The sequence below is a fragment of the Pieris napi genome, chromosome 4 (assembly GCF_905475465.1).
Source record: "Pieris napi chromosome 4, ilPieNapi1.2, whole genome shotgun sequence".
Taxonomy (NCBI): Eukaryota; Metazoa; Arthropoda; class Insecta; order Lepidoptera; family Pieridae; genus Pieris; species Pieris napi.
Window position 1 is genome coordinate 8,542,501 of NC_062237.1, and position 119,044 is coordinate 8,661,544.

The 119,044-nt window shown below is 35.2% G+C and overlaps 6 protein-coding genes and 1 long non-coding RNA gene across 11 annotated transcripts; 3 read left to right on the plus strand and 4 right to left on the minus strand.

Annotated features, from left to right (window-relative positions):
- Window positions 1-43,837: 43,837 nt before the first annotated feature.
- LOC125048869 (calpain-7-like) lies at window positions 43,838-53,886 on the minus strand. Of its 2 annotated transcripts, none has more exons than XM_047647822.1 (12): window positions 53,557-53,886; window positions 52,943-53,085; window positions 52,527-52,653; window positions 52,048-52,370; window positions 51,600-51,776; window positions 51,007-51,153; window positions 48,578-48,805; window positions 47,876-48,120; window positions 46,896-47,095; window positions 45,822-46,027; window positions 45,196-45,428; window positions 43,838-44,252 (listed from the first exon to the last, which is right to left on the minus strand). In XM_047647822.1, the coding sequence occupies exons 1-12, from the start codon at window positions 53,765-53,767 to the stop codon at window positions 44,108-44,110; spliced, it is 2,385 nt and encodes a 794-aa protein (XP_047503778.1). In that variant the 5' UTR covers window positions 53,768-53,886; the 3' UTR covers window positions 43,838-44,107. The 2 variants fall into 2 exon arrangements, with proteins under 2 accessions (XP_047503778.1, XP_047503779.1); XM_047647823.1 differs by lacking the exon at window positions 53,557-53,886 and adding an exon at window positions 53,369-53,438.
- On the minus strand, window positions 49,382-50,362 carry LOC125048870. The gene is made up of 2 exons (XR_007116892.1): window positions 49,636-50,362; window positions 49,382-49,517 (listed from the first exon to the last, which is right to left on the minus strand). It is a non-coding gene; the product is annotated as an uncharacterized LOC125048870 (long non-coding RNA).
- A 1,392-nt stretch (window positions 53,887-55,278) lies between the features above and the next one.
- Window positions 55,279-65,206, plus strand: LOC125048951 (peroxisomal membrane protein PEX14). 2 transcript variants are annotated; one of them, XM_047647928.1, is made up of 5 exons: window positions 55,279-55,643; window positions 56,084-56,353; window positions 58,132-58,346; window positions 62,596-62,793; window positions 63,830-65,206. In XM_047647928.1, exons 1-5 carry the CDS (start codon window positions 55,593-55,595, stop codon window positions 63,834-63,836), a joined length of 741 nt encoding a protein of 246 aa, XP_047503884.1. In that variant the 5' UTR covers window positions 55,279-55,592; the 3' UTR covers window positions 63,837-65,206. The 2 variants fall into 2 exon arrangements, with proteins under 2 accessions (XP_047503884.1, XP_047503885.1); XM_047647929.1 differs by having other exon boundaries at window positions 55,280-55,643; window positions 56,090-56,353.
- Window positions 65,207-67,899: 2,693 nt separating this feature from the next.
- On the plus strand, window positions 67,900-70,041 carry LOC125048950 (replication protein A 32 kDa subunit). The gene is made up of 6 exons (XM_047647926.1): window positions 67,900-68,065; window positions 68,136-68,221; window positions 68,788-69,009; window positions 69,146-69,331; window positions 69,480-69,682; window positions 69,924-70,041. The coding sequence occupies exons 1-6, from the start codon at window positions 68,056-68,058 to the stop codon at window positions 70,006-70,008; spliced, it is 792 nt and encodes a 263-aa protein (XP_047503882.1). The 5' UTR covers window positions 67,900-68,055; the 3' UTR covers window positions 70,009-70,041.
- A 390-nt stretch (window positions 70,042-70,431) lies between these two features.
- On the minus strand, window positions 70,432-71,323 carry LOC125048952 (LDLR chaperone boca). Its single transcript, XM_047647930.1, has 3 exons — window positions 71,122-71,323; window positions 70,775-71,029; window positions 70,432-70,654 (listed from the first exon to the last, which is right to left on the minus strand). Exons 1-3 carry the CDS (start codon window positions 71,247-71,249, stop codon window positions 70,480-70,482), a joined length of 558 nt encoding a protein of 185 aa, XP_047503886.1. The 5' UTR covers window positions 71,250-71,323; the 3' UTR covers window positions 70,432-70,479.
- A 294-nt stretch (window positions 71,324-71,617) lies between these two features.
- LOC125048949 (protein spinster) lies at window positions 71,618-103,218 on the plus strand. 3 transcript variants are annotated; one of them, XM_047647925.1, is made up of 10 exons: window positions 71,618-72,111; window positions 92,818-93,014; window positions 93,873-94,024; window positions 97,552-97,752; window positions 98,028-98,159; window positions 99,111-99,372; window positions 100,489-100,587; window positions 101,180-101,366; window positions 102,135-102,154; window positions 102,935-103,218. In XM_047647925.1, exons 1-9 carry the CDS (start codon window positions 71,907-71,909, stop codon window positions 102,152-102,154), a joined length of 1,455 nt encoding a protein of 484 aa, XP_047503881.1. In that variant the 5' UTR covers window positions 71,618-71,906; the 3' UTR covers window positions 102,935-103,218. The 3 variants fall into 3 exon arrangements, with proteins under 3 accessions (XP_047503881.1, XP_047503880.1, XP_047503879.1); XM_047647924.1 differs by lacking the exons at window positions 99,111-99,372; window positions 102,135-102,154 and adding an exon at window positions 98,594-98,855 and having other exon boundaries at window positions 71,624-72,111; XM_047647923.1 differs by lacking the exon at window positions 102,135-102,154 and having other exon boundaries at window positions 71,625-72,111.
- Window positions 103,219-104,375: 1,157 nt separating this feature from the next.
- LOC125048953 (ovarian-specific serine/threonine-protein kinase Lok-like) lies at window positions 104,376-110,360 on the minus strand. Its single transcript, XM_047647931.1, has 9 exons — window positions 110,002-110,360; window positions 109,787-109,916; window positions 109,575-109,711; window positions 109,273-109,400; window positions 109,072-109,197; window positions 108,742-108,945; window positions 108,089-108,300; window positions 106,154-106,355; window positions 104,376-105,749 (listed from the first exon to the last, which is right to left on the minus strand). The coding sequence occupies exons 1-9, from the start codon at window positions 110,168-110,170 to the stop codon at window positions 105,513-105,515; spliced, it is 1,545 nt and encodes a 514-aa protein (XP_047503887.1). The 5' UTR covers window positions 110,171-110,360; the 3' UTR covers window positions 104,376-105,512.
- Between the last annotated feature and the right edge of the window lie 8,684 nt (window positions 110,361-119,044).

Here is a 119,044-nt window from a genome sequence, read left to right on the forward strand (position 1 = left end):
AAATACACAATGGAATGGAATAAAACAGTTGTAATAAAATTGAGTTTAAACAGATAGGCTTTAATAATATGCCCGTAAATGACTGTGCTGGTGTTTGGAGTTGGACACGGGTAGGTTGTTGAGGGTCGGTTCTGCTATTAGATACAATAACCTTCCCTCAGCCGCCCAATTTAAGTCCGCTTCCTAACACCAACATTAAACATAACACAAACAAAATTTGGAGTTAATGAAAAATAAAAATGTAAAAATACACAGTGGAATGGAATAAAACAGTTGTTATAAAATTAAGTTTAAACAGATAGGCTTTAATAATGTGCCTGTAAATGACTATGTTGGTGTTTGGAGTTGGACACGGGTAGGTTGTTGAGGGTCGGTTCTGCTATTAGATACAATAACCTTCCCTCAGCCGTCCAATTTAAGTCCACTTCTTAACACCAACATTAAACATGACATAAGGAAAGATCAAAATTGCAGTAAAAATAAAAATACACAACAGAATGGAATTAAACCATTTGATATAGAGCCAAATTTAAACAAGTGAACATAGGGAAGTTTTACATTTGCTTAGAGTTATATTAAAATAAAATTACCCAGTGAAATGGGATTAAACTTGTAATAAAAATAAAAATGGAATTAATATTATAATTTATGTTTAGTACAGATGGTATTAGCACAGTAAAGTATGATTTAAATAAAACAACAATCGTAAAAAAAAGATCTAAGTTAAATATTTAAGTAGTTAGTATAATAATTGTAAAAAGTTTAAAAGGTTATAGATGGAGAGAAATGACTATATACATTTTTGTACGGGTGAGGGTGGATTACTTGCCGATAAATTGTTAAATGTGAGTGTAAAATATAAGATATAAACATTTTGAAGGCTTTGATAGAGCACACGAGGTTTGAGAAGGGTTGTGTTGTTTAATAAGGGGTAAGGATTGTGAATGTTTTCGTGTTTTGTGTAGATAAGTGCCCCATAAGAGGTGCAGCGTGTAAAGGTCGTCGTGAATTTAGTAGTTTTTAGTTTGTAAGAGGTTTTGTGTAGACAGACAAATGCCCCAGTGCAAGTGCTGCGCGTTGAGGTCGCTGTTAATGTGAGTGTTTAATTCAATGTGTAATTGTGTTGTTTAATATGAAATTAGTGTTTTGTGCATGTTTTAAATGTAGTTAATTTTTGCCTCAACGCGGGCCCGCATGGCTGTAACTTTGGGGCACTTGTCTGAGTCGGCTCGGTGTAGGGTGCCAGTGTTGGTGTTAAATTGTTTGTTGTGTTCGGCGCAATTGGTGCAGTTGTGTACTTCGGCCTTGCACTCCGCAGTAGGGTGGTGAGCGGAGCATTTGGCGCATGTGGGTGTGGTATTGGGGCAGCGGCTCTTTGTGTGTCCGAAATTTAGGCAGTTTTGACACTGCCTAAATGGTGAGAAGTTGTCGCTGTGGACCCGCTGCATCCCTATGTTAACTCTGCCTAGGTCGGCGAACGCCTTCCAGGCAGAGGGTGTTGTGTTTAGAACCGCGTTGTACAGTGTAGTGTTTCTGTTATTAGCAATGAATTTTACAGTGAATGTGTGCTTAGCTAGTGTGGTGTTCTGGTCTTTTATTGTTTTAATGAGTTCGAATTCAGGTATTGTTTTCTTTATGCCTTTTAGTATAATCATTGGGTCTATGCGCTTTTCCTCTTGGGTGTTTATTTTTGTGTTTTTTTGTAGTCGTGTGAGCGTGTGTAGTTTATGCTCTTCTCTTTCGAAAACGAGTTTTATCTTGTGTTTAGACAGCGGGGTGACCTTTAAGGGGGCGTATCCGCCCTCTCTGAAATTGACTGTTCTACTAATTTGTGTGAGTATCTGTTCTGCTGTGTCGAGACCCTCTCCAGACACGATGATGGAAGGCCCTGCAGGGGGTTTGGGGGTGGCGGCGGCCTTAGCGTAGGATTGATGAATATTACGCGGGTCCGCCGACACTGGTTGTATCTCCGACGGCGCGGGTTTAGGGGATTCCTTTAGAACCCTGGTGTGTTCCTGCAAGGCCTTATTCGATTCATCGAGTAGTCGAGAGTGAGCCTCGAGTTTTTGTATTAGTTGTGTGGTGTGTATTTGTGTATCGGTTGGCGGTGTACTCGTTGGAGGTGTAATCGTGGCTTTGGTTGCCTGTGGTATGTGCGGTGCGGGGGCGGGAGGGTTGGGGCGGGTGGTAGGTGAGGGGTCAATGAGGCTGACTACTCCGAAGAGGCCTTCGATTGCCTCTGTGATTGCAGTTTTTAGTTCCCTTTTTAAGTTGCGGGAGTCAGCGAGAGCTTGTAAGCCTGTCTGCCTATATTCTTTGGCCATCTCCATGTGAGCCGACTCGGATGGGCATTTATCGCGAGTGAAGGCTGGGCTCAACATCTCTACCAAGGTCCGTCTTGCTGGAGTTGAGGACGTAGAGGGAGTAGAGGCTTTGTTTGTTGGTTTGGGTGGAGTTCGGGGTAACATTTTGCTGGTGGAGGGTGAGGGGGGGTGAGGGGGGGCTGAAATGTGGACAGGTGTATTCACCTCTTCGAGCTGAGTCGTTTGATACCCAACTCGAGGGGGTGGGGGTGGGGGGGAAGATTTTGTCAGGGTGGGGGGTAAAAACCTGTATTGTGGGGTGGAGGGGGGTTTTTGAGAGGAACACTGTACACTATCAAATAGAGCTCGCCGAGCCGGTTTAAATAAGCCCAAGCTCGACGGGTTTAGGATAAAAATTTTGGAATATTAAAAATTAACAAATATGGGGCTGGTAATCCACCCTACCTTGTGTTAAGGACCAGGATTGCTCGCCAGCTGTTGCTCGTAATGTAGTGGTGATAGGTGTTTTCTGGCTGCCCCCGGAGAGGACAAGTCGTTGGTGTTGGAGCAGGAGCTGTTCCAGCTGGTCGCCTGGTGACTTGGTGTCCAGTTGGGCAGGTGAAAAAGTGTGATGTGCGGTTTGGAACTAATCCGATGGAATCTTGTGCGGGCTATAGGATGGTGGTAGATTCCGATTTTTCGGAGGTGTGGATCCCCTGGAAACCCTGGATTCCAAGCTATTCCTGGTCGTGGTTCCTGAATTACTGGGCGAATATTGATGATATTGGTGTCAGTCGGTAGGTTATTTTTAGTACTTTGTCCTTATCGTAATTTGGATTTGGTGTTCTGATGTTTGGGGGTGGTTAACCCCAAAAAACGGTTTTCCCGTGGTCCGAGAGGATATTTCTGGTCCGATTTTGTCGTGAGATATGTCAAAAGATACCTTTCCGTCTAGCGTATCTTATAGACTTATTAAATTAATTGTGTGTTGTGGGGCCGCTTGCTGGTGGGGAAAATCCTTATTTTTGGTGTTTTTTGCCTCTAGAAAATTATTCCTTAGGTCCAAAATTATAAACTGGGGTTAGGTTAGGTTAGGTTAGGTTTGGTTAGGTTAGGTTAGGTTAGTATATGAATATTTGGTTGCCGAAGGCGACCAAGACGCCGAGTTGCCGAGGCTTGAATAAACAATTATTATTTAGGTCGAAGCTGTCCAAAAAAAAAACAAATATTATTGAGATTGGTTAGGTTAGGTTAGGTTAGGTTTGGTTAGGTTAGGTTAGGTTAGTATATGAATATTTGGTCGCCGAAGGCGACCAAGACGCCGTGTTGCCGAGGCTTGAATAAACAATTATTATTTAGGTCGGAGCTGTCCAAAAAAACAAATATTATTTAGATTGGTTAGGTTAGGTTAGGTTAGGTTTGGTTAGGTTAGGTTAGGTTAGTATATGAATATTTGGTTGCCGAAGGCGACCAAGACGTCGAGTTGCCGAGGCTTGAATAAACAATTATTATTTAGGTCGAAGCTGTCCAAAAAAACAAATATTATTTAGATTGGTTAGGTTAGGTTAGTATATGAATATTTGGTCGCCGAAGGCGACCAAGACGCCGAGTTGCCGAGGCTTGAATAAACAATTATTATTTAGGTCGGAGCTGTCCAAAAAAACAAATATTATTTAGATTGGTTAGGTTAGGTTAGGTTAGGTTAGGTTAGGTTTGGTTAGGTTAGGTTAGGTTAGTATATGAATATTTGGTCGCCGAAGGCGACCAAGACGCCGAGTTGCCGAGGCTTGAATAAACAATTATTATTTAGGTCGGAGCTGTCCAAAAAAACAAATATTATTTAGATTGGTTAGGTTAGGTTAGGTTAGGTTTGGTTAGGTTAGGTTAGGTTAGTATATGAATATTTGGTCGCCGAAGGCGACCAAGACGCCGAGTTGCCGAGGCTTGAATAAACAATTATTATTTAGGTCGGAGCTGTCCAAAAAAACAAATATTATTTAGATTGGTTAGGTTAGGTTAGGTTAGGTTTGGTTAGGTTAGGTTAGGTTAGTATATGAATATTTGGTCGCCGAAGGCGACCAAGACGCCGAGTTGCCGAGGCTTGAATAAACAATTATTATTTAGGTCGGAGCTGTCCAAAAAAACAAATATTATTTAGATTGGTTAGGTTAGGTTAGGTTAGGTTTGGTTAGGTTAGGTTAGGTTAGTATATGAATATTTGGTCGCCGAAGGCGACCAAGACGCCGAGTTGCCGAGGCTTGAATAAACAATTATTATTTAGGTTGGAGCTGTCCAAAAAAACAAATATTATTTAGATTGGTTAGGTTAGGTTAGGTTAGGTTAGGTTAGGTTTGGTTAGGTTAGGTTAGGTTAGTATATGAATAAGGGCCTCATAGCCAAGCGGCTTTGTATGTGACCGTGGTGGGTGTGAGGTTCCGGGTTCGATTCCCGGTCCGAGTGTAAATTTATATTTATTCTCGGCCTTTGGTAGGGCTGTACGGTGCCGGGCGAGTGTTTAAACCGTACATAGTGGGCACAGTTGAGATTCTATAGTGTGCAGTGGGCACCCAACTATATCGATACTCCTGTGTAGGCTTAGAACGTAGCAATACGCTCTAGGCCGAGGGTGGCAATTACAAGTGGTTAAGTAATTGGACATTCCTTTTTTTCCCTGGGTTGAATGCCTTGTGCGACCCCCGGGGAATTCAATGCGGTGCCAGATGTCATTCATTCAGAATGGATGTGTCTGGCACTGCAGGTGATATGGAGGGCCTAGGAGGAATTTTTAGTGGGTCGGGTTTCTCCCCTCTGGTTAGCAGAGGGATAAGAGATAACCATCCCCACAGTCCCCGCGGTAGCGACTGCATACGCCCGCGGGCCTGCAATTGTGCATTTTAACCTCCTTCATAAAAAAAAAAAAAAAGGTTAGTATATGAATATTTGGTTGCCGAAGGCGACCAAGACGCCGAGTTGCCGAGGCTTGAATAAACAATTATTATTTAGGTCGAAGCTGTCCAAAAAAACAAATATTATTTAGATTGGTTAGGTTAGGTTAGGTTAGGTTAGGTTTGGTTAGGTTAGGTTAGGTTAGTATATGAATATTTGGTTGCCGAAGGCGACCAAGACGCCGAGTTGCCGAGGCTTGAATAAACAATTATTATTTAGGTCGAAGCTGTCCAAAAAACAAATATTATTTAGATTGGTTAGGTTAGGTTAGTATATGAATATTTGGTCGCCGAAGGCGACCAAGACGCCGAGTTGCCGAGGCTTGAATAAACAATTATTATTTAGGTCGGAGCTGTCCAAAAAAACAAATATTATTTAGATTGGTTAGGTTAGGTTAGGTTAGGTTTGGTTAGGTTAGGTTAGGTTAGTATATGAATATTTGGTTGCCGAAGGCGACCAAGACGCCGAGTTGCCGAGGCTTGAATAAACAATTATTATTTAGGTTGGAGCTGTCCAAAAAAACAAATATTATTTAGATTGGTTAGGTTAGGTTAGGTTAGGTTAGGTTAGGTTTGGTTAGGTTAGGTTAGGTTAGTATATGAATATTTGGTTGCCGAAGGCGACCAAGACGCCGAGTTGCCGAGGCTTGAATAAACAATTATTATTTAGGTCGAAGCTGTCCAAAAAAACAAATATTATTTAGATTGGTTAGGTTAGGTTAGTATATGAATATTTGGTCGCCGAAGGCGACCAAGACGCCGAGTTGCCGAGGCTTGAATAAACAATTATTATTTAGGTCGGAGCTGTCCAAAAAAACAAATATTATTTAGATTGGTTAGGTTAGGTTAGGTTAGGTTAGGTTTGGTTAGGTTAGGTTAGGTTAGTATATGAATATTTGGTTGCCGAAGGCGACCAAGACACCGAGTTGCCGAGGCTTGAATAAACAATTATTATTTAGGTCGGAGCTGTCCAAAAAAACAAATATTATTTAGATTGGTTAGGTTAGGTTAGGTTAGGTTAGGTTTGGTTGGAGGAGGCCTGGAGTGCAATAGTCACCTTCTGTGAGCATGTTATGCTGCAGAAGGAGGCAGCTGAGCGATTGAGGGAGAGGTCTGGGGATGACCGTAGACTGACCGGTAGTTCAAGGCTGGGGGCTCGACCTCGAGTGGCCCGGAACCGCAGGTCTTGAATGAGCCCTCTATGTCGGATATAAGCCCTGGTCCCTTGGGTAGAATGCCTAGCGAACCCCGAGGGCCCATATTAAGGGCATGTGAAGGGCTGAGGTGTTTTTAGTGGGTGGGGTCTCGCTACCCCTCTGAATAGCAGAGGGTTTTGAGTGTAGACCCAGCCCCACAGTCCCCGCGTCAAGCTCGCCATCCTTGATGCGGGCCTGCGTAAGCGCATTTTCACCTCGTATTAAAAAAAAAAAAAAAAAAAAAAAACTAGTATATGAATATTTGGTCGCCGAAGGCGACCAAGACGCCGAGTTGCCGAGGCTTGGATAAACAATTATTATTTAGGTCGGAGGTGTCCAAAAAAAACAAATATTATTTAGATTGGTTAGGTTAGGTTAGGTTAGGTTAGGTTAGGTTAGGTTAGTATATTAATATTTGGTCGCCGAAGGCGACCAAGACGCCGAGTTGCCGAGGCTTGAATAAACAATTATTATTTAGGTCGGAGCTGTCCAAAAAAACAAATATTATTTAGATTGGTTAGGTTAGGTTAGGTTAGGTAAGTATATGAATATTTGGTCGCCGAAGGCGACCAAGACGCCGAGTTGCCGAGGCTTGAATAAACAATTATTATTTAGGTCGGAGCTGTCCAAAAAAACAAATATTATTTAGATTGGTTAGGTTAGGTTAGGTTAGTATATGAATATTTGGTCGCCGAAGGCGACCAAGACGCCGAGTTGCCGAGGCTTGAATAAACAATTATTATTTAGGTCGGAGCTGTCCAAAAAAACAAATATTATTTAGATTGGTTAGGTTAGGTTAGGTTAGGTTAGTATATGAATATTTGGTCGCCGAAGGCGACCAAGACGCCGAGTTGCCGAGGCTTGAATAAACAATTATTATTTAGGTCGGAGCTGTCCAAAAAAACAAATATTATTTAGATTGGTTAGGTTAGGTTAGGTTAGGTTAGGTTAGGTTAGTATATGAATATTTGGTCGCCGAAGGCGACCAAGACGCCGAGTTGCCGAGGCTTGAATAAACAATTATTATTTAGGTCGGAGCTGTCCAAAAAAACAAATATTATTTAGATTGGTTAGGTTAGGTTAGGTTAGTATATGAATATTTGGTCGCCGAAGGCGAACAAGACGCCGAGTTGCCGAGGCTTGAATAAACAATTATTATTTAGGTCGGAGCTGTCCAAAAAAACAAATATTATTTAGATTGGTTAGGTTAGGTTAGGTTAGGTTAGGTTAGGTTAGTATATGAATATTTGGTCGCCGAAGGCGACCAAGACGCCGAGTTGCCGAGGCTTGAATAAACAATTATTATTTAGGTCGGAGCTGTCCAAAAAAACAAATATTATTTAGATTGGTTAGGTTAGGTTAGGTTAGCTTTGGTTAGGTTAGGTTAGGTTAGTATATGAATATTTGGTCGCCGAAGGCGAACAAGACGCCGAGTTGCCGAGGCTTGAATAAACAATTATTATTTAGGTCGGAGCTGTCCAAAAAAACAAATATTATTTAGATTGGTTTTTTTTTTTTTTTTTTTTTAAATGCACCTAATAGGCCTACCTTCCCCGGCTACTTTATCGCCAGGGGTGTTGACTAAGCTAAACTTCCGTCATTTCTATCATCCTTCCTCATAATAATAGACAACAACTTTAATTTTTATTAGGGTTTTACACGTTACAATATCACAGTTACAGTTTTTTATTTTCAGTCTTATTCCTATTTCCTTTTTCTATTTATTTCTTTTCGTTTAAACATTCCAATCACGAGACGTGGCCCGCGACGCGGGCGGCTTTTACTTCTCCGTAAGTATCCTCATAATACCCATTAGCAAGTGGGCGCCGGCCGCCTCGCGGTCCCCGCCCCGGCCTTACTTCCATTGAACTTTGCGGTGCGTTTAGTTATTTTAAGGCAGAAATCCTCCAGATGCGATCTGTTACAGGCTAGCATGTCAGTTAGTCCCTGAAGACTAAGCGACATGCCTGTCATCTGTTCCAGGTCGCACCTGGAGGAGGCAAAAATGGGGCACTCTATCAAAAGGTGTGGGATGGTTTGTTCCACCCCACTCTCACACTCACAGTCAGATTTGTCTTTGATTTTAAACCGGTACAGGTATTCGGCAAAAGGCCCATGACCTGTAAGGACTTGTGTCATCTCTGGACTAAATCTTTTTTCCCTTACTAGCTTGTGTGCCGCTGTGACGTTTGTAAGGAACAGTTTTGTAGTTCCTCCTGTCATTCCTTCTTTGTACCGCCGGTCCCATTCCTCAATTGTCTTCCTTCTAATCTCTTTCCTTATGTATGATAGCGGGTACTCTACGTGAGCTGCTCTGACCTTCGAGGTCTCCGCCGCGGCTCTCGCAAGTTCGTCCGCCCTCTCATTCCCCTCCGTGCCGACGTGCGCTTTCACCCAGTGGAGTTTTATGTTTTGGCCCTTTTTTCGGCTCTCCACCAGGTGTCTGCGGATCTCGACTACTCGGGGGTTTCGAGAGCGTCCGCCCGCAATCGCCTCGAGTGAAGACCGCGAGTCGCTGCAGATATTCACGTCAGTACCCGCTGTCATCGCCTCCCTTACTGCACCAACGAGAGCTGCCAGCTCTGCTTGGTATACGGTGCAGTAAGGGGCCATCTTTATCTTCTTCCATTTCTTTTCACTTCCACTCTCCCATTTGGACCAGGCGGCACCTACTCCTTTCTTTGTCTTGCTCCCGTCCGTGTAGATTGCCGTTTTGTTGTCATTTTCTATTTGGCCAGGGTCATTGGTGATGGCGAAGCTAATATCCGGTTTTTCCGCGGGATGGGATTGTTCTAACGCAGGTACGGCTCGCTCAATCCGGTCTCCTTCGCGTATGAACGGAGACGACCCCCTTCTGGCCTCAAACATCGCGGCGGCTTCTTCCACCCTGAGGTCGAGGGGCAGTATCCCCGCCAATAGCGTCGCGGAATTTAGCGATGCCGTCCTGTACGTCTTCGCTATTTTTTGTGCGAAAGCCCTCTGCACCGTCTCCAGTTTCTTCCTTGTGCACAGTTTCTTAACTGTCGGTGCCCAGGCTGCCGACGCGTATGTTACTATCGGCTCTATGACGGCTTGGTATACCTGGTGAACCATGTCTCCCGTCATTCCCCATTCCAGCTTCGCCATTCTAGCTACTTTTTTGTGTATGTCTGCCGCCTTTCTCGTGACATTTTGCACATGCTTGTTAAACGTTAGCCCTTCGTCTATAGTCAACCCCAGTAATTTAATTTCCTTCTCTAGTGCTATATCCTGTCCATTCATTCTTATTCTTGGGGTATCGAACTTCAATCTTCGCGTCAGGACCATTGCTTTGGTTTTTTGTGGCGCGAAGTTGAGCTTGTTCTCGATACCCCATTTCCTCACATACTCGAGGGCAACGTTTGCTCGGTTTTCGATGGAGTGCGTGTCCGTTCCGCTGAACATCAGCACAACATCGTCTGCGAAAGCTTGTGCGTATGTCCCATCCTCTTCTAGTTCGACCAGTAGTGGGTCGAGCAAGATGTTCCAGAAGGTGGGCCCGCTAATCGAGCCCTGAATGCATCCCTTTTCAGGTTGCCTCACATTCTCTCTGTTTGCGTAGCGGACCACCACCTTCCTGCCTTTAAAGTAGTCTTCCACTACCAGCCTAAGTTGCTTGGGACACTCCTTCTTTGCCAGTTGATACTTGATCGCCGGCCACCATGCGTTGTCGAAAGCCCCCTCGATATCTAGCGACACCATCAACACTATTTCTTTGTTTCCGATGTGGTTTCTCGCTTTCGTAAGGATATCGTAGAGGGCATCCTCCGTGCTTTTTCCTGGCATGAATCCGTATTGTCTCCCGCTCATCCTGGGGAGTAGGCTATGTTTTATTCTGTTTATTATTACCTTTTCGAGTATCTTCCCCATGACGGGCAGGAGGCCTATTGGACGGTAGGATTTGGCGGCCGCGTAGTCCTCCTTTCCTGGCTTCCTCAGTACAACTATCGTGGCTTCCTTCCATAGATCAGGGAAGCATCCCACTTCGAGGCATTTATTGAAGATGGCCAAGGTAACCTCCGGGTTCGCCGTGATAGCTGCGCAGCAGATATCCGCAGTGAGTCCGTCAGCTCCCGGGGCCTTCCTCGGGTTGAAGCTTCTAGCAGTGCTGATGAGCTCCGCCATTGTGATTGGCACTTCATCAGCACTACTTCCCTGCAAGCTGCTGGTCATTTCCTCTACCGTTTTTCTCATTTTTTGATGGATGTCATTATCCATCTCACAATTGTCAGGCGGGAAGAATTTCTGTGCCAGCAGCTGCACCGATTCTTCGGAGTTCAACGAAATGCCCTTCTCTATTAGCGTGGTGTCTTCCCTGATCCCTTCCGCCTTTCTTATTATTTTATATATTCTGTCCCATAAGCTTTCTCCTTCTTGCTTCGTGCAGAGTTTTTTCCACCCTTCCTTCTGAGCCCTTTCGATCTCTTCCTCGTAAGTCTTTTTTGCCTCCAGGTAGGCATTTACTACGCACTCTCTTCTCCTGGGAGCTGCGTATGAGATCCTTTTCTTTTTCCTAATCATGTCTTTCTTTAGGGCCTCTATTTCTTTGTTCCACCAGGGTGGATCGAAGCTTTTCTTTCTCTGTTTCAATTTGGGGATATGTTTTTCGGCGGCTTTTGTTATTATTTGTGTGTATTCTTTTATAATGTTATTGACCCTGGCCTTCGTGTCCAGTTCTTTTGTTTTGTCCATGTTTATTTCCTTGGTTGCCATGTCTGTCCTTACCTTGTTTTTAAATTCCTCCCAGTCTGCATTTTTAGTACTGTATTTGCGGGTCGTCTTCGGTAGGGTGTGCGTTTGGGGTTTTTGAAGGGCTGTAGTCACAAAAATCGTGTTGTGGTCTGAACTGGTAATAGAAGTATCAACCCACCATCTCGTTACCCTACTGAGGAGGGCCGTTGTGCATACTGTGATGTCTACTGCACTCGTGTATCTACGGCCCCCTCTTATGGTGTCGAAGGTGGGTGTGTTGCCACAATTTAGGATGTTCAGCCCTTCCTCTTCAAGGAACCCTCGTAGTTCCTTTCCTCGTGTGTCTTCGTTTCGGCTCCCCCACCATTCACTCCATGCGTTCACGTCCCCTCCAATCAGTACCATCTTGGTTTTTAGTCTCTTCGTGAAGCTTCCTAGTTGTACGAGGTATGGTTCGATGGGTTCATCGCCTTCGAAGTACACTGAAATTACCCCTATCTCCCACTGGTCCGTTCTCAGGACGGCAGCCACTATGTTTTCCGTTACAAGAGTTTTGTCTTGTAGGACCTCGATGTGCTCGTCGAAAACAAGTATCGCCGCCTTCACCGGTTTCTTTCCTGTGGGTACGCACTGCACTACTCTGTACACAGGGCTTTCTGCCATCTGTTTACTGGCCCCTGTGTACGGTTCCTGGAGTAGCGCTACCTTAACTTTCCTACCGCCCGCTTCTTTTACAAACTCCTGGATCGCGATTCTCTTTTTTCTTAGGTTCGCTTGTGCCAGGAGAAAGCCGGTAATTGAATTGGTGCCCTCGGCTTTTTTAGCAGTACGCGTAGCTTTGCCTTGCCGCTTTGTCCCACCCCTGTCGGGTTGGACAGCTCTGGCTGAAGGCGCCATGCTCCGCGTTTTTTTCCGTTTATACCTTTACAGTTTATGCAGCTGGGAGGCTTTCCGTCCTTATACATCTGGCAATCAGCCCTCATGTGGGCTCCTCCACAATGGCTGCACACCTCTGTCTCCTTTTTACAGTGTCTGCGGGTATGTCCATACCCCAGACACATTGTGCATTGGACCAGAGGGGATTGGTCCTCTACCCAGACCCTCTGCAGGTCCACGTGTATCCTGCCAGCCGATGTTAGCGCTTGCCACAGTTTAGGCGTGACCTGGAGGACCACGTGGCTCTCCAGAGGGTTTCTCGCCTTTCTTCTATATTTTTCTTTTATTTCCAGGTCCCGTTCCTCTAGGTGTGCAGTCATGTGTTTGTTCTGATTCCTAATGGCCCGGGTAATATCCTCAGTTGAGTTGCAGGACAAGACATTTTTTATTTTAACTAGTGGGTTTTTGTTTAAAGTGTCTTTTACTATCATTTGTTTTCCTAGCTTTTCCTTTAGTCTGTTCCTTTCTTCCTCCGTCCTACAACCCATTATCACTTTCCCATCTCTGGCTCTCTTTATTCTTTCCACCTGCCAGCCTTCTTCTTTAGCATTCAACAGTTTTCTGATATTCTGCATGGTCGCTTCCGTCGTGTCGCTTGCGCCCTTGGGCGCTACTACGACCGAGTGCAGCGTTCGTGTTTGTCTGTGTTTATTCGCGGAGGAATAAGAAATTCCAAGTAAAATGAGTGGTTATTCGCGAGAGCGGAGATGACCGTTCAATAAGGCAGTTAGATTGAGACTGGTTAGGTTAGGTTAGGTTAGGTTTGGTTAGGTTAGGTTAGGTTAGTATATGAATATTTGGTCGCCGAAGGCGACCAAGACGCCGAGTTGCCGAGGCTTGAATAAACAATTATTATTTAGGTCGGAGCTGTCCAAAAAAACAAATATTATTTAGATTGGTTAGGTTAGGTTAGGTTAGGTTAGGTTAGGTTAGTATATGAATATTTGGTCGCCGAAGGCGACCAAGACGCCGAGTTGCCGAGGCTTGAATAAACAAATATTATTTAGGTCGGAGCTGTCCAAATAAACAAATATTATTTACATTGGTTAGGTTAGGTTAGGTTAGTATATGAATATTTGGTCGCCTAAGGCGACCAAGACGCCGAGTTGCCGAGGCTTGAATAAACAATTATTATTTAGGTCGGAGCTGTCCAAAAAAACAAATATTATTTAGATTGGTTAGGTTAGGTTAGGTTAGGTAAGTATATGAATATTTGGTCGCCGAAGGCGACCAAGACGCCGAGTTGCCGAGGCTTGAATAAACAATTATTATTTAGGTCGGAGCTGTCCAAAAAAACAAATATTATTTAGATTGGTTAGGTTAGGTTAGGTTAGGTTAGTATATGAATATTTGGTCGCCGAAGGCGACCAAGACGCCGAGTTGCCAAGACTTGAATAAACAATTATTATTTAGGTCGGAGCTGTCTAAAAAAACAAATATTATTTAGATTGGTTAGGTTAGGTTAGGTTAGGTTTGGTTAGGTTTGGTTAGGTTAGGTTAGGTTAGTATATGAATATTTGGTTGCCGAAGGCGACCAAGACGCCGAGTTGCCGAGGCTTGAATAAACAATTATTATTTAGGTCGAAGCTGTCCAAAAAAACAAATATTATTTAGATTGGTTAGGTAAGTATATGAATATTTGGTCGCCGAAGGCGACCAAGACGCCGAGTTGCCGAGGCTTGAATAAACAATTATTATTTAGGTCGGAGCTGTCCAAAAAAACAAATATTATTTAGATTGGTTAGGTTAGGTTAGGTTAGGTTTGGTTAGGTTAGGTTAGGTTAGTATATGAATATTTGGTCGCCGAAGGCGAACAAGACGCCGAGTTGCCGAGGCTTGAATAAACAATTATTATTTAGGTCGGAGCTGTCCAAAAAAACAAATATTATTTAGATTGGTTAGGTTAGGTTAGGTTAGGTTTGGTTAGGTTAGGTTAGGTTAGTATATGAATATTTGGTCGCCGAAGGCGAACAAGACGCCGAGTTGCCGAGGCTTGAATAAACAATTATTATTTAGGTCGGAGCTGTCCAAAAAAACAAATATTATTTAGATTGGTTAGGTTAGGTTAGGTTAGGTTAGGTTAGGTTAGTATATGAATATTTGGTCGCCGAAGGCGACCAAGACGCCGAGTTGCCGAGGCTTGAATAAACAATTATTATTTAGGTCGGAGCTGTCCAAAAAAACAAATATTATTTAGATTGGTTAGGTTAGGTTAGGTTAGGTTAGTATATGAATATTTGGTCGCCGAAGGCGACCAAGACGCCGAGTTGCCGAGGCTTGAATAAACAATTATTATTTAGGTCGGAGCTGTCCAAAAAAACAAATATTATTTAGATTGGTTAGGTTAGGTTAGGTTAGGTAAGTATATGAATATTTGGTCGCCGAAGGCGACCAAGACGCCGAGTTGCCGAGGCTTGAATAAACAATTATTATTTAGGTCGGAGCTGTCCAAAAAAACAAATATTATTTAGATTGGTTAGGTTAGGTTAGGTTAGGTTAGGTTAGGTTAGTATATGAATATTTGGTCGCCGAAGGCGACCAAGACGCCGAGTTGCCGAGACTTGAATAAACAATTATTATTTAGGTCGGAGCTGTCCAAAAAAACAAATATTATTTAGATTGGTTAGGTTAGGTTAGTATATGAATATTTGGTCGCCGAAGGCGACCAAGACGCCGAGTTGCCGAGGCTTGAATAAACAATTATTATTTAGGTCGGAGCTGTCCAAAAAAACAAATATTATTTAGATTGGTTAGGTTAGGTTAGGTTAGGTTAGTATATGAATATTTGGTCGCCGAAGGCGACCAAGACGCCGAGTTGCCGAGGCTTGAATAAACAATTATTATTTAGGTCGGAGCTGTCCAAAAAAACAAATATTATTTAGATTGGTTAGGTTAGGTTAGGTTAGGTTAGGTTAGGTTAGTATATGAATATTTGGTCGCCGAAGGCGACCAAGACGCCGAGTTGCCGAGGCTTGAATAAACAATTATTATTTAGGTCGGAGCTGTCCAAAAAAACAAATATTATTTAGATTGGTTAGGTTAGGTTAGGTTAGTATATGAATATTTGGTCGCCGAAGGCGAACAAGACGCCGAGTTGCCGAGGCTTGAATAAACAATTATTATTTAGGTCGGAGCTGTCCAAAAAAACAAATATTATTTAGATTGGTTAGGTTAGGTTAGGTTAGGTTTGGTTAGGTTAGGTTAGGTTAGTATATGAATATTTGGTCGCCGAAGGCGAACAAGACGCCGAGTTGCCGAGGCTTGAATAAACAATTATTATTTAGGTCGGAGCTGTCCAAAAAAACAAATATTATTTAGATTGGTTAGGTTAGGTTAGGTTAGGTTAGGTTAGGTTAGTATATGAATATTTGGTCGCCGAAGGCGACCAAGACGCCGAGTTGCCGAGGCTTGAATAAACAATTATTATTTAGGTCGGAGCTGTCCAAAAAAACAAATATTATTTAGATTGGTTAGGTTAGGTTAGGTTAGGTTAGTATATGAATATTTGGTCGCCGAAGGCGACCAAGACGCCGAGTTGCCGAGGCTTGAATAAACAATTATTATTTAGGTCGGAGCTGTCCAAAAAAACAAATATTATTTTGATTGGTTAGGTTAGGTTAGGTTAGGTTAGGTTTGGTTAGGTTAGGTTAGGTTAGTATATGAATATTTGGTCGCCGAAGGCGAACAAGACGCCGAGTTGCCGAGGCTTGAATAAACAATTATTATTTAGGTCGGAGCTGTCCAAAAAAACAAATATTATTTAGATTGGTTAGGTTAGGTTAGGTTAGGTTAGGTTAGGTTAGTATATGAATATTTGGTCGCCGAAGGCGACCAAGACGCCGAGTTGCCGAGGCTTGAATAAACAATTATTATTTAGGTCGGAGCTGTCCAAAAAAACAAATATTATTTAGATTGGTTAGGTTAGGTTAGGTTAGTATATGAATATTTGGTCGCCGAAGGCGACCAAGACGCCGAGTTGCCGAGGCTTGAATAAACAATTATTATTTAGGTCGGAGCTGTCCAAAAAAACAAATATTATTTAGATTGGTTAGGTTAGGTTAGGTTAGGTTTGGTTAGGTTAGGTTAGGTTAGTATATGAATATTTGGTCGCCGAAGGCGACCAAGACGCCGAGTTGCCGGGACTTGAATAAACAATTATTATTTAGGTCGGAGCTGTCCAAAAAAACAAATATTATTTAGATTGGTTAGGTTAGGTTAGGTTAGGTTTGGTTAGGTTAGGTTAGGTTAGTATATGAATATTTGGTCGCCTTCGGCGACCAAGACGCCGAGTTGCCGAGGCTTGGATAAACAATTATTATTTAGGTCGGAGCTGTCCAAAAAAACAAATATTATTTAGATTGGTTAGGTTAGGTTAGGTTAGGTTAGGTTAGGTTAGGGTAGGTTAGGTTAGTATATGAATATTTGGTCGCCGAAGGCGACCAAGACGCCGAGTTGCCGAGGCTTGAATAAACAATTATTATTTAGGTCGGAGCTGTCCAAAAAAACAAATATTATTTAGATTGGTTAGGTTAGGTTAGGTTAGGTTTGGTTAGGTTAGGTTAGGTTAGTATATGAATATTTGGTCGCCGAAGGCGACCAAGACGCCGAGTTGCCGGGACTTGAATAAACAATTATTATTTAGGTCGGAGCTGTCCAAAAAAACAAATATTATTTAGATTGGTTAGGTTAGGTTAGGTTAGGTTTGGTTAGGTTAGGTTAGGTTAGTATATGAATGGAGTACGCGTCGAGCTGTCGTAGCGGCAACTGCGTTTTCGTTCGCTCCGCGGCTATAAAAATCCTATGTGGGATTTTTGTGTCTGATAATTTTGTGAATGGTTTCATAAGATTCAGGAATTAATACTGATCATTTTGATGTGTGTGTGAACCTTGTAAGTTATAAACATTAATAACTACAAGGCATAAGTGAGTGGGAAATTGACCCGGTGTGTTTGTGTTGTTTTTGTCGTGACGACGTATAAGTTTTTAGAACTTATTCTATGTGTTGGATTGCAGTGACTATGTGAGTACTTTTATTTTTAAAATCGGCTCACAGAGTTGGCTAAAAAATTACTTTTAGTTTTGAGGTGGTTTTTAAACCATATTATTTCGGAGGGTGGTCTGATGACCTAGAAGAGATAACCATCGCCTTCGTCTCAATAAGGCGGTTTGATTGGTATCAACATAGTCTGGTTTGGAGCAGGGAGGGCTGAGATATTGATGTTAGCATCATTCATCATTTATGTTACAATATACGACGCCATCTTGTCGTAAATTTGGTGTCAAGTGAGGCGCTGTGACGCGTCGGTGTTGGCGGACGTCTCTCACACCGCAGTGAGTGAACGTGGAAGATTTACACCGAAGTGGATTAAGACATTATATTTAATTTTAAGTCTAATTTTAATTTTAATTTTAATTTTAATTTTAATTTTAATTTTAATTTTGATTTTAATTTTAAGTTAGAGTTAATCTTTATTTAATTTAGTTTTGTGTGGTGTATTATATTATTTATATTATTTCATTGTATTCATCCATTTCATACATGCATCTTCATTGATGAGGAGGATTATGGGGAGGTTTCCGTCGTCGTCCGATAGTGACGACGATGTGCCTATTGGCACTTGTTTTAGAAAGCGGGGTCATGCTAAGAGCCCAGGGCGGGATGGGAAGGGAAGTTCTTCTCCATCTTCTCCACCTGCCAAGGGTAAGCCACCAAAAAAGGCGGCTTCTCATGTGGTGGGTTTGGAGGTGGCGCAGAGTGAGTTGCGGGATCTTGAGGCCTGGCCTCTCCCTGGAGAGGAAAAGCGTGGTGCTGGGGGCCATTTACAGGATGGGGCCTCAGCAAGCTCAGTGAAGGCTCCGGACGGGCCCCTCTCATCATGGGAGGATTACGAGGACGCAGTGGTTCTCTTGGGGGTTCCTGAGATCAAGGAGAAGTCGGCTGCCCGGGTTCACCAAATCATAGAGATTGCGGTGAAGTCGGGCAACCTTAAAGGTAAGTTTGTGCGCGACCTAAAGGTTGCGGCGAAAGATATGGGCGAGATGGTGGAGGATCTCGCCGACAGATGCCTCAGGGGGGATGAGGATAGGCGTCTCCAAAGAGACAATGTTCGCCTGAGGGCCCAGGTAAAAGACCTGGGTCTGGAGCTTGCGGCCCTTAGGAGGGATTTTAATGAACGCACTGCGCACTTTGCGCAGGCAAAGGGACACTCCGTGTCGGTGGAGGGTCCCTCCACTCCAGATGCCCTCCGTCAAATGATGGAGGGGCTTTTGGACGGGGTGAGGGAGAATCTTATGGGGGATGTGATGCGGGCTGTTGGGGGCATGTTGGATGCCAAGCTTGCGGGGATTGGGGACAGGCTCCTCCCTGAGCCTGTGCTGCGTCCTCCGCTGGCGGCATCGGCCCGTAGTCAGAACCCCGAGCGTTTTGTAGAGAGGGGGGGCCCGGGGGCCCCGAATTTAACGGGGCCCCAGGGCTCAAGGACCCGTGAGGGTTCATTGGGGGGTCGGGGCACGGTGGCTCCGAATGTGGTGGGGACCCAGGGCCCCGAAGTTTTTGAGGGGAGCAGAGTCCCGGAGGCCCCAGGTCTTTTGGGGCCCCAGGGCTCTGGGGGTCCTGGTGACGGAAGCTGGGCGACCGTCACCAAAAAAAAGAAGAAGGGAAAAGGAAAGGGGAAGAAGAGTGGTTCTCCCGCTGCGCCGGTCCTTCCCCCTGTGAGTGGGGGAAGTGGCCGTGTGGGCCAGGCACAGGACCATGGAGTGGGTCACGGCGCAGGGCCCTCGGCTGGGCGGTCTGTCAGGGTGCAGCCTTCGCTCACTCCGCCGAAAACTTCCGCAGTGGTCATCACATTGCGGAGGGAGGCGGTGGAGCGGGGGGTGACGTATGCCGACGTGTTAACCAAGGCCAGAAATGGTATTAGCCTGGCTGAGATTGGTATCGCAAGTATCAGCATCCGGCTAACAGCAACGGGAGCTCGGATGCTGGAGGTGCCGGGGGTTGACAGGGAGGAGAAGGCTGATGCCCTGGCGGCTAGGCTTCGTGTGGTGCTGTCGGAGGAAGCCTTGGTGGGGAGGCCCGTCAAATGTGCGGACCTCCTTATTCGGGACCTCGACGACAGCATCACTGAGAGGGATGTGACGGAGGCGGTGGCTGCCATGGGTGGGTGCCTGGCTGAAGCGATCAAGCCAGGTAAGATTTGGAGGCGTGGGATACGGGGCTTGGGGGAGATGTTCCTCCTGTGTCCGGTCGCCGCCGCCGAGAAAGTGTGCCAAGGAAAGCTCCTCATTGGGTGGAGCTCCTGTCGGGTTGAAATCCGAGAGGATCGCCCTTTGAGGTGCTTTAAGTGCCAGGAGTTTGGTCACGTGCGGGTCACCTGTACCTCGGCGGTGGACATGGCGGAGGCGTGCTTTAGATGTGGGGTTGTAGGTCACAAGGCCCATGAGTGCAGCTCGAAAGAGCTGCATTGTGTGGTCTGCTCAGCGGCTGGGAAGCCGGCAGACCACAAAATGGGGGGTAGGGCCTGCAACCCTCCAAGGCGGAGGGGGGCCCCGTATGCCCCTGTAGCGTCCAGCACGGTGGTGGGGAATGCTCCCATGGAGGTTGGTGTAGAGCTGTCAAACAAATAAAATGTCTGACAGCCTTACTAGCCTCCTTCAGGGGAATTTAAGGCGCTCCGCTGCGGCTCAGGACTTGTTCCTGCAGTCGATGGCGGAGTGGGGGGTGATGGCGGCCGTTGTTACTGAGCCCTACTATGTGTCGCGACAGAGCTCATGGGTGGGGGACCTTCGAGGTGATGCGGCTGTGATTGCTCGGCCGCATGGACCTCCTCTCTCTCTAAGAGAGAGAGGTTCTGGGTTTGTTCTGGCTGATTGGGGGGAATGGACGTTCGTCGGAGCGTATTTTTCCCCCAATGAGCGTCTGAGCCATTTCGAGGGTTTCCTTGATGCCATGGGCCTGGCCATACGGGGGGCTCTTCCGCGGCCCCTTATCCTCATGGGAGACCTTAATGCGAGGTCTCCCACCTGGGGTGACAGGGTGTCGTGTCGGAGGGGCCCGGTTCTGGAGGAGTGGGCGGCGGAGTTGGGCCTCGTATTCTTAAACGAGGGAACGGAGCCCACCTGTGTCCGCCCACAGGGCAGTTCAAGGGTGGATGTGACCCTTGCTTCTGCGGCGGCGGCCCGGGTAACGACGGCATGGACTGTGCTGGACGGAGTGGAGACCCTATCGGATCATCGTTATATCCAGATGTGGGTCTCCACTTCGATGAGGTGGGATGTGCGGGGGCAGACTCGGATGAGATTTCCTCGCTGGTCCATAGGCCGACTGGACCGTCAGATTGCGCAGGAGGTGGCAATTGTCGAGGGGTGGTGTGCGCCCACTGGTGTTCTGGATGTAGATGAAGGAGCTGGCAGACTGAGCCTAAGTCTCCGAAGGGTGTCGGATGCGGCAATGCCCAAATGGAGGCCGCCGAAGGGGAGGAGAGCGGTCTACTGGTGGACATCGGAGATTGGCAATCTCCGAGGCGCATGTGGTGAGGCCAGAAGGGCCTACTACAGGAGCCGCCGGAGGAGGGGAGATAGCCCCAATGTCACGGAGGGCCTTCGGTTGATCTATAATGATCGCAAGAAGGCTCTCCAGGGGGCTATCTGTGAGGCAAAGGAAGGGACTCATCAGGAGATGCTTCGGGGGTTGAATGATGATCCATGGGGGCGCCCCTACCGATCGGCTCGTAAGAGGCTGAAAGGTACGGGGATGCCTCTCGTGGAGAGTCTGGAACCGACCTTCCTGAAGCGGGTGGTGGCGGATCTGTTTCCTTTGCCTTCTGACACTATCCCTCTGAATATGGCGGCGTCTGTGGGGGATGTGGCGGGCGGAGAGGAAGGGATAGCTCCGGAAGTCTCTGATATAGAGATGGAGGCTATCCTTACCCGTCTCAAAGCCCGCAAGAAAGCACCTGGCCCGGATGGTGTGCATGCGCGTGTCCTGGCAGTAGTCCTCCCTCATATGGAGGTCTCCGTCCGGGAGTTGTACACTGCGTGTTTGCGCGGTGGACGGTTCCCGGTGGCTTGGAAGACGGGACGACTGTGTCTCGTGCGGAAGGAGGACCGCCCGGCGGACAGTTCGGCGGCTTACCGCCCTATTGTCCTTTTGGACGAGGCGGGCAAGGCGCTGGAGTGGGTCGTGGCGTCTCGGTTGTGCCGGCACCTCTCTGTTGAGGGGCCGGATCTGAGCGAGGCACAGTACGGCTTTCGGGCGGGTCGGTCGACGCTAGATGCTCTTCGGGACCTGAGGTCTCACACCGGTGGGGTGGTTAGCGAGGGTGGAAGGGCATTGGCAGTATCATTAGATATTGCCAATGCCTTCAATAGTCTCCCTTTTGGCGTGGTTGGAGAGGCCCTTGAATTTTTTGAGGTCCCTCTGTATCTGCGCCGGATAGTGGGGGACTATTTTGCGGAGAGACGGATCGTGTACTCCAATAGAGAGGGCACGGTCTGTTACCACCCTGTGCGGTGTGGGGTACCTCAAGGCTCGGTCCTAGGGCCACTCCTGTGGGACATGGCCTACGATTGGGTATTGCGGGGCGCGCTTCTGCCAGGATTGCGCGTCTTCTGCTATGCAGACGATACCCTCGTAGTGGCCAGTGGGGCAAGCTATGGGGAGGTGGCTCGACTTGCAACGGTTGGCACCTCCCTTACCGTTAGACGGATAGGGGCCCTGGGACTTAGGGTGTCTCTCGATAAGACGGACGCCCTATTGTTCCATGGCCCTAGGAATGGTCCACCTCCTGGGGCGGTCCTGATGGTGGAAGGAGTAAGGGTTCCGGTGTCGTCCAAGATGAAATACCTTGGTCTCGTCTTGGACGGTCGCTGGAACTTTGAGGCCCACTTTAAGGCTCTCGGGGGGAAGTTAGTGGGGGCAGCGGGGGCGCTAGCAGGGCTTCTGCCTAATATTGGGGGCCCTCAGCAGAGTGTACGGAGGCTGTACTGCGGTGTCATACGCAGTATGGCCTTGTATGGGGCCCCAATATGGGATGATAGGCTGGGGGCGAAGAACCGCGCCCTGCTCAGGAGGCCGCAGCGAGTGATGGCGGTTCGGGCAGCTCGCTGCTATCGGACTGTCTCATTCGAGGCGGCGTGCCTGTTGGCGGGGACTCCGCCCTGGGAGTTCGAGGCGGTGGCCCTAAGTGGCCTGTATCGTCTCAAGTGTGAGACGAGAGCAGATGGCCGATGGGCCGAATTGGTCGGACCAGCGAGGAGGCAAGCCAGGGAGGACACCTTTAATAGGTGGGCCCATGATCTGGCTATGCCAAGGGCGGGTTTAAGAACAGTGGAGGCGATTCGCCCATTTTTACGGGAATGGGTGAATCGTCCGGGTGGGGCTGTGTCCTTTCGGATGGCGCAGATGCTGTCCGGGCATGGGTGCTTCGGACGGTTTCTGCACAAGGTGGCGGGACGGGAAATCCATCCCATCTGCCACCATTGTGGCGCCCCGGAGGACACGGCGGAGCACACCCTGGCTGAATGTGCCACTTGGTCGAGGCAACGCCACGACCTAGTGTCGGTCATCGGGACGGACCTCTCGCTACCGAGCGTTGTTGCAGCAATGCTTGGTAGCCAAGAGGCATGGCGAGCGGTAGCTTTCTTCTGTGAGCGCGTTTTGCTGCAGAAGGAGGCTGCTGAGCGTCAGCGGGAGGTGTGTGGCGATGGCCGGAGGGGTTGTGCTCGGCGAAGGCGTGGCGTGGGCGCGGGGGCTGGACGCGAAGAGCGTACGCCCAACAGCGTTCAGCTGCGCCGTCGTTGAGCCCTTATGCGGACATATTCGCCTGAATTCCCTGGGTTGAATGCCTTGTGCGACCCCCGGGGAATTCAATGCGGTGCCAGATGTCATTCATTCAGAATGGATGTGTCTGGCACTGCAGGTGATATGGAGGGCCTAGGAGGAATTTTTAGTGGGTCGGGTTTCTCCCCTCTGGTTAGCAGAGGGATAAGAGATAACCATCCCCACAGTCCCCGCGGTAGCGACTGCATACGCCCGCGGGCCTGCAATTGTGCATTTTAACCTCCTTCAAAAAAAAAAAAAAAAAAAAAAAAGTATATGAATATTTGGTCGCCTTCGGCGACCAAGACGCCGAGTTGCCGAGGCTTGGATAAACAATTATTATTTAGGTCGGAGCTGTCCAAAAAAACAAATATTATTTAGATTGGTTAGGTTAGGTTAGGTTAGGTTAGGTTAGGTTAGGGTAGGTTAGGTTAGTATATGAATATTTGGTCGCCGAAGGCGACCAAGACGCCGAGTTGCCGAGGCTTGAATAAACAATTATTATTTAGGTCGGAGCTGTCCAAAAAAACAAATATTATTTAGATTGGTTAGGTTAGGTTAGGTTAGGTTTGGTTAGGTTAGGTTAGGTTAGTATATGAATATTTGGTCGCCGAAGGCGACCAAGACGCCGAGTTGCCGAGACTTGAATAAACAATTATTATTTAGGTCGGAGCTGTCCAAAAAAACAAATATTATTTAGATTGGTTAGGTTAGGTTAGTATATGAATATTTGGTCGCCAAAGGTGACCAAAACGCCGAGGTTGCACAGGCTTGAATAAAATGCCTGTTGTTAATTGTGTATTAATATTATTTTTTTTACGCTGGGGCGGAGGGAGTTGTCTTCTGCAGCGCCGGAGATGTCACAGAGCTAGACCCCCTCCCACAGACCATTGTAAATAACTAAATAGCGCTATTCTTACCTCAAAACTTTAACCATGAATATCTCCATAACCATGGGGTTCCGCATGTTGGGGATGGTACAGGGGGGTAGCAGTAGACCCCCCCCCTCTCCTCCCACCCCCAAAACCCCAAAAATCCTGCGGCTAGCTTCAAAATTTTTCCCATATTTGTTTATGTACTATAATTAATGTTTGTGTTGTACTAACCCAAAAGGGTTGTTATCTAAATTAATAGCAAGATATGATTATGCCAAAATTTATTATTTTTGTATTTTCTGGTATTGTTTTCTCTGATTTAGTCTATTTATCGAGCATACTTGTTATTGATGAACATGCACGTTCTGTGTTTTAAAGCAATATACTATAGCAATTTAATATTCCGTAGTGTAAGAGTTTATAAATAAATACATTCTGACAGAATGTATTTATTTATAATTTTACAGAAGAGATACCAATTAACTATCAGCCACTAAAACCCACTCAAAGCTCACTCGAATTTCTGTTCTCCTCGCAGTGTCTTTACGTTTGTAAGCTATAGGTTCGCGAGAGACTCACAAATCTGATTGTCTGACACTTGGGTACAATGGGAACGGTTTACAAATTATAGATAGATATTGGTTGATTTCTAACTAAAAGCTCGGCTTTGTTTTGGATTGTATTCGAACACATGTTCACAGGCATTTAATAGTCATAACTTGCTTGCAAGTAATAGGGACCAAATATATTCAAGCTTATGATCTATGTATGTCTGCGTATAAAATATTAGTGTTTTTAATAAATGAGTGTTTAAAATTTTAATATGTTTTTTTTATTACATCCAATTTGTATTGGCCTCGCATAATTAGGTTACAATCGCGTTGACACACCGATTGAAGAATGATCGCGGTTCTAGTCGTCATTTTTTTTTAGATTTTTATTTATTGTATAAAAGAAGGTGTTTATTTTGAATAAAATGGAATGAAATTAAATGATTAGTAAAATTGTATGAACCTACTATAGTATTTAAATATACCGAGATGATAATTAAAAATATATACACGGCGCTTTATTCATTAGATACCCAATGTTCAATTAAATAACTCGTTCACTTATTTAATTCTGAAAGTTCTGGAAACTAGTATGTATAAGCAATGTAATTTACGTTGGCTCGACACCATCTGCTTCATACGAACGTAGTTAATACGTTCTAGACCAGCGCTCACCAACCTATCTCTTGTTACATTAAGCGGAAGATACTTATGGAAGAAGTACTCTTGCAGATGTGCGCAGAGAACGAACAATGCATTGTACTTGAACATATAATCTACCGGTTTGATATAATAATCTACCGGTTTTATAGCATAATCTACCGGTTTTATATCATAATCTACCGGTTTTATAGCATAATCTACAGGTTTTATAGCATAATCTACCGGTTTTATATCATAATCTTAGGGTTTTATAGCATAATCTACCAGTTTTATAGCATAATAATAATATTTTGATATATTATAATAATATTTTACTGATAAACAAAGCTGGAGCACAAAGAAAATATTTATTGTAATGTAATAATATCCAAAGCATACTAATATGCAGTCGATTATTTTCATGATTTGACATAACAATATTATTTAGCATCTGCCGAAAAGGTTGACGCCTCCCCTTCGAGACAATACAGAATTCAAATTAAAATTAAATTTTATCTAAAAATTTCATACATTTTATTTAGGTACATTTTCATTCGAGTCACGCGCAAACTGAAATTTTTCGTGCACGTATTTTAATAAATCAGAATTCAATAGTCGTGTTTATAAATAATTATAAAGTATATGGCAGCAGTACTATGATAGGAGGACACTCATTCACTGAGGCATAATATGGTCATTCTTAATATATCAACGCATTAATACCGTTCCAGTAACGCTTATATTTATTTATTTTCAACATATATAAATAATAATAATATAAATATTATGAAAATAGTTATTTAGCAATTCAGAAAAAACCTTCTCGAAGTACATTTTTACATCACAGTACTCCTACTACTACTACCCCCATACGCTTTACAAAATTGGTGAAGCGACTGAAATCTCCAACGAAGAGTTAAGGAAACTAATAGTTTCCTTAACTCTATAACTAACTAACAGCTATAAATTAATATTTACTATTAATGGGAGCTTGTTGACTCACGCTCAAAGTTGTAGGATTTTTTTATTTTATTTATTGTATATATAATCAGAAAAAAGAAGTTTAAAATAATGAAAAAAATATAGCAAAAACCCATTCAGACATCGACGAGTAATAGGCAGCCGATGTATGAAATCTGTTTTAAATAGAACACATCGAGAGGGTTTTGTTTTTAGCTGCGGCGATAATTGTCCTGACATTGCACTTTCCAGTCACCCAATGTTATAGTGAAATTATAGTTTTCTATTAACTGTTTTAAATTATTATTATTACTATTATGTATATAACATAATATTTTATTAAACAAGAATATTTTCAGACTCACCTATAATCATTGTACGAATAGCCCGTTTTATTTTATAGCTGTTTCCAATTGAAATCGTAGCAACACTCCTTTTCATCTGTTTTATGCTAAAGGTTTTTTATAGTTTCATGATTAGAAAAAAAACTTTTATCTCTTACGTGACAAGTTTTGAATCCCAGACATGGTAAAGTCGTAATTTTTAATTCAAATACCATACCGAACGAAAGGATAGGTATCTGATACCTTCGTTAACCAAGTGCAATGTTATGTACCTACATATTAAATAGCGAGACTTTTGTGGTTGGATGATAAAAACAAATATATGAATAAACAAAAGAACAATGATCTTAAGTGGCTTTTGAATGGGAAACGTATACCACAAGTCTTTGGACGTATGTAATCTCTTGAGATATTAATATGCAATAAGATGCACCTTCGCTGACACGACGTGTAATTAGTTTAGTTTGATGTTCTAGTTTACTACAACACCGGCACTCATTTGCACACATTGTACTTCGATGCATAATCAGGGGTGGATTATTATTCTTCAATATAAAGAAATTGTCTTTTTGTACGACCAGGTTTTACTATCACACTATTTTACGTAATGTTTCCAATTTGAGTCTAACAAAATAATGCTACAAAACGTATTAATGTCTTCTACATTGAAATGTACCATACACTCAAGAAATTTTGCGCCACCTAGCTATTAATATACGAGCAACTTTGGAAGCGCTGTTAAGAAATCCCGATTAGCCAGCAAATCAAGCAATGCAAGTGAAAATAGAAAGGATAGACTGCGAAAAGTGTCCGTCGTAGCAAACCCGGCGTCGTATAGTTGCAGATCAGGAAAAGAGAGCAGGGAACTCTCTTGGAGCTAGGTGAAATGCAAGGCTCAGAGACTCACTGTTAACGCCCTCTGCCCCATCTAGGGGTTATATGATTAAAAGAAAATAGCTATTCGTATACATGTAATTCACCTAATACCTAATGAATACCTGTGAGGTTTGGTAAATTTATATCATTCCACAAGAAAACGACGAATAAAAGACAAAACTAGGGCACAAGTAATGGTTAAATATCAATAGTCAAGCCTATTAATATATAATTCCCATCTAAAACTGCTTTGATTTGGTACGTAAGAGGCATCACCAGTAAAGGAAAATAATCACCTATAAATAAAAAATAAAGAAATATGATTGACTCGCGCCAACCCTATCGTCTCCAATTTACAAACTAAATTGACAAAATCAATTGAATTTTCGACCCGGCCGCTATAACATTTGATGCATTGTTCTTATAATTATATTGCGCTAGTTTTCATGGCTCAATTCTCAATTGACACGGACCTGTTTTGATTTTAATTTGTTTATTTAGTTTATAATACAATTCAACTTCTCTAAAAAAATCTTGTAATTTTATTTTGTTATTCTCGGCATTCTTGTAACACTGAATTATATTGCAAGTCGCGATAAGCACTTGTTTGTTTAAAATTGTTTAGTAAATGTACAGTGTTGGTAAACTACTACTACTATGTTGTTGCTTGCTTTATGGCTAGGCGACCAAAAACTTTCTATCTACACAATACTTGCTTATACAGTGAAAAATAGCGTGAGGATATCTAACAACTATCTATCTTACGTCCATACGTCAAAAGTGTATTATGACATACGAGACTCATAGTAATAAACAAATATAAAATAAGATCTAAAACTTTAAAGCGTGTACAGAAAGCAGACACAGTTGCTTTCTCATAAAGAAAAATCTTTAAGCAAACAGATTCAGAAAGCTGAGCCAAGACTGTATCGCCACTGGTACATTACATTAACTACAAATAGTTTACGACTTTCGATCACTGAACTTTTAACGGGGTTTAAGCCCGAAGAAAGTTATTCTACGCTTTTTACCATTCGCGTTCATCGTGTGATCGTAAATAAAATACAATACTAAATAGCTGTAATCCGGCTTAGCTTCGGGAACGTTGTGACAAGTAATTAGTTTTGCAGATTTATAGGGAGCTTCCTGCAGCGACAATTATATTATTATCGAACGCTTATGAGATTATGTTACACGAATTTATGGCTCTGTATTCCTGTTTAATCTCGTAAAACTATCGCAAGTTACGTTTGATTGAGATAAATTAATAGCACAGAACATTTCTGAGAGTTTATTGCTAGTTCTTCTCTACCGTTCTACGCCCTTGATTTGAGAACTGACAGTAAATTTAAAACTAGAAGCATTTTATTTTTGTCGTTCATAAGTGAACAATGCGTTACCTATATGAATAAATGATTTTGACTTATGACTTTTTGATTTTTGAATTCATTTGATTCAATATTCTGTGGTTAACAATGTGATACATATCACATCATATGCTTATTTATTTTCCTTTGACCAACTTTCGTTTAAAATGGTTAGTATTTTCTCCTCCGATACGTTATGACCGTTCAATTAATTCAGACATTTCGGCCAACCTACCCTTTTTACATAGACTCCGCTGAACAGATTAAATGAATAAATTCTTCAAAAATAATTTCTTTCAATATGTTTAAAACTGTTAGACACTTCATCACATTTAATCCGCTTACGTGTCCCATCTGCTAAAACTGCAACTAATTCGTAAATTCACATTCAAATTTCAAATATCCATACAAATTGTAATTTGAATTTAAGATTATTGGATTTCGTTTCAATTTCACGAATACAGGGATTATGACGCAAGTACGCCACGTTTCTTATTCAAAGTGCAATCTCCATCGGTCAATATGCTTTGTGAGAATTTTGAATTGAGTTTGCCGATATTTACATTCGCTGGACTCTTTAAATAAGTTTTAAAGATTTCAAATATCTCATATTTGCGATGTGACCGACGCGGACAACTTCCGAAAACTTTATCGCTGAGAATAAAATCTGAAGTGTGTCATAAAATTGATGTGAAAACTCTTTTTAATTATCTATCACTTAGTGATTGCCATTATTACAGTAACACTTTATTACTACCTACGAATAAATACGATTATTATAACGTGTGTGGCTTCATTGAAAATCACGTATCATGAGATGTGTCCGAAAGATTGTACCTACACTCAGATCGAGTAAAAAATATACAATGTTTTTTTAATTTCTTGACGTAAAAACATGGTAGGCAGAAGAATCGTTAGTTCCTTACATTTTGTTGTTTGTCCTTTGTATGTGTCTTATACAAAAAAAAGGGTGCGTGTACTTATGTACGCGCGTAAGAAGTTATAATTCTTTGGCTTTCTCTATTTTTTTTAAATATTAAATAAATAATAATAAATATTTAACGTTAATAATTTAATAATATTTATTAGTATATTATTCAATTATCAATTAATATTAATAATAATTATTATTTATTATTTTATTACATTATTCATTCAATTTAATAACTAGATATGGTTCATAACCTTTTAACTAAGTAACAATAGGTCTTTGTGAAAAAGCATTGCTAAATTTCTTTGAAAAAATAATTAAAACTCCTTTATTTGTTTAAAAGGTAAATGACAAATGTCATTATGGAATATGGTCATTCAAAATTTGCGATCTTCGAACTTCACTCAAATTCTATTTCTTTTTACTTGTAGATTGTCTTATTCCTATCTCGCTCGCGCACGCTATAATCACACTAACAATTTTGTGTCACAGGTGCGCGCGCATCGTAAAATTTCACTCTCATCAATTTTTCATAACGCGCCTAAAGAAGTATAACTTCAAAAACTAAATGAAATTATTTTAGAATTCGAGTCAGAATTTATTTCATACATACTGGCTGGAAGGCTAATATCTACAAAACAACAGCACTAACACAATTCCTGGCTAGAATGCGCTTTTGAAAATCGAAACGTCGAATCGGTCGTTTGATTGTAATTCGTCAACAGTGTCTCTGGGACCAATCACAATCAAGCCGAAGTGGTTATTCCAAAAACTGTTTCCTACAATTATTTCTCTCCGTATGCTATCATAATTTTATAATATTCCTAGAGCACTAAATATAAACTCTATATAAACAATATTATTTATTATATACAAAAACAATATGTATTAATAAATTAAACAATACATGACGAAACATTAGTTTTGGGTTGCAAGGAATTCATAACTTTAAACTACAAAAGTGGAATTTCGTTAGTACGTGATCCGAGGAACACGTGGCTCGTTCCAGGTACAAGACTTATTTATATTATTTTTATATAGTACAATGAACAATCGTTGTAACAGAATAATATGGCAGAAAACGTGCGCCTTTTCTAGAATATAATTAAATTTATCTGTGGCAAAGCAGGCTATGGCGCGCGTTTTGCCGCCATTCAAATGTTATGTAAACGATTCTACTGTCTAAAATGTATCAGATAAACATAGGCATTTATTCATAATGTCTTTAATACAACTAACTTATATTAAATAAAGAGAACTAATCCTTTGTATTTATAGAAATAACATTTTATTATACATGAAACGCTGTAAGAAACTAAAAATTTATTCAAGTCAGGCACAGATTATTAGTTATCACCTTTGACAGTGATGATTCACACAACATACCGTATTAAACTTTGTCAGTAAGGTTATGCATTAACCATTTACAATTCGGCATTTATTTGTCGACGAGAACTTGTTAATTTGTTTTAGTTCATTTGTCGATAGTTGGACGTGGTTGGCTTTCAACTTCAGCCGTCTTGATTTGAAAAGGGCATTTGGTCATTCGCCTTTAACGAGCTAATAAATTATACATATGTCTGACGCCGGCAGCATGAGAATACATTGTTTATTAGCTTATCAGATTTTTTAAACCCACCTGGGGTACCGTACATATTGAAGTTTGTAGAAGAAAGTGTATTTAAAAGAAACTTCATACAGAGACAATTAAATGTTATTTTCTGAATTCGCATGGTGATGGTAGTAATCGAACCAATACGAAAAATAATAACATACTGTAATGACATTAATTGATAGGATCAACTAGCAAGTTCTTAAATCTTCCTTTGAACACGGTTAATTAATTCATCAGGATGCAATCTAACTTTAGAATATGAAATATATATAATACAATTAACACATTCTGTGTGTTTCCTAATTCGAATTATTAGCTAATGTTAGTGCAATGTACAGATATTACAATAAATTTCCTTTATTTTATCTGAACACTTGATAAAATCTGAGCTAAGTTAAGGACAAGGAAATCTTAAGCACTTCAATATTTAGCCTTAAGTGTATCGAGTAAAGCGGTTCGTGCTTGAACATGGCAAACAAAGACAAAGTAAGACAATACGTCACGGTCCAGCTGCTTTGATAGGCTCTCACTAAGCACTCCTATAAAATATCAAAACACATTGTACAACATTCATTGCGCCTTTTCAGTGAACATTAATAATAATTTCGAATAAACCGGCAATGTATTTAGTTAAACATGAATTGAACATTAGGGTAACAGTGATTGATTATTGGTCGCCAATTGTTAAGTCCTGCAGCAGCTTGCCTGTCAAAGATATTTGTTAAATTTTGTCGAGACGAGTAATTATCCTTTAAAGTTAAAGGGGGACTTGACGTTTAACGGAACGGGTTTTCATGTAACTGACCGATTAAATAGATGAACAAATTTTTAAAGTGTTCTAAATGATGCGGAATTAATCACTATTTATCTGTTTCTAAAAAAATAGCTTTTATACTTTCTTCAACTATTTTGTTTTCGACGAAGTGGAGCCGTCTGTATTATAAATATGTTACTCAATAATAATAATAAATAACCAACAACGGCAACAAAAATAAGTAATTTATTTTACCGAGAATAGTTATCTTCCGAACTTGCTAATTCATAAACGTACAGAGTTCGTTAAGCCTATATTATTAAATAAATAAGTTATTACATACCGTTGTTAAAAAAACAATAAAACTACAACACTCCATAGCTTTATTTCAATTAACTGTAAAAATAAAGCGCAATCGAATGTCACATTACGCTACAGTGAGAATGGCTAACTATGAGCTAAAGAGAATGCTTAAGTACTAAATTCAGAGCTTCCATAGCGTTTTTGATGCACTGCTCTTTGAGGCCTGTTTTGTCACTATCTGCATTCCGCTTTTGAAGCAAATGTAGCTTCAAAAGCGGAATGCAGCAAATTTAACAGCTTTCTAAATATTATACACGATGTTACTTTCTAAGAACTCATGGAGAGAGTCATGGTTACTGGATATCAGCAGGGTGGAGTAATTTTTTTTATAGAACAGGGGGCAAACTGGCAGGAGGCTCACCCGATGATAAGTGATACCGCCGCCCATGGACATTCTCAATGCCAGAGGGCTCGCGAGTGCGTTGCCGGCCTTTTAAGAATTGGTAAAATGATCTACCACTCCTGATTTATATATATCTGAAGCTTATAGTACATTTATTAAAAGGGAGTTGACTAGGGGTCGAGGCATAATAAAAAATCAACTCCAATACATAGTAGTTCCTTCCAGTGTTAAATAATTCAAAACAAATCTAATCAAAAAATGCCACACAGTTTATTATCATGAACCAGTTCATAAATCTCGCGTTATGTAAAGTTTATGATTTACAACGCGTAGAAAAAATTAATTATCTGCAAGACACCAGCGGCTTGATAAATATCATTTTCTCTATGGTAATGGAGAAAAATAGTTCTGCTCTTGGCATTAAAAAGTCATTTCATTTTACGATCTAGTAAGCTGAAACTGAGCTAGTGAAATATGGCTTTAAGCGTAGCTCAAATTGAATCCAGTCTTCATAAAAACTCCGTTCCCGCTCGAGCCGATTAATTTTTCAATTTTACGACATGTACAAATTAACCTTTGATAGACCCACCGATGTCCGTGATTTCGTCTGGATAGCGTTGAATTAAAAAGTTATTTTACATTCCAACTTCTAAGAGGAAATATTTGTACATTTGTAACTCAAAAACTACTGGACGATTTCAAAAATGCTTACACCATTATAGCGTATCCGTAAGGCAGAATAATTGTTTATATAACCAGCCATTAGCGAACTGGGCTTTAAATAATAATAAAAGTGCATGTCAATGATATGTTGCAGGCAAGCAACTTTCATTGCTATGCGGATGACCCTTTTATACCGGCCGTTTTATATATTTTTTAGGTTGATGTCAAGCAGTGTGGGAACAAACTTTTACATGGTGTCTCGAACTGGGGTCGCCTTAATTTAGTCCAATCAAGACACAAGTTGGCGCGTTCGCCGTAAAAAAGAATCCCTTCGATGTATCAAAATTATTTGAAGACACTCCTCTTAAAGCCTCTGCCAGATCGGCTTTCAGTTTCGCGGTTATTTGATAAAAGGCTAAATTACACTCCAAAAAACTTGGTATGCTCATTAAGGCGAAACGGTACTTCGCTCCTAGTCACCGGTTGCAACTGTATGAAAAGCAAATTCCACAATATGGAGTACTGTTCTCACCTACAAGCAGGAGCTCCTCAGTACCAGCTCCTTCCATTTGATGGCTTCTAACATCGTCAACGACCCTTTCAGATCAGTTTGATCCTTTGGCTTTGCGTAGAGATGTTGATTCCCTCACTATCTTCTACCCCATTTATCATGGAAAGTGCTCAGTGACTAATACCTGAATTCCATCATCGGACGTCGTGGCAGAATGCAAAATTCCTTTCTTTCCATCTCGACGCCTGGCATTCCACAATACAGCGTTGTACCCTTCAGTAATTCATAGCAAATCGAATCTAAAAAAGGAAAACGGTAGTTTATCATCATACTTTAAACCAGTTTATAAATATCATGTTATTTAAAGTAGTTTCACCTTTCCAAATTTTTTACATCCTCTATCTCTCTATCGACATAAACACAATTTGACAAAATGACGAATTAACCCTTTAATAGACCCAGTAATAAGATTTAATGCTTAATATATTCAAGGATTTTGACATTCGGATGTCATACTTAGTGTTAAGACTCGACTCTGAATCTTAAACGTTAGTAGTTAACGTATTAGTAGATCTAGTATGTATAGTTATACCGTTCGGATTATATGGAATCCGTTAGTAATCAAACATCAAAGAAACTTCAAAGGGAGAAATTGTAAACAAACCTTATTGACAGATAGCACGGAAGCATTGCATATTTATTAGTACTTACTGCATGATTAGCATTTAAACAAACCCATTTTCGGATAATTACTTGTATTCGGATTTAGACAAATAAGCTGTTTTAATAAAAAAAATCTTTTTCAATGTTGATTTTTGGCAATCTTTGATATTAGCAGAGTGGCGCAGTGGAAGCGTGCTGGGCCCATAACCCAGAGGTCCGTGGATCGAAACCACGCTCTGCTATAATATTTTTTAATTTTAATCCTTAATAGGTCATGGTCATATGTCTTTTGTTTTAATACAAAGAGCAAAATATTTTTGTCTATTGGTACGAAAACAAAAGTTAAAAGTAAAATAATTATATAATAAATAAAAGAAATGAATACATAGTTACATATTCTAATATTATATTTCACATAGTTAAATACACATAAACCGTTAAATATTATGAATAAGAAGTAAATCATGCTCAAACAAGGGAGCAACTACTCAAAGTGACTCCAAGAATAAAATTGCTTAATCAAACTAATAGAACCAAAGACAATGAATTGCCTATAACAGAATATGTAAGGACTAGTTCTTTTTTATTTTTAATCAATTTATCAATCATATTTATTTATCGGTGTGAACTAAGAAAATAATTAAGGCTTAAAGTACCTACGTTTATTATTAAGACCGCGTGTATCCAAAGACGTAAAAGGCAGTATAACACAGGTAATTAGCGTAATGTTTAGTACCTAGATCTGTGGTCAGACTCGGCTAAATTACTAACTCGCTCGTATTGTTTCTAATTAGCCTTTGTGCTGTTTGTGGTCTGTCGGCTTTGTCGAGATAATACTGTTAATAGGGCTCTTTGGCTGACCCAACTTTTACACCTTAGTTATAACCCAAACAGCGTAGTAAGTGATGTCCCGACTCTTGGTCTATTTTTCCCTTTGAAAATTTTTCTTCACGTTATTTCACATGGCACCTAATAGCTTTCAATATAGTTATAAATGTCTCAGGGTCTAACAAAACAATATTTATAAATGGTTTCATTCTATGCGACGCAGTAATTCATTTCATTGTCATGTTATTAAATTAAGCTTTTAATAATAAGTAGCTTTTAATAGTAAGTAGGTACTCAAAAAGCAAACAAAAAAATTTCAATAACTCCCTAATCCATGTAATTCATCCAACATTAAATACTCACCGGAACATATAAACACTGCTGAAATTTCTCGCGTAAATACACATGCAAATCAAGGAATAAATTTATACATGAATATCTTAGATAAAGTCCAAATAAACTTTGTGTATACGGAATTATACGCCAACAAAATTATTCTTTTGCATATTCTCTACCTTTTTTGTTCACAATACTGAAACAACATGGGGTTGGAAATAAATTTGAGTAGAACCTTAATTTCGGATATCGTATATCATTTTTAATTTCCACTATAACTATTGTGTGTAATAAAAAAATGTATTATAAAAGACCATTAGAAGAGAAAATAATATTTTCGTATTTTTAACACATGAATTGCCCAGACCTGAGTCAGGGATATTTTATATATTTTTCATTTATATTATATGAACTTTTTTTTCACGACTTTTTATAGGAAACTTCCAGAAGCTAATGGTCTTTACTACGTTAGCTAACTTCTTCAGAGTTATCCTTGTATTTGTTGCTCCAGGTCGCATCTGGCAGTAACGAAGACTGTACATTCTAGAATAAAGTATACGCTTTATTGGATTTCAAGGTGAACAATGCTAGCAGAAATTGTTTTTAAATTAAAACTATATCGACACACCATACCATACCATGTCTTCTCTGAGGATAGGACTGAACCTTTTTTTCTTTGAGAAGCTTATGAGCGCAATTTACATTACTTGTAATTTCTTGCCGCGCTTGCGGTTAGCACTTGACGAGTATAAGCCCACTCATTTATTGTAGTGCATTCTAGACTAGACGAGATTGGCTGACAATCTTTTAGTGCTTTTATATGACGCGTCTAGATGCGGATGACACGACAACTTACTACTTTCTGGCATAGCGTAAATCTATTACCATTCTAAAAGACACAAAGAGCATCTACAACCGATATACTGGCTTGCCATTGGAAGCATTTACTTATCTTCTGCCTAGAGTTACTGGCTGTCTTCTAGCTCTAGAATATGGAGACGTTTTAGTCTCATATACTGTTTAATGGTGAGCTGGGGAGCAGTTCGTTCGGGTGAGAGGTTACCGGCTGTTTGTATTAAGCTCCGGATTTCCTCTTTGATAGTTCTCATTTTAAGTTGTTTGTGAACTTCGTTGATGGTTATGTACCTTAGGTACTTTTGCTCTTAGGATCTTGTTCTGTTGTTGTTACGAGTATACACATTTAAAATAATATTCGCTAAGCATAAGAACATTGCCGTGCCGAGCTCTACATAAAAAATGTAATAACGAAAATTTTCTTCGCGAAAATGCAAGATGTGCTACTTTATTATCGCATCAAATATGCTCTATGAAAATATAGTTTTAATCTTATTAACAAAGAGAGGAAGTCTCGCTTATTTTCTCGTCTACTTTTGTATTTTTCTTTTCAACTCGCTTTCACGCTTTTAATACGACTTATCCAGTTGTTTTCATATGGTATGTTATCACAATTCTAAATTAATATTAAAATAGGTTTCAAACCAGTGGCGCTACTAGTTTTTAGTTCTGGGCCCCAGATTTAAATATCTGCTTCGTGATAATTTGTAATAGACAAGAATGCTGATCAGCAGTCGACATTTTGGGTCTATGTCTTGACTACCTCACGATGTTTTCCTTCACCGTACGAGTGAGTGTTAAATGCGCACAAAGACAGAAAGTCCATAGACGCTTAATACCGATTATTAATAACCAACTCCTGAAATGACAATAATAAGTAAATAAATATCAGAAAAACAATAACTAACCTTAACATATAATAACTAAAATATATTATTAAAAGGAATCCCTTTAGGCAAGGTTCCGAAGATACTGGCCGCGTTCCCCCTTTGAAAAGCTAGACTTAATCTTTGTCCGAGGTAGCTGCCAGCTCTTCGGTCTCCTGTGATGTCGACTTACCTCCTTAAAAAGCCTTATAGCGCTAGGACCCCACGGACCAAGGGTCTCGACACCGAAAGGGACACAATCATATTCAGAGCCTAGTATTTGCATGCTTTAGCTTTTTCACCCGCTAATAATTTACACTCCTTAAAGATCTAAATGACGTTGTTCAGGGTATAGACTATAGGTATTTCGATATAGTTCTCTAAATACTTGGAATTACGTGAAAACTCAAAATTGTAATCGTATCGCTTTTGTAAGTTATGTAACCTTGCTCTTGCGAGTGGGATTGTACACACTAAGGGCTTCTCTTTGCTACTAGCAGAGCCGGATAAACAATACTTAAGTGTACTTCCCGCACTAGCGCATGAATTCGCCCGGCATGGCTTACAATACTACAGAAAAATCGTTGTGCCATATAGAAAAACTTTATAGTTTGATTAATTAAATATATTCTATTTTAATCTACTTTTTGTTCTTCCCATACAAAAACGCCAATTTCATATGTAAGGGTCTATATTATAATAATAATATGCACTTTGAACACATTATTAGAAGGGTTATTCACAAGGGTTTTACTGAGAGGATCTATTAAACTCAGAAATTTAGATTTAGTTTTTGTTCACATTTACAGAAATTATTAATGGTAGATTAAAAGTTTTGGGTTAGCGTTATCTAGTTTATAAAAGTACTTAATTCAGTTTACTACCCAAGGTCTATTTACGCGAAAATTGTCCAAAAAAATAATTAAACATATAAATTCAAATAATCATATCATTATATCATTGTACGTAATTCACTCCTGTTTCAATAAATTTTACACCGTTTTGAGTTAACATAACAAACATACGTAGAAACCGACATCAATAATAAATTCATTCCTGTGTGAGATCTACTGAGACTATTGATTAATATCGAATATAAATTATGGATCGTGAACCTCTCAAACTCTGGAATTTACAAATTGCTATTAGAACCGAGGCTTTAATTAATTATCGTACCTACTTATTATAATTATAGTTTTGTGTTCAAACCCCGATTTGTATGTATGTAGTTTCATGTTTACTTAAAAAATTTAACAAATTTATATGATTACATTAACGAGTTTGAAAGATGTATGGGTATACTCACATATAGAACGATGAAGAAAAATGTACTGCAAAAATCAAATAATTACAACTAACAAATTATAATACTACAGAATATCAAATAAGACCACTAAACACTTAAACTTGTAAAGTGCTATGAAAGGTAATTCTAAAACGCGGCGAAAGTTTGCCGTCCATCCAATCACTTAAACTAACAAAACAGAAGCTTCTTCCAAGAGTTGTAAAATTTAATCTTATTGAAGGGATCCGCGAGCAAATGTCAATCGGCGAGGCGGCAATATTGGTGCGGTAAAAAATGGGCCGTTATTTCCAGCGTTATTACTTCTGTTAAAAGACTGTGATCAAATTACGCTATATTGAGTGTCGTATAGGAATTTCCGGATATTTTATTACGAACTTGATCAGGAATTGTTGGTTGTTATTTTATTTGGGAAAAAGTCAAGTGAAAAAATAAATCAAGGTGTTTAAGGCTGAGCCTACTGAAATATTTCTAATCCTTCGCCAAAAGGCGCGACTGTCACTTACATATTAGCACTGTAGTAGGTATAAAGCGCAAGGAATGTGATTTGAATCTATAGACATATTTATATTGGGATAATACTGCGTTTTTTTACCCCCTCACCTCTCATATATCTTATATATAAAATTCTCGTGTCACAATGTTAGTTACCATACCCCTCCGAAACGACTTGACCGATTTTTATCAAATTTTATATGCATATTCAGTAGGTCTGAGAATCGGCTACTATCTATATTTCATACCCCTAAGTGATAAGGGGTGTCCACCCCAAACAAAAATATTTTATTTTTTATTATGATACAGCATACAAAAATACATACAACCCTTAATCTTCACCCCTTTACGATCAACCCCTATTTTTATTATAGTAGATCTTTATTTTTATTAAACTAAAAAAATGTTTCCTAGAAATAATATACATGGGAAAACGACGTTTGCCGGGTCAGCTAGTAGAACTATAATGCAACACTGAAACCGTGGAGTAGAAAAATAAATCGCAGAATAAAAACATTTTCTAATATTTCTAATTAATTAATTTAATTAATTAAAGTACTGCGTTTTTACTCCCTAATCTCTGCTACCCTAGAACTATAACTATACCCACTAATAGCACGTCAGGTAGTTCACTGCCTCCCCGGTCATTGTGTTACCCGGGTAAACCTATCTATCTAGCTGTACAATAACCATACACATTTAATTATAATTTCTAATAGTACACAGCGTACAACACTGAGACCGTGGAGTAGAAAAATAAATCGCAGAATAAAAACATTTTCTAATATAATAACTGACTAACCTCATTCGTTTTGTTTAGAGCGTAGCCTAGATTTCTAGTCTCCATTGAAATATCGTGAATACAGAAATTATAAAATTGTGTATACATTTATTATAATTTTCTATATTACTGTAACATTTAACGCAAAGTCGTTCAAAGCTAACATGAGGAAATAGCATTTAAACGAAATCTTATATTCTGTCTATCGCGTATTCTGGGCATCTACTGGCCTGAAAAAATCTCTAACGAGCAACTTTGGGAGCTCTGCCGAGAAACCCCGATCAGCCAGCAAATCAAACGACGCAAGTGGAATTGGATAGGCCATACACTTTGAAGGGATCCCAATCATATTCCCAAGCAGGCGCTTGATTGGAACCCGCAAGGAAAGCGGAAGCGTGGCCGTCCCAAGCAAACCTGGCGCCATACAGTCGCAGACGAGGCAAAGAGAGCCGGAAAGACTTGGAGCGAGGTAAAATACGAGGCTCAAGACCGAACGCGATGGAGACTCACTGTGGACGCCCTCTGCCCCAACTAGGGGTTATAGGACATTAAGTCAAGTTATATTCTGAAACTTGCAAATTGTGTCATTTGAGAAACACTTAGGAAAGGCCTAGACGGAATAGATAAATGATGGTAATGTAGGCATAGTAACTGTGCCGCGTGATGAAACCATCATACTTTTAAGATTTTGCATTGGTACATGTGAAACAGTATATTCATAGCGGCCTCGCCGACTGCAAAATACGACCTAACGCGATATCAATCAAGATATTATATATGTATATCTAATCCTACTGTACGTGTGTATGTCACTGAACTCCGATTAAACGGCTGGACCGAATGAATTTTTTGTATGCGTTTATCGCCCTGGATGGTTTAGATTTACAAATCAGCCCGGCAGATGGCGCTGGTGTCGGTACTTTCATACTTTGTTTAATATCCTAATTGCTTGAAATATCATAGCAGGACAACGTCTGTCGGGCCCGCTAGTAATTATATATATTAAAAAGATTATCAAGTGAAAAAGATTCTTCTATCTCAATTTTCATAAAAAAATATTGCAAATTTTCTAAGTGATTTTCTTTTCATATTATTTGTATGGTGAATATAACGCTTTAATATGCTATTAACAAACAACAATTAAATACTTATGTATAAACTATTTAACTATAAACAAATAACAGGAGTTTGTTAAGATAACCGAAACAAGCCTTGATGCGGAAAACATCCATTTACAATTCATAGTTCATAGCTGCCTGTTTGATTAAGTCAAAGGGATCACATAACTTCTCAGTATTCATTATCAAGAAAGGCTATATATTATAGTACTATATCTATTAATTTAATTTCACTAGCCAAGACATGGACAGCGTTAAACAACTAAACTTATTTTTTTCTTTGAGGATTCCGTGGTTAAACGCTTTGGCTTTTGAGGCGGTGAAGCAATAGTTTTGACACCTGGTGATAACGTTTCCGGTTTTTAAGCACTTACATTTGTCTTAGAAGTCAATGAAACAGACGTTTAAATGTGTCTATGACGCGCCTAATGGAGAGATTATGAGAGTTTAAAATATTCATGTTATAAGCTATTCAAAATTTCTTTAAATGACAAGAAATAATAATGTTCAATTGGTAGATGCTGCATTGACAAAACAAACACATACAATACTTCATAACTCTTGATAAATATTGTACATCGTTTGTATTCCGCATTGAGTGAACGATTTTTCGTAAAACTGATCGCTTTCCTCACATTGATCTATCTATTAGGGTTATAACCCACCAAGGAAATACATGTCATGAGAGTGTCCATGGTTGTACATATCCTGATTAACATCAGGTGAGCCTTCTGCCCGTTTTGGTTGTACTATAAAATAAAATAAAACCTAGTCAGAGCGACCACTTTTTCATTCAAGTTACAGTTTATTGTAAGCCCTTTTAAAAATTTATATAATTTTGTATATTTTTATATTTATCTTATTTCTTCCGGGATAAGTGCTACCTGTAAATTTTTAAAAAGCTCTCGTATCTATTGGTGTCGCAATGCGAATTTGCCTTTGTTTGTTTATACGTCTCGCTAGTCACATTTGGCAATAGTAGTAGTGTGTGATGGCACAAAGTGTACTAGAAACTAGCTTTCCGTAAATGTGGCTGATATTTGAATTCTGCGGTTACATCGAGTGTTTTGAAAATTGTGGTTTCGTTTGAAAAATTCACAATATTTGAAGTGCAGAAATTTTAATCTCTTTAGAAGTTTTTGAGTTGTTTAGAATTGTTGTTTATTTAAATAAGCTAACAAAGTATTTGGTCTGCCATTTTGTAACTACTTCCCGCCCTGGAACAAAAATCAGGGTTTATTTACGCAAATATTTCTCTTCTATTTTTGTAACTTTAAAGCAAGCATTAACACAATTGGAGCTGTTGTTGTTTTTTTTCAATTTTAATTTTAAATAAATAAACGACGTACTCTGATTTTTACCATACCCATCCACTGCAAGCAAAAAATATAAATAGATACGCGTCTACTGAGTCCTTGGGAGCTTCACAAATCAAGAGTTTAAATAGATATTTCTATTGATTATACTAATTTGATACTTAGATGTCTTTACGCATATTAATATTTTTTTATTTATAACCTAAGTAATATATTATATAACCTATCTATCTATATATTTAATATCTTGTGAATGTAAATACAACTGGTTTTACTTAGCAATATTTTTTTTAGGAACGTTAAGAATTGAATAACTCTCAAAACTTAAACTTTTAAAAAGTAAACTAAACTCAAACTTTTATAAAGTAACGTATTAAATTTAATTAAATAATATTATTAAGCTTTGATAAAAAAAGGTATGATAATTTTGTAGCTAAGTCTTGATTTCTGGCAAGGCTTTCATTGACGAGGCAAAAGCTATAATTGCTAGTTCTGGTTTCTGCAAATTACTCGCATATATACTTGGTTGTTTAAAAAAAGGAAAAATATTTTTAATAATATTTATTAACATGATAAAATATAATTCTGCTACAATAGTTGATTATAATCTTACATTTATTAGAGAATCTATACTTTATATCTAGACAGTATCACAGTGCAATTTCGGCTAATCTCAAATAACTTATATCAATTTCTGTAAATCATATTTTAATCTGGTTTCTTATTTGTTAATGAAGTTATTTAAGATTAACCACGAAGCCTCTAACATAAGGAAGCAATGTAGCACCAATTAGTCATTATAAACGTTAAATATTTAATGTGCGCATAAATATTCTAATCCTCTAAAATACACCAAAGAGATTCTATCAAATAGGTGTCATTAAGTTAATAAAATAATTTTTAGCGGTTCATATAGTCACGAAGATAATCGAACACCGGTTTTTAACACCACCAGGCTCATCCGTTTTAATACCACGTAATAATCAGTTACATCAATGCAAGAAACACATACACAGCCATATAAGAAATACGTTCTGATGACGTAATAATACTCGTCTTAATTTTCTGTTAAAAAATAAAATAATTGTTTAAAAAAACTAAAAAACACGCTTTTAAAGCACATCAAACTAAAAAGTGAAAAATAATTCTCTGTGCCATATTTTTCGTCTATAGAGCAACCTACGCTTTTTCACAATAATACCAGTATTTTTTGTTCATTACCATTTTCAGCCTAAATTAGGAATTATTTTTCACTTTTTAGTTTGATGTACTTTAAAAGCGTGTTTTTTAGTTTTTTTAAACTATTATTTATTTTTTATTTAAATTTTTTTCATTTTTTTTTTCGGATTATTGCATTGTCATCTATCTTTGATAGGTACGCAAAAGATGGTTGCCCACTTTTAACGGACAGGTTTGAATTAAATCTGTCCGTTAAAAGTGGGTCAAAATCGAATCCGAAGGAGTCGGTTACATACATACAGGTGAAGCTAATATAAAGCGTGTAAAAAAATTAAGAATCGAAAGCGAACTATAGACTTAGAAAAATGTAAAACGTGATGACTTCCGTCTTGACTCTTTTCCAGTAATGAAATTTGAAGTAAAATATTTTTATTTGTTTCTCTTTATTGTTATACATACATATTACAAGATGTCACACACTTAAAATACGTATTATCTTTTTAAATACATATAATTATTCAAATGTGATCATTAAATGTTCAAATCTATTAAAGTGCATATTCAATTAATTTCAGTTCTTCAAGGAAACTTCTTCAGAAATGTTCAAAAGATTTCTGCATTCGTAAACCCCCTCAAAAGGCAAAGATTTTCTTTCCTGTAGCCCTGCTAGTGTCGATGTTCGCAGGAAACCTCGCACGTGGACTTGAGCTCAAGGAAAAAAGGACCTTGTTCACCCGGATAGAAAGTCGAGACAGTTAGGATATACCGACCGGCGGGGAGATTGCGAAGCTGCAGAACTACGAAACCTGACCTGTAGAATGAGTTGCAAAATCAAAATAGTTTTTTTATTTGTAAATTGAAGAAATATTACACAATTTGCACAATCGTCGAACATGATTTTAATAAATAAATAAAGAAAAAACTTTGTACCGGATTAAAGTGACACGCACGCTGTAAAGCACGCGAAACGTCGGATAAATTTAAAATTATGTTAAATAATTGTAAATTTATTATAATACATAACTTTAATCCGGTAAAAAGTTTTTTCGTCAAATGTGTAAAGGTTATGTCAATCAAAGACAATACTAAATAAATAATTTAAAATGCGATATTGAGTTAAAATTAATTTTATAAAACGAGTAGCCATAACCCCTAGGTTCATATTATAATTCGTATCTCAAGTCACAATCACGTCTTGAGCGCTGTCAAATATGTCCATCGCCATACAGAGAAAATGACTTTACAGCTCTTGAAACTAGATTTAAGTTTGATTGACGTTCCAAAATACGAGCCTTAGTTCAACCTTCATAAGCTGACTCGCTTAAATTACTTTTAAGAACAAAAACATAAAACTACATTAGTATACTCCGTAGCAAGAAGCGTTATTTTTTTTTTTTAATTATAGACCATGGCACAAAATCAAAACTCATCTATCAATAAAGTATTATTAAAAGTACAGTTCTATTGTAAGTGTTATTTCGTATTGTCTTTGATTTACATAACCTTTACACATTTAAAGAAAAAAACTTTTTAACCGGATTGAAGTTATGTATTATTATAAATTTACAACTATTTAACATAATTTTAAATAGTTGTAAATTTATAATAATACATAACTTCAATCCGGTTAAAAAGTTTTTTCTTTAAGTGTTATTTCGTGTCAGTTCCTGCAATGTCACAAATAAAAATCATATTTTATAATTAATATTATATATATACATATATATATATATTTAATATTAAAAAAAACTCACCTAAATGCTCCTGAAGACTCTTTTAAAAACGGAGCCGTTACACTGGGATCATCCAACGACTCCACTCGAGCATCCACCCCCATTTGATACTGCTTGGGACCCTTCAGTTCCGCTACGAGATTGCAAGGCACCCTTGACTCGGGTATTGTTACTATGAATTTGGGGTTATTTGGATATGTGCTTGGATGGTTTTCACAACCTCCGGCAGAGCGACCCGACCATTCTCCCCTTATCTGAAAAGGATAAAATGTCACTTTAATGTTACAAGTGTTTTAGTAGAAAGAAGTAATATCTGTCTATCTAAATCATTAATATATACGTCTCTTTCTGTCCATTTGTTTTTACAGTGTGATGAAAAGAGAAGAAAGAGTACTATCATTTAAACAAGCAGCAACACTTTATTTATGAATAAGTTTATTTCAAACGCTAAAACCATTGCGATTTAAGTATGAAAAAAAAATCTTATAAATTTGTTTTGTCTTATTCTGATTATAGACATATTACTTTCAATACGTAACATTAATCACGGCTTTCCTAAATTGTATTTAATGTTATTAAATTATAAAATTAGGTAAAAATATTTAATTTAATGAGGTGTTGTAAAAGGAACATGAACAATAACTTACCGTTTTCTTATATGGATAAGGTTCAATCTTGCTCATTGAGAATGGACAGGTCGCGTACGCTCGTAGCGTATAAAAGATCGTACGCGTTTTCTCATACTGTGATACGACTAGTGTGAATCTGTCCGTATTTGTGTCTGTGGTTATTATCTTGCAGAGATAGTGAGGGCTGTTGATACGTATACCGTCAATGTAAGGCGGCGGGTCGTCTGAAAAAATGTTTATTTTACAGCGTTTCAGTTAGTTTTCAATTTGTTAGTTATTAGCCGGTAATTTAATACAAAATATATCGGCATTACTTTTAGTATACGTAAATATAACAAGAAATAATATTAAATTAAATTTAAAAAGATATTACACAAATCAAACAATAATAAATTATGCATAACAAAATCTATGTAAACCAGACATCATTTTCATTAAATTCTTATTCGAGTATAGGAATACATCCTGTATTCGAATGAGAATTATCGGCAGGAACACGTTTCTTGCATCGGCTATCTATGGAGCGTCAACGTTCAATTGGTTTGTGACGTTTTACGCGCAATTTAATGGTTTTAATGTTATGATGTGTATGTCATTGGTTTTAGTATATAAGTTAATTATTTAAATCTGTTGAACAAAAAAACGGTGTCCAGTTTGTGTTCCAACCACACCAACTTCTTTTCTATTTCAGATTATATATGTGTGGCGGCGTCTATGCGTCGGGTTGTCTCTCTCCCTAAAATATGGCGAGGGGGCCGATGGGTGGCCATGCGTCATACTCGTGAACGGGTGCTACTTGTGGTGACTCGTCGTACTTGAATTCTAATATGATAATTGATACTGATGATGTTGAACATGGTGTGATGCAGGTCCTTACAAACGTTGTATAAAAAAAACTAGGCGATTAAAAAGAGAAGCGGAGAGTTTATTGCCAGTTCTTCTCTTCCGTTCTACGCCCTTGATTTGAAAACTGGCAGTAAAGTAACAGAATCATTTCATATATTGCTTTTTGACGTTCATAAGTGTACACTGTGTTACCTATATGAATAAATGATTTTGACTTATACAATAAATTAAATAAAAATAACTTACATGGATAGTACACCCGCTGACCATTTTTATACACGAGTAGGGTGATATACTCTTTATTGTTACTAAAGTCTTCGATTTGGGTGATATGTCGTGTTAGGAGCAGCCAAACCGCGCCACGTCCTTGTACGTGGAGAGAAAATTGTGGATTCTCGCCTACATTGTATGCATCTCTAACGGGACCATTGCCCGCATCCCATTTCCTATAAACAATATTTGGGTTATTTATGATAATTCTTTAATTACTTCATACAAAAATATATTTTTTTAAAGGACAATTCACACCAATTGACCTAGTCCCATGCTAAGCTGTTGAAGCTTGTGTTATGGGTACTAGGTAACGGATATACATACATATATAGATAGATATACATATAAATACATATTTAAACACCCAAGACCTAAGCACAACACCAAATGCTCATCACATCGATGTTTGTCTCAGCCGGTGATCAAACCCGGGACCCATGGATTCGCAGTCAGGGGTACTAACCACTAGACCAATGAGCCGTCAAAACAACGTACATAATTTAATTTAATTTTTATATAATTAAACCTTTAACTAAGGCATCCCTATTTGTACATCTATGTTAAGGTACCAATTTACTTGTAAAGGTAACTGTAGTCAGAAGTGTATCAAATAAAATTGTGATAGTTTTTTAGGTAAAACATGTCTTTTTGAAGGCCTAGTAACTTCAGCGTGCGACCCTCATCCCTGAGATCGTAGGTTCGATCCCCGGCTTTGGAATGGAATTTCTACCTTTATGCGCATCTTAAACTCACTCGTACAGTGAATGAAAACATCGAGACGAAACCGACATGTCTCAAATGTAAAACGGCCTCGATCACCTACTTGAATTTGAAATAAAATGATCAAAGCAACATATTTTTTTTTCCTTAATTCTTAAATACACATTTTTAGGAATAATCTGAATAAGCTTAAGCAAAAAAAATTCTATGTTTAATACGAAAAGTTTACTCACTGATGTATACAATACGTGTATTGAAACAGCTCTGGGTTCCAATTCAAGTAAAATACATCGAAAAACTTCAGTATACTAGCATAGTCTATCCAAAACACGCCATTGTCGTACTGAGCTGCACTGTCTGGGTCATAGTTCAATTGGGCCTTAAGACTTGGTGTCCAGTGGGCTGTATCCAGCTCACTATAGTTCCCTCTCCACCGAAGATGTGACCAGGGATTTTTTAGTTTTAAGAGTTGGATACCCTGGACAAGGAAATACTGATAAATATGACTTAAGGGTTGAAAGTTGCAAAAGCTTGCTACTTTATTTCCCGATTTTTCTTATTATTATTACATATAGAGAAAAATTACGCTCTGATAAAATTTATCACGGCATAATCCGCTAGAAGCAACACTACGTTTATCGAGTACAACATCAAAATCTAACTTTTATCCCATTCTAACCAAGCCTATGAGTATTTAATTAAAATATTAAATGACTTTTTCAAAAAACTGTAATCCTTTGTAATGAAAGAGATTTCCTTGCCCTTCTCATCTGTTCTTCGAACTGGCAGTAGATATAAATTTAGAAGCATTTTATTATTTTATTAACGTTCAGAAGTATACAGTGCGTTAACTATATAAAAAAATGACATTTAGATTTGAATGATAGATAACATTAATACACAGACGATCAAAAAAAAAAAATTAACGGACTTACATTAACAAGTCGTACGTCGAGTACTGCGTACGCGTGTGTAGCAACCAGGCCTGTGCGTTCCGCTTCCGCGTCGTCTAGCGATCCGGTTGCGACTGTCACAAGCACGTCACCGCACTCTAGACGCGTGCGCAGTTTTTCATACAGCCCCTCCGCGTTGAAATCTGCCTCACTGTTGCGTATAGCACACCGTTCGGGTATCCAGCCGGTTAAGGCATGAAGGTCTATGTTCTAGAGAAAAATACAAACAAAATGAAACATGCAAAGCTTTCTACTTTTGCAACGATTTTAAGTTTCACTCCCTTTTGATTATATGAAAATAGAATCATATAAAACACTATTAGTCCAAGAGGTAGTGAACCCTGGGAGTAACGGTCTCCCTGTAAGGTTAGAAATTTGTATACTTACGATTTATGACATGCTAAGAGCAATAGCCATGACCTGGCAGGCGTCAGCCCTGCACGTCATCAGCCCCTTTATTTTTTGGACTGTTAAGTAAATTGAGTTTCAAAACTTGTTTCTGTAAATTTGAAAATTTAATAGGATAAAGTTTATTTATTGTATATCTTAAAAAAAAATTGACAGGCGATTACAATAAGCAGAAGTATATGACAGATCAATTAGAAAACGTACAGTTGATGAGGTAAAATAAACTTTATCCTGTATACTTAAAATTTTTATATGTTTCCAAGTAAACGTCTCAGAGTAAATATGTACAATGCCAGGCGGTTTTGAACAGCATAAGACCTTGACAGGCGAGGGGACAGCTGCTAAGGGCGTGCAAATAAGAAATGTTACATGAACGCATACAGTAAATGCAATGTATTTTATTGGGTTTTATGCAATCTACATTATTTTTAACATTCATTTTCTTCAGCATCATCCGAAATTTCGCTATCACTGTTTTCATCATCATCTGATTCTTTAACAATGTTTTCCTCATCTGAAAATAGTAAAAAAAAAATATTTTAATGAATCAATAAGGTTGTTAAGAATTAAATATCAAGCTCAATTACATAGGACTGCGTATTACGTTACGGAATAAAATAGTTGTATGTTACCTGAAATGCATTCTTCAGTTTCAGTCGATTGTGCTGTGGCAGTATCAGCAGGTCCTTGTAAAAGTATGTCGTATATAGAAGATGGAACCGTATTCCCCTCAAACCAATTAAATTCGTAACGACTATCAATTAAGTTCCAATCGTTATTTTCAGGTGTAAGAATTGTTGGTTCTTTTAAATTACAATTTCGCCATATATTTGTAATGTAGGCAGTTCTCAATAATTGTTGATGTAGTTCACGTTTGCAGGGTGGTAAATTCGATGAATCATAGCTTACTACTTTGATTTACTTTTATTCAACGTAGTCTCTGTAAATCGTACAGTTTTTTCGTCAGTGTCTTCGTTACAAATCACACAAACCACGTGTTCCAATTTCATCTTGCACACTATTTATTGAAATGTTAATATTAAGTACAACAATACACAATATCACTGCACAATTGATAATAATATTTAATTTAAAAATTCGAAATCACTCAACATAAGAAATGTTATAGCTCAAAGCATCTTCACAAGTAAAAATCATTGGCACAACTGACGAAATTCTTCTCTGTACATTGTTGCTCGAGAGCAAGTATACGTCCCTTCGTATTAGATAAACGGTCTCACTCGCACTATAGGCATTCACGCAACACCTCTCACTCGCACGCCCTTAACGCCTGACGCCTGTCAAGGTCTTATGCTGTTCAAAACCGCCTGGCATTGTACATATTTACTCTGAGACGTTTACTTGGAAACATATAAAAATTTTAAGTATACAGGATAAAGTTTATTTTACCTCATCAACTGTACGTTTTCTAATTGATCTGTCATATACTTCTGCTTATTGTAATCGCCTGTCAATTTTTTTTTAAGATATACAATAAATAAACTTTATCCTATTAAATTTTCAAATTTACAGAAACAAGTTTTGAAACTCAATTTACTTAACAGTCCAAAAAATAAAGGGGCTGATGACGTGCAGGGCTGACGCCTGCCAGGTCATGGCTATTGCTCTTAGCATGTCATAAATCGTAAGTATACAAATTTCTAACCTTACAGGGAGACCGTTACTCCCAGGGTTCACTAGCTCTCCAGCTATATGATGATACAGGCATGGTACATAAATTAATTATTATTAATTAATATATCTCTGAAAATCTGTAGGCAAAGGCTACAAACTCAAGCTGACCATAGATTTCTGTATTCTGTATTTGTTTCGCGATCTTTTTCTTAATAGACAAGGTTATCTGTCTTCTGTGCCTGCGTTGATTTATATTGATTATTAATTGTGTGTAACCCTTTTCACAATACGAGAACAAGCATTCATTTTGATAAATTTGTGTAGTGCTGTATTTTTTTTTTTCTATAATATTCCTTAAAAAAACTTACACTATTTGATCCAGGAAAATCATACCCGCCCATAACTTTCATATAAGCCTTCTCAAGCATTGATACCCAAAATTCATTCTTGTTACTTGAGTATGAACATAGAATTCTTCCATATTTACTGTAAGGGAGACGATCGTCTATAATAATCTGAAATTTTATATTTTTTAAGTAATTCATATAAATCATGGCTGTAACAAAATTTATAATTTTATGGTGTCCTTTGTCTTGCTTCAAAAATTCACATTATAAAAAATTACCAACACTCACATAACACATATGACATACTACAAAGAATTAGCCGTTATTAGCTTAGTCACTGACGGAGATGATGATGAGATGCTATCTAGTGGTTAAATGATAAAGAAATAAAATATTCTCAAGACATTAAGAACAAAATAAATAAATGGCGCCAAACCGCGAACAACGGAAGAGAATTACAAGCAGAACGACAGATAATTTAAAATTGGAATGTGAGTTCACATAAAAAAATTGATAGAGAAATCAATTTTTTTTTATAATATCAGATAAATACGGCTAGGGATTTATTTATTAGCGTTTATATTTCGTATTTCACGATATTAGACTAGACATACCTTTCTTCGCACACCATTCAGGTGCAACTTAACCATGTATTTTCCAAATGGATTATAGACTGGTACTTTGTTTTTATTCTTTGGGTAAATTATGGATGTTATAATTTTCTTTTTAAATCTCTTTTCGTAGAGTGCACTTACTGCTAACGACGCTACAAATGAACAGTCTGACACTATCTAAAAAAATATTAACTTTTAGGATTTCAACAACATTGCCAACCCAATTGCCATATTTAAGAGTACAGAATTATTTCAATTTTTCCTCTCAGAGTGGTATCTACTAAAGATTTTGGCAAAATTGGGTTACACTATCTACTTTACTAACTTTAACTTTTTATAAGTATAAAATTTATATTTGTGGTGGCTATATGTAAGGGTGTCTTTAAAAACTTGAACAAGCTTTAATACCAACAAAGTTTATAGATAATCATTACAAAAGAATACTTACAGTTTGCTTAATACTAAAACAGTCAACATGATCGCCCACTATCAACTTTGGATCACTTGAAACTTCATGGGGCCGAACCCAAGTGTCAAATTCTTTTGCCTGCTTTGACGATAACCTTAATTCACTTGCACGATCTTCAAAGGGTATTGCATATTGGAACTTCTCTGATAAATCAACATCCATAAATGGTAGAAAGCAATTGTTATTTATATTAGACGTTTGACGTAATACTTCTTTTTCTTCCTCACTGTAAATTTGCTTCCCACTGACTTTAAGATGCACACTCTGTTCTCTTTGCAGTTGAGCTTTGCTTGGGGATACAACTGTAATTATATGTAAAATAAGGAATAATGTATAATAATATATGCAGAAAGGGAGATAGTAAAATAACTATTCTGGAGATACTAAATACCATTTAAAAATATTGTTTTTTAAATAAAGTGACTGGAACTGACATAGAACATAAAACAATATATTACCTGGTCTTTTGGTTTCATTAATGGATAAAGAAGTAAATTTTTTAATCCCTTTAATTTCTTCAGCTCTATCCAAAGCTTGTTTTGCAAATCCCTTGATTTTGGTATTAATATCAGGATCACTTGTTTTCTGAATGTATCAAAATGCAGAGTCTTAGAACAGAATTATAAGTAAGAATTAATTAAATGAAATGAATTAAATAAATGGATTAAAAATTTAGACATCTTTAAAATTTAAATCTGCTATTTACTAATCTAATAAATGTGGAATTAAGTTTTTTTTTTTAATTTATTGTACTGATGTTTATACATATAAGACCTTGTGATAGAATGCAAAATACTTTTCATCAAAATTCTAAACAGACAAGTATAAGCCTCTCTTAACAATATACTTTTGATCAAATTTAGTAAAAACTAACAACTGAGACAGCTAATTCCACAGCTTGCATGTACAATTGCAATGCTAGATCTTTTAAATTCGCTTCATCAGCATCAAGGGCTTGCTGCATTAAGAAGTAGCATTTTTCTAAATCACGAACACTTTCTGCTTGTTGTGCTTTATCTGAAAGGAATAAATTTATAGACATGACATGATAGCTATAAATGCTATAATATTCTAAGTTGATATTTAATTGTTTAGGTGTAAACTACTTTAAGATACTACTATAGGTAAAAGGTATGACTAGATAAAAACAATTTAATAAACTACAAAATATGCTGGTGGCAATTTTGCTTGTTTATACAATTATCATTTTACTCTATTGTGAATTCCCGAAACTGGATGTTTTCATTATACATTGAATCCACTGATAAAATTTAAAATTAGAAGCTTTTTAAATTTATACTAAGGCTTTGCACTGGACATCTTATAACAAATGGGTTTATGCTTATAATAAACATATCTTCACAAATATCACAATGTACATATAACAAAGTATTTCTTGGAAATTTGATGAGTCAGAACTAAGTATATATACGAATAGATAGAGATATAGAGTGATAAAGCTATTTGAAACTTTATAACATAACATACTTTTCTGTTCTTGTAAGAATGTCGCTCTTTCCAGATACTCTTTAACTTTAGTCCGAATATCGGATTGTTGTGAAGGTGGCACTTGAGCACAAATTCGGTCTAGCAGCCTCGCAGCGGTTCGATAACATTCTACTGCTTTATCAGGCTGACTAGCTTGATCAAATTGAACAGCAAGAGATGCAGCCTCAGTTGCATTTTCAAGATCACCCATCTTCTCTTACATTAAACAAAAACAAACATTACAGAAAAATCAAGTGAAAGGGCTCGAAAATTTAAGTTTAACTTTTCTAATATTTTTTACTGTACTCTAGTTGTTTTGGCACAGATCAAGTAGAGGTAAAGTAACAGACTATAGTCCTTTTCATGAAAGAAGTCCCCTAGACGCGGCGCTGCAATCGCATGACGTAATGTTGCCATTTATGAGTAAAAAATTTACCTAATTTATTTACATTTAGCAGATGTAATTTATCAAATAATATTATTTTCTGCATACTTCGATAAAACAATATTTCTGTTATGTAAAAAGTATATTTTTATTTACTTATATTAGCGGTGTTCTACCTACTTACAGGGAAAAGATGAGAAAATAGGGTAAAGAAAAGCAATACAATTTTTTATTCATAGTTTTATTGCATAATTGTTGGGTTACAATTTTTTTCGAAGTACACGCCGCTGTTATACCTTCGTTTGTAATTCTTGTTACAGTTTTATATGACACACCTGCAATTAAATTATGAACAATTAAAAATAATAGTAACTTTAAGTTTATAATGCTTATATAATATGTAATATATGTTTTAATTTCAGTTACCTAGTTTCATAAGTTATGTATTTATTCAATTTTGTCGCAAAAACGAATTTATATCAAAAAAGTCCCATCAATACAGCAAAAAATTACTAAATGGCAACTCTAAAAAGTACCTGTTATGGCGGCAACTCTCTTCCGAACATCGTTTAGTGGTATTAAAACGCCTTGATTCTTATGTTCCGCTTCACAGAACTCTTTCACCTTTAATATCATTTCTCGAGCCGAACTTTTTACAACTTTTGGCATTGTAATCAATCTTTAAAATGCATTAAGCTATTTAAAAATTCACTAAAATCTACCACAACAAACGTCTGAAACGAACTTGATAACATCGACGAATGACAACGTTGCCGACCTGTCAAATTTAGTTCCAAAAATCACCGCGGGACTTCTTTCATGAAAAGCACTATACCTCTGTTTGTGACATTTTAGTATAAACTTTAAACCACAGATGGATTAATAATGGTTAGAAATACCCCAGACTAAGAACGAACATAGCCAGGTAATCGTGAGGGATTTCTCCTTAATTTTCCCCGTAAAATTGGAAACGCCAAAGCATTCTTTAATTAACTATGTTAATATAAAATTACTATGTCAAGTTGGCAAAAACTACAGATATTCACATAAATTTTCTGTTGTATTATATTTCTGTTATTCTACATGTTTTTTTTACAATATTAAAAATAAAAAATAAAACAAAACTATCAGCAACATCATTTTGAGAAATCTACGCGTGTTTTGATTCATCAAATGATTTTTTTATAACCTTTTTTCGTTTGACAGTTTTGGTTGGTTTACATTAAATTGCCTCCCCATGGTGTTAAAACTGCTCACATTAGAAAAAAATCTCAGAACCAAGCATCACTGACCACGATGCGTAGACAATTGCGAGTTGGACTGACAGCTGTTGAAAACTGTTAACACTTAACTGACAGACGATCGACAGACAACAATCACAGAATTGAATTGAAACAATTAAAATTTATAATATTTTTCCACATTTTTAAAACGTTACTCTTCCTTGTCAAGGCAAACTCTAATATTTTAATTATTTAGTTTTAAATCGGTAATAGGTTTGTTCAACCTTTTTTGATAAGTTAATAAGTTGCCATTGCTTTTTTCAACCAAAATCTTACCTACTTGTTATACGGTCCTCGAGTGATAATTAATTGTATCAATATTCAAATTAGCTTCATTTTGGAATTATCTATTGGGTAATTTCTTTATAATGACTTCGGAAGTATTGGCGAGTGGTGGAAGTGAAATTCGGGAGAATTTGGTTAGTGCCTTTTATCCTAGTATTTTGTTTTTAGGGTTTTTATTTTTCTTGATTTTGATAGACGAATTAATTAATTACTGAAACTCTTTTTTCTATTGTAATGATTTGACCTCTGTACTTAATTTTCAATTGTATATTTGCCTGTATTTCATTTCTTATTTGTACGAACGTTTATTTTGTAAATACATGTTTATTTTCCCAAAAACTAAAAATGGATTTTATACTATATTTAATGATTTAGAGAAGATACTGTAACTTGGCTTGACCAAGATATTTAACAATAACAGTAGGAATAATATACATTTTTTTATTAAGGTTACTGCTTATACGCAATACTTCAAGTTTTAAATCATATCTATTATTACAAAACTATAAGGATAAAATTCTCTAGAACTTATTAAATTATTAATATCCCAAAGAAGATTTAAACTATATTTTAGTTTCAGGTCACAACAGCTGTAAAGTTCCTCTCAAATCCAAATGTACAAAGATGCACAATGGAAAGCAAAGAACGTTTTCTTCGAGCTAAGGGCCTAACTGATTTGGAAATAAAGAGAGCTATAGAGAATTGTGGTGATTTAGTAGACATGTCAAATTTTACATCAGAGCTGCGTTTTTTTCAAAATTCACAACATTCTTGGTTTAAAGAAAAAATATTACCATTAATTATTTATGGAGGATTTGCTTATGGATGCTACTGGTTTTACAAGGTAAGAATCTACCTCATTAAATGTAAGTTTTAGAACTATCTAGTAATTATATGTATATAGGTAATAATTTTAAAAGACAAAACATAATATACAACAGTAATAACATAGTTAATTTACTTAATCTGAATACATGAAATTTAAATTTATTTATAATATCCTTATCTAAAAAGTCTTGATAATGCTATGAAGTAACTATCATTGCATTTTGGTTCATTAACAGTAGGTGATGATATAACAGATTTATTTGTTTATTAATTTTAAACCTATAATTACCATGATATGAAATGTTATTCAATAATACATTTTACTGATAACTGCACATATGAATATTGATGTAACTTATTGATTTAACAGCATAGCCAATCTGCAGCTTTCTTAGTTAGCGTTAGCATTTTGTGAAAAACCCATTTAACTTTGCTACACTCTATACAAACACTTAAAAGATTTTTTCTCATATGTTTGAAATAATGGCAGTTATTTTTAGTGTATCAGTTTTGTCTGAATTAAATTTTTACAAATACACACAATACTGCCACTTTTTTCTTAATCCAATCTAATTGTGTACCTTAAATCTAGTAAACTAATTGCCAATATACTTTGCCTGTTAGTTGAAAAATATATTTATTGAATACAACATCACATATAGATAAGATACAGGAATGTAAATTTTGTGAAATATATTATAATTGGATAATGTATTTAAACTACGATTACATAAATTATACAACTATTATATGCTTCTTATAATGATATGTAATTTTATAAAGTTAAAAGAAAGTTTAATTTGAATAAAATTAAGAATATTTTTCATATGACGCGACGAGAATTTTGTTTTAATTTCTAGCGTTCTATTTAATATTGGTTGGTACTTGATTCCATTAATAAAATTTATATCTAAGGTCTGTTATATAATAGAGGTATCATAAAAAGGCGTTGATGTGATGATGTGTGAAACTAAATTAATTGCATTATACATAACTGAGTATTAAAAAATAAATATAAAATATATATAGATAAATTTTCTTTTATATTTCTTAGTAAAATTTTATAAATGACACAATTCTGTAATATATGTTAATATGAAATCGTAAACAGAAGCCCATTAAGTATTTAAGACTATGCAAGTTAATGCTATCAAGTCATTTGTGCCAGCAGATATTACTTTAAGTTATCGCCACGATAATAGTTTGGAGATCTCACACAAAACTTATTTATATTCGTGACCTTAATTTTAAGTGTGCTATGTACCTACGACCGACGCAAATGATAACTGCTTCAGTCAGATATCTGTTTCTATATTAATTTTTTAAAAAAAACAATTTATAAAATGGCTTTGTGTGTGTGGCACATCATAGACGTTATTTCGAATAGTTATAAAAATTAACAAACAGTTTAATACAAATATATTATAAACTCTTTTAGGAAAGTAGACAAAAGAACCTACTATAAGTTTTCCAAAAAATTTATTACTTATTTTAATGACATTGATTTTAATTTTATCTTATCAATTTTTAAACTACTGAATCTGCATTTTCGCCTATGGACTGATAACTTTTGATAGTGAGAAATCACAAGTGTGAAGGTCACCTTTTTCGTCCCGCGTGAAATATTTTAAATATGATTTATATTCGACCTGCTGAATATTTTAAACAATTGTTATCTACTTAATAAGTGAAAAAAGTTCACTGTTCAATTCTAGTCGATAGCTTCAATGCTATACCATGCGGTATAGTAAGTATAGCTAAGAATATACAAGTATAGAAGATTTTTGATTTCAGAACTGCATTAAACAATTACTATTCATAGAACAACCAAAGCGTAAGTCCACGTCGGAATGTATAGATGAATTACGTAAATCTTTAGATATAATGAATGCGAGTATCACCTCACTTCGGGGTGAGATGCAGGCGACCGTACAACAGAATGCAATGCGGTCACAGCTCGATAATTTAAAAGATGATATTGCGTCAGTCAAGGGCATCTTGTTGAGCAGGTAAGGATCTAAATTACAGTCGTAGCTAATCATATTGAGATTCATTCATTCATAATTTTTCAACATATGGCACTGACTGAGACTGACTGACTACATTATTTTAAGCTACACTTTTATGCCAATGGGGAGTGAAAATTATGATGCGTGTTGTTTGCGGATTTTAATTCCACTTCATTGTACTAGACCAGTATAAGCTCAGTGGCTAGGCCTGCGACTGTCAATCTCGACGTAGCACGTTCGGAACCCGGCTATGCATCTTCTGTATCCGTGTGGTAATATGGTGATAAAAACATCGTAAGAAACAATCTCGTCTAAGATCTAAATTCTAAATTAGTGTTGCCCAAAATCGGTCTTGGTCTTGCAGTCTTGGTCTTGTTCTTGCGTTTTTGCAAGACCAAGACCAATACCAAGACCGCCTTATTATAGCAAGACCAATACCAAGACTGAACCCTGCAAGACTTGAGCAAGACAATACTTAAGCCTGCAAGACTCTTGCGTCTTGCAGTTAAGACAAACTGAGATTTGGGCGTTATTAAGTAGGTATTTGGTTTCAATCCCGATTTTGATAAACGTTCCCCAGTATCAAAACCGTAGGTATCACAAATCAGAACACTAAACTAAGGGCTGCAGTTGTATTTGTAATTGGCAACGTGCCGCTCGTCTGAAAGCAATCTGAAACGTATTGTATTGATTAGGTAGGTAAGTACTTATTATATTTCAACAATTTATTAAGTAGGTAGCGTGTTAATACTCACAAATCTGTTCCCTAATAACTTTCTAGCAAAGTTCATACCTTGTAGGTATCTACCTATAATAATATGTTATGCTTGTTTATGTCTAATGTGCAGATCTAACGTTAGTACTCGTAGGTTGGTATGTGCTTAAAATTATAGCTAATAAAATTATATAAACATCATGTAGGTGTGAAACTAATGTTTCAAAGTTTATATTATTCTTCTATTTAGCAAAATTTAAAACTAACAGCGAGTCGAGTAGGTCTAGTAACAGTTTCTACGGCAGCCAATACTATGGTACAGACGCCAGCACATCAAGCTACTACAATCTATCAAATTTCTTCAACAGATTTTCAAGTTTATCGCTAAAGAATTAAGGTTCAAAGTTGATTGGGGAAATGTGACGTTCTGCGAATAAACTGTTGGTCGGTCGGTGTATTAAATACCTACTTATTTGATAATTTACCGACAAAAACGCCGCGGTTTGCAACAAGTGTAACACAGCATTTGACACTGAGCGCCGCATTCGCCGACAAAGAGTACGGAAAGAGGCACACAAATTTTTACCTATTTTGGTTGGGTTGGTATAGGAGTATAAAATTAAATGACCTTGAAGATGTCCCAGCAGTAGGTAGGTATAAATTGAATGCTCTGAGTTTCTTTTATTTAAGTACATTCTCACACTGGCTTGAATTCGAACACTACAGCGTTAAAAGCTGTCGGGCGAGATGATAATTAATAACTAAGTAGGTATTGCATCTATTGAATTGCGAATATTTTGATTTCGAAATAATCATTGTTAATATCGGTAAATGATAGATGGTGAGTGATACCTAGGTACTAAAATGTGAGCAGCAAGATTGAAAAGTGTATATGCCATGTCAGTGCTTTCAATAAGTTTATTTTAAAAAAGCTCTCTAGTAAGATTTAGAGTTTACCATTCAATTACACACAACATATTATTGAAAAACAAAAATTATGTAAAAGATATTTAGACTGAGTACTTAGGGTCGATTCGACCAAACAAGAGTAAATCTTAATCTTAGAATAAATCGTCAGTTAATCGAGAGTAAATAAATTTTACGTTTTACCAACTACAAATTCTAAGAATAGTGGGCTTATTCGGGAATTGCAACTATACCGCCGTTTCGCACGGAATAACAGCTATTCCTAGAATAATTTAATGGCGTCAGTCAGTCCAATCAGCTGATTTCTGTCATTTCACAAATATGTATTCTGTGTTTTAATTTCAAGTCGACGCAACGCACTAAATTAATAGTCTGGCATTGTATAATGAAACGTGTAAACAATTTAGTATTTATTTATTTATTTTTAGATTTTTTATTTTCTATAATATTAGAATGAAATTCAACTAGGCTCAACAGAAGTTCCTTTTTAGACGAAAGCCTCAAACAAACAAGAAATAAAAACTTTTTGTTGTCGTTTGACACCTGTTAAAAGCTACTTTTTCACACTATAATACGGCAAAATCGAGTTGAGTTGTATGCTCTTACACTGTCCCGTTGTAGAACAACATTTATTTGCCGAGTTTTATTTTCGTTCACCATTTTCTTGCTATTCGCGTATTGTTATTCCTAGCGCAATTATACTATCGATTACGTGGACAAACGACTATGGATTTACTCGAGATTAAAATCATGGAATAGATTATTCTTGGTATAGTTACTCGTGTATAAATTGAAGTTTGGTCGAATCGACCCTTAGGAAATTAGTAGAAAAAATATTCTATCGTGGATACCTAGTTATTAAAAAGTGGATATACGTTGTGTTTACTTAATTTTATTTTTCTGTGCTAATGCCAACATTGACAACCCCACCAACATAGGTAAAAATTTAGTCCGCTTCTAGACTTTGTGTTGCCGCCGTCGCTTTCATGTCAAAGGTCGCCGCCACTGCCCATGTTCTAAAGAATAAAATAAGTTTCCGGGTGCTCAGAACGGACGCAAATAGATTATGTTGTCCTCGCAAGGAAGAATGTAGTCGTAGGTAGATTTTATAAAAATTGTTGTAAGTAATAAAAATATACCTAGTTTATATTATTACTAGCTGGCCTGGCGAACATCGTACCGCCTACCAGTCGATTTTTTATTTGTTTAAAATACTTATTCTGCTATTCGGGACACCGGTCTAGCTAGTAAGATAAAAAAAGAAAATTGATAAGACAACAAATACATTATGTCAAAAAATAAAAATTTACCTTCCCGGAACCTCTCCACTAACACTTGAACTTTATGCTATGATATTAAAGTTCAAATTCACTTTTAAGTATTATTACGAATATTTTGTATGGGAATATAGAAAAGTGTTGTTTTTAGACTGATTCACTCAATTTTATTTTAATTTTTCTCCGTAAGAACCATCTTCGTACTTCAAGGTATATTATTAAAAAAAAATCAGAGAAATCGGTCAAACCGTTTTCATGTTATGTCGTGACAACGGAAAACGGGTTTCATTTTTATATATATAGATTACCTATTATACCTTTTTAAAGGACATTGCACTGCAAAATTGGAAGTGGGTGATTTTAACAAACTTGAAACGTGGAAAAGCTCCAAATATGAGCGACGTCATATTGCTTTACGCATTTTGTTTTAAAATCATCGAGAATTGCAGTGTCGGTTTATCAACTTCTATCGTACCTACTAGTTACTAGTAGCGACTATTGTCTTCAGAGATGATTTACTAAATAAATAAAAATAATCGTCGTGTAGGTACGACGATTATTTTCTAAGGAATACAATTTTGTTGTAGTAGGTACCTACATCGTTTCTTACTTACACATACTTTAACGACAGTACCTACGTAGCAAAGCGCGCCAGTCACGAGTACGACAAATTGCCTAAAAAATGTACCTACGCACACTGTAATGAAATCTGCTAATCTCAACACAATGCTTGTAGCCTGCCTGCTATTATTGGTTGATGAACATTGTACATTGGTGAATGCTCCAGGCTAGCCCGCAAGCCCCCACAAATAGCAATAGGCAAATAGGTATTTGCAAGTCTTGCGAGACTTGCGAGACTCTTGCTGCAAGATCAAGACCAAGACTGAGAGCGCAATACCAATACCAAGACCGAGACCAGGTGTATTGACGCAAGACAATACCAAGACTGGCCTAAGTCTCGTCTTGGTCTTGCATTTGGGCAACACTATTCTAAATAGACTAATAAAAACGACATATTGTGTCAGGTGCAGAAAGTTAATCACATATTCCTCTATACAGAAATCAATGTCATTTTTTATTCTATGAGACGCCGAAGGCAAATACTGTCACAACTCCTGTTTGTGTATTAAGTTGGTAGATTTAATTTCCACCTTCACGAAAGTTTCTTCGGCCGCTTACATTAACTTATAATTATTAAAATAACTATTTGGAGTTCCACAAGAATAATGCGAATGGAAAGAATTAGTTTTTCTTTATTAATTGTGAAACTAAACCTTGAACGTTATCCGAATTTAAAGCAATCTATTATAATTTTCTCCCAAATTTCCAGGAACCAATTCCCTTCACTGAAGAGAACTGAACCGCCATCCATCCCGGCGTGGCAGCGCCAATCGGAAGAGGCATCAACCGTTGAGCCAGAAGAAAAGAAGCCGCACAGGACTCGAAGCCAAAGATCTGAGTCCGGCGGCTCTAACTCAAGCGAGGGTGAACAGGCTACTAAAAATAGTGATAGCAGTCTTGAGATCATGTAAGATAGCTTCTTTTAAAATTCCCTTAAGAAACAAAGAGAATCTAAGAGTTAATCAAATCATAGATTGTTGCTGTAATAAAGACTGCTTCGCCTATATAAAAATGAATTAGTATTAATCATGTTAGACATTGGCCAAAACGATACTAATGAATCATGTTTAGTTGAATAAAGCCAACTTTCTATCTGGTGTTTCTGTTAATTGTATGAAAATTTACCAAATCGAAATGCTTTTAATGACCATAATGGTATGTGACGTTTACCCCCTTATTACATATTATACTAGCAGACTCGGCCAAGCTTTGCTGTGGCTAAAGTTTTTGTTATATATCATAGTAGTAAACTATTCAAGGGAAACGGTAGGAGACCACCAGTAATGGGGACCATGCTTTTTTGGTGGTTATGCCATTAAATTGTAGCTTATGTGAAACATTGGTACTTTCAACACAGCGCCATCTGTTAAAATTGTGACTGCCAAATAATAAACAAATAATTTGCAATCAAATAATATTACGGGTATAAATGAAGATGTAAGCTATCCTATCTTTTAAGTTAGTTCAAACTGCACACGGTATGCAAATTTGATTGAAATCGGTTAAGTACTTTTGGAGTCCATAGCGGACAAACAACTAACAACAACGATAACTCTTTAGTTTCTTTCTGTCAAATTATTAAATTAAATAGATTTTTGATAGAAAAGAAAAATATGGCGTTACAAATTTGTCACACATATACATCAATAATAAATTATAATTTAAAAAAATATTGTAGAAAATTAAATACATATAAATTCAAGATATATAACGGCACAATAGACTGACTTTTACTTTGTTAGTAATAATTGCAGAATTTGTTACAAATAAGTGAATATTGTTTCATTGGAATTTTATAAGAAAGTCAATGACACCGAAATAATTATTGTCTCGAGAAATTGAACCCGTCCTTGGTCCAGCAGTTTATAATACATGAGGCATGTTGGATGCCTTGCAAAAGTTTAAAAATGCACTTTAAGTAATATTTTTTTTCTCTATTCCAGATCGTGAAGACATCTCCAAAGTTACTCTAAACAAACTTTTTGTGTGTGTTAACAAATTTAGTTAATTTTTATATTCATGTTATTAAAGTTTTAATTTTATGGTCTAACTGATTCTCTGCGATGTCGTCTGCGTAGGATTAAAAAATACTCTTGACTCTCTACATATCATAATCTTCAAATATTTTTTTTTTGTCACATATAAAGTTTCAAAACATTGAGGTAGGGGTTTATACATAAGAGTGTTAGTGTGTCAATGATTCCTATCAAAGCTAAGAATGGATGTCAAAAATTGTAGACTAAAATTACATATTTAACCATACAAAGCTGACTATGATGTGTGAACTGTGAAGACACTAAAAAATTGCTCAAAATAATGACATTCCTCTTTGCATTTATGTCCATAACTTTTATTTGTCATTACATTGAATTATCACGATTTGTGTTAAGGTGCACAACATTTGAGGTAATTTGATGTTCGACGATCATTGTAACTTTCATTTGTTATCGAAATACTTTCGAAAACGTATTCTCGCTTGATTATGATTGTAGTATTCCACCGACAAATTTTCAACTTGTCTTTTAAAATCCATCACCATAAACGTACCATTATTTCGTATTTTGTTTTTAATTGTCGCCGTATGGTTACCACTCACAAAGTAAGCCATTTTACCATAGACTTTGAAGAACTTCTACTATATGAACCCTATGGAAGGAAAATATTTCAGTGTATGATGGCTAAGGGTAAATAGTTGGGACTATAAAATGTGTTGCAATACTAAACTATATTTTTACATCTATAAAACTTATGAGATATATATTTTCTTTTACACGCCGGGTTGGTTTTGCTAAAAATCAAAAACTACACCTGGTGATATAAATATTAGTTATATTTGTTGTTTTATATAGCAATTTATCTTAGACTTAGAAATGGCGAATTAGTTATAGATATACCTATGTACAAATTATCTTAGTGATAAAACTTGCCGATTATGAGCAATCAAGTCCTAAGAGTCATAACGCAAATTGACCATGAATATGTCTGTATGGTAGCATTCTCTGTACCATAAATAATAGATATAGTTATTGATAAACATAACAATATTTTATAAAAGCTTTCAAAAGTATAGGTCATTTTGTTTCTGGTTCATACATAGTGATTTTACAAAGCGTTGAATGTAGTATCTGTACGACAATCTGCGAGTATTTGAGAGAATCTGGTGGGATATCTTTTGTGGTGAGGTTAATGGAAAATCTTAATTCTTAAATGTTGCGTACTATGCGTTTTTAAATGTGAATATGAATGTAAATAATGTACTATACCGCTGTAACATTAGTTTAATAGTTTGGGTGATAAATAAACCAATGATTGTCTTGCTATTTTTGTCTATTTTTAAACCTAAAATCTCTTACGAATTATTATGTATATAAACACACTAGCAGCTTAATAAGCTGATGCGCGCGTATTTTGAGATTACACTTATTCAGTTAAATAAAAACCACTTGTATCCAGACAAGTCTTATTATGAATTTTATATAGAACTAGCTGTCGCACGGTGCGCTGGGCCACAGGAAGTCCGCGAAATGGCGCCGTATACGGTTAAGGACCACTTTACTTAGGTCAAAGGTCACATTCCCTAAAGGAAGTACAGATTTTCGCAATGGCAATACTAGTGAAAATGTTTAAGGCTTCCGTATGTGTTATCAAACAATTTTTGCTCCCAACTTATATCCTTTCCCTTTGCAACTCAATATAAAATTTCCCTGCCTCCGTAAAAACCTACCAAACTTGTGGTGAAACCTGGAGCACAATATTATATAAAAGTGGATTCCAAGCTTTTCTTCTAAATTTTATTTAAATTCTCTTTTTCGAATCACCTATTTTATGGAGAAGGTGGCCGTCTTTGGCTTTCCATCAAAGCATGTGCATTATCTTCTCATCTGTGTGCACTTGTAGAACTCATTGTAAGTTTTAGCTGATCCTTGTCTTTAGTCCGTTTTACTGATAGAGTGCTGTCCATTTTTATTCGTTCTGTTACCTCGTTCAGAAGTTGTTTCGTGTTCAAGTTTTTGGTCCTTCGCCTTTCTTAGTTTATCGATTATCAGACCAGTATTCTTCATGTCTACAGTGTAGCCCGGTCATTTTAGACATAAAAATAGTGATCAAATAAAGAAAATTCCGACAAAGCCAAATTTTCGTAGAGACCTTAGGTTTACCACAAGGAATAAAGTGTCAAAAGTCCCCATCAGTCCCATGTGAGCTTAGGGACTTATTCGGGGCCCAAGGTCAAAATTTTAGGTTTTTTTGATTTTTCTCGAAAATGGTTAGTTTTATCGAAAAAGTACCTCAAAACAAAGTTGTAGATCTTAAAATTCTCTATAAAAATGGTCCCTATGATTTTTTCTCTAAGACTCACTATTTCCCAGATATTGCGCGTGTAAGAATCATGTTCTACATAGTATGCACACATTTCCTGAGGTACTTTTCGATAAAACTTACCGTTTTCGAGAAAAATCCAAAAAACCTAAAATTTGAACTTGGACCCCGAATAAGTCCCTAAGCTCACATGGGACTGATCGGGACTTTTGACACTTTATTCCTTGTGGTAAACCTAAGGTCTCTACGAAGATTTGGCTTTGTCGGAATTTTCTTTATTTCAATTGTCTAAAATGACCGGGCTAGTGGCTTTAATTCGTCCCATCATCTCTGCATTCTCTGTCTCTTTTTTTTGTCCGGTATGTCCCTATTTTTTCTTTCCGGGTTCGTTTTGTGGGTGGTGCGACACGCTTGGGTAGGTTATAAATATCCCTTTCTAAAATATTTTTCTCTCAGTCTATTTTCTATTTGCTCTAACTTTTTCATTTCTTTATTTGTTTCTTTCTTTGATCTACCGCTTCCCAGACTAGGTAGTAAAGTCTTTAAATGGCATACCGATACCGGACCGGCAGTTTTATTTCTGCTCTAAGATTTTACTTATTATGCTTTATGTGATAATCACTTCTTCTCTTTCTTCACGGCTTCATATAATTTGTTTGGAAGTGTTTGTATTGATTTTGGAGCCCAAGGACTTATTTCCATATAATTTAGATTTTTTTCTGAAATATACGTTTCGCAGGGTGTTCCATCTTTGTTTCAGATGTCGTCACTCTCGCGCTTGTTTTGTTGGCTTTCATCGGTGTTAATAGAATATTCTCGTTAGTCTCAGTTACCTCCCGCTTTACTGTAGATACTATATGACGTCAACTCTTGGCTCTTCTATTTTGGTATCTTTTCCTGTTGATTACTTCTTTTCCTACTTGTCCGTGTATGCAGTGCTTGCTTGTTTTGGTCTGTTTCGTACGATGTACATCATTATGATTTGCCCCATAAACAAAACACTAATATAGCTTTATATGGTGATTTAGAAAAGTTTAAGTTATTTGTACTAGATTATATCTTATAATTGTATTTTAATAGTTTCAATTAAAATACAATTATAAGAGTAGCAAATTACTGAAATTAATAAAAATAACGATTAATTTGTACAGTTTCTGCTAGATAGTAGTAATGACAACCATTCTAGTGGGAGTGCCATGCTGTTTCCTTCGGGCTTGAGCAAAATACTTTTTTTTTACCATTTTACTTATTTTTTTTATTTTAGATTTCTGTTAAAAAATACATGGACATAATTATAGACAAAGCGATTTGCTACAAAATATGTTGTTACAAAGTATTTGTACGATGGATAGTTTAGGAGATATAGCCAGAAACATGTTATCCCCCTTTTTCAAAGATGGTGGCCGGGGGACAAGGGCGCCAACCCCACAAACTTAGGTTTAAGCTTGTATTGACCCTGCCTACATGTCCCATGAATAAAATTGCGTCCTCTAACAAAATAATGTTCGCTTTGGCCCTCAAATTGTAACATTTCAATGGACTAATGGAACAATCAACAATATAGTAATTTGCAACGCTGACGTTCATTGACATTGACCTACAAGTAATGCACAGTGCACTGACAATTGACAAGTAAGTATTAAACAGCCCGCCAAAATGCGGAATGTCAAATACAAATAAGATTTAAAGTTTCGTTATTTCATTTTTTTATGTAATTATTATAGTTTATAACGTTAATCTACAAAAAAACATCTTGGAACATTTAAAAAAAGAGTGTTTTATTTATCGCTGAGTAAATATTTTGTCGAAATTATATAAACTACTATAGTAATCTTTATAAGATTGATTCATAATGTGGAACGGTATGTATCTTCAAATGCGTTGTCAATTTTTAACTGAAATCATCAATCTGTATGTGTTATGTTTTTGTAGATCAATCCGTTGCCGGCGGCGGATTTTTTAATTCTACCAATCAATTTGCGAATGCTGCAGCAACACCTAACCAAGGCCAAAAAAGTGTATGTGTAAAATTATAACTATAAAGCTTTTTTAGTTATAGGTGTAATAGTATAAAATTTTAATCATTTTGATCAAAAAAATGGCAAATCCAATATTTACTTGCTTTAGTTATAATGTTTCTAATGTTTAAAGAACTTTATTTCTCATTACAAAAATTATTTAGTTATTCTTGAGTAATGTTAAATAATTCAATAATATGTTATTGGAGTTTGAAGGAATGAATGGTTTATAATGATAAAAGCCTTTATTGCTGTAATTACTTATACTAGTACATAAAAATGTGAAATACTAAAAAATTACACTAAAAATAAATACTAATAATAATTGGCAATCCGGTTGATTTCTGTTAGACAGCTTGACCTTGGACAAAGGCCTCCTCTAAGGGCTTCTACTCTCCTCTGTTTCTAGCTTTACGTAGCCACATAGGGCCAGCTACTCTTTGCACATCATCTTCCCATCTTTTTATTTGTCTTCCTGGTTTTATGAATGAATTGTTTAACAGATATTAAAATCTGATTTATATATTACATATTTTAATTTTAATAAAAAATATTTTGATTTACAGGGCCGTAGATCATCACGGACAGCTCCCATAGTTATTAAACAAGCCTTACACAGTGGAGATGAGGGTGTTAAAATATGGGGAACAGAGGTTCAAATTGTTTCCATTGTTGCTAGAGTAAGAAACATCAGAATACAAAGTACAAAGATAACATATACAATCCAAGACATAACCGGTAGAATGAAAGCAGTTCTTTGGTTAGATCAAGAAGCTATGGATGAAGATGTGAGTATTGTTTTATGTAGTAGATATAAGATATTGGTGCTAATTTTGTTGGCACCTCTCTTGATTGATTTTAGTTTAAAATACAAATTCTTATTTGTTGATATAGTAATTTTAGACTAACAATTTTTATTTATAGGATAAGTCTGCACCTAAAGTTCAAGTAAATGATTATGTTCAAGTATTTGGAAATGTAAAAACAAATAAGGGCAAAAAAGTTTTAATGGCTTTTAAGATAATGCCTGTTGAAGATGTAAATCTAATAACATTTCATTACCTGCAATGTATTCACAATAAACTCAAAATGGAGGCAGATTCTAAGAAGGTAATGTGACTCAAGTAATTTGGCACATGAATGTGATAGTTCATGCTAGTCTGTAATTTATTCTTAGTTTTTCTGTATGATTTTGAATATACATTTATATTTTTAGTTAAAATGATACAGAAATTAATGCTATTTAATACAATTTTAGGAAAAACCAGTAGATACATCAACATTTGTAAGCAATGTACCAGCTAACTCCTTAATGGGAATGGATAATGGTTCTGTTAATGGCTTGAATCCTCGTCAAATGATGGTTTATAACCTTATCAGAGCATCTACACTTGAACAAGGAATTAGTAAACAAGATATTTATTCAACACTTAAGGATAAAATGCCAAGTGTTGAGTTTGAGTAAGTATCAATTATGGTATGGTTATGGTGGGTGGACGCAGTTTCGGCACTTAGATTTTCACTAAGTATCAATAAAGTAAAATAAATAATTTTAATGACTTAACTGTCTGATATTACATAGTAGCCTATCTATGTTTAAAGGGTGACATACGAAAATGTTATTAATACTACTGTCTTATACTAACAATTTGAATTAAGTTACCATTTTAGTAATCATATCATAATTAAATGTTCATTACAGGAATATACTAGAATGGATGTGTAATGAAGGTCACATTTATTCAACAATTGATGAAGAACACTTCCGTGCCACAGATGCCTTTTAGATTGTTTTCATAAATTAAAACAAATTTTCCTTATAATTTTTTTATTAAATAAATAAATATGGAAATTAACCTGTATTCCTGCTTAAAACATTGGAAAATTCCAACAAAAGAAAGAAATATAATTAAACTTATTTTTGATCATATTTCTTTAAATTAAAAATATTATGTATGTACAATTACCACATATCTTTAGATGATAAAAGTAATACACCTACAAGTACATCTTATTAATTCATTAAAATAATAATATCTTGTTCATTTCTATAAATGATCTACTATGTAATTAAAATTCAGTTCTGCAAAGATTTTATCTAGATCAGGTAAAACTGCTCAAATGGCTGTAGAAAAATTTCTCATCTCTCATGAATTCATTTAAACTATTAACACATAAATTATAGGGTACCAGAAAAGTACACAATTTGTCAAGAAAGTATATTAATGAGGTTGATATAACACTCATACTATTCAGATCTATAATTCATCTCTTACTGCTGTGTTTTTAACATCAGGAAACTTCCCATCATATGTTTGACTTTCTAACTGAACATTCTTTAATTCATTTTGTTCTATTAAATATTCTTTTGCTGTCCAAGCTTGAGAGCCATCCTTGAACATAAATATAGCTCGATCATCATCTATAAGATACCTGCAAAAAGTTTTAATTTTTAACAATTTCCAGGCAACCAATGGTAAGAGAGTGCTTAAAATTAAATATCTTAATTTTACTAGCAACATATAATGTATGAAAACTATGCTATATATATACCTTTCAGCTTGTATATGATTACTCCATAAACCAGTTTGCCAAATCTTAGTTAATTCTTCAGTCCTGGCTCTTTGGGGCTTATTAGCAACTGTCACAAACATCATCAACGTCTGACCTTTCTTAGTTTGTTGAAGCACTGTTTCTGGATTAGACATATCTAATTTGGTCATGTCAATTGAAGGTGGTTTCCGCAAATGTTCTGGTAATTCATCTTCAGGTAAAGGTTCCTCATCTTCTTCCCATTGATCTAATAATCTGTAAAAGAAATATAAAATGTAACCGATTCTCTTGGGAATCTTAATAAATTCTTTTATTTTGCAACGCCAACACTGACTACTTTTATTTACCGTTCCATATCAGCGTCGGTAAAATCGCGAATATCTTTCTTCGCCCATGCCGGTTTCTCTTCATCGTTGAATTTTTTAGACAATATACAAACACTATACAGAACTATTAGACACAAAGACTTATTCATGGTTTCTTTATTTATTGAATCTGTACTAACTACTAAATAATAAAAATTAAACTTGTTGTTTCTTTATTTCAGACTACGACAGCTTAGTAAGCGGTAAAACAGACTTACGAATTTCCAACTATGATCATCTTTTTTTTTTTTTTTTTTTTTTTTTAATTTATTTATTAGCCGGATACAAAGTCCATTGGCATATGATCATCTCACACTCACAGTGTGATCTGTTAAGAAATGTCATTGCGAAATGTCAAATTATCTTGACACATTGAATACTCCAGAAGTGACGAATGTGCGCGAGATCAGCGAGTAGCTTTTTATAATAACTGTCAAATAAATACGTTGTGTATTCGTGGCTTGTCAGTGACTGCAGCTAAACTTTCACCTAAGACTTTTAGCTTGTCTGCTGTCAGACTGTCAGTTCTTGCGCCGCCGCTGACCATTAATCGTGTTTGTACGCGATGAGCATATTTGAATTTTGTTAAGAAAATTATTAGGATTTTTAATTGAATTTTTTACTTTAATTAAATTAAAAGATTTGTTCTTAATACACGGAAAAGAATACTTCTTGTTTTTTGTCCGCTTTCTAAATTTCAAGTCTCTTCGTTACGGTCAAGTGATTGAAGGTGTTATATCATATTTTAGTATTGTTTATTGGACACAATGGACCAAAGCAGTATAACTCCTAACACATCTAATCAGCAGCTGGTGATAAATGGAGACAATGATTCTGCCACTGCGCTTCTTCAGGAGAAGCAGGCTAGAAGACGTGAAACTTTAAGTGATGTTACTTTAAAAGAATTCATGACTGTTGGGATCCTGTGCTTCGTTAACCTCATCAATTACATGGACAGATTCACGATAGCAGGTTAGTTTTTTTTTTCTAATTGGATCTAATTATTGTAGAATTACCCATTGAGAAAAGGTAGAGATTGCTGATTTAAAAGTGTAAGATTTAGTACATTTTTAACTTTTCTTATTAGAGTAATCCAATAAAGTAGTATTTAATAGGCAAGTATATATACCATGTATAATTTTTACTTCCAAGGATAAAATGATAAAGCATATATAACAAGTTGTATCAACAACTTGCTCTAACTTTAAAGATAAATCCTGATTAAGTTAGTTCTTTTGAATATTAGAAAAAATGTCATATTGTTTTATACTAGGCTTCTTAAGTATTATAAAAATATATTAGATAATCACTTTTTATTAGATGGACTTTTTATAGATCTATTAGATGTTGCATTCCATATTAATTATTATAAAATAAAAAACTTTAAAATTAGTAATCTAATATACAATAACGTCTATCATATCTAGAAATCTTAGTAATTATTTATAAAGTATGCAAATAGTTAGCATTTTTAATTAATTACAGTAATCATGCCATTTTAATATAATGCCCAATTCATATTGTCTAGATTTTATGTGATTTGATGAATTTAAAACTGCTTTTAATTTTAATGTAATAATATTTATTTGAAAGATTAACTAGATTGAGTTGTCATAGATAGATTTTATGTTCTTATTCTTCAGGGTACATAAACCTCATTACTTTTTTGATTCAAGCTATGTTACTGTTACTTGGACCAACTCTATCAGAAATATGAGTTCTCAGATCTTTTCATACAAGTTTGATGTTTTGTAATTTCAACCACACATTGCAATACAGACCTATATAGGACCTGGGCATACTTTGATCTTCAGCTCCTTTTTTATTCTACAGCCTTTAAATATACACATGAAATGAATAATTATAGATTATTATTATAGTTGAAAATATGAATCAAATTATTAAGTCAGTAATTATACTATGATACCAAAGTACAACAGTTACATAGCCTAAAGTTGTGTTAGTAGAAAATATTTTCATAAGACACATAATGGTAATTATAATTAATATAATATTTCTTTTATTTACCACTCTAAATATCCTACAAACTCCACTCCAAATAATTTATATTCAAACAATTACAGTAGTTAGAAATATCTTATATATACCCTGTCTGTGAAGCTACGTTTACAATGACGGTGGTTGGCATAAGAGCTCAAAAACATGAAATATGTATAACTTTATTACTATAATACTTACCGCTTCCCGACCTACATTGGCGCCTATTGGATATAAATGTAAACAAATGTGTTTATTTTTCGTCTCAAGTAGAAATAATTTTTTTGTGATATCTTGCTTTCAAGTAAATTACCGTAAGCTATTGACTCGACATGCGGTACTCAAAGGTATTAATTTCGGAATACAGTTTAATTTATCTTTATGTAGACCTTTATTGCAAACATTGCTTAAATAGGCAAAGTGTGACTTAAATTCAATATTCCTAAAGCGACTAAAGTTTTACATAACTCATAATTATTGTAAAGCGTTTGAATCGGTTAATGTGGTCATAGACTAATCAATGTCTGGGAGAACCCGCCTTATTATCGCGTGATCGGGCGACGACGTCAATGAATCAGGCCATTACTTGACTATAATCGATAAAGCTTTTAACGTAATGATATGAACGGCGTTTTACTAATTCTTAAGTACCGATTTTATCTATGCATGTTTCTTGCCATGCATGAATAGTTTAGAGACACGAAACACTTTTGACTTGGATTTGATTGGTTTAATATGTACAGTAACGTACCATATCTAAATGTCCTTTTCAGTATTAGCTGGTGCTTCTTTAACTGCGTAGTTTAAATAAATGGGTACCTATGCCAAAGTTCTAGGTAACTTAGTAAAACGTTGGTCGTTATATGTGCAGCAGATATTACTTACAATCTTTACAAGCAGGCACTTTTTCATAATATATTAGCTTTCATTACGAAATGATCCTTGGAAAGGAATCTAAATACTTCCCATAATTTAGTATTAAATTAACATGCACGTGTTTTATCCAATACTGTAACGTCTCTGCGGTAGGCACATTTTTGATTATTGAACACCCAAGAAGGGTCGTCGTCACGTATCCCGACGAGTAATCTCTTGTCAAATCACGCGTGGGCTCCACGCAACAATGTTCCCTTTAAATATGTATATCGGTATTGTCCTTATAAGAGTGATTTATAAACCTGTTTGTGGTATAAAACGGTACCCCCAAGTGCAAGATAAATATTGAGCGGTGTCGTTTGTATAAACACCATTATGTGAAGTGCTTTCGATTTCCCTATGGATGTTTGGTAATGGTAGGGACAGATGTGGGACTTCAATACACAACGGAGCGTTTTATCAAACAATTTAATTTCCATGTAAAGTTTTAAATATAGTTTATATGTGCGTGACTTTCCGAAGCAACGCTGAGTTTACACGCAGTTGATCAAAAAGTTAGTTTTAACAAGTAAACTGAACTATGATACTTGTAAACCTTCGCTTTTTCATATAACCGTGGCAATGCATAAGGCATATTACACGTTTAATTAAAATAGGACCTTAAAATAATTGAACAAAGTTTAATTTTCTATGACGGTACGTAAACGCGATTGTTTTATCAACTACGCGAAATTCTTAAGAATTCGGAATGACCATGTCTATTTTGTACCTAGCAGCAGAAGCATGAAGCTCGTCAACAATGTAGTTTAGGAATAGTTAAATAATAAGATGAATCAGTTCCTGTTGTGAAGTGAAATTTGAAGTGAGGTTAACTTTTTATAATCTTCATACTTTAACTTAACATTCCACTGTGATCTAGATACCATTGTCTTAATCTTTCATACAATTTTCAAATGACTAATAACGAAAGAAATATTTTCAAGACAATAGTGGGTTATCAATGGTAATAGCTCGTTGCTTTGTAATACAATCTAGTTTTATCATTTGTTACGTAGGTCAGGGCCATGATTCACGTATGATTCGAAGATGACTACGACAGCATGTTTGCCTTGGTAAGACTGCGCATATTTGATGAGATAGTAGACACATTTGTTTAAATATAATTGTTGACTTAGTGTTGCGTAAGGAACTTTACGTCGTCTTTAAACACGTAATTTGAAGAAGTTTTGAAGTGTTTGAGAGGAAAAAAAACGGCGAGCTATCCGCAGTTTTCCGCACAATATTTTAGCTATAAATATAGTAAGTACCTACTTTTATCTCTAACGGCAATCTACAATGAAGGATTATCTATATTTGATGATTTTTTATGGGGCAAAGAAACTTCAAAAGGGCTTTGAATTTTATGTATCGGCCCAAGATGCGTTCAACTGAGAAATGTCTTTGAGCTTTGATCTTTCGAGGAACTACTTTTTATCTTAATCGATTAAAATTAGATATACTATTATTAGTTTGTAGTCCGATGACTCCCGGATGAACTCTGTTTAAAGGTTTGTTATAAAAACAATTCTTAATATCAAAACGGAAATATTGGAGTAACGCTGTTGCATTAGGTTAGATTAGAAAGATGTTTTGTTGAACAAACAACAAATGTGTAAAAGTTTAGTTCCAAACAAACTGAATTAAAAAAATGTTGTCATCTTTAACAAACATTAGAAAAACAGTTTAATGTATAGAGTATAGACGATAAGTTTTAATGATGTTTCAAAACTAACATTTTTAACATGTTTCTAGTCTAATCTTAGATTTAAGAATAATCCTTACTATAAAGCTGTTGTCAGTTTTAGGTATTCTAACAATTATTCCAAGATAAACAAGTTTTTGGAAATGTGTTTGGAGATTTGTTGCATATGCGAGACGTGATCTGTGTTTTAAGATAACTTTATTAAGGTGTTTGACTTTTAGCCTCGTAGTCTAAAACATAAATCTGTAAAATTTAAAATATAAAATGTTTTATAACAACATGCAGGAAGAAGTAAATACATATGAAGATATATGAGAAGTAAATATTATGTTTTGCGTAATGCAAGAATTTATTTTATAAATTTAGTGAACTTGTGAACAAATTTCATAAACTTGCAAATTGAGATAATTGTGACTATTTTACACGTTAACAGGTAATTTTGTTTTATTTAAATATATTAATATTAAACTTAAACTATAAATTTTTTCTTATAAAATAAATACATTTGCATAATAATTGTAATGATCCTACTACGAAACTATTTAAGTCCCTGAAGGTTCTCAGACCCGAGTAGGTACTTTAAAGTATGTAAACAGGCGATCATGTGTAAAAACATGTGTATGTACACGCGTTAAAGGTTATACTTTAAAAAAAATTTATCTCTCACCTTATTCTACGTTTGTAGAAAAAACTACATTAACAATAGAAAAAATTTACTCTCATATTTTTTCCCTAACGCGCTACTGCAAAAATTTAATAATTTCTCTTCAGCTGTCGACTGATGATTAAAATTATTTCGCTATCAAAATATAATTGGCGTATATATATAGAAACTCGCCATAAAATGTTGCCCGTTCGAGCACTTGAAAATATGAGTGGTTAACTTTGAACGCAGCTGAGCACAAACCACATGCTAACGACGGTAAATCCTTTTAATTCGTAAATATCCTGGAAGCCAGCGTACTACCAATTAGAGTTGTATGTCCATATCCATTCCTATTCAAGCACTTATTGCTACGTATGTATTCCGAAATGTCTCAAAATTTGTTACCATGGTTACCATTCGTAACCATAGCACCAGTAACAAACATCTTTTCCCGTTTTAAATTCTGTCAAATTCTTCAAAAGTGTGACTTTACAATGTGAAAAATTTTGTTTGACGTAATTTTTACGAATGTAATTGTGAGAAATGCAACACAGTAAATTTAATTGGAAATACTCGAAAGTGGCATGAAAAGTGCGCGTGTTTGCAAACATTTTGTCAACAACAATGTCAAATGCTATACTTGACAGCTTGTCAGTTTCAGTCTGAATACTGTATGATTCATTTTATGACTACGAGTTATTTGAAAAAAGAATTATTAACTAAAGGTTTGTTTCCGTATAATTTTATGAAGTCTAAGATAAAGCGTGACGAATTTATAAATAGTCAAGCAGTAAAAATTTTGATTGCATTTTATTTTAGTTACAACATATATTTTTGTATCCTATTTGATCTGGGGAATGTTTTTTAGTAATAAAAGAACCCCCGCTGTCCCCTTTTAAATTATTATAGGGTGCGGGTGTGTACACATCGATTAATAAATGAAATATGGTAAAGGTTGCCTCTATAATTCCTCAGCGAGGGCTTAAATATGTGGGAGGTTGTAATATTTTTGGGGTTCTACGTACTTCACTGTTGGGTTCCGTACATTATTTTATTATTTGCAGTGCGGCATTGCACAGATGTTCAACTACTAATAATGGATTCTGAAAAATCAAGTTTGTTTTTTCTAAAACAAGAATAATATTCAGCCTCAAGAGTCTAATAAGTTTTCCATAGACACAATTGGTAACTGAACTCCGTCTTTCATACAAATATTAAATTTCTATTGATAAGCCAACAACAACAGCTACTTTGGTACAAATCGGTTTAGTAGTTTATAAGTTGAATCATTAAAACCTCTATTAAATAAAATATAAACCCTTAATTTCTCAGTAAAGGTTACTTTTTTTTTGTATTTTGTACGCTTAGTTTATTTATAATGTAAATAAAAATTATTGCCGCGGCTATAAGTCCTGTCAAACATAAAAAGGTAGTTATCATGTTTGAGACGTTATCTCGGTTCCTCATCTCTAAATCCGTTGTTACGTAAGTTTTATTTGATTTTTATGTATGTTTGTATTTATACACTGACAAGTGTGTTTAACGAGCTGAAGCACGCGACTTCCTTTACGTAGAATTATGATATTTGAGGCCCTATTTTCTAGCAGTTGTCATAGACATAGTTATCATAGACGACAAATACTAGTTGTATTAGACCTTAATTCTCATTGTAACCAAAGACAATTTATAAATTATTTAAAAAAAAATCCGGTTCCGCTATAACGGACGCTTTTCAATATTTGTTATATTGAAAAGGTTCAAACCACGTTAGGTGTTATTTAATAAACTTGCTTTAACGTTAAGACCGTAACCTTGCTTTAACGTTAACGTATTATATAGTGATTTACGAATACTACTTGACGAAAATCGAACCTACAATTCGGCGAACACGACTAATCAAAAAAGCAATAAATAACAAACAATATTCTTTTTATCACTAAGATATAATAATAATTTAAATTAACTACTGACAAAAAGCACAACATTTTGTAACGGTTGAAAATTATCTTTTTGGGGCGACAGTAGAAGGCTTAAATGAATACTTTTGGAAGCTTCGGGAAATATATAATTGAAGAAATATTCGTATTCTTTCCATCACTACTAGAATACACAACCTTAGACGTAGTAGGTATAAGAATTTTAAAAAAAATTTTTTTGGTCCCATTAAGCTTCAAAATTCTTAATTATACTAGTTAATTAGTTTATTATAAGGTTTTGTGTATCTAAAAGATACGGAATATGAAATAATATGGAAAGCTTTGCCCGGACGTTTCCCAACATTTGAGCCACTTGACTATGTTCTAGATAAGATGCAATAAAAAGCAAAGGGCCGCCTAAAGTTACGACTGTGCCGGTGTTTTTACGATTTCTGTTAAACGCCTATTATTTTAAAGTCTGTTTTTAAGGCTTACGGGAAATTGAATGTTTTATATCCATTTAGTTTCTATTACCCTAGTCATTTCGAGATGGATGAGATGTATAATACTACAAAACAATTAATCTTTTTTTAGCGCTTAAGATATACGCCATGTATGTGTATGTGTAGAAGTTTGAATCGCGGTAATACAACAATTGTTTCGGGTTAATGACATAGTTGATTGCTTGTATAAAAATTTGTGTCTATGTTATAAAAGAGACAGATTGAAGTGTTACGTATTTTTACTTTAAACTATTCAATATATTAAAACAATTTACAGAAGTTTGAATCCCGGTAACAACAATTCTTTCGAGTTAATGACATAGTTGATAGCTTGTATTTCAATTTGTGTCTATGTTATAAAACAGACAGATAGAAGTGTTATTTATTTTTACTTTAAACTATTAAATATATTAAAACAATGTACAGAAGTTTGAATCCCGGTAACCCAACAATTGTTTCGGGTTAATGACATAATTGACAGCTTGTATTAAAATATGTATCTTTGTTATAAAACAGACAGATAGAAGTGTTACTTATTTTTACTTTAAACTAAAATATATTAAAATAATGTAACTTTTAGCAAATTTTATCCGACAGCGGGGAATACTTTTAAGAAAACGGAACATTTGCTGAACTGGTTACTTGATATTTTAATGCTTTCACTTGCTTTTTTGGCATCATGTTTAATTTCGTATTCCAGTTTTTCCCTGTGAAGTTTAATATTACATAAGCGATATATTCGACAGACAGTCAGTAGCATATCATCAACAAAACTATGAAAATTGACCTTAATTCGGATTCACTTCATTAATTTATTAAAATGAAGTACTCACGGACGAATCAATCAGGCATTGCATCTGAGATAATTGAAAATGCTAATAATATCGACTTCAATCAAGGCACCTTATGAGTACAGCTGCAAGTCATTATACACTGAAGCGATAACGCTAACCTCAACGATAAGGGACTGCGCGTATTCAGGCTCCAATCGACTGAGACATCCATGAAACAGACATACTGTAGCCAAGACTTGTAGAGGCTGGTATATAATTCATAATTTAATTTTTCTACTAAAGTCCACAAAAGGAAGGTCGACTTCATAATAATTACAATCTCGGCTATATAATTAAGATAATTATGGCTAATACTATGCCGACTTAATATTCTGCAGTAAACTAATATAAGGTTCTTTAAGTCTTAGTGTTATTATATGTTTTGCCTCTATGAACGTGTGGCCGAGATATAAATAGTATATAACACTAGTATTAATATACTACATAACACTATTATTACCAACTCAAAAGGTTTATTTATCTATCCCATAATTTAAAGTAAACATTTTATTTGACTATACATAATATTCCAAATTATTCATGCATTACTAATTAGTTGATTTAATTGAAATTAGTAAAAAATTCGAGTTTCTAATGTTATTTCTATCTTTAAATTTGGCTAAGGAAGTTTTTTGAGGTAAATTCTGTTACATCATAACAAACATTGAGTATTAAATTTTCTTTAGCACGCTGTGTATTCTATTTAGATGTTGTTTTCCCACTACAAATGATACAGTAATGAAAGACCTGTTCCTAATTAATTTATTAGCCATCTGCTAGTAAATGTACTGTGCACTTCAGTGCTTTAAAATAGTACCACTCGAACCACACTTGCATTCAATTGATTTCATTGATATATGTGAATCTGAAAGTTAAATTAATTTCCTTCCTATTGCGAAATTTGTATTCATTTTTGTATGTAAATTTTAATGGGACTTATTAATTAATTACTGACGAACCCTTGATATACCTACTCTAGGTACTAAAAATATTAATTAGTGGAAAAAAATTATATATGTAATGGAAAAATATTAAGTAGGTAGTAGAACAATATTAATTAGTAGAAATTAATAGTAATCGTACGCCGCATTCTTTACGAATGGAAAGTTTTTTAGTTGTGAACAGCTTGAAGGTTGAAAAGATAAAATTCAGGGTTTTTGATATAAGATAAAATTGCCGATCTATAACGAATTATTTGTGGTTCCCCGATTTATAGGGAGGCTTACCTGCGGGTATTACACTAATAACGTAAAAAGCTAGTGGAAAATCATAATGTCGCTCTAAAACAAATTCATTGTAAAAACCTGAGCCTATAATATTAAAATGTTGATAGTTGTGATTTCAAAGCTTCTGACACTTCTTTATTGTATTGGTCTAAGATATATTACATAAATTAACATTACCATCTAAGCTTGGTACGGAAGGGTTTCGTAACATAATGAAAGCTAAATATTACACTATATATAATCCTTGTAAGTAGAGATTATGTTGTTAGATTAAGAAATTGGCCGCAGTTTATCGTGAAATGATAAACCACCGTGTTGCAATACCGAGGACAGTGCACACCGCACTGATATCAGTTATATGAGTATAATCTATATCAAATCAAACAGAAATGATAAGGTTATAGGTCAATCGTGGCTTATGGTATCCTACCTACGGTTCCTGGGTCAGGGACTAATATAGCGGTTCCAAAGGAAAAGCTTAAAGTTTTATTGAATGTATACGAGTACAGAAGGAATATAAATGATGAATAAACGCTAATACAGTGCCGAATTAAAGTATTGCGTGACAAACAAAAGACGATAGCGCGTTTTGTTTCATTATGAGTGATCTATTGGAATGACGCCTCCTAATAATATGTCGGGGACAAAAAAATTAATATTCTTCAAAGAAAGAAAGGAAAGAAAAAACCTTATTATACATAATAAAAAGGATATTTAGTCAAAAAGAAAGTGTACTAGCCCCGACACTAGGCTTCCCTGTGTCGTGGGCAGCTAGTAGGCCGGGAGATAGTGACACGAAATAGTGGATCATTTCTACCAGTATGGCGGTTCTTCAGGAAAAATGATGGTCTGAGCGCTGGTACCGGCGGCCCAATCGCATGGGCGTTAGTCGGAATCGTCGGGTTAATTACGAAAGTCAAACGATTTGTTCCACAAAAATTCTAGTATTTTCCGATAGTCCATAAAAAATACGAGGCGGCAGTGTCATGCCATACTTCTCCAGTGTGACCTACAGCCCGCCATACCGACGCGAATACGTTAATAAAAAAAAATCAACCATTTGTACCAGGCTAATTTTTGTAAATGAATCGTCGTGCAGCCATTTACGAAAATCACCATGCCATACTTTTCGGACGGTTCCAAATGGCCGCCATACCGCCGAAAATCTGCAAATTTTTTTTGACTACCCGCAAAAATTATGATGTTTCATGTTACCTTTAAATATGGATCAATAATCTAAAATAAATTTGTGACAGGTTTGCAAGATGTATAAAGAATATACTTGCTTTAATAATGTGTATTTTTAAAGTATTTTCAATTGCTGGTATTTTGGTTATAACAACCAATTAGTTAACTTTGTAATAAGTGAAATTAAATACCTATGTTATAAGAATTTCATAAGCAATGTATTACCAGGAATTGGTTAACGCAACCGCTGGCATTGTAGCGGTTTACCACGGTAATTGGATATAGTCTCATTCAAATGGTATCGTTGTATGGTAATATTGTACGAGAATTATTATTCAATGAATATTACTAGTCACGTGTGTCCTACTCCTGCAGTGAAGATTGATAATTACTTGCGGGAATTTGTTTTTTTTTTATAGGAATTGGGCATTTAGAGTTCAGCATTACAGGGTTCCTATTACTCCTAAGTTTGCAGTCACATTTCTCTACCATTCTTTTATTTTTTTATGCATGGTCCATCACTTTGTCATAATCACGGAAAGTGTGGATAAAATAAAATGTATATGCATACATATGTGATAAAATGATCAAAGTTTATAGATTTTGTATATGAGAGAAATGGTGTTAAAATACATTTCTAGTAAAATTTTCGCCCAAATACTGATAAATTATATACAGTAGAACCTCTATAAGTCGAACATCAAGGGAGACGCCAAAAAATTCGAGTTATAGAGTTTTCAACTTATGGAGAATTTCGACTTAGGCGGATTTTGATTCGACATAAAGAGTTTGAGGTTTATTCTTATAAATTTGTCGAAAACAAATGACTGGCTTAGCTAAATTTCAAAGGGAATCAAAATTGAACACCTGACAAAAAGCAAGTAAACACGTGTTTCCATGAGTCATAAATTTATTATTGTATACTCCTAAAATGTTTTCTAAGAAACAATAGTGTACTCACATTGTCGGCAAGTTCTTAAAGTCGGTAACTTATTTTTGTTCGAACAATAGAGATAATAAATTCCAAATGATCAAGTTGTAAAGGTTGTAAAATAAAACGTTCCTATGTTCGAGATACAGAGGTCAAATTTAATTTTTCGAGTTATAGAGTGAAAATATGTACCAAAATGGCTTGGAGGGACTCGGTGATTATTTCGATTAACAGAGGGTCAAGATTTCAAGTAATGGAGGTTTTGGTGTTTTAAGGGAAGGGAACAAAACATTTTTTCGAGATTTGGAGGTTTTTGACTTATCGAGGTTCGACTTAACGAGGTTCTACTGTATTTGAATGACACCTGGTAATTCTACACCGATTCATGGTTAAAAAAATATGTGCTCCTGCAACCTGGTTTGCAAAACCGGGGTTGAAACTATTTGATTTATTTTTAATTATATGTTATTCAACACGGACAGTATTGCTATAGAAAATACTATTGCAAGGAATCGTTGATTTTGCTCCTAATCTTTTCTTATTTACTTAAGACATAACTATCCGCTAATAGACAGATTACGAAAACAAGAAATATCTTAATACGAAGGAACAAAAATGCATAGGTATTATATGTTGTGGATCGTCTATTTGTTGTTACACAAAACGCAATCATTCTAATTAAAAACCAGATGTGGTTATTCTATATTTGAAAGCGTCGGTAATTAAAAAAAATCTATACGGGTTAGTACGTCGGTACATTGAGTACAAATGCACTTAATCTGTTCTAATTAATGTGTCGTGATCGAACAATTTGTTATCCGCCATACCGCGATGGACATTTCTCGTTTGGTTGTGGTTAAACATCAGAGTAATTGTTGTAAAAAACTGACATAAAATAGTGAAGTGACTTTTAAAAGTGTCTTGTGCTAATCAAGTACTTTAAAATAAAACCTAAACACTGTTTTGGACAAATCGTAATTGTGTTATATACGATTTATTCGCAAGTCAAGTAATGAATTGGTTAGCACTTGTAACAAGTTGTTAGGAACACCATACACACTGTCGATTGTGGATCAAATCCTGGCGCGCACATACCTACGAAACGAATACTTTTTATTTTTTTTAATTTTATAATATTCCAAGATGGATTGTGGTAAATGCCTAAAAAATGCCTCTGATACTGAATTGATTAAATGCACATCTTGTCTCACGGTGTTGCATTTCTTCTGCGCTGATCTATCTGAAGCTGATTTTAAAAAAATTCTACCGATGAATAGGAAAAAGTGGAAGTGCTCGGCGTGCAAGAGCAAAAAGATTGCTCCTACTTCATCCGTGTCGCCGAAAACAAGTTTAGCATCATCATTAAACGTCGATACTGAAATGCTGACAAAATATATGGATACTAAACTCGCAGATCTGAGGCAGCAATGGCGGGACGACCTCAACGCTGCAATTTTCGAAGTGACGCGGAAATTTAGGGATGACATAATCTCTCTTGAAGCTCGTATGAGTACCTGGGAGGGCAGACTGTCGCAAGTGGAAGATCAAACGGCTAACAATGAATCTTTGCCAAACAATTTTATCGACAAGCATCTTTCTAATGAAAATCTGATCAATGAGGTTCGAGATCGCAATCAAAGGGAGAAAAACCTCATTATTGCAGGTATACCTGAACAAATAGCGATCAACGCAGAGGAAGGACCGTTAAAGGATGAAGATAAGATAATACAACTGATTTCCACCATAAACCCCAGTCTACCAAAACCCCTTAAGGTCTTTCGTATAGGAAAATTTAATCCAGGCAAAAACCGTAGAATCAAAGTTTGTTACGAAACAAATACTACAGCTAAATACTTATTACGTAACAAGTCTAAATTTCCAGAAGCCATTAAAATTTATTCAGACTTAACTCCAGCTCAGCAAAAATATTTGCAAAATTTAAAAAATGAACTAGTGCGACGTCAGGCTGCGGGAGATACTGACATCACTATTAAATACAGATCTGGAATTCCCACTATTACCAAAATGTCTCCAAAAAACTCGAAGTAACAAATACAACCAAACGCCTCAACACAGATACAAATACCTATGAAGTTTTGCAAAACCATAATCAGCTACAACCACACAAGTCACGCTTATCGTTTTTATACCTTAATGCTAGGAGTATCCGAGCAAAAGGCAAATTTAATGAACTCAAATGCATTTTAAAAACAATTTCTAAAACTGTTCATATCGTACTCATTACAGAAACATGGATCACTAATGAAACTCAGGCCCAAGAGATGAGTCTACCAAACTATACTCATTATTTCAATTATAGATCGGATTTTAGAGGTGGTGGAGTCTCAACTTATGTCCATAACAGTATTAGACATAGTTTGTCGGAGTCAACATATAAAGATGGCAACAACTACCTATGGGTCAAATTAGACAGATATGCCACCGAAATTGGACTTGTGTATAATCCTGGAGATACAAACTTCTCAAAGTTTTTGGAAGAACTTCGCTTGCAACTAAGAGAAAGAAAGAGGGCTGTAGTCTTTGGGGATTTTAATATAGATCTAGTGAAAAAGAATGAAAAACAAACTAAGCAGTATATGGATGTAATGGACGAGGCTGGATATAACATCATAAATAAAATTAGGAAAAAATATTGTACACGTGACTCGAAAACACGTAAATCAATAATCGACCACGTGTGCTCAAATTTAAGAAGTGACCGTTTTCATATGGCATTTATTGAGACAGGAATGTCCGACCATAGGCAACTTTATATCGAGTTAAAAAAATCCAAAGCCCCGCAGTTAATATACTCTGAATATGAAGCCATTGACTATGCTAAATTTAACAAACTATTCACGACCTACAATTTAGATGTAGCAACACTTGATTATTCTTTACTAGAAGATACGATTAAGGACTGTGTAAGGAAATGCAAACAAGTAAAGAAAAAGATACTTAATCCACCTCAGAAAGATTGGATAAGTGGAGAAGTCATTAGTGCAATTCACTTTAGAAACCAATTATGGGCTGAACTAAAAAAAGATCCTACAAATATAGTTGTTCAAGCACAATATACTACTACAAGAGATACGGTCAAAAGGAAAATAAGGGAAACTAAAGATAATTACTTCTCCAACGAATTTATTAAACACGCTAAAAACCCTAAAAAAATGTGGAGTCTAATAAATAAATTGGCTAGTAACAAGCTAAATAAAGATTGCACACCTTCCAAACTTATTATAGACACTAAAGAGTTAACTCAAACAACTGATATTTGTGCTGCTTTTAATACATACTTTTCTACCATAGGGCTAAAACTAGCCAATGAAATACCAACACAATTTCACATTAATTTTACACTAGCACTTCCTCAAAGTCTTAACTCTGAACTATCTAACTTTAATCCATGCACAACACTTGAAATCACTAATATAATAAAAACACTAAACACGAATTGTAGTAGTGGAATAGATGGGATCAATACTAAAACAATAAAATGCGTAGTTGATCATATTTCTGAATATCTCTCGATCTGCTTTAATAAGCTGCTGCATAATGGTGAATTTCCGGATTCTCTTAAAAAGGCCAGAGTTGCTCCTATCCATAAATCTGGCCCCAAAACCGAACCCGGCAATTACAGACCAATATCTATTCTACCTACAATATCAAAAATATTAGAAAAGATTATTTACTCACGACTTGACACTTACTTGCAAACTAACAATTTCATTTTTAAACGTCAATATGGTTTTAGATCAAAAAGCAGCACTTTATCAGCCACAGCCGATCTCGTTAGCGACATAAAACAAAATATTGACTCTAAGAAAATGGTGCTGGGTGTCTTTATTGATCTGAAAAAAGCGTTTGACACCGTAAGCCACAACTTATTGCTTAAAAAATTAGAATGCATAGGAATAAAAGATCGTGCACTAAAATTATTCAAATCATATCTATCAAACAGAACCCAGATAGTAAAAATAGGTAATGCTCAAAGTTCAGAAATACCAATAACATGCGGCGTCCCACAAGGATCTATATTAGGTCCATTGTTATTTTTAATATATATTAACAACATTCACGAACTCGGTTTACACGGCCGAATCACTCTCTACGCTGATGACACCTGCTTATTTTACTTTGGTTCAAATATCCAGACTATGGTTGCTCAAGCTCAATCAGACCTAAATGTTCTATCTTCTTGGTTTCAACAAAATCTTCTAACAATTAATATTTCAAAAACATCTTATGTAATATTCAAGGCAACAAATAAACTCATTCCTATCTTTCATCCGCTTAAAGTTCAAGACGTTGAAATCAATAACAAAAAATGGGAGAAATATCTGGGTCTTAGAATGGATACAAATTTAAAATGGAACTTTCATATATCACACATAATTACCAAACTAAAATCACTTATAGGCAGATTTTGGTCAATATCTAAATGCATTCCGCAATCTGTACGTCATTTGATCTATAATTGTTTAGTCAAGCCACATTTCATATACCTAATTGAAATATGGGGTACAGCATGCAAAAACAAAATTTCTACAATACAAACACTACAAAATAAATTAATAAAAGCACTATTCAGATACAATTTTTTAACACCTACTAATAAAATCTACCAAGAAACTAAAATTATGACGATTAAACAACTATATGTTTATAGCACCTGTATCCTTATTAAAAAATTTTTAAATAACTCTCTACATAGTAACTTATCATTTAATAAAATCAAATACACCACTACACGCAATACTCGTCGAGCGAGTTTGCTTATCTTGCCAAAGCCGCGCACAAATTATTTAAAGAGATCTATTAGGTATGAGGGTGTGCAATTGTTTAATCGGTTGCCGTCTAAGCTTCGTAACATTAGCGTGATTGATCAGTTCAAAAGGGCATTAAAGACACACATCAGAATGGGCCCATTAGACTAGAATTGGGCTAGCTGATGGCGACGTGTATCTCGTTCGTATATATACTTAATATTAAATTTCTCATGTAAATAAAAAAATATTTTTTGTAATGAGAAATAAAGTTCTTTAAACATTTTAATTTTTGTTGGAAAGGGCATAAACAATAGAAAATGCAATTAACCTTCACCTGTGTTGCTGCATACGTTAGTTTCACAATTATGTATTTTTTTACTTGTATTTTTAACCGTCTTTAAACCGGAATATGATCTTTATATATTATGTTATATTGGTGTATATTTTTTTTTGTTTATGTTCGTATGTAAGACTAAAAATTTCTTCACTGAAACGTCATGGAAATGAAACTTTTTGATTTGATTGAAATATATTCATAAGTAAGCGCTGTTCCAAATAAATAATTAAAAGTTTCAACAAAGTTAACTTTGTTGAAACTATTATTTTTATTAGTGTACCTAACACAAATGAGAGTCTTCTAAAATTAAATGAAAAAAATCTTGCATTAATATTCTATTGTTAAGGATTTTTTTGGTGGAACTAATCTCGCAGCCTTTGACCAGTTGATTTAAAATAAAAAATTTAATGGCCAACACAACATTTAAGTTAATTATCTTTACTAAAGAAAAAACTAATATTTAAGCTTTAGACGTCATTTAAGCAAAAAGTAGTAGAACGGAACCGATCCGGAAATGAAATGCCGATTGCATTTCTACGTGTAACCGTTGCTACGTGTCTGGTTGTAAATGGATTGGAAATGCATACGAATATACCATGCGGGTTTTTTAATACATGGCGGGAAACTAGGCTAGGTTCTTAGTAAATTTGTTTATGGGTGTAATAGTTTAATTTTGACGGCTCATTGGTCTAGTGGTTAGTACCCCTGACTGCGAATCCATTGGTCCCGGGTTCGATCCCCGGCTGAGACAAACATCGATGTGATGAGCATTTGGTGTTGTACTTAGGTCTTGGGTGTTTAAATATGTATTTATATGTCTATCTATCTATAATATGTATGTATATCCGTTGCCTAGTACCCATAACACAAGCTTCACCAGCTTAGCATGGGACTAGGTCAATTGGTGTGAATTGTCCAATCATAAAAAAAATAAAAAATAGTAGTTCTTTATAATTATATATTTTTTTCTTTACAAAATAGATATTTTTAAGTGCCCTCTTTTTTCGGAGCCATTTTTGTCAAATGGTATTTTAGCGATAGATTTACAGGTGATTTTATATAGCAAAAGAAAAAAGTATTAAAACTCGTGATTGTGGAATTTCAAGTACACCGATAAAAATAAAAAGCATTTGGAGAAGTTGAACTCATTACACATTAGCTGGCACATTCTCAAGTAATTGTATTTGTCCGTTTCCATTTGACTGCCTAGTTTTAATTATATAACGGTTAATAATAAACTAATATTTCGTCATTTTGACCGCGAGTTTTCAGTACACCCACTTGTCGAGTGCTGTAATCTTTCACGAGGTAAAGCAACGTTGTGATTGGTCGAGGCAAATGGCGTGATACTGCGCGTGCCGCGTGCGCAATGTGCCGACATTGAATGCCTAGTACGAGTTATCGGTCGTAGCGTCTGTATCGCGTTTATATAATCAGAGAAATTTAAACCTTAGCTCTGTATGTTATAGTTCCAATTTAGCTGAAGACTTGACACGAATACAACATTCTAAATGTTAACTTAAAATGACACTTATTTCTTGGTTTATAAGGTTTAAATTGCATTAAAGATGTATGCAAACATCGGTTGGTTTTTTTGACTATTAACTCGCTTTTGCATCGCTGGCTCCCACAAGCTACGTTAGCAAAATTATCAAGTGACGTAAACCTCACGTCGAACCACGCGTTTTAACGTCACCTAACAGTAATAAACGAAGGTCATTGGTCGCGTTTGATTAGCAATTCAACGATTTTCCTAATAAATATTAAATTAATGTCCATTTCCGACCTGCATTGACTGGCCAAGTTCAAGATCATCGTAGTGCTAAATGCTTGGTAAAGCTTTAGTTTACGCAATGTCCTACTTGTCTCGAGTGACAACCATGAAATTTTAACTAGAAATTAAATGATGCTCGTTTATAAGTAACCTTTAATGCTAGTAGTATGTAAATAATGATTTAAAACCTTATTCTTTGTACAAAATTTAACTGAGCTTAATGATAAAATAAAATAAGTATTTGTTAGTATTTAGGTTGGCGTGCTGTTAACATTGAATAGGGGTTTAAATTATTACTTTAAGTACTTGTGTTCATATAAAGTTAACGAAACGGAAAGTGTGTACCGTTCACTAGAGAAAGTAGAATCTTTCTCAGGCCTTCCTCTGCAGCAGTTGCCACTCAGTTTTCTGAATGTGAGGAGGCACTTATTACTTTCGCCGTGTGTGTGTACCTATCACAATTAAAAGATATGATATATGTATATAGTAAATATTTTTGTAAGGCTAAAACATCTTAATGTAATAAGTGAAAGTCGTTTTTGATCACGTTCGTTCGTAAATTGTATTATCGATTGGGCCTTTTGTTAGTTTATCAAATGAAAAAAAAACTTATGGGGCTACAACAATGTGTTCGGGGGACAATCAAAAGAATGATTAATGTCACGTTTCAATGGGAAATAACATTACGATTAAACGGATTTAACACTGATGAATGAGCCCCTTTTTCGTTTCTTTGAAGAAATTATGTAGAATTTTAACGTGTTTACGTTCGCACTTAAAATTGTGATATATATTTCTAAGGATTTAAAAAAAAAATTGGATATTTAACTTGTGTCGCGATGTAGCGATATTACAAATACGAAGGTTTTTCTTCAGGTGGCTTTTCTATAAGAGAAAAATCTGATTGTTTGAGTAGAAATGTCTGCCCCACAGCTGGTGCTTTTTCTTTAATTTAAAAGTTTGCGGTAATAGAATATAATAGACGTTTATGGTACAGTATCAGGTTTAAACTAAGAAATATAAAACTTCCCAAATTTCGTTGAAACTTAATTCAAAATTATAACTTTTAACTGCCAGTCGTGTATGAATTATTTGATTACCCTCGCCTTATCGGATATACTTGTTTGTTTTGCAAATCTTATGGACACGCCCATCAGTCAAGGCAAATAACTTGCATTATATAATGTGTGTATACCCTGATTTATTCTATTTAAGTTTCTACTTAATAACATTTGTATACTCTTTACACAACATATGTAATTAGCTATTTAAAAGGCCGAGTTAAATAGTACGTAATACTCGCAAATATTAAGTGTTTTGCCCTTATCATTCGCGTATTAATAAATAAGACAGAACATTCTATAATATGCCGTTGAGTTAATGTTAGACTAAAAATCGGTGTTCACTGTTAGTCAATTGGCCAAGTATACTTTCCTTGCAATAATCATACATAAGCATTTATTATTTATGAACTGTATATTATATGACTTAGTAGTTTATGATATATATACCCTTGTTTCGTTATTGCGGTTATCATATAGGTATTGTCGCAATGATAACAAACCATTGGTTTTATCGGGTTAGTTTTATGTGGATTAATTTTTATTTGGAAGATTGTACTATCAATTATAGACCGTATATTTTCTTTTGTCTTACTATAAAATTTAAGGTTAAACACGATGTATGAAAAATTTAAGAAATTGTTACCATGGTAACAACTAACATCGTGTTGCAGTACGCCTTCAGCACATGTTGCGGTACCAGATCAGAAATCAAAATTTACGACATTCTTTGGATTTCATCGTTTCTTAATTATTATAAAATTGCGAATTAAATTTGTTAATTTAAATATTATTTTATTTAATACTAATTGTTTACACGCGAGACTGGTTAAGTATCTCACTGCGTTTTTGTATATAGTAATTTTAACAAATAACATCTCCAAATATCTTTCTTAAATTTTGTATTGATATTATTAGATAGATATACATTTTACGGTTTGCAGAGTTTATTACAAGCTTCATATGCTTAAATTAATAATGAAATATGATAATTTTAATTGAATATGGGTATACTGGAACCCCTTATTTAAGCAAACCGCTGTGTCATTGTATAAATATATGCAATGTAATCTATGTTCATTCTTGCAATCCAAATGATTAATGATGCAGTGTTTAAACGACCATTTTGAATAATTAACTTACGATTTTGGCTGGTCATATTAATATAAATTGTAAATTCTATATAGTTATTACGACATTGATACAGCTGTTAAGATGATATAGATACATCGAACCCTGAATAAGGTTTCACTTTTAGTGCGAGATAGTAATTTTATATGATTTGTTGTATTGCTGTCCCCACGTCTGCTAAGGGTTATTAAAACAGGGAATTCGTATTGAAAATATTTTTATCAGAATTCAATGGAGGAGTGCCAACAGACTCTAGAATCTATTGTGACGTTTTTGTCTTATTATACATACTTTGTCTATTGACACAATATTGAGGGTAGTCGCAAAAACTTATCTAAATTTTTGTTTAAATATTTAAAATATGATTAACAGAATGCACTTCGGATATTTTGAAACCCGCGAAGTGCTAATTAAACAGGTTAGCAATTCCGGTTAGTATTTTCATTTTTAGTGAGCGTTGGTCAGTCAACCGCCCAAGGTTAGCTTTGAGGTTACCTCTTGTAGAAGTATAATTCGTCCCATCCGTGATTTTGATTGATTGACTGGGATGTTGTATGGAGATGTTGAAGGTTTTTTTAATAACATTAACGTATGCACTTTTATAAGACATGCGTAACATCGAAACGTCTTATTTTAAATATTTTCAGGGGGTATATTCAATTAATAATCCAAGCTGGTCAACATATTAATGACTTATTGTTATTTAAACCGTTTAAGTAATTTTTTCAATGGTTTTTCGTTATAGGCGTGCTGGATGACGTCAAAAAAGAGTTTGATATCGGCGATGATATGGCGGGCCTGCTTCAGACGGTGTTCGTGGTGGCATATATGATATTCGCGCCTATTTTCGGTTACCTGGGTGACAGGTATTCGCGAAGGGGGATCATGGCGTTCGGAGTGGGTCTGTGGAGTGCCACGACGCTTATCGGGTCTTTTATACCGGTTAGTATTTTATTTTTGCAATCATTAAAATGGTAGCGGGTTTATTTACAAAAATTCATGTGATTTTTTATATATTTTCTTTATTGAAGATACGAAGATATAAAAACAAGGAATTTAAAAATAAAACCAAAAAAAGTTTAAATTTTAAAAATTGTAAATACTATTGTTTTAGTCGAAGGCTATTTTGGTTTAAATAAATTGGCACAGATAGATATATGGTCCATGTGACAATTAAGTTATGGGACTGAATAAGTTATAGTAATTTTATTTAAATACATAAGGATTTTCGATTTTGCTGTATATATAGGAAAATTTGTATAAATTGTTTTATTAATTAAAGTTCGTTTTACCTCAATCATACGATACTGTAATTATGTATTATCATCGTATTATAGAAGGAAAAATGTTTGTTGGGTTTCCCTGGGAACTAAATTAAGTAGTTATAACTGTATTTTATAATAATTATAGTAGGTACATACCTGTTTTTTAACCCCTCAATATATGTGCGAGTTATTGTTTAAATGGCTTTTTGTAAGCCGAATTATTGTTTCACCAGGAATTGAACCTAGACTATTGGCTAAATCCAAGAGAGTTATAGTAATACATTTTATTATATAATTTTACTTAATGACATATCAATCTTGTAGAATGACTAAAATTGCATTGAATAAAATTCAATTCAATTAATAAAAATATTTTGTTTTGTATAAGTTAAACGACGGTAGTGAGCACATAGTTGGCAGACTTTCATGTATTATTTCTACAAAATTAACACTGAACTTGAAAATGCAGCCAGGATTGAAAATCAAGGTTGGCTATTTAGATTTAACTGGGTTTCTTATAAATATTTTTTTTTAGCACTTCGCAACATTCGCGGTATTTCGTGGTCTTGTGGGCATTGGTGAGGCGTCGTACTCCACGATAGCTCCGACCATCATCAGCGATCTCTTTGTGGGGAATGTCCGGTCAAAGATGCTTGCCTTTTTCTACTTCGCGATTCCGGTTGGAAGGTAAGACTTGAGCTTTATTCTTTTCGACTATCAATATATCCAAATGTAAAAAATATTGTTTTGAGACGTTGCGTGATATGGGTAATATATGTTTTATGTATATATATTTATGTATTTTGAACCAGTATGTTCAGGGGTGCCCATTACACAAATAAACGCGATTAAAAACGGCTGCGAAGTGTCCATGCTGAGGGAACACAAACAGAAATCCAAAAAAGATAAGCTAATAAAAAAACCTATTTATTTAACAACTTTTAATAAAAATGTGGCCTAAAAACTAATATCAAATAAAATAACTGAATTCTAGTCAAACCTCAAAATTCTTTTAAAATTCCATCAGACCACTTCTTCAGTGGCCTACCTCTTTCTTTGTCCTAAAAAGATACTACAGTGTAAATGCAAAAGAAGCGCTTTAACGTCAAACTCCTTACAATATCGGAACTACTTTAGGATATATACATTTTTATTATTCTAAAATGGCCAGCGTCCAGAAGAAGGCCTCCTCCAACTTGTTCCACACTATATTATATTACCGTCAGCAAATTTTTGCCAGCTTTCCTTTCAATCTCGTCGGCCACTATCACTCTTTTGGTCTGCCTTTGTTTTTTTTCCTTTAGGGCCATTCGGTTACTCTTTTTGACCATCTTTCAACGGTTTTACGGCCTACGTGCCCTATATTATTAGTGTATGGGAACTACTTTGTTTAATTTGCTTTCTTGTCTTGTGTGTGTGTAATACTATATAACGACAGAAAGTACACTGTGTTATCGCTTGCGGGTAGTTTAATACTAAGTGGGTTGCTATTGGAATAAATACAACAAACTTTGCCACTGGGACCAAACTTTTTAAATTTGTTTTGATTTTCATTTTATTTATTGTTTAATTATTTTTATTATTACTTTGTAGATTAAGAAAATTGTAAATATTTTAAGGTTATTAATTAATAAATTATATAGCTACATTATAATGGATGAAATTATTAAAAAGTAAATTTGTCTTCAATATTTATAAGTTTTTTGTTTTACAGTATTTCTTGATGATTATGACTGAAGTATTATTGTTAGGTTTAATATTGTTTACAATCTCAACTGCAAAAAAACATAACATTAATTAAATTTATTTAATTAAGTTTATTGTAGATTACATTTTACATTTTTCTTTGAACCAAGGTATACATTATACAAGTTTTTACATTAAAACATCAATATTTTAATACATATGTTGTTTTTGTTACACATGTTTATTTAATAAATGTATTGTTATTATAATATTAAATTTTAAGTGCAGACTGCATATAAGTTAGACCATATATCTATTATCAGTCGTGATATCGGCCATTTTGAATTTATTTCTAGGTGTTTAATACAGCCAAGAATCTGATACTGATTTAAGTATTTATAACCCGGTTACCAGGTAAATAAATACACAATGTAATCTTGTAAGTAATTAATATCATGCCGGTTTGGCAAACATTGATGCTGGCTAATCTCGAGGCGACCAAGAATATAAGCATTTTTCTTCGCTTTCCGCCTTTCTTTTTAAAATACAATTTTAATTCGGTGCAAAAAAGCTGTAAAACACAATATTTAATATATAATTATTAGTGGTAGCAGTTGTAATGTATATTTTTTGGCAATGAATATATAAAGGCAAATCTAAATCTAAAAACAAATGAATCACATCGCGTCATTACGTCATAATGGCGCGAGACGGATTTGTTATTGACATTGGGTGATTGAACTTAACGGGTCACAGGGGGCGGTGATAAAGAAAAAGTTTATCTGGATAATAATAATTATAGTTCAACTGAATGCATGCTTGCCTAAGCATATTCTGTTGAATATTTTTTTAGCATTTATTGAGCGTTTATTGAATTACCAGCATTATTCTCTATTACGAGTCGAAACAGAAGGTAGAATTTCGATATGTAGTATCAAAATGCCCATATCGGTGTTAACTACCGTCAAAATTCACTCAGCCCACCACCTTTAATCTCGAATTATTGGAAAACGTAGTTTTTGTCTAAAAATATTCGTTGTAATGGAACATTACCTTCGGCTTGCGTCATGTTGCATTTAACGTATGATCGGTCGATAATTACAGCTAATTTTAGATTTTTACACGTAATTTGTTTTGATGTTATGATTAGTTCTATCGTGTTTTTTTAAATAATATTTATAGACAGTGAATGTTTATAGAACTTTGTATGATGACTTTAGACTTTTACACGTAGTTTTTAAGAAAGAAGAAACAATGATTTTGCTAACGTCAACATATTTACAACCTAGTTACACAATAAACTTCCGTTTGGCTTGTACATTCCTTCATTTGATGGATAATATTGTATTACTAACACAATATATATTTAAATATGAATTGTCTGAATTCCGAATTAGGAAGGAAATTTACTAATATTACGTAAATTATATCGCGAGTGGTTTGCTAAATAAATAAAAAAATATACATGTTTTGGGTGCAAAAGGCTGGTACAAATGGTACAAATATATTAATGTGACAAACGCCATGCCCCATGCCCTGTTAGGTTGAGTTTCAAACTGTTCGTGACTCCAAAGCATCTATTTTGAACAACTCCTAAATAATTTACTCTATGACGAATACTAAAAGTGCGTAGGCCGTAACTTAATTAAGATGTCAATTACATGTTCCCTCTTGATTTGTAATGACTTAAGGATATCCTGAGAGCGTGTCAACGACATTCTTAATGGAAATAATTTACGGATCTTGAGGGTTCCATCCTAACCTTGGAATTGCAAAAGGATACGAGAAGTGTGGAAAAGTATGGAATTTTAAAGTTGTTGTTTGTCGAGTGCACGTCAATCCATTTAAATATTTCATAACAATTTATGCAATTGTTCGTATATTTTTTTACTTTTGACCAGAAATTTGTTTGTAAGAAACTAAGTAGGTTATGTTTTAAACAGTTAATTGATACTCTCCCAACTATTTTTTGTCTTAAGTTGAGGTTGATACATCTTGTAACTTGTCTTACCTTAAATAGCTTGTGATTAACGCTGGAAGGTCGCTTGATGACGTAAGAATTGCTTGAGAAAAATTGGATTGTACAGAATGTAAAGAGGAAGTGCCATTTATGATTTTTGAACTTTATAGATAGGTTTTTATAAACGATTTCGTGGAGTTACGATAAAAATATGAATTAAGGGCAATTTTTTTATTAATACGATAGTGAATAATAATATTTAAACTGAGCTTTTTAGAAACTATGCAATTGTATGTACGTTCTTAAAGGTTTTGGTGTTCTTATACTTATAAATAATAAAAAATATAATATTCATATTAACACAACTCTTGCTAACGCTTAAATAAATGCTTCTTTGCCAACTCGAAATACATAGTTCATTTTTCGCCGAGAATCTACTGTTACAACTTAACAGAGATACTAGACGTTAGAACACCTTTACAGGCCTTTTGTCCCAAACCATAATCTTAATATTGTATTGTACAATTTCAACTAAATTTATAAAATTTTTGTCAATTATTTGTTGCAGTGGTTTCGGTTACATAGTTGGCTCCGTAGCCGGTGCTATAGCGGGAGACTGGAGATATGGCCTTCGTGTCACGCCCTTTCTTGGGGCGGCTGCTGTAGCCCTAATGATCTTTGTCATGGAGAACCCTGAGAGAGGACAGGCGGAGGATTGTCATATGAAACCAACGTCGTACAGTGACGACCTTAAGTCTTTAGTAAAGAAGTAAGTTGTAATTAGTAACTTTCACCTTCAACAAAAATAGTGTAATATAACAAACAAACAAGAAATTTTTGTTCTTATTTTAAGTCTAATTATTAATTATTCCAATATAAATTTAATTTATTTATTTTATTTTATGTATATAAATTTTGACAAAACGTATTTTTTCTTAGCTTAAGGATCGGTGTTTTTAACCTGTCCTTTGAATTTGAGACAGTCAAATACACATTAAATAAGGTTACGAAATTAGTATTATATCAATTCATATACAATTTCAGTCCGTCCTTTATGTTGTCATCCCTGGCGTTTACCTGTGTGGCATTTGTGACTGGCGCTCTCGCGTGGTGGGGGCCACAGTTTATATTCCTGGGACTGACATTACAGCCTAACACTGATATTACGCTTGAAAGGTATGTCTAGGTTATATAGAAATTTGGGAATTTAAAAAAAAATCAAGAATTTATAAAACAATTCTAATATTTTTTAGTTTGTAACTGATAAAACAGATCTTTTTAATAGCATTAAATAGACGATTTGAATGTGTTAATTCCTACTGACTCGACTGTTGTTTATTAATATTCGTTTATACTAAAAATATCATGGAAAAAACCCTTGGAAAATTAAGCATAAATTTCTTTGAATCAACGATAATGTTCTTAGAATATTACTTGCATCGCTTACTTCACTGAACCTTTAATAACTTTTAAATAAACTTCCTCTGTGCCTTTATACCTATTACTGCACCGATTTTTACCACCGTAAACATAGTATGCCCCTCACAAGTACTGCCCGTTTTCGAACGAGTTCCGTTTACAATGTATACAGTGGTGAGCTTGGGTTATAGCGTTTCATACAAGTTCGGACTGGTGGGAATGTTTGCTGGGACGTGCGGAGTCCCGTTGGGTTCCGCCCTGGCCCAGCGCCTGCGAGCACGGTACCCAGACGTGGACCCGCTAATCTGCAGCTTCGCCCTTCTGACCTCGGCGCCCTTGGTCTACTTAGCTCTTGTCGCCGTCACAGCGCTCCCAGCTTTCACCTACCTACTTATCTTCCTCGGAATGGTCACCCTCAATCTGACCTGGTCTATCGTCGCAGACATCGTTCTGGTGAGGATCGAGATAACGATCCCGGCAACAATGTACTCATGTTAGGCTAGCTTCAATTATTATTAATGCAATCATCCATACTAATGATAGCATGGCCAATGTCATTGCTTGTTTTATTGCTAGTTACGAACCGCCTATGACAATTGACATGACGCTTACCATAGTGCTCGTACCAAAAGCACAGAGTCATAATTGACATAGACGGTGCTATAAGCACGTGACGTCAGTCAGTACTGACGGTGAGATGTTACGAAGGGTGGCGTTAATCTTCGGCGCGATCACGATGTTGTCTGGCGTGGTTGGAGTTCCGTTGGGCGCGTGGCTTGGTGCGGCACTGACCAAGCAATTCCCTCGCTCGCATCCTATCATCTGTGGGGTTGGCCTCCTCGTCTCAGCGCCAATGATGACACTAGCGATGCTGCTCTGCGAGGGATATTTCTACGCGCCATTCGTCCTCATGTTTTTTGGGGAGGTCGCTCTGAATATCAACTGGGCTATTGTTGCTGATATGTCGCTGGTAAGATTTGGGGATGTGGGATAAGGGAATGTAGGCGGGACGTATACGTGTCTTGATGCACACGCGGTATTTTACTCACAAATGTAGAATTACAATAGACACCTATGTTAATGATCTAATTTGTTAGTACAATGCATCCAGGTGTTGAGAAAAATATTTATGCATTTGAACTTGAACGTTTGTTTGCTCGCTAACATCAGTTTAATGTTTTAATTCATGGTTCTGCATCAAGTCTACGACACATGTTTACAGTTTGGACTTTAAACTTTCTAATTTTACATGTAAATAATACTTCTGTAGTGCTTCACGCTCCACTAGTGTGAAAAGTAAATAGAGTAACGGCTAGAACTTTAAATGTAGTTATAAAGTAGAAATGCCAGATAACTGTAAATAACTTAATATTCATATGCATGGGGTTCATTTTGGTATGTAGTCTTAAGTTTGTTGCGAAATTATCGATTTCGTGACCTATAGTGCAAATAAATGAAGGTTGCAAAATTAGAGCATGCATTTTATTCGCATATTCATGTCATAACGCACGATCACTTGAAACCAGTCACACATGAGTACATTGTACAGCCGACAGTTATAGAAAGTCGTTATCTCGTTTTTATTTTATTCTTTGCCAAATGCTGGTTTCAAGTTTTCGGATTAGCGACATCTATTGAGAACATTGCGAAACACGATCTAGTTCAGAGTTCAAACCTTGAAGAAGGTTGTATGAGAAGTTATGCTAATTAGTATCTTATAATATAGGTGGCGCTATTTCACGAATTACTTAAGATTATCTCTTTGTCGGTCATTGACCACAATTACTGTACCGATTTATAGTTTCACACTCGACCGAACAAAGAATCTAATTATCATATTTTTTCTATTCATTGCGTCGCTAAATAATGTAGATTAATTTGTTGTAGAGTTTACTAGATTGGTTTTATTTAGTTTTAACTTTGTTCAGATTTGGTCATGAATGCTATTGTTTTAAAAAGCTTTATTGTTTTAACCAAAATACATCAAAATGGCGGAAAATTTCCTCTTTCACGTAATTTAAATTATATAAAAAACAATCAATATTTTATAGGTTTATTTATTTAAATATTAATATTATTTGTGTAGTACGTGGTCATACCACCAAGGAGATCGACGGCTGAGGCATTCCAGATTTTAATATCACACATGTTTGGGGACGCAGGCAGTCCCTACTTAGTTGGCGTTGTAAGTATCATCTATTGCATTTATCCCCACTATTGCATAGATTATTCGACAGAGGCCAAAGAGAACTAATCGTCTGTGGTTTTTGGCTTTCATGTCTTAACGAATAAAATACCTAATTTCATTCTACCAATTTAAACAATTATGAAAATAATTAAAAAATACTCACTTTCCACCCTATGTCGTTAATTAAACTTTTTCTTTTCTTTGGGTGCAAAGAAACACGCGTACCTTCCCACAGGTCGGCAATACGCAATATTTGACAAGATATTAAAAACGGATTCATTAATTTCGGATTATTAATTAGTGACTTTGGATATACTATTCCATATTTATTTCATACATTATATTGTTTAATTTTGTTAAGGCTATAAAATTTCAAACTAAACATTAATAATTTGAAGATCCTGCCAAAATACTTCTTCAGGCAAGATGGCGTCGTACCAGTACCTAAGATGTATCAGGCCAATAAGCACGTAAAGAAACGTACATATTATTTTTTAATCAAGAACGGTCTCTGAAAAAGTAAAACTCCAGGATTAGGATTAGACAGGGGAAAATATGTTTATCAAGTCTCACATAAAATTTATTACAGATATCCGAAGCCCTAAAACTCTACTATTCAACACCGTCAGAGCCTGCTAGCAAAACGGCGGAATTTCGTTCGTTACAATACGCGTTATTCGTAACTTGCTTCGTCGAAGTGGTCGGCGGAATATTCTTCCTCATCACCGCGCTCTATATCGTCAGGGATAAACTGAAAGTCGATAGAGCTATCGCTGGTAAGTCACAAGTTCAAAATACTAATCGTAATGGCTACGAGTGGTTTTTAGCTAAGCGTGACTAATTTTCGAGATAGCGTTTTCGGTATTTGCTGTGCTAGTTAGCTAGCTTTTGTATAGTGTGGATGTTTTCGCGAACTTATTATATATTATTAAAAAACTTAAAATGGTTTTTCTTTATTGAAACTAATCTCCGGGAACTATAAATCAGACTGAAGCGTGTGAATAGAAGGAAATTCTAAACGATTTAATGACTTTTTTATTAGGAAAAAAGCTGACTTGCGACGACGGTTCGTAGAAGTTACCCATGGAATTCTGAAACATGAATAATATGTTTTTTTCTTTTAGTTATGGTCGTTAGGTTTTTATGATTTTTCAAGTACAATTATTTTTATGTTGCGAGTAAAAATATTCTTAAACTTATAATAATCTTAAAATATTGCTTTTAGTCACTAACAAGGGTCTCGACAAAAGTTATTTGCAAGGGCTATTGTTTATGTGCAATTTTTTGTATTGAAAATTCTTGTCGTAGCCGAATTGAATAAATAGAATAAGAAATGGAATTTCGAAAAAGTTCCACGTAATACATTCCTTTACATGAATTTAATATTTAGTTTTACGAGGCGAGAAATAAAATTGTTATACATATTTAAATAGCACCTGAAGAAACATTCTTTGATGAGACCCAATTTCTTTGCTTTTTTAGCTGCATAATCTTTTTCGTTTAATGTAAGTAGCGCGCTTAAATGCCACTTCACATTGTTTCAGTTACTTCAAAAGTAGTTTAGGTGAGTGCTAGTAGCTGTTATTTCTGCTTCTTGCTTATGGTTAACGCTTTGCGCAATATTTTTTACCTTTTATAGGTCCCGTTCTCTATATTTATTTGAGATTATATGATCTTATAATATTAATATAATTATTCATACATAATCTGCTCGAACATTACGTGAAATCGTTAATCCGAAAGAATAGTAACAAATGCTTGTAAGCGCTCCGTGGTTGTTTCTGGAACTAAACGGAACGAAGATATATCCGAATATTATTCGTGTTGTGTAGTTTTTAATTATGTGCAATCTCAGATTTTATAACCGTATTTACGAACATTTGATTCAATTATTGAAATGTTTGGCCAAAACTACGATAATTATATAATATAAAATTAAATATTTTGTGCTGCGTTCTATTATCTATTATTGACTTATCGAACAGAATATATTTAACCTCATTTTCATGCAAAATAGAAACAATGTAAAAGTAATCAAGATAATTTAAACTGACTTTATATATTGACTGACTCAAAAACCATTGAACCCGTTGAACGAATGTAATGTAAATGGATGATCTTGATATAATTTTAAGTCACCGAGATAAAATTTTTGGACAAATATAAAATTCATACGCTTACGAGATTTAGCACACGCGCTTTAAAGTCTAAAGGGAAACTCAAATAAATTCTAACAATATCATTATTTATTTAGTCGGTTAATAAAATAGACAAATTGGGTTGGTAAAAACTTTTTCAAGAACGTTATTTTTTTTTAATTTTATTATTTTTTTTTTCTTTACAGAAGCCGAGGCGCAGAACACAGAGCCGTCTCACAGTAACGCGCAAGAGCCATTAGGAGGGGATTAGAATAGTTTTAGTTAATTTCGCGTTTTAGATCTGTGAGATGATTCACGAAATGATCGTTCGAGATAATTTATCACAAAATATTGCCTTGATAAATTAACTAAATGATCAACGAAGAAGACTGATTAAGTATGCACAGCAAATAGGGTTGAGTGAGAAAGGCAATACGCGCCTGAGTAGGAACATTGTGGTTTGGGGCACATTTGGCTAGTGATAGAATTAATACTAATAATAACTTGCGTAAATAGTGATAGAATTACTTAGGATGTCATTAGTATTAAAATATTACTCGTTTATAAAAATAAATGGCGTTGTCCTGTCTCGGCTTTAATTGCAGTATTTACTGCATGCGATATTTATCGCTTCTGCAATTTTCTTCTTTAAAACAAAGTTTAAATAATTAACTAAATATATTTACATCACAATTTAATAATTTAGGAAATGCTTTTAATGTTAGCGAAAGAGACAACCATCCGTTCTAGGTCAGTTAAGTCAATGTTGTCTTACCCCATACAAAACGGAAACATTGAAATCAGGTGATTCTAGTCAAGTGTGCAACAAGCCTCACCTCAGCCTAAGTACATAATGTTTATTTGTCAATATTTAATTACCTCAAGCACTTGTTACACAAGAAATAGATATTTATTTTGTTCATCGTAAAGTATTAAATTATTATTCAATGCAAAATTTATCTGTTGTATTCATACAGTTTAACGTTTAGTGCAAATTATTTATATACTGTCCCAGATGCATTTATGATTAATTTATTTATGAATATTCTGTGTTTTATTCTTATCAATTTCATTGTCTTTGGAATTCTTCCTTAAGTTTTTCTTTCTATTCTCATGTTATCGCCTACAGATGGCGCCAATATAAATTTCTAATGTAAGAGAAGCTTATTCATGAAAACTAAATCAGTGTATTTGCACCATATTCAAACGTCTCCTTTCATCAGAGCGTAAATATAATTTGACAGAAAGAGACGAAATAGTACTTTGGAGTGCTATTACTGATTTAGTTTGTTGAAGGGGGTAAGTGTATATTAAGACTATAATTTTCCTAGAGTTGAAATCAAATGCAATAATTATTATGTAGTTGTATTATTAGATTCGAGGGTCTGTATTGCAAAACGTCACAATCTGGTTTGATCTATGGTTCAAACTGATACTAGGTTTTCGTTTTAAAATACAGATCTATTTGTTGGGTTGTTCATTAACTTGAATGTGCTTAAACAAATTGGTAAGTGACTTATGCAAAGTTAAACTGTAATGAATGACAATGAAGACTGAATTGTTTAGAATTCCTAATAGTGAAATTTGTTTTTGTAAATATCGTGTAATGATGGGAATTGAAAATAAATTATTTTTGAAATTATATTGTTTTATTTGAATAAAAATCAATTTATGGCACAAAACTTCTTTTACAATAATTCAGTTGAATAATTATGTACTTTGTAATATAGAAATCAAATTTCAATTTCAAAACATTAATAAACTATTTTAAAACTAAAATAATTTTTAGTTCGTTTTATTAAAGAACTTATTGTTCTTATGGAAACAAATATAAACAGTAAAGAATTTTGTCACAAATATAGTTAAAAGAGAACTATTCAACCAGTTTAATACAAATTTAAGTACAAACATTACCGAATCCATAGCTAAGATGCATAAACATCAACCATAATTTTGGTGTAACTTCTACGATAACATTGGTAATATCACGAGGTAGTTAAAAACTAAAATTTAAAATAACAATCAAAATCAAAACATTCTCAGGAACTAAACATCATTAAAAAACAAACATAAAACAAAATATTTCTCAACCTCGAAAAACAGTGTGTTGTCAAACATGTCTTTGGGTTCAAATCCTGGACTTACCTTATCAGAACAGATCAAGAAATATTAACAAGGCATCATATAAACTAAAATTTTTAACATGAGTATCATTAAAATTATAGGTGGGATAATTATTTAAACTAAATCTAGGTAAAAATACTGAATTAAAACGCGCTTAATTATAACACTATTTTCGACATCGTATATTAATAAGATAGTTCATACTAATGAAATATGTTCAGTTTGAAAAGGTTTATATGCTGCAATTTTAAGAACTAGTTAAAATAATAGCTACAACTTCCGTAGATTTGACAACAATTAAAATTTAAAAAAAAATATTAATATTTATTTGAACATATATAAACATAATCCAACAATCTAACTAATATTCAAATTATCATTTAAGTAGTTTAAGCGATACAAAAGAAATGTCAAATAGCCCTTCAGATAGATAATAATTCGCGCTCTTTTAATTTTTTTTAAAATTAAATTGAAAAACGCGCTTAAAAGGCTCAAAGTGTTATGTATCGTCTTGTCAAAATAAGAATGCTATAACATTACTTGAAAGTTTAGCGCAAATGGCAATAAGAATGTTGTTTCAAATGAACCAGTCATTGTCATTTACTTGACAGTTCAATCTGTCAGTCATTCTGTCCTTAACATTGATTGTCAAAATAAGAATCATTCATATGAGCAGCAGCTAGTAGCTGAACTAGTGTCATCATTTTCGTCTTTTCTCCCAACTTTAACCTTTTTGGCAATCGGCTCAGCCGTATTTGATGAGTCACTGAGTGGTCTCTTATTAGCTGCTACTAGGCGGACGACAGCTACGGCTTTCTCGTTATTATTCTCTTCGTTTCCATTTTTTAATTGATGTTGCGACAACAAAACATTAATCCTTAGGTTTATATCGTCATCCTGAAAAAATATTTTAAATCAATCTGTTTAACAAGTTATGAATGCAATTAATTGACTACTTTTATGGCAAAATTTCGCACAGAATTCTTCAAATTTATAATACCTATTTTATTTGTATATCAAATCATAGTGTAGTCTCCAGTACAAAAAAGTCAATACGAAATATAAAGTACACTGTAAGATTTGTCGTAATTACGCTAAAGAATTAAAAAAGAAATCAAAATTTTATTTCTAAACATCTCGGATATGCCAACTATAAAGGAAAATAAGTTGCATATTTTAGCGATATATGAGCATGTTCTTGTGAACAAATAAATTTATTAATGAAATATGATATGCCTGGTGTTGACATATATTAAGACAAACTCAAAGGCTTTCTATTCTACAATAATTTAATGCCTTACCTGCATCCACGGGTGCTTTAATATTTGCTCTAGGGAGATGCGCCTTCGTACATTGACGGTAAGCATTCTCTTCATCAGCAGCTTGGCTTGAAGACTGACGTCACGCCAGCAACTAGACGAGTACCGATAGCGGCCTGAGAGTATTTGCTCGCTCAAGGGGAGCTCTTGGTACTCCGGGGAGAATGGCAAGTAACCCACCAGACTGGAAAGAACCATTACTGATGTGAAAAAACAAAATTAAATTAATTAAAACAATCGTATCGGATAATTATTTATAAGATGTCGTAAAAATATTTGCAAAATGACATTTGAACGTTTTACGTTCGATAAGCACTATTCTATATTCATATGGCCATCTTTTATTACAATTTGTAATGTGTGTTTTGGCATAGTTGGTATGAAAAGTGACATAATGTAAAGTTTTTCTTTATTGATCAATATGACTATCGCTCCAAAGTAGTCCTTTTTATGATAAAGATCTTATTTAATATAAGTATTGAAAGTTAGAGATTTCATCACGATCCAATTACAACATTTTAATTTGTTACAAAATAAAATATATGGTCTAGCAGAAATGAATATTATAATAAACAACTAAGACCCTGTATGCAAAATAAACATTACATTATGCTTAGTAAGGGCATATGTTCTAAGAAACCTTTGATTATTTTAGATAATCCAACACCTGTTTATTTAGCATTGTTAACAAAAACATCCTTTAAATTAATAGATGCAAAAATGAGTTGTGGCCCGGTTGGTTACTACAAGTCAGGCCATTATTAAAAACAGATTTCTACAGAAATCATAATATATAAATACCCTAACTTAATTAACGAAAAAATGTAGAAGGACGTTTCAGATTAATATTTTTACACGTTTTCAATTAACATTACCTTTGTTAGTCATTTTAATTAAAAGGTATAAAATCAATTAATTGTCAATATGTATTTTAAAACATGCATGAAATGCTTATATAAAACCTGACATATTTTATTTGTGATTAATACCGTCAATAGCAGCTCAATAACCCATAAGAGCAATTAAAGTTTATTTAATTCATAAATTCAGTCACAGACCATTTTGTAGTCATAACATTATAAAACAACATCAATTATATCACACATTGTCTGGTTTTTTAAATTATGTTAAAGAAGTGGCCGTGTACAATAATAAGTCCCAGGCAGCTGGTTATATTCAGCATTCTAACAATTCGTTTAAAAAGATTGAAACAGCTATTTTACATTACATTAAATAGTTGTATAATTTAAATATTGTTATCTGAATTTTTAACATCAAAGGTTAAAGAAGTTTGTCTTTAACTCGTCCTGCATTTAACTTAGCGGATCAACAACATTAAGCCACTACTACGTGGGTAACACTGAAAATGTTAAGAACTGGCCAGTTAGAAACATTGCTAATGAAAACTTTTTTGAATTTAAATTTTCGAACTCTTTGGTAACCGAATGTAGTATTTTGCATTCATTTGTCATTTGTTTTTGTGAATTGGCGGCAAATCTAAAACTTTATTACACTTTAAAATGAACCTAATGGGAGAAAATTTTCGGTTAATGATTTATTATGACTTTCCTTGTGGGCTTACTTAACAACAAAGCTATGATGATAGGCTGCAGTTAGCATTTCTTAATGAAGCCCCATCTCGTGCCACTATTTACAATTGGTTTAACGAGTTTAAGCGTGGACGTAGCAATCTCAATGATTATCCGCGTGAGGGACGTCCGGACGTCCGTAGTTCCATCGAATGATGTATAGAGAGGAACGGAGATTACTTCGAAAAACAATAAATGTATTGGCAACTTTCTACATTAAGCCATTTTTCATTTTCTAAACATTTTCAGTGTTACCTAGGTATAGTGCTAACTTTGGTGCTATTAGTTAACTGCGTGATATGCATAATCCCATTAATAAAAAACTTACCATATAAAGAATATAACACCCAGGCACCATACATCGACCTCTGGTCCGTAGCATCCCACTCCATTAGCTCGTAGTACTTCAGGTGCAAGGTAGATAGGTGTCCCACACATTGTCTTCATGAAGCTGTCTTCGCCCACATACTTGCTGAGACCAAAGTCCGTTATCTTCACCAGGCTTTCGTCTTCCTTACTCTCAAGTAGCACATTCTCAGGCTGTAATGAAAATATATAATGACCGTGCAGACCAATTAGGCATACTTTAGATTTCACTATGTTCAGAATCAGTACGTAATTTCATAAAATTGAAGAAATAGCTAAGCTGGAGTTTGGAAAGAAGTAATTTATTTTAGACGGCCTAAAAAAAATCTAAGACCGAAACCAAGAGTTTTATTTTTATATACATTTATTATTTTATAAGTTGCTTCGGGTTTAATTTAAGCTTTTTTAAAAAGTGTAGTGATGGGGTTTACTTTTTAGTTCAAGTTTTAAGGAAAAACGCATTTTTTAAAGCAAGTATGAATAGAACACTAACATAAATTATATTTAATATTACACTAGAATTGGACCAAAAATCTTTATAAACAATCAATTTAACCAATGGGATTACGGAAAAAAATACAATAACAATACAAATTATAGTAATTCAGATCTCACTTTTAGGTCTCTGTGAGTAATGCCTTGAGAGTGTAAGTACTGGACGGCTAGCACCATTTGTTTAAAGTAGAATTTGGTCAGCCTCTCCGACAGCCGCCCATATCTTGTGATACGGTCAAACAGTTCCCCTCCCTGCATCAGCTCCAACACTATGTACACAGCTTCACGAGAGTCAAATATTTCTTCCACTGATGTCACACAAGGCTGGAATAACACTTATTACATAATTTATACTTCTTTGTGTATGGCTTTTATTTTATAATAATTGATAATTTTTATCTATCAAATAAGTATGTTTATTACTTTTTATAATCTCATATATATACTTACATGTCTTAAAGCTTTCAAAATGTTCACCTCATTCATAACTTTGACAGGGTCTGTTAAATTATTAACTTGTCCATTTGTCAATTTGCCTTTCTTCACAACTTTCATCGCAAATTTCATACAAGTCAACTTAAACAAAAATTATAACAAATAAAAAAATGGAACAAAAATATATAAAGAATGAAAACCAAAAAATTTACCTACTTTGTTATAAACTAATTTGACCACACCACATGCACCTTGGCCAAGTACCCTTGAAATATAATACTTTTGAGCTATTTCTTTAGGTACTTTGTCTTGCTCATTTTTAAGTAGATCTTTAAAAGTGAACACTGAAATAAATTACAAAACAAAAAATATAGTTATCATTCTAATATCAGGTAAGGTGTACAAAAATAAAAATTCAGTAAAAATGTTCCCAATATCCTTTTCAGAATGTTTCTTTCATGAAAGTAACCTCCCTTACTTTTATAATTTCTTGGATAAACATATTTTATTATACATACTACTTATTGTAGGATGAGTGATTGCTATCACGTCATTGTCATCCAAAACTCTGCTCTTCCCTTTTCCAATTAAAACACTATTTATGTAAGTCCCATTGTAAGATGTATCCGTTAAGACTGCTGGATTTGATGTCTCTCTGAAAGAATAATATTAGATATTAATCATTTCCATTTGCGATAATTTGGATAAGAATAATGATAACAACACCTACGATCTATCTCTCATAATAATAAAATGACGTTTGCTAACATTTTTAATAATATCAATTCTTGCAGTATCTTTTTTAATTGGAAAAGTAGAATCTAACGCTCGACCAACCGAAAACTCGGGTTCTGTGAGATCTGAAAAAATATTGCAGAATTACTTCTACTAGCTCATAAATAATTTTTGCAAACATATTTTACTAACGGTATACCGAAATTTTACCATAGTATGGGTCAAGATTAAGGACGCATTCTTTTCTCCATGAATTCAAAAGATATAGTCTTCCCCAGATATTAGGTATCGGTGTAGGAGTGTTTGATTGGGTCCATTCCACTTGAGAATTTTGGGTTTGAGTTTGGGTTTGCGTATTATCATTTATTTCCGCTGCCATGCTGCTTCAATCTTAATACACTCAAGTCCAAAAACAATTTTAATGATAATAACATGAAAAGCTCAAGGTGTTCATTAAAATATTGTTCCTAAAAATTTGAGAGCATTTCAACTATTTATACTCACGATATACACAAAAATACCGGCATTTCGAAAAAAGGCAACGGTCATCGGCCATATTAAATAATATATACAATGTTACAAACTTACACAGATATTTCATACGTACATTACAGATTAGACCACATAAACATAGACATAAATTTAGGTAACAATCACCTTTAACTCTTTACTTTTAGTTTTCCATGCAATGCTAATAATTTTAAGTATCAATAGTAAAAGACTAAATACGTATAGGTAGTATTTAATTTCATAGAAATACAGTTACTATCAATGTAAAAAATAATAAAATAAAATCAAGTATCAAGTAAGTTTAATCCACAAAATATATCAAACTTTTAGGGTTATCATACTAAATTTTTTTGAATTTGCCGCGCTTTTTCATTATCTTCTTTCATTATTCAGACTAAAAAATCTTAAATTGTTTTTACTTTTATTTATTTTATATTTGATTTTCGTCACTTAGATGCTGCTTGCTTGTTTAGAAACAATAAAAGAAATTACATAATTCAGTGTTGCCAGATGGTCTCGGCGCCCCGTAGACTAATTTGATTTCCCCCCAGAAATCCTCTAGGATGCTTTCAAACACAAAAAAAATCTTGTGTAGTGTTATTACTGAATTTTCATGTAGTTTTAGAATTTGTGACCCAGTGAGAGTCTAAGTGCGGTGCTAAGTGCGGTGGACTCAGTCCACCAACCTTTAACCTTTTATGGTGGTTAAAATTATCGGAAATAGTCACCTCTATCACCTTCTAACGGGAATACGTCGAATTATCAATACTGCTGTATTTGTAGTCTGGCTAATGAAAGTTGATACTGAAAAAGCGCGGCAAATTTAAAAAAAAAAGCATGGCAGCCCTTAAGTAAAAAGGAAAGTTGGAACAACTCACTTTGATACTTTGAAATTCATTTTTATTTTACTAGTGGATGCTTGCAATTTTTAGGCTTATAGGTTTTGTGGACATAAGTTTCATCTAAGTAGATTATTGGCTTGCCTTCTGCACGTTTCGATCCAATGATACGCAAAAAGCGATGTCTCCATGCAGCTATATCATATCGTTCAATTAATAATGAACGTTCATTTTTGTTTTTCTTAAATTCATAACCGTAGACTAATAATCTCAAGACTATCTGTAAAAGAACAATAACATTATCTAAAGTAACCAAAATTAATCTTATGTACTTATTTAAAAAAAAAAAATATCAAGACATTTTGACCGTACTAACTTTAGTGTTGTCATATAAAAAGTTTGCAAAAAAATCCAGTATCTACTTTCGTTAGCCAGACTCTATATTCTATACACCTTTTATACTTTAGACTTTTGGCTTAAAACGACCACGAAGATTCTTAGGGCGATTACAGACTAGTGTTTTTTACGTGCGTATAAGCTCGTATTTGGAAGGGCATGTAGGCACGTATAGGCGCGCCTTTTGGCACACAGGCAACTCGTGCGAGCGTTGACGCGCTTCTAAGCTCGTATAAGTTCGCATTTCTAGGTTGAGTGTATTAAAGTGAAAGATTCTCTGTCTTGATGCAACCATCGATGACACCCAGCATCTTTTTCGTCTTCTCAGTCGACGGCGAATAAGTAACGGAAATAGCAATGTTTCTTCGTCAGAATCCATGTTGAAACTGACACGACGCCACTACCGGTTCGAGCGAAATAGCTGAAATATGTCAGTTTCGCGCGTCCGGTTTTTTGAAACGCGTATGCTGAAACGACCGTGTACGCGCAGAAAAATATGCTAGTTCTAACCGCCCTTACTACTATTTTACAAATACATCGCAATTTTTTCCATGACATATGTCAATGATAATAAATTGTGTGAACAAAGAAGTGTGCTTTGCTTTGATTTGGATAATTACTCGGGCACAGGGTAAATCATAATGCTTAATTTCTATCTACAGCACATATTATAGACCACAATCCCATGAACAAAAAATACCTGTGAAATGACCCAACCTGAATTACGCTTAGAAGGCTGTTACTATATCTGAAAATAGCTCTGAGCACTATGCCGTCATTTCTGAGCGGTACATGTGAGTACGTGAGTGAATGGACTTTCTCAGGTACAATGGGGGAATTTCGACTAATTATTAATGTACGGCTTTGTTATAAGTGTATAGATGATTAAAAATAAATGTCGAAAAACCTAGTGCCGTACAAGTGATGGTGCCGGAAGTCGGTGCAAATTTTTTATTCGACGACAGTTGCAGAAGCAATATAGGTCATTTATTACTGTACGGCATTTGTGTGATTCCTTTTGGACACATATACAGATACTTTACCCGTAAACGCCGTACATATTCCCAGCGGAGCGGTCGAAAGCCAAGGGTCGCAACATATGTCTGATTAGCATATAGGTGATGATGATATGAAACAACATAAAATTAAATGATCTTGAGAGTACTTCACAAATAGATAACATTTTCTAGCATGCCGTACATTTTTTGTGGAACACATAGGTGTATGGGGTAAATTACTTTCCTCAGAAAAGAGTCATTTTCCGGTGACTTTTATCTGTACGGCAATAACACAGGTTATTAATACTTTAGACAATCTTCAATAAAAGATAAATGCCGTACACTTTCGATAGTCCGCTACCACCGCCTACCAATACAGGGCGTCCCAAAGTTATGGGAAATGAAGGGAAAGTACCTTAAATATCGTAGATAGGGTATTTTACTAAAAGAAGACTTTATGTTATTTTTAAAAGTTATTAATTCTGCATTCAAAGATTTTTTTAAAATTACTTGCCTCGTCTGGGAATCGAACCGACTTAAATGTAAAAAAAAACACCTCTACTTTTATGATGCCAATCGAAAGAATGGCCAAAAACTAATAACTCTTCTTAAGTAACATAGTATTTTAAAAGAAAGTAACAGCGTGAATATATCTTTTTAATCAAATTAAAAACATTATCTATCGTATTCGGCCTAAAAAAATCCCCTACGAGTCTGTTACTTTAGAAAAGTTATTAGGTTTTGGCCATTCTTTCGATTGGCATCATAAAAGTAGGGGTGTTTTTTTTTTAATTTAAGCCGGTTCGATTTCCAGACGAGGCAAGTAGTTTTTAAAAAATCTTTGAATGCAGAATTACTAACTTTTAAAAATAACATAAAGTCTTCTTTTAGTAAAATACCCTATCTGCGATATTTAAGGTACTTTCCCTTCATGTCTCATAACTTTGGGACGCCCTGTATTATATTTTTATTTTTGTTAAAAATATCTTTCCTTTAACTCTCTCTGCTGGTACGATAAGGCTGTAAATATACTTTACAGCCTTATGGTAGTATACTCAGATATGTACAGTTATTAATGACCTTAAGGGACACCTCAAACGTCGTCGAAGTTTTTATCAGCTGTGAAGAATAATCTGGAGTAAAATGTACGGCATCTGGTTTTTTTTGTTTATTTATATTTGTTACATATAAAATAACAATAATCTTTGAAAATATTACTCCCCATATTACTCTAGGAGCGTTTGAAAAGTCATCTAAATTTCGGAAATTTCATATATTTTTTATCATAATATTTTTATTTGTTACCATTTATAATGAACGGCTATAATGTACAACGGTAATATTTAGTAACATTATGTAAAAAAACAAGTTGCCGTACATTATTCTCTGATCTTACAGCAGTAAGAACTTGGGAAATCCTGAAATTTCGATAAATATTTAATTACACAAATATTAACTATAATATTTGGACGGCATAATTATAAAACATTATTGTCCGTGTTTTGAACATTTTGAACATGTTGCCGTACATTTTACAATGACCTTAGGGTATATGGGTGTAGGGGTAGGGTTCCGACCCTTGCTTTCGACCGCTCCGCTGGGAATATGTACGGCGTTTACGGGTAAAGTATCTGTATATGTGTCCAAAAGGAATCACACAAATGCCGTACAGTAATAAATGACCTATATTGCTTCTGCAACTGTTGTCGAATTAAAAATTTGCACCGACTTCCGGCACCATCACTTTTGTACGGCACTAGGTTTTTCGACATTTATTTTTAATCATCTATACACTTATAACAAAGCCGTACATTAATAATTAGTCGAAATTCCCCCATTGTACCTGAGAAAGTCCATTCACTCACGTACTCACATGTACCGCTCAGAAATGACGGCATAGTGCTCAGAGCTATTTTCAGATATAGTAATAGCCTTCTAAGCGTAATTCAGGTTGGGTCATTTCACAGGTATTTTTTGTTCATGGGCTTGTGGTCTATTACACGCTATTATAGGTTGTAAGATGTAGGTATATAAAAATTTTCTATATTTTATTTTTTATTGTAGAATTATTGGTGTAGGTGAACTAGTTCTCTAGAAAAATAAATAAATGTTCATAAAATACTGTAGATTTTGCCAAATTGAAATTTTTGGGTGCCTATTAACATTGCAAACGACAAAGGAAAAGCTTTCAATCGGCTTTATTGACAAAGTTCATTTTAAAGTTTTAATGAACGGAGGGAAATCATCACGTGTCATGTATTTCGTGTCACGTTTCACGAACATTGATTATTTTAAATTATATTATTCGAAATATTTAGCTTCTCTCTAATCTTTGCTTTATGGCTATTAAAAAAACAGTGGCGCTACAGCCTATGGTCTAGGGCTCACATATCTGAGGCAGTATCTTGAATATAGCTTTTCTTATATATATCTTATAATATATATTAGACAAATAGCTGATCTGCCTTCTATGACCGACACACGCTACGCTCAGTCGTAGTCTACGAATTGCCGGTTCCTCACAATGATTTCCTTTCCCCGTAGCAGTGTAAATGCACTCATAATCACGCCGAAACTCAGGCTTGAGAATCGCATACTCAACACACTAGGCGAACAGCGTCCTTATTTGTTCTATTTCAATCGTCAATTAAAAATGACACCTAGGTTGTAATTACCTTACTATGATGGTCCGTAGGAAGTAAAAATAACATATTTTCGTATCTAAATAAATAAGCCTTTGGTTACATTAGTAGAGGTACTCATTAAACAATGAGCCCCAAAACTGATCAGCAGGCTGGCGTACTCTGGACGCTCTATGCCCTACAAAGGTGACATAGGACCTTAACTTCAATAAGCCAACTATATAGTTCAAAGAGTACAAATAACAGGTAATATACAATGCAAAATTTAATATTTCCTACGTGTTTGGGTACGGTTAGCTTTTGTATCCGTCGTATTAATTAAAGAAAGTTTGACAATATCACGAATTAGGAAGGTAAATTCTCAATGATATTGAAAGTATTTATACTGATAAGTTTATGTGATAGTTTAAGGGTCGATTCGACCAAACTTCAATTTATACACGAGTATTCCATGATTTTAATTTCGAGTAAATCCATAGTCGTTTGTCCACGTAATCGATAGTATAATTGTGCTAGGAATAACAATACGCGAATAGCAAGAGAATGGTGAACGAAAATAAAACTCGGCAAATAAATGTTGTTCTACAACGGGACAGTGTAAGAGCATACATCATGTCAACTCGATTTTGCCGTATTATAGTGTGAAAAAGTAGCTTTTAACAGGTGTCAAACGACAACAAAAAGTTTTTATTTCTTGTTTGTTTGAGGCTTTCGTCTAAAAAGGAACTTCTGTTGAGCCCAGTTGAATTTCATTCTAATATTATAGAAAATAAAAAATCTAAAAACAAACAAATAAATAATAAATTGTTTAAACGTTTCATTATACAATGCTAGACTATTAATTTAGTGCGTTGCGTTGACTTGAAATTAAAACACAGATTACATATTTGTGAAATGACAGAAATCAGCTGATTGGACTGACTGACGCCATTAAGGGTCGATTCGACCAAACTTCAATTTATACACGAGTAACTATACCAAGAATAAGCTATTCCATGATTTTAATCTCGAGTAAATCCATAGTCGTTTGTCCACGTAATCCATAGTATAATTGCGCTAGGAATAACAATACGCGAATAGCAAGAGAATGGTGAACGAAAATAAAACTCGGCAAATAAATGTTGTTCTACAACGGGACAGTGTAAGAGCATACATCATGTCAACTCGCTTTTGCCGTATTATAGTGTGAAAAAGTAGCTTTTAACAGGTGTCAAACGACAACAAAAAGTTTTTATTTGTTGTTTGTTTGAGGCTTTCGTCTAAAAAGGAACTTCTGTTGAGCCTAGTTGAATTTAATTCTAATATTATAGAAAATAAAAAAATCTAAAAATAAATAAATAAATAATAAATTGTTTAAACGTTTCATTATACAATGCCAGACTATTAATTAAGTGCGTTGCGTTAACGTGAAATTAAAACACAGAATACATATTTGGGAAATGACAGAAATCAGCTGATTGGACTGACTGACGCCATTAAATTATTCTAGGAATAGCTGTTAATAATGTTATTCCGTGCGAAACGGCGGTATAGTAGCTATTCTCGAATAGGCCCACTATTCTTAGAATTTGTAGATGGTAAAACGTAAAATTGATTTACTCTCGATTAACTGACGATTTATTCTAAGATTAAGATTTACTCTTGTTTGGTCGAATCGACCCTAAATTATTCTAGGAAATAGGAATAGCTGTTATTCCGTGCGAAACGGCGGTATAGTAGCAATTCCCGAATAAGCCCACTATTAGAATTTGTAGTTGGTAAAACGTAAAATTGATTTACTCTCGATTAACTGACGATTTATTCTAAGATTAAGATTTACTCTTGTTTGGTCGAAGGGTTGTTGGTTTAAGGATCGCTTAAAGCGATTACACGTGTAATTTTTTTTCTGTTTATGTTCAAGTATAGCTCCGACCGATCAAGATGATCTATGTGTGATATAGACAGGATTTTGTAATCAGAATAATAGTTCTCCGGATATTAATTATTAACTGAAATGTCTAATAAAGCATCCAATACTCGCGCCGTCACGTTGTTTAGTCGATGGTTTATTAATATCAATAAATAAATCGGTTTTACATAGGGGTATAAAGATCATAATATTAGGTTATTTCTTTTAATGTCGATGCCAAAAATCAATGAATATATAATCACTACACAACAAAACAACTGATGACCATTCGGAAGCACAACGATCGTCTTACGAAATCGATGAAAGCATACATGACATATGGACTTGGCATCGACAACAGAAGAAGATTCTTATTTTTTTTTTTGAGTTTATGGCCTGGTATCTAGACCTAAGAAGATTCTTATATGATTGAAGATCCACAGATACAATGTAGGTATACTATAAATTAATTAATATGTCAAGACCAATCAATAGAAATAAGAAATATTTTTATTACTTCTTAGTGTATTTTAGAGTTGTTTATTTTTTTTATAAGAATGTATATAGTTAATAGGATTTCAGGTTGACCTGCCACTTGCGATACTTGGTAAGTATCTCTTAATAGAGTACTTTTACTATTTCAGTCGGAATGAATTTTTTTAGATGACTCGAACTACAATGATTAAATTTTTTCATGCTTATTTATGGGTCAACCTCTATAACGATACTAGTCACTAGACACTATGGTTTGATATAAATGGTAAATTATATTTCTAAAAAGAAATTCCAAATTGTATAATATTAACGCTTTAAACCCGCCTTGCAAAATCTCCGACGCCAACCCCCTACAGTCCTAGACATATTCAATTTGCGTGTTTTGTATAAAATTATAAACAGAAAATATTCACTCAACAAGACTATAAATTACTTACACGTGGTTATAACGTTATATTTCCGCATTATTTTTGATAATATCACTTTCAGTTGGAAAGTTTTTTCTTGTACCTAAGACTTAGTTTGTACTGTAACTTATCATGCCTTGTTTGAATTTACTATTTCTTTTGTTTAATTTAAAGAAATTGTTAATTACTTTAAGTAGTTAATTTTGTTTGCACTATTACGCTAACGGAGAAATTGTGACGAATCTGTATTCCATCGTCACATAAATTTCTGTAAGTATTTATTGAAGTATAGAATTTATGTATTATTGTAATTTTATAATAATACATATAACTTCAATCCGGTAAAAAAGTGTTTTCTTTAAATAAATTGTGGTTTAGATTTTAAGAAAGAAATATGTTATTTACTCTTATCGTGCGTTTAATGCAATACATATATGGAAGTTAGTATGTCCATGCAGTGTATTAATTTTAATATACATATTACAGTCCTTCAAATTACCTAATACCTAATAAAGCCTATGGTTCATGATTTTAACGACAGCAGATATTTTTAAAATTGACAGCAGCAAACTAGTCTCTATTGATCAGAAGCTTCGAATAAGCGTTTGAATAAAATGTAAATAATTGAAATCATAAAAACGACAGTAATATTAATGTTCTTCACAGGGGACACGGCCGATTTTGGGATTTTAAAATGGACAAGAATGTGCGCTGAAAGGCTGTTCGAAACGACTGTAGTAGACATCATGAGAGCAGGTTCCAGAACGGCCAGCTTTATGTGCTAATTCGAGGTGCGGTGTGTTTAAACTACACTGTCTTATTACTTCTATTATATTTTAAACTGAGACCTGCTGTTGAACAAGCTAACCACTCAAATTAAATATATACTTATGTAGTACAAAACGCTATGAACAAAAAACCATTTCATTGTTTATGTTTTGGTTTCCGATATTTTTTTTGTAAAAAATAAATAAATGGTTTAGCCTATTATGGTAGCGGATACGTCCTTCATTGATATATTAGATCAATTTGCGTACTTCAAAGGAGTCGGTGCCACGTACGAGACACGAGGCAGAAT

What these genes read in the sequence shown, in the direction of transcription:
- LOC125048950 (XM_047647926.1), top strand. An exon ending in CTAACCAAGGCCAAAAAAGT is followed by an intron (nt 68,222 to 68,787) that starts GTATGTGTAAAA and finishes TTTGATTTACAG; the next exon opens with GGCCGTAGATCATCACGGAC. An exon ending in AAGAAGCTATGGATGAAGAT is followed by an intron (nt 69,010 to 69,145) that starts GTGAGTATTGTT and finishes TTTTATTTATAG; the next exon opens with GATAAGTCTGCACCTAAAGT.
- LOC125048951 (XM_047647928.1), top strand. Translation starts at nt 55,593, where the DNA reads ATGACTTCGGAAGTATTGGCGAGTGGTGGAAGTGAAATTCGGGAGAAT. An exon ending in GTGAAATTCGGGAGAATTTG is followed by an intron (nt 55,644 to 56,083) that starts GTTAGTGCCTTT and finishes ACTATATTTTAG; the next exon opens with TTTCAGGTCACAACAGCTGT. An exon ending in GATGCTACTGGTTTTACAAG is followed by an intron (nt 56,354 to 58,131) that starts GTAAGAATCTAC and finishes TTTTGATTTCAG; the next exon opens with AACTGCATTAAACAATTACT.
- LOC125048949 (XM_047647924.1), top strand. Translation starts at nt 71,907, where the DNA reads ATGGACCAAAGCAGTATAACTCCTAACACATCTAATCAGCAGCTGGTG. An exon ending in TTCGCGATTCCGGTTGGAAG is followed by an intron (nt 94,025 to 97,551) that starts GTAAGACTTGAG and finishes TATTTGTTGCAG; the next exon opens with TGGTTTCGGTTACATAGTTG. An exon ending in CTTAAGTCTTTAGTAAAGAA is followed by an intron (nt 97,753 to 98,027) that starts GTAAGTTGTAAT and finishes ATACAATTTCAG; the next exon opens with TCCGTCCTTTATGTTGTCAT.
- LOC125048953 (XM_047647931.1), bottom strand. Translation starts at nt 110,170, where the DNA reads ATGGCAGCGGAAATAAATGATAATACGCAAACCCAAACTCAAACCCAA. An exon ending in GGTGTTATATTCTTTATATG is followed by an intron (nt 106,356 to 108,088) that starts GTAAGTTTTTTA and finishes GGTTCTTTCCAG; the next exon opens with TCTGGTGGGTTACTTGCCAT. An exon ending in TAAAGCACCCGTGGATGCAG is followed by an intron (nt 105,750 to 106,153) that starts GTAAGGCATTAA and finishes ATATTTTTTCAG; the next exon opens with GATGACGATATAAACCTAAG.
- LOC125048869 (XM_047647822.1), bottom strand. Translation starts at nt 53,767, where the DNA reads ATGGGTGATCTTGAAAATGCAACTGAGGCTGCATCTCTTGCTGTTCAA. An exon ending in TGAATGGTGTGCGAAGAAAG is followed by an intron (nt 51,154 to 51,599) that starts GTATGTCTAGTC and finishes ATAAAATTTCAG; the next exon opens with ATTATTATAGACGATCGTCT. An exon ending in ATTTTCCTGGATCAAATAGT is followed by an intron (nt 48,806 to 51,006) that starts GTAAGTTTTTTT and finishes ATTTTTCTCTAG; the next exon opens with AACATAGACCTTCATGCCTT.
- LOC125048952 (XM_047647930.1), bottom strand. Translation starts at nt 71,249, where the DNA reads ATGAATAAGTCTTTGTGTCTAATAGTTCTGTATAGTGTTTGTATATTG. An exon ending in ACCGACGCTGATATGGAACG is followed by an intron (nt 71,030 to 71,121) that starts GTAAATAAAAGT and finishes TTTCTTTTACAG; the next exon opens with ATTATTAGATCAATGGGAAG. An exon ending in AATCATATACAAGCTGAAAG is followed by an intron (nt 70,655 to 70,774) that starts GTATATATATAG and finishes AACTTTTTGCAG; the next exon opens with GTATCTTATAGATGATGATC.